Source organism: Pagrus major, chromosome 9 (genome assembly GCF_040436345.1).
Source record: "Pagrus major chromosome 9, Pma_NU_1.0".
Classification (NCBI taxonomy): Eukaryota; Metazoa; Chordata; class Actinopteri; order Spariformes; family Sparidae; genus Pagrus; species Pagrus major.
In genome coordinates this window covers 5,467,324-5,569,993 of record NC_133223.1, presented here as the reverse complement: position 1 = coordinate 5,569,993, position 102,670 = coordinate 5,467,324, and the positions used below count along the sequence as shown (strand labels likewise).

The window sequence follows — 102,670 nt, the reverse complement described above, 5'->3', positions numbered from 1 at the left end:
AAGCCAGCAGATCCACGTGTGTTACATGGATCCACTGGCTTTTACTCAATAACTCACTGTAGGTTAATTCAATAATACTACTGGTCACTCATTACAATATTTATGTCTAGTTTTGTTCTGTTTTTCTTTACATTTACATTTCAAAGATAATAATGACTTTTAGCCTACACTTATTTTATTTTACAGTGTGGGTTTTCAGATTGATACTTTTGCTACATCATTAGCTTATATAATATGCTCTTACTTGAACAAAGTCTTGTAAGTATGTAAAATGTCAACCTTTCTGGATCTGGAGTTAACGTCACCACAAACTGGGCTTTAGTTTTTGAGTTTTAGAAAGAGAGAGAAGTTAGAGACGTTTATCAAACAGTTGAGGAGCATTTCATTCTTCAGGTTACCCAAAAGGCTGAAGATTATATAAAGTTTTCCAGCATCAGACAGCGCTCAGCTACAACTGTTCAAAGATTCAAAAGCATAATTTACCTTTGTGAAAACATCTGTTCCTCACAGAATGTGCTGTTACATTAAATCATGTACATTTGATTGCTAACACTTATTTTCTTTAACTTAAAGCTGCATTTAATCATCAGTCACTCAGTTCAGTCATCATCAGATTATTACTTAACCTGTGAAAACTCTGTAGGGAAGTGGAGATAATGTTGTAAAACACATGACGAATGTAACCCTTACCCAATATTCACTGTCCTTTATAGCTCTGTTTTGGTCTCCACCAACGGCTGAGATGTGTTTTAGCTACTAGTTTTTTTCAGTCTCTGCTCTAGTGTCACACATGTACAGCTGTGGGACTCTTGAGCAGAGTGTCTTCTCTTAAAAAGAACAAAAGCAACTGGATAGTTTCTCCTCCTCGTCCTCCTTTTTCACTCAAGCTTTATCAGTCGTCCCGGACCTCCCTCTCTCCCCTGACTGTCAGTGCCTCATTCCAGATGTTCTGGATCTGGATCTTGGTCCTCGAGGAATTTCAGCCTCTTCACTTGTCTCTCTCTTTCCCTCTGTGTGTTTGTTACATTCTCCTACCTGTGTGGATGGCGTGCTTGAGCTTTGCTCTTGTGCGTTTTTGTCGTCTGCCTTTTTGTCGTCCCCTCGTCTGTCTTCTTTCCAGGTCTTGATAGTGGAAAGGAGGTTGCATGATTCAGATTTAAAGGTTGCTCGAGTGTCGTGCAGAGGTGTAGAGTTGGGTGATCATTTTCAGTGGGGGTCACAAGTGAACCCTTTTACATCACATGTAATCATTTAATTCATTGTTATTGTGATAATATTGATAATGCAGCTTAATTATGGCACTGTTTTAAATGCAGAATATTTTCTTGTGTTGAGCTGTGTTTCTGTTTTAACAGAGGGAAGGAGTTCCTCTGCTCAGCTCTCCTGCAGAGTCCTGTCAGTACAGTTGCTCAACAACACAGGCTGCAGGGGGGCCTGACACATAATAGGGGCGCAGTGCACAACACCATGTGTGAGGTTCACCAGATGTTAAGTCTTTTCCACGGCTTCAAAACTGGGGTACACCACCAAGAACACATTGTGAGCTGTAATGAAGTTGAATGTTACTATTACATTGATACTTTCTGCCCATTCTATTTTTTATATAATAATAATAGATGAATTGGTTTTCTAAAATGTGAAATAAGTTTCTTGTGGTGACGAACCCACAGAGAATGAGCCTGTTCTTACCCAACACCTACAGAGCATTTCAGCTTCTTTCACCACATTATTTTGGTTTTATGGCCCACAGCTTTACTGCTTTTGTTCAGTCTCACTGTTCTCAGCAACATGGTTTCCAAATAAATCTTTTCATTTTCATAATATCTGTTAAAGCCACTGTACACTGCTTGTTAAATGCCAAACACATACAGGCAGCGACCAGCTGGTGATCATTGTGGAGCATTACGACCTGAAGAGCAAGATATTGAATGTACATTTGCCAAGTCAGCATAAACTAACTGACTCTAATGTAATAATAATGTTGCATCATGTCTGCTGTGAAAATAGGCAAGTGTTTGCTAACTCTTTCACTGTATGAACTTCATGAGGTGATAACATATCAGTGATGTGTTTACAGTTTGTTGCATGGTTCCCAAGTGGACTAAAAATCATCAATGGATGTATGAATGTTGGGTTCTATTAGCTCAATTTACTCAAGTCTTAGGTGGCTCTTGTATCATAAATCATCATGTCCTGATTGTGTCACAAAAACGTCACATCCTGGTGCCCAAATGAGGAACCAGCAACTATCAGGGATGTCAAATCAAGTTCTGTGTGTGGAGTCACAAAATAGGTGACATGATCTGTGGAGTTACTAACATGAGGCTTTTAAATACAATCCTTTGAAAAAACACTTTTAAATATTCAGACACTGAATTTGGAGTGTTTACAATGTTTTTTTATGTCACAAAATGTTGTGCCTAGGTAAGCAATGTGATACCTCAGTTTGCAGTGTGATATCTCCTTTTCTCAGAATTACAGGTTAATGTGTGAGCTAATGTAGCTGCTGTCACACACACACACACACACACACACACACACACACACACACACACATACCAAAGGCTGCCGGGTAAAACTGTCCTGAATTGTTTCCAGATCTGGGAGGAAATGATCTGTACCTTCTTAATTCTCAGTGCGCCTCTCCCATTCAAACCCACACATGGAAAGTCCAACTCAGACGTAGTAATTTAGAAATACTGTATATTACGGCTGCATTTTAATGAGATTCATCATCATTTCCATGTGTCCTACATGGGCAAACTGGTTACGCAGCTCAGGGTGACTACACTGTATCATGGTTAAACAACAATTAAAGTACACTAACTTATTTATAGTACTGACATCATGTCTGTCATGATGGTAATAAATGCCAAAATCATGTTGAATACATACATGCTCAGAAATTGGAGAAAAGACATAACGTCGACAGAGCTCATACAAGAGAAGAGACACTGATTTATTTTAAGTGTTATGTTTTAAATGGACTGAACAGAAATAAGTACAAACTGACATTAAGTTTTAAAAATACAAATGAGTAAGTGCAGCAAAGGTAAGAACATTGTCATATACTGAAAGAGGAGACCGTATGAGTGCAATAATCTTTGACTTACGTCATGGAAAATCTTTAACATGTAGTAACTATGGAATACTTCCTCTGTATGTATGATTCACACAGTAAATTACATTTCATAGCAGCATGTATAATGCTGACTAGCAGAATTTATGCCTCTGTGCTGTCAGGATGGCTTTAATATGGGCTCAGATTTATAGTTGAGCATAGGATTTGACCTGTTGACCATCTTGTGTTGTACATCCTGAAGACATGACAGGCTTTTATCATACACCTGAATTAGATTATTTCCTTCACTTTGTGACATGGCATCAAATACAAAGTTTGCCTCATCCAACCACATAAAAAGACCATTGCCATGAAATCATTCATAGCTTTAGTGTTTACAATCTCTTAATTACTATGACAGCAAAGGTTTGTATAGTAGAAATGGCTTTGATTACAGCCTTTTTTTACATTGCTTGTCTTCATCATGAGCATTTACAAACATGTAAGAATAAACAGAGGCCCGATCACACTTATCACTTACTTACTTATAATTAGCATCTGAAAAAGCAAAAGACTAAATTTATGAGTGAAGTCTGGACCAATCACAACAGTCATAACATTGTCCCAGGTCTATTATTTTATTAAAATTATATTTCATAGCTGCAAATGCATTTCCCAAAAAAATAGTATAATGGTAAAAAACAACAACAACAACAACAACAACAAAACAATTTAGGCAGGACAGGAAATAGAGCTGTAAATTCACCTGGCAAACTGTATTAACATCTGTAAATAAAAGGCCCAGCCAAGAGAGAGACTGATCTAATTTTATAGCATTAATCAGTGTATGTGGGCACTTTAGGGTGGAACTACACAACAAGCAGAACATCACATACATGTTATATCACCCTTTAAAGTAAGGGCTAACCTGTAAGTGAGCTGTTGCACATCCAGCAGACATGTAGCGAGCTAACAGTAAGTTTACTCCTTTTTTTGGCGCAATTTTGGTCTCCTCCTGAGAGAAATATCTGTTTAGCTGCTAAATGCTTCATTGTGTTCACCAGCTAGTTGCTCATTGTTTTGAGTGTAACGTGGGTCCATTGATGGGTTTATTGTTTATTGTGCCTTTTTGATGGAAACATTGGCCTGCTGAGCTGAAAATGAGTCTGATGGAAGAAGTGAGAGAAAACCAAAACAGTAAAATTGCAGTCAACCTCTTCTTCTTGTCAACTTTTACAGAGCAGCAATAGAAAGAATTCTCACATGAAACATCGCAAACTGACATGGTTTATCACGGCCCAGGACAGGAAAGCTCTACAGCGGGTGATTAAAACCACCAGAACATCACTGGTACCATCTACAGAGCATCAGTGACATCAGTGAAGTGAGATGTCACCACTCACTCAAGCAGAAATGACAAAGTAATGCCATCTGGTGTTGTGTCTCGATTTCTTATTCTTTGTTGGTCCAAAAAGGTTTTTCAGAGTTTCAAAAAGTCACCAATAAAAAGGAAAAAATCTCCAGGAGTCCTCCAAAGCTGAGTGCAGTAATGTTTAATTGTCGACAATTAAATCATGAGATCTCACAGACAAAAGCTCATCAGATAAGACCCAAATTCTCAATACAAAATATACTCCTCATATTCACTCAGATAGGAGTTGGGCACCATGGTTTATTCATTCCTTGCTCTTTCTTTTATTTATGTATCAAATTTTGCTGACTCAAATATTTCCCTGCACGAGGCTAAACATGTGCCCACCCATGCCAACATTGGTCAAGACAACCTCCTCACCGGGGATACGTTTTGAAGTCCCTTTGCAGCTGGTTATCCTGGACTTCCCCTGCATGCCTTATCTACTGTGTTGCCACTTCGTGGCCTTGCCTCCACTGTACTGTGGCTGTGAGACGGGTTTTTTTCTAACTCTAAGTCTCCACCATGATATGTTCCACTGCCCTACTGACTGCATTTCTTTTAAAAATAATAAAAAAAGTGTGGTATATTTTGTTACATGATTTAACTCTTACATTTGTGGTAATATTTCACTCCAAGTTAGCACAATTCAGTAGTTTAGTCATCAATTCAATCAATAGGTGCATGTTCAATCAACTAGTGCAGAGCAATACATGTTTTAACCATTCATTTATGATTCATTCACATTTTGATCAGATTCTTTAACATCTCAGTACTTGTTACCAGTTGTCATTAACCACTAACTACTTACTTATGGTTATATGGTTATATTACACTACACTGGCAAAAGACACAGAAGTATCCACTGCTGTACCACCAGACTACAGAGCAGCTTCACTCCTGTACAATCCTGAACATCACTCCAGTTGATTTTTCTGACTTGATTTGTATTTACTAATAAGTCTTAGCAGTTGTATGTGTTGTTATTGTTTGTTTGGATGTAACTTAGGAAATTAAAAAACAGAAATTTCATTATACAATCTTCTATACAGTGAATTGTATCTTCTCTGTGTCTGGTTCGCTCTCATCAGGATTGCTGGTGAACATACTGAAGCATTCAGCAGCTAAAGAGACATTTCCTTCAGGAGTTGGTAGAGAGGAAAGATAAAAGACGGTAAATATTGGACTTAGATTTTGCAGCTGGCTAGAAACATGACTCTTAATATATGATAATGTTGATCCCTATCTGCCGGGCATGTAAATGAGCATAAGCATATCCAAGTGGCCAAAATACCCTGATATAACAGCTTGAAAGTTATTCATTTCATCCTGAGTTTATTTTCAATAACAGTACATTTAGTTTGATTGTTAATGTTCCAAATGAACGTAAACAATTTGGAAATTGTCAGCAGTAGTAGGAAATCTTGCACAATATCCCTGAGTGTTGGGGGTGACATGTTCAGTAATTACTGCCCTGAAATGACGTCACATCCTCTCCACATGTGTCAAACATGTTTCTGGGGCAGAGCTTGTTTTATTGTCGGGACTCTCTCACAGGCTGACCATTACTGTGAACCTCCACATGCATGCTAAATACAACAGGCCCATATGGGGAAAGGCTGGATGGATGGAGAGGGAGATGCAGAGGATAATAGTGTCTTTGTTTCTGGACTTTTTTTCCCTTCTTACTGCTGAACTGACTGACTTCCATGACTTAACATCTTGGCACTGGGATGTGTCAAACTGGAACTGGTGGAGGTGGTGTTCCTCGCTCTGGTGGTCTATGACACACACGCACTCATCCATGCACACTCATACTAACCCACCCTCTTCAATGTCTTTAAATGTCCCTACTTCTCGGGAAAGAACATATATATATATATATATATATATATATATATATATATATATATATATATATATATATATATATATATATATATATATATATATATAGATAATGTCTTGTTTATATTGGCTTCTTATTTACCTTCTTTATCCATACATATGCATAAAAGTTAGAAAATGTGCCTTTGGTTCTACTGATCACACTTCTACTCAAAGACTTAATTTTATTCCGGAAAAAAAGAATTAAAAAACGTAAGTAGGAACGTGCTTTGGGTAAATAAAAACACATGTATGTACTTAGTTGAACAAGCAGTCTCTAAAAGCACTAACCCACTGCAGAGGCAAATCTCTAATAATAAGACTAGTAATAAGAATAAGAAGAGTCCACAGCATGTCTGTGTCACGTGTTCATGGCCATCCACCCAACAGTTGTTGAGACCTTTTAAAAGATATCATATGTAGCAATTCCACATTAAATATTTTGTTGAGTTGTGTACTTAGATAATCCCAAATGTTACCAGCAATGTTCAAACCAGAGAAATCCAAAAGTTTTCTCAAGGTAACAGCGTGTTTTATTTGGTTGCATGTTGCTTTAACTTGTGGGTAAACACAGAAAACAACAGATAATATGCCAGAGAGTCGGTGAACACGACTCAACATAACGTGAATAAAAATCTTTAAAACTTCACTTCTTCATGAACATTTCTGCCTACTTTTGGATTACCTCAATACCAAACATATGCAAATACAAGAGAAAATAAATATCAGTGAGGGGACTTTTATTTGATCTTAATAACAAGTGTGTCTTCTTACATAATAGACACCTTGTCACATGTGCATTGTTACAGATCAGTATATCATTCTTTACTTTAAAATTGTAATCCTGTTGGTTCCTGTTGGTCCTGTTACTGAATGTATCTGTAATCTAATAAGGTCTTTTTTTCTGTAACTTTACTGGAATACAGTTACCTTTGTTTGTATCCTTATTACGTAATCCTGTTATATGTATTCTGTTCATCCGGCCCATATGCTGCCTGGAATGAAATTTTAGATCGCTGATGGCGAAACGCAAAGTTGAGGGATCACTGAGGTCATTAGGAATCAACCCTTTAGGGCTGGTTTTTACAATTTGGGCGAGGTCCCTTAGTTCCAATTAAGGCCATTTGAAACTTTGTTTTAAGTCAGGTTTCTCTCTGTATGTTCTCATAACCTCAGAACTGTGTGGGTTTGTTTTGATTAGATTTGATTGACAGTGCTGGTAACACAAGTAAACAACCACACAACCGTCATCACATTGTGACTCAAATGTTGCTAAAAACTGTTCCGAAAAATGATTTTATGTTCATTTAAGACGATATCACTCATAGTAAGAAGCTGATTCATAAGAGCCTGTACTGGAAATCTTTCTGTTTTCTGTTTCAACATGACATGATGTATCTGTGATCAAAGCCAGGGTTATAATGAAATAATTATTCTGAGTTTTGTGTGCAAGAAGATGACTGGTCTGCTCCATCCAGAATTTTGAGGATTATCTGAAATGCTGACTACAAGCCAGTTTTTATTGATTAACATCAGTGCATGGGAGCAAATCTCTGCAGCCAGGCTCAACATCTGGTGGAAGCCTGAAACCAGAAGAGTGGAGGCTGTATTAGCAGCAAATCTTTGCCTATGGTTTAAAATTACATATTCAACGATGATACATGGGTGTGATGTGAGGGTGCTGATGTACTTTGAGCCCACAGCACAATTGTCTTGGGGTTTGCTCGTTTTTTCTGTGTTTATTGTCATGTTCCACTCTGCTCTCTAGGTTATTTTTTTCATTCATTCATTCATTCATTCATTCATTCATTCATTCATTCATGTTTCCTGTTTTATCTTGAAATACTCAACCTCTACTCATGTTTCAGTAACTTCACTTCCTGTCTTTGTGTGCTTCCTGCCTGTTTGATTGTCTGCCACTCTGACTGGTTTCACGTGTCCCTCATTACCCTCTCCTCTTTAGATTATTTAGTTTGTGTGTTCCCCTCACACTTTGTTGTTTGTCTTTGTACCTTCCGTTTCAAGCTTCTAACTTTTCCCTCATGTTTAGTTCTCCCATTGTTTTTATTTACCTTTACTTTGTTTTTCCTGCACCTTGTCTGTTATTGGATTTTGATTCTTACCTGCCTGCTGACTGGTATTCCTGTTTGCACTGCCTTGTTTTGCCCCTCGTCTGCCTCACCCTCCTTTCTACCTTTCTGTGTTAATAGATCATTGAACTGTGCCAGCTCTGCTCTAATGTCTGCGTTGGGGTCCAATCCCTTGTATTCCTGTTTCCTTGCATGCATAAGTGTGAAATTTGTTTGAAATTTGAAATTTGTGTTTTGGCCCGTAGCCACTGTACTTGAAGCCAAATTTGTTCAACACTGACTGTAAAGTGTAATTTAGTGAATGGCTGTGTCCAGTTATCATTAAATAGTATAATATAATTTAACAATACTTACATAATTTCTTGACTTTTATTAATATTTCTCCTTTTTGAGAGGCACCATATTGTTAGGAATTGCCTTTAAAAAAAATGTCTATTGTATTTTATATAGTGCCCTGGAGTTAGCAGAAAGAGTGGGGGGTGATAAAATATGCCAATGGCAGACTCAGGATGTTTGAGAGGCTGGGGCGGAAAAAATTAGAAGGGCACCAGCACACAGCCCCGAGTCCACCCATGCAGACCACTTTTAAACCCACAGTGTTAAAATGTTTTTGCCAGTGGACCCACCAAGACATCCTTGAAAATGATTTCATCCTGTAAATCTTACCTGACCATTCACACTCAGTCATTAAGCGTTGGATCAGAAGAGCTTTGACACTGGCGCCTCCAGGTGTTCACAAATTAGAATGAAAATAAAGTGTCTTCTTCTGACATGTTCAGAGGTGGTTTTCAAGACAGTTGCAGCTCAGCTCCCATGTCTATTAATGTCAAAGTAAGTGCCTTTGGTACCTGTACAAATGTGAAAGACAACACTGATTCAAGATCAGTATGGCAAGACAGAATGGACTCTTTATCATTATTCTCTATGGTAAACCCTACTGGCACTTGATGTAATAATTAACAAGGCAAACATTCCTTATCCACCTACATATGTCTACTAACAGTACATTGTTTCACATGAGAGAGCTTGTGAGTGTGTGTGTGTGTGTGTGTGTGTGTGTGTGTGTGTGTGTGTGTGTGTGTGTGTGTGTGTGTGTGGACACAAGCATCACTGACATCTTAACATTCACTAGATGGCAGCAGAGGGCAGGACACTGTGGGGAGCAGCCAGACTTCTCATGAACAATAAATCAGCAGTATGTTTGGATGTCTTGATGAAACAGGAAATGGTTTTCCTCAAACTGTTGCCATCAAGTTGGAATCACACTATTGTCTAAAACATCATTGTGTGCTGCATCATTGAGACTTCTCCTTATTGGAAATAACCAGAAAAAATAGCCCTAGATGAAAAGTACGCAAAGCAACATGTAAAAGGGTTAACTCGTTTGAAAATAGGCATCCACATGGGTCATACAAATGTAAGTTTTTGAGCACTGAAATAAAAGCATACTATAAAACTAAGCTGAATAGGTAAATAAAGGAAAATACTGCAGCTATGACAATATTTCTGTCCAACACCACATGTACTTTCACTACAAACACTCTGACACACACTGACAATAACAGCATTCAGGAGGGGGGGGTCAAAGGTCAAAACATTGTGACTTTCTAACAATGTTATTCTACACGGTTCACGGAGCTTTTGTGATGCACACTGCCTGAATGTGTCGGTTCTGTGTGAGCGGGCCTGTGAGGTCAGAGCACATCAGTGTGGTGTTCATGGAGGCATGTGGACTCAAACAGAGAGGACGAGTGAGGGCTGAGCTGCTGTAACACACACACACACACACACACACACACTGGGGTTCATGTGAAAATCTCATTCAGACCTGGGAACTAAACTGCAGTTTGCCAACATTTACATCACAAAGAGTTTCTTGCTCCACAGAAGACAGCCTCGCTGCTCCTTTTCCTCCTCTGCATGTGGAGTGAAACTGTGTGCTTGCTGCAAGAGCGACACTCCATTAGTGAAGACTTTGTGACCAATTATATAATTATAGACTGTGGCCAATGTGCATTTTAACATTGTTGGAGAAGACCAGAGATACGTGATACAGTTAGCCAAAGTGGATTACTTTATTCATTTTTTGTAGCCCTTTTTCTATTTGATAGGAGAGCTTAGACTGACTAATGGGGGTAGGAAGACATGCAGCAAACAGTCACTAGTTAGTTACAAATCTTCATATTTATAAGTAGATTGTACTATTGGTTTATGGCTACTGTGCGCTGGTAATAAACTGGGATCAGAAAGTGTTATTGAATTTCTTGTGTTTTCTCTTATTTTGTCGTAAAAACATGTGTTGAAGCAAAATAAGAGAGCAAAACAAAGCAACTACTGTATTTTGAGGTGCTGGTCCTTTGCACGATTTTGTTGCTTAAGAGTACTCTCTACTCTTAATTTACTTCATTTGTATCCACTGCATCTATCTGACAGCTATGGTTACAGCTTTTTGGGGGGCACCATGGTAGCTCTGCGGTTACGTGATCCCGACTCTTTGTCATCCCTCCTCTCTTTTCACTCATTTCCTCATTTCTTGATCTCTCTTTATTGCATTGCAAAACAAAGAGACAGTAAACATCGGTGGCTTCAGGTAAATCTTGTGTCTGCAATGATTTTCAAGGAGCTGCAGCTTATAATAAAAAGTAAAAAATAAAATAAAAAGTAGAGATTGATAAACTGTTTGTTTGCATTTTTTAAATGTCATTTTCTTTAGTTTCTAACAGTGGTAGGGATCTTGTCTACAATGAATATTTTCACACAAGAACAGCCCAGCCAATGGTGTGACACTATTTAAATTAGAAAAGACTTAACAGTGTGAACAAGTCTTTATTTACATGTGCACAAAAAAAATAAGAAATGTGAATAGTCTATGGTGATCAAACCCCATCCTGACGTCATCGTATTTTAAGGGGGCAATGAAGCTGTGTGTGGTATAGGATCCCCCCAAGATAGAGTCTAGACACAGGTGGTGGTGACTGAATGAAGAGAGTGGCTGAGATCTGGATGGATGTGAAGAGGAGCGGCCTTCTGGTAGGTTCAGAACCGCCGTGCTGGAGGTGAGTTTGGAAGAAACAATCTGATTAGTGTAAGAATATCCTGGCATGTTCTGGTTGGTTAAACTGAAAGAGTGCACAACCTTTGTCAGCTGATTATGAAGGAAGAGGGAGAGAGAGAAATGTGAATGATGAGCAACAATAAACAAAGCAGAATTTAAAATGTAAAAAAACAACAACAAAAAAACAGGTTTAAAAATGTTTTGTGATGGAGGAAATGCAATCAACACATCTGTTTGACCTCTGGTGAATAACAATGAATTCTGTTTTTTGTTTGTTTACAAGAAAACTCCACAGAGCTCCTTCAATACTTAAATAGTTTAATTTAATGCTTTAAAATGTAATAGAACATTATACCGTTTTGATATTTCTAATTTTATGTAAAGGGGGATGTGCATTTCACTCATCTTCCTCTTGCAGATGAACAGTTGAATTCTTAAGCAGTAAAACAAAACCTTTTTCAGCTCAGTTCCTTCAAGGGTTTGGTGCTGCTTGGTCTGGTATGACCAGTAGTCAATATTAGAAAACTTTAGATGGATTTTCCTGTCTAACTGATATTACTGAGTCAGTTCACCAAATTCTCTAGCTGATGGTACGATACATTTTAGTGTTTACCATTATGTCATAATTGCCTCTTGTTCCCACAGTGGCCGCTGGTCAGTAAAAATGTAATAGGCTTACTTTACAGGTGCACTGTGTAGTTTCTGGGAAGACATTTTAATCTGAAGAGAAAGATCTTCATTGGCTGAAACAGTGTTCTGGGGACCTTATTTTCGTATGAGAACAGTTTTTGAAAAAATAAATATATCTGAGTTAGTATTATTACCTCATTAACATTGTAAATATTAAAATTCTGATTTTGAATTTCTTCTACAAAACTACATAATGCCCCTTTTAAGTGAAGGACTTCAGTGCTTTCTTTTCCACTTTTTTTTTCTTAAATTTCCATAAAAACAGCTAATGACAGTACAGTAGGTGCATCTACATACATCTTTCATTTCCTCTAAGTAATAGAGCTGTTGGAAAAAGATCAGATAAAGAGAAATGATTCCGAAACAGCAGGGTGAATTGAAAGCTGCTGTGTGGAGGAAATTAAGCGGAAGGATGGTAGAAGTGAACTTATTTAAACAGGGACGAGGCAAAATAAAGGAACTGAAATATTAAAGTATTCAAAAGTCAGAAGTAGCTTCTCCGGTGGAAAATCTTTTTTCAGACGGGTGTGAGGTGTCAGAGGAGAAAAAAGTCTGACCTCAGCTTCCTGTCCATTATAATACTGGATGCACAGGAAGATGTGCACGCACCAGCACCAGCACCAGCACCAGCACCAGCACCAGCACCAGCACCAACACACACAGACCTGACTTCCAAAACTGTAACATTACTGAGAGTATGTTGTATTTAGTCATAAAACATTAGAGAACAATTTCTCGACTGTGAATTTTTAGGATGTTGGAATCATGGCAAAATCATCTCCATTTGTCACAAGTTTAAATGATCAGATGTAACAGTCCTTTCTACTTGATCTATACCAAGGTTTTCCCATTAAATGGTCAATCATTGCTTACCAAGCAGAGCTGAACAACACTTTTCTTAAACATTAAGAGAATCTCCCCCCAATATCAGTAAAAGGCAGAGATGTACACTTTATAGAATTCCTATAAAAAGCTTTGAAAGCTCAGAGACAAGAGACATAATTGCACAGAAAATACAAATGAACGATGAAGTCTGTTTGGAAAAGTGTTGTTTACTCATATTGAAGAGTCTGGTTACCTAAAACACAACAAATGTGTACTCAGCAGAGACTAAAATGTTCCCTTTGTGAGATCAATCTTCTATCATCCCCTGAAGCTGTGTGTGGAGGCATCTCAGCAGCAGCTAATTACATCATTGATTCTGTTAATGAGGGTCAGACCTGTGCTCCGCTCAGCAATTAGCCCGATCGTCAGCGTTCATTTTCCTCTGCTGACTCGTGCTCTGCCTCCTCCTCTGTCTCTCAGCCAGATTTAACCTGAGCTCTGTGACTTCAGCAGCATGTCACACTGCTGGCAGAACACTCTCACCCAGTTAGGAGGGGCAGAGAGGGAAGAGAGACACTCTAAACCACCAGGAGGAAGGGTACAGAGACTTATGAGCTCACCTCAAGCAAAAATAAACATTAACCTATACCACATCACAGCTGTAGTTTCCTTCAGTCAGAAGTACGTCTTAACCCTCCATACTGGGCAGGCGAGCTACAGATAAACATGGAGACCCCTACATGAGAAACAGTTTGTATAAGAAGACTTAGAGAGGGTCTAAATCCAAATCTTAGCATTTCAGCATTTTCTGAGATGTGAAGTGGTTTTAGAAGACTAAACTTCTCATTAACCAACATTAAAACATGCAACCTGGAGGTCTGTGGGGCCTTAATCTGAGTAAAATTTGAAAGGTGTAAATATCCATTTTAATCAGTATACATGCGTACAGAGATTTGTGAAGGTGTACAATAATCTCTCTAATCACTAATTCTGTGCAGACATCTTCATGTACATCAACACATTATGTATGAACTGACTGTTTGAGATAGAGGCTCCTCACACAAATGTGCAAATCATTTTACTCCAGTAATACGAGGTACGATATAGGTGCTATAAAGAACTTTCATTTTTTTATATTCTGGTGGTCACTCCAGACAAAAGTGGCATGAGCATCATTGCCTCCTGTAATTAAACATCTGCATCTGGCGAGCATGTGCATTTGTTATTGAAGCGAGTGTAAGAAAGATGCACCTATAACAAAAATAATAACGTTATTTGTATAGCACTTTTTAAAACACACAAAGTGCTTCATATAAACAATAAAGTGTACAAGTCAAAAACCCAGTGTACATACATACCTACAAACACACATACCGACATACAACCAGATTCAGCTGCCTCCCAGTGAACACAGCCTCTGAGCTGACAGAGGTCAGTTTGAAGACAGAAGATACAGTACAGAGGTGATTTACAGCTACTCTGAACAGGACTATGACTCTGGGGCGAGAGGACATGGCAAGCATGGACAGGAGAGGTGTGCAGCAGTAAGCTGGCTGAGAGAGACAGGGGCATCAGCAGCAGGTGACACTCTGATTTGAGGATTTATTTCGAGTGGTGAGACAAACCAAGACAAGAGTGCCATGACTTACAAATCTCAGCTTTATTCTGCTTCATTTGTGGCTGTGTAAGATTAATAAATATGACAATAGTGAAACAAAGTACACTTTGTCTCCTTTTATATGACCTGTTTGCTGCTGTGTTACCACGATGACGCCGCAGTGGTAAACCGGGGGGTTGCACTTGATAACTGTAGACGCTAGGTACCTGCAGAGTGCTTGAATCCTGATGATGACAGTAAAATCCTGATGACAGGATTGGCCAGTATATAAATACAGTAGGTCCTTGGGGTTGTGGTGGTGTGTGGGCATGGATTTACCTGTAGCCTACGTTGTTCGCCCTAAAAGGCATCCCTCGACTGCTCATCCCAGGACTGGACTACGCTGACAACTACTGTACAGAATGGCAAGGATTGACCTGCAAACCAGTGAGCTCATCATGAGCATGCGTGAGAGTCCAGCGTCACAGCTGAAAAACCCTTGCCAAGAGGAACAAACAGCCATATAAACTGAAGAGGTAAAATCACATTAAAGGAAAAACACAACTTGCAATTTTACTTTTACCATGTGTCCCCTTGTTACCCATGGGGCAGATAATAGACTCCACACTGAAGGCAGACAAAGAGCTATCAGCAAGAAAAGTAAAACTGCTCCTTCAAACAAGGCACAGAGGCCATGAAGAAACTTGGCTGGAAATATGGCAAGACCAGGTAAAGATCACACACAAACACACATAGAAAACTTTCTCAAGCAGCAGAGGATGGTTGTATAATATAGCCTTCTTAACATTATGATTACGATCATTCATATTTCACAGAACAAATCCAATGACCCGTGTGAAGAATGTGGAGCTGCGTTTGAAGCAAGCGTAGGAATGGAAAGTGGCTGGTGAAAAGTTTGATAATGTGTTCTTCACGGATGAATCGACCGTGGCATTGGAGCATATAGAAGATTTGCAAATCTGTTTTTAAATTTTTTTTTTATTGCCCTTTGCTTTTCTTTTTTTAATCTTTTTGTCTTTTTTTCTTCTCCTCTCAAAAATTGCAAACAATGTTGCAACATCTCACCCACAGAAATTATGGATCTGCACTTTTATGAGGAAGAGAAGAGACTCTTTCTTCATGCCAACTCATCGTTTCTTCCAATGTAGGCCAGGCTACATGTATTTCATTTCTCTAAACATGGGCTCCACAATGCACATAGATTCATTTCTCCTTTCGTTTCCGTGTCTTTAGACAACGATTATAATTGATTATTCGTTATTAGTGAGGATAATTTTAGATGTTGCTTACTGTTTATAGCCTATACTATTTACTACACCGAGATCTAGTTTGTAGGCTAACAAAATATAGGTTTGTGCAGCGGCAGCTTGGTATGGAGCCGATGCATGATTACACATTAACAAACTAATATCCAACCAGGATTTTGATTCTGACACAAAGTTATCTGCTAATTAATGCGCTTCGATGCATGCTTTGATAGGGACTGAATCAATCAGGAAATTAAACAGCGTGTCTGGTTCCAGAGGGAGGAGAGAGAAAGTCATGGCCCTGATGTGCTCAATGTAGTCTGGACAGTTGCATAGACCACCTGGTGGTTGTTGGTACACACTACAGCTAATGCAAAATCAGCTGGATGGGACACTGCGGCAATGGTGTCCTCTGAAAGGAGAAACATCTGTACCACCAGACTAAAGAGCAGCTTCTTTCCTCCAGCTATGAGAAAAATAAAAATTGTTTTAATTTTCTAAAGTCAGAATCTGCCCCAGTGACAGGCATAAAGATTAACTATAACTATTACACAGCAGTCTTCTCGCCATGGTCTTGTTTGCTTATGTAGGTCATAGAGACATCAGTATGAGAGACAGTTTCATCAGTTGAAAACTGTAGTACATTTAAAATGACAAAGCAATATGTTAATTGAAGTATGTGACTGAATATGTAATTAAAGGGTCATTTAGTAAAAGCTTCAGTATGATAATGATCATCATATCTGGGAGGGGTCTAACCAGGGAGGTGTAAATTACAGCATCAGAGGACACATCAAACATGTACGAGCATGGTTAGTGGTGCAAACAGATGTTTCACGAAACTTTGAAGTCTTCATACCCACATACACACACACACAGTCGGAGTCATGTGTGATGTTTAAAGTTAGACCTCATATTTATGCTTCTCCTTGTAATGCAGCCAAACACAACACACACATTGGCTTTTGACATAAGCAGATTTATTGTTCTTGCTCTGTGTGCAGTATTACATAAACATGTAGTGGTGTGAGTCCGTTGGTGGACTGTTCATCCATGTGAAAATGTTCACAACTGTACAGGAAGAACTTCGTACTACAGATTCATGTCGGAGCTGAAAAGGTGTGGCCGAGTTTTAGTAAGCTGTGCCAAGACACACAGCCAAGTCAACTGAAAACATTTCATTTGGTACTGTATGTACACATATACCCCATGTAATATTATTTACATACACTCTTTTCACTCAGACACTCGTACACATACAAACTCCAAGTCCCTGCTACTTTTACTGTCTGACCATTGCTAAAAGGCCACAGAGCACCCTTCTGTCTCAACCCATTCAGCATTTCTCACTGTCAGAGTTCCCTGTGACACTTCAGACTCCACCTCTTCCTGTGGGAACAGTGACGGTAGATTTATGACTCTGGACAGGGTCCTTCAAGGTGTCTCAACGTTTCCACCCATTCCCGGTGCAGACAGGGTGGACACAGTGTCACAGGGACTTTATAATGTAGCAGCCAGCCATATCATATGCCCAAATCTACATTAAATCAAAGTACTGCATGTGTCTGTATTCTAAGTTAGATGTGAGAGAGACTCATCACTAAAAAAACAAATCTACTTTATCATATGAGAATGCTTTAAGGCAGTTACCATAGTGCTGGATACACAGTATTTATCATGTGAACACAACGCTGATTGTGAGGCATTTGTTTTTAAGGGTTCAGGGACTGGTGATTCTCTGTCAACACATCCAGCTGAAAGACCAAAACCAAAATGTGTATCCCAAGCTTGATACAGCTCGCTATGCCACAGAGCTCCACCATGTTAATGAGCCACGTGTTGCACTGCAATTATCTATTATTTTCATTACAGATCAATCACCTTATTATGTTCTTCATTAATTTGGTCAACAAATGTCTGAAAATGGTAGAAAAAAAGTCCTGTCATAATTTCCTAATGCCCAAGGTGACATCTTCAGATTGTTATGTCTGAACTACGAAGACACTAGAAAAACAGGGAAAAGCAGCAAATCCTGAAGCCAAAACTAGAGAATAGTTGTTTTTTATAGAAAGAAGACAAAGAAAAGACTAGTTGCAGATTGATTTTCCGTCAATTAACTAATCAAATAACCTATTAATAATAGTTTTACTGTAAATACTCATTAGAGCCCAACATGTGTATTAATCTGCTGCTGAAAATAGTCCCCAACAAACTCACTGTTTCCACCTATTTAAGCACTGTTTGCGAAAAACCACAGTACTCAGCTGGTTTAGGAAATTACAAAGCCTCTAAGAAAAATGACTTTATATTTTTGATACAAGATTTAAAAAGGTCCAGTGTGCAGGATTTAGGGCCGAGACACCCCAAACTGAAATCAAGGAATTAGTGGCTGTCTCACATCGCCTATGTCTAGAGCGAAAGCTCTACTTAAACACACCACAAAGACTACAGCAGCTTCATGAGAGGAAATACCTCCATACCATGAGGCAGTGGTGGTCTATATTTGTCATTCAAAAAGTTAACCTGAAAGACTCACAACTGTGGATATACATGCTTTTGTTATGATTAAGAAGCGTTATATGACACCACTCTCACAATTATAGCCTCTTCTAATCGAGAACATGTCTGATTAAAAGCTGCAAATGGCACCGGTGAAGAGGTGGAGGCCAAAAATAAGGATAAACTAAATGGGTGAAATCCTGGATACTACAGCAAAAGGCTCAAGGTGCTTTCCCTTTGTTTTTTCCTTTCTCTTCTTGTGCACTGATTAGCCAATCAGGGGGATTTCTCTGACAGACGGGCTCTGCCACTGATTCAATGTGCTCAGTTGGCCAATAGCAGCTGACAACGGTGGGGGACAAACTGCAACAACTAGGGTCACAGACGCTCACCGACGGCCCCAACATTGTGTGTCAGGGTCCTCAGTAGCATCAAGCAGTGTAGTTACAGACCAACTGAATACCCCTCATCTCACCCTCCCCTACAGTGGCCACCAGAGGTTCTGCTCACTATGTAGCTATAAAAGGTTCATTCTAAGGTACAACAACACAACGTTTCTGTGTTTCAGGTGATTATACACTAATGAAAACATATTAGGAATATTATCCTCCTAAATCCTACGCACTGGACCTTTAAGATGTGCCTTCAGTAATTACAAATGTGCTTGCTGCAACAGACATGGTAGAGTATGAATACCATATTGTGAGATTTGGTCTTTTCATGACATTTGTTAACAAAAACAAAAACATGGAGTAATACCAGTCTTATCATTTAAGGGTTCAGAGGCTGGGGGTAAGTTGCTACCCTGCAATTCAGATTAAGAGAAGGGAGTGCAATTGGAGCATACAATAACACACACACATACACACACAACACAAAAGAAAATCTAAATCTTTACAAGACTTGATTCTTTAAATTCTCTGTGCAAAATGAAGGTAAGAAATCTATTGCTTAGTAAATGTTAGTAGAAACCACAACGTCATCGTAGTCACCTTCAGAAATATGTGCTTTTTTAAAAATGCTGTAAATTTGAAATTCTGCAGAGTGATATTCAAATAGTTCAGAGTCCTGTTGGGTGCATAGTTGATACTTAAAAAAAGGCATTTTTAGTGTTTATAAAAATATACAAATACAAGCCAATGTCCTGCCTGCTCGGTACAAAGCACGAGTGTGTGGTTTTATGTGGTGGGAGTTATGGTTTTCATGAGAGACTTGGTTTATCTTGTGTAACTGCAGACTCTAACTCTACTCTCTTTATCTAAACAAACCCAAAGAGTTCACGCTGCGTCGCTCCTCCACCAGCCGCCACTGCTGTCAGTGAATCACACAGATGAAGAAAAAAAAAAAGTCACGTCACGTCTCTGTGGTAGGCTTGAATCTCCTCTGAAAGATAAGAAGGCCACAGATTCCTCCCTCAGACACAGTCTAGTTCATTTCACGTCTGATCTCAGTTGCGAGCCGTGCAGAGGGATGAGTGTGTTTAGTCCGCCGTCCACCATGGCCCCGTCCTCCAGGGATCTGTGTGTTGGACCGGTCCTGCCGCGCCCTGTGCTGAGGGATCAGTGGAGCCCTCCGTTGTAAGACTTCCCGTACATGTTGAAATCTGTTTCCACAAAGTGTGTAGAGACCGGCTGCTTATACAGAGGGTTGGACGCCTGTCAGTATGAGAGAGACAAACAAAAGGCACAAGATGAGAGCTTTGAACTCCAAATGAGACAGCTCAGGGTTCTAATACACCGCTTCTGCCGATATTAGCTGCTCATAGGATTAATGGTAAGGATGTGCAACAAGTAAGAGGAAACTGGTCTACAGAAATGCCAACATCATGTCCGCATTACATAGTTTGTCCACCAGAGAGCACTGACAAGTTTTTTCCCAACTGTAAAATATACTAGTCCATAATATTTCTCTAATATCTAATCTAACTTAATCAAAAATATGTTATGTTATATGTTTATGTCAAAAAGATTATTGGTGCGTTATGGTGCAACATCCACCGAGGAGGGCCCTTTGTTGCAAGACATATCTCTCGTTTTCTTTATAATTCCCTGCTGTTATCTATCAAACAAAGGCAAAATAAAATGTCCGAATGTAATCTTGAATACATCGTCAGCAGATATTTCATGATTGGATATCTTTCACTCTCAACTAGGGATGCAACGATTACAGATTTTGATGGTATGATTGCAGTCTGAGGAAAAATCCTGGTTTCACAATTATCAGTAATTTATTCCACAGCTCTACAGATGTATAAAGTCACATGAGCATTTTTAATTATTTAGTTAATTAGTGTTATTGTATTTTGTCCCTAATACATATCTTTGTTGGCTTTCGTTTTTAAAGGTTGCTGCCTTTCCAAACAGAAATAATACCCAAATAATACAGTATAAAATATAAAAAAAAATAAAAACAAACAAAAAGTCAAGACAAAGTGCAGTTTTTAGTCAAATTAAAGACGGAAATTGAAAACATCTCTTATGCAGGTGTTACTGTATGGTCTTGAGGGGATTACATGCCGTTTTGTGAGTGCTAAATTATAAACAGTGCATTGCTCCTTTTCCTGCTTTGTTGCCGTCTCTTAACTGTATCGCACTGAAATATAAGCTACCAATACTTTGTTGATTGTAAATGACACGTTACATTTAATTCTCCACCAACTCAGTGTTACATGAAGTAACCTGCTACTACAGTATTTATTGTTTTAACTTGTGTATGACTTTCACTTGACCATGTGTAGCTGGACAGCAATCTTGAAGAAGTTGCAATAAATTCATTTTAGCAGCAACCTTTTTTTCCACGAGATTGGATATTCATATTCCCGAACAACCCCTCTGGATACTCTATGTGTCAAAAATGCTCCCATACTGATGGGGCTTTTTTTTTTTGGAAACGAAGCTTCAGTGTTGGGTCTCTCTAATGCAGGTGTGTTTGTTCCACCTTTATTCTGCTGGTTGCACCGGCAATTTGTTCCATTTTCCCCAATGAACAACTGTTCTTCATAGAAAAATAATGAACCATAATGTCCCTTTTGTAAGAGTGAGAGGAGAAGAGCTTTGCCTTTACAGTCACAAACTGTGACATTTTAAACTGCGGTTCTTAGAGAAACTGGTTAAAAGCTGCACCCCTACTGTAAATATTGGTATTGGCCTCAAAATCCAGTTTGGTTTGGCTTTGAGTAACAATGTTTACAGAAAACATATTCCAGAGTTAGGACACGTCTGAGACAGACTGCATAGCAGAAGCCAGTGTGTCACACTTGCTGACTCTCATCATAATTTTCAGAGATAACACGTTGTTTTGTTTCAGTAGTTTCAGCAGGCTTTTAGTGGCTCAGGGAAATGGTGCTGGAACGTCCTCTCTCACGGTTGATGCCAGAGAGGCACTGAGTCAAAACTCTGGTCGTTTTGTGGCTCTAACTTGTGGTGTTTTGTTGCATTTGACTTTGAGCCTCGTATTTTCAGTTGACATCTTTGGCTGTAATAAAAAATAAAGTTTGGTTCTATAGCTACAGTGAAGCATACAAACAACATTTTACTGCTGAGGGGGTCATCCTCACCATCTCGTATCGGGCTCGTGAACGTGCACTCTGAAAACGTGCAAACTCTCGCCGGTCATGGATGGTGATGACCAGCTTCCAGACGGCCAGCAGAACCACTCCCACCAGCAGGATGCTGCCCACCACTGCCAGCAGCACCGTCGTAGCTTCTGGACCACCACCACACTCTGACGTGGGAAAAAGAAAATGTAGACTTTTAAGAGGCAATACTTTCATAGAGGCACAACAACCAGAGCAGGCAGGAAGGTTCATTCAAATGAGGCAGTGTGAGCGAGAACAGATGTCTCAGAGCTTTGTCTTTTTCTGGCTCCACATCTCTTTGCTGAGTCTTTGGTGATTTTTTCAACAATTATTTCAGCTAAAAATTCTACAAGCAGTACATGTAATTAAATCAGCATCAAAAATAAGAGCATAATGCTGATAAAGTCGTCTGCATTGACCTACGAGACTGGATGAAATTTTATGAAATGATATACAGCAGCATCAAGACTGGAATTGTTTTTAATCATTTATTTCTATCACCATTGTCCTAGTGAACTGTTAAAAACACCTGTGTTCACATCACATCAACAACGTGATCTCCAGGAGAATCCGATTCTTCATTTACTGACCTGTTATCATTATACATCACTGTGATTGGCTGAGAGCATATTTATTAACCATCACACCCTCTAATTTATGTTTCACTTCGCCCACCCTCTTCTGCTTTTAGTGCTGCTGCACCTACATGAACCAAAATAGCAGCTACATTTGGAGACGCACAAACCAACCAACTTGTACATTTAAGTGTTAATCTTAAAACAAGCAGTTAATCAGACTTGTATTCAGCGATGCTGCCAGATTTAAACAATCTCACCATAACTGAGAGGAGTTATAGTCAAAACTATTATATTAAGTCCCAAGTTGGAATAAATAATCGTTTAATCCTTTAATGCTGTTTTGTGTATTGAGTAATTTAGTGGATATTCATCTTAAAGTTCCTTACTCAGTTGAAAAAGTTTATTAAGGTTGCACTAATCATCAAATGATCATCAAGGACAGTGCATTACACAGGCATCCATCAATGCAATCAATTTATGAAGAGCCAGCTTTAGTGTGAGACTGTTGGGACTGATGTTCACAGGCTCACTTCCAGCATAAATACAATCTAAAAGCACTTGCTTCTCAGCAGGTGTCAAATTCTGACCTATAAACCAGTGTGGCTGAAAGGAAAGAATCCCTCATTTGTTGAGCACTGACCTGGCTCTTTCAGAGCTGTGAGGATGGATTGTCCGCTGGCGTGCTCAGAATACGTGAACTTCATGACACAATCGTTGTCTGTCTTATAGAGACAAAGCACAGCGCCGGGGTCGTCCGTTTCTGAGGGGGAAAACAGAGGAACACACTGAGTTTCAATCAGTTCAGAACAAGAATCGTGCTTCAGTATCCATCCTCTGTTGGAAGAACTACAATCTACAAAAATAGTTGTCTAAAGAAAGATACATAAACATGTTTCTTTCTTTAGACAGCCATATATCAGAAAAAGTAGGTGGAGAAAAGGTGAGGAAACGACTTTGAAACAAATCTTATGGGAAAAAAACAAAAAACAACAACAATAGAAGAGAAGAACAGCCTCCTAAACAATGTGTCACTTAATTAAAATTTAGTTTAATGCAGTGGTGAAAAGTAACTAAGTAAATTTACTCAAGCACTGTACTTTGAGATACCTACACATGACTATTTCTATTTTCTGCTACTTCAAACTTCTACTCCACTACACTTCAGAGACAAATAATAATGTACGTTATATTTTGAAACTAATACTTTTGTACTTTTACTTAAACATGAATTAAAACGCAGGACTTTTACTTGTAAAAGAGTTTTTCTACACTGTGGTATAGCTACTTTTACTTAAGTACAAGGTCAGAATACTTCTTCCACCACTGCTTTCACGTTTTTGTTAAATTACCTTAGAGTTTCTTTCCTCTTCATGCTCATTTAGGGAGAATATTATTCTGACTGGATCTATCCACATTTGTCTAATTTGGTCTTCATTCTGTAGGATCTCACTTTCTACTAATGTTTGGCAGGGGGCATTATAATACTATCACTAATATTATCCATGGCTTCAGATTCAGGAACAAAAAGAGAGAGAAAGGGGAAGGATGAGGTAGATAAAGAGAAATGTCATCCTGAGGGACAAAACAATCCTCAAATATCCTGAATTTCTTTGCTGTGAAATCACAACTGAGGGATTGAGATGCTGATATTCTGGGTGCCCTTGTTTTCAGTCAGCCTTCATCACCCAAAAAGAGTCAAAAGCTCATGAGGCAGGGTGAGGTAACACGGCCCTGGCCCCTCCTCCTCTACTTCATACACAAAGTATCTGGAATGTACATGTGGAGTCCATTAAGGCCAGTCAGATGGCTGAACTAACAGGGAATGCTATGAAACACGTCAGATCTGGGCCAGGGCCATGCAGGGCCAATATGGAACGTTCTTATAATAGTCTCTCAAACTAAACACGCAAGCGTCAGTCTGCTCTTTCTCTGTGCAGTGCCATGCAGCGGCACAGTGCCATGAAGGTCATAAATCACTGTGCACTTATTAATACATTCCTAAACATCTCCAGACAGTTTCCCTCCAGGCTGCGAGGGATGTAAAGAAGCTTTACAGATAGAATGAACACAGAAGGACTCAGACTGCACAGCTAAACCTCAAACTCCGTCTTCCTGCTTTTAAATGATGCATGAGAGAGGCAGGTACATGTTTGTTCAGTGGGTGGAGCTGGGGGTTGCTGTTGCTTCCTTGCTGTGTGGAGTGACGGTGTCTGTGGACACCTGCCACATAATAACATAAACATCAGGAGCAGACTTACCAGTGCTCACTGGTGTGCTTTCATTACTAATCACAGGCGTGTGTGAGGTGTTAAACAAGAAAAGATGTGAAGCAGCAAAGACCCAACAACCACAGAGAGCTGAGCATTAATGAGACCATGCTAGTGACTCAAATGGTCACATGCTCCACCTCAGCTCCACTGGTGTAGACAGCGGTGTGTGTCTTTGCCTCCTTCTTTCTAAAATCAACAATCAGCTCCTTGGTGTTGCCGTCGTTGAGCAGTAGATTGTTCTCAGTGCACCACTCTGCATGATTTCCTCCTGGTATGAACTCTGTTTGTTGTTTATAATGTGGCCGATGACGGTGGTGTCGTCCTCATACTTTATAATAGAGTTCTCCTGATGTCTGGGAGTGCAGTCATGGTGTACAGTGTGAACAGGAGCAGACTGAGCACACAGCCCCGGGGGGCTCCAGTGTTGAGCACTGATGTAGAGGAGGTGTGACTGCCAATCCAAACTCTCTGGGGTCTGCTTGTGAGGAAGTTCAATATCCAGTTGCAGAGCGTAGTAGTCAAGTCCAGTTAAGTTCTCCTAATATACTCTGCTCTGGACACAGTATATTAGATCCAGTTGCTAGATGCTAATGTCTAAAGTGACTTTACCCAAACTGTATGTACAGTTTTTCCACTTATGGGAGTGGGGTTGCAGCAGTACACAGTTTTTTAGGTTATATCATGGTATGAAAATTGTTGGTAATCATACCAAGAAAAGCAGCAAATCATAAATTAAATTAATTTAGGAACTTAAAAATCTTTGACTTTTTTGTTTGAAAAATGGCTGAAATCATTAATTGATTAGCAAAATTAATCGACTTATCGTTGCAGCTGAAGTTTATATCATGTTTTGTGTCTGTCGTGTCATCATATTTTGTTTTATTAGAATAAACAGTTTATTCAACCAATCATTAATCACCCTTTTCTTAAAGGCCATGCTCTGCTCGGAGTATGTTATTCCCTCCCACTAACGGCAGTGTTTCACGCTAAGCAAAGACAAAATAACCATCTTTGACAAATACTGACACAGATTTTAATGTTTGTTTTATTCCATTGTCAGTGTGGAAATGTTTAAACTACAGCTTTTCTTAGGAGGACAGTGTTTAAGCATGGTGTTAGTACTGACTTTATCAGAGGTGTTAAATGTGTCACATTAGAAATGACTGGACGTCTGACTGTACTTTGGCAGGCCACCATGATAACACAGAGTCTAATAAAAAGTGACAGTGGGAGAGGTATGTAATGTAATGTGAGAAGTGAAACTGTTGCAGATGCCACAGATGTGAACACTTTTCTCTGCCAGCCAGCTGGTGTGCGTGGGTATAGTATATGTATGAGCATGTGTGTGTGTGTTTACTCACTGAGGTTCTCCACGGTGATGATTTCATCCTTGCACAGGCGTTGGCACGTCTGGTTGTCTGCAAGTCGTCCCGAGTTGAAAAGCCGACACTCGATACACTCCCTGAAGCAGAGAAGTACAACTTAAAGTCAAATGTTATAAAAAGGGCTTTCTTTTGTCTTTAGTCATGAGCTGGGAAGCTTACAGAGAACACAAATGTACACAAGGCCTGCACACCCTCCTGAATTTGTTATTTTAATGTTGTCTTTTAGGTTTGTCAAAACGTCCCCACTGTGCTCCACTGGAAGTTTCTCTGCAGCGAACTGTAGCCAGCTGAACAGTGGGTGAACCGTGCAGCACACAGAACAAATAAACTGCAGCCAGTGATTCAATTAGTGATGTTTCACTTTGCATCAGGGAGAGGCTTTTTTTTTTTCTTTCTGTTTGGATTGTGCCATGAATTACACATATGATGTATGTCAATTTACAAGATCATTTTTGAACATGAGAAAGTTGCAGTCTGTTATAAAACTAGTCATGGATAAGACTGTGAAAATAATTAACACCCAACAGACACGTTAAGTGACGTCTCATTCAACACTCACCGAAGCCTATAACTGAAACCTTGTCGAGTTGGTCCTGTGAATAAGCTTGCTCACAAAACTGACTCTCCTTTCACATAAGTGCTGCTGTCAATATGGTTGGACTTGTTGCGATTTTCACGTTTTTAAATACGTTTTCTGTGCTAATGTGACAGCCATGTTGGTGTTGGTGATGTGTGTTGAGTGAGACGATGTAGTTCACTGAGGGTACCCCATGAGGGTAGGCTAAATAACTGAAACACTTGGTATAAAATGACAGTTCATTTGCAACACAAACTGCAGCCTCTTAAATAATCCTACAGTTAAAGCAACACCTCTGTAACAAAAACTGAACATTAGAACGTTCCTGAAGGCAGGATTTATATCAGGACTGTTACATTACACTGCATTAGTTTTAGCTGTGTGTACTGGCAACTGAGTGTATACAGTATAATCCTATAGACCACTAGACAAAATATTATCAGAAACAAACAAAAAGCTGTGAGGCACTCTGTATCTTACTAATTCATATATAAACTGCTTTACTCATTTTAATGCAGCCTGCACATGCACTGTGTCTCTGCAAACTGGAGGAAGAAAATAGTTCATAAAACTTGGCACTGGCACACGCACATTAAATATTAAAAGATCAGGGGCAAAAACAACCCGTTAGGACATCCATGAGCAGAATTATAAAAAAAACAAAAAAAGCCCTTAAGGGTGGTTTCACAATCGGCTCCTTTGCAACCAAAGATAAAATGAGAAAAACAGCATCTTGTTCCAAGTGAAAACCACCAATGTCCAAAGCTGTAAAGGTCTGAGCTCCAGAGGAACTAAAGTGTGAACTAAAGAGGAGTCATCTTTCAAATGAACTGACAATGTGAACACAAAAAGAACTGAGTGCCTTTTTTGTTGGCCCACTTTTCTGTCCTCTTCAAGAGGAAATAGTTTTGTTGATTAAAAAAGGACCATATGTGATGATATCCTAAAAATCCTGGAACCTCAGTTAAATCTGTCATTTTGATATCCTGTTAATTAAACATACTACAGTAAAACAAACCCCACAGCAGAGGTAACAAAACTGTAAAATAAAAAGTAAATCTGTTACCCCTGTGAAATACAGAGGCATGTACAACTCTTGCTAAGAGAGCACACATTTTGGCTGCTGCTCAGCGTCATTTCATCTTTCAAATACCATCTCACTGGTCATACAGTTGGAGCACACGCAGCTGATGACCTGTCTCTAAACTCCTGTCTGGTCAGGGGTGAAAGGTTCTTCTATAAAGATTGCCTTTGCCTTGGAAAACTTGAGCCATGTGTATGTAAGGAGGCCTGTAGAGAGGACACAGCAGTTATTATGTCCTCACAGGAGACCATTCTCTTTACTAGATGTCTGATAGCCATATAACCCAAACCTCAAAGAGGCTCAGCTGACACTCTGACCGATGCAAGTTCAAACGGCGGGGCAACAGTTTCATTTCTTCGGGTCACAAATGGCATGTTAGGTATCTGCACAACTCTCTTATGACTTCTTCATCAAAGCTCAGATAAGTCCACGAGTCAGTGAGTTATGTGAGAGTTTTAACTGGATGTGTTTGATGGTTTGACCTTTTCCCTGGTCGGCTGACTGCGTCTCATCACTGAGGCAGATTCCTGAAGCCAAATTGCTGCACCTTGTTTCAGTCTTCAACACTCTTCTCATATAATGAAGTGGACTTTACCTTTTAGTGCCACAGGCATCAGGGCAGGTGGGGCACTTTTCACAGGTATCTCCAAAGGCTCCTGGCTCAGTGCACTGACAGCGGCCACACACACAGTTGCCTCGCCCGCTGCACATCTTCCCATCATCTGAAATGCAGGACGACGTCTCTGTGGAGCAGTTACAGTTGTCTCCGACGTAACCAGCGTGGCATTTACACTCCCCACAGTGACACTCTCCATGACCTGGATAAAAGAAGAAAAACAGGAGTTTTAATACCCCGCTGTTTAAACAAGGTAGATCTGATGTGATACTGTATATATACAGCAGAGGGCAGCTGCCAGAGCCGGACCTTCTGGAGGAATAAACATCCGGAGTCACATCAGATTCTGCACTGATCCAGAGCCATTCACCGACAGAGGGGGAGCTCAGAGATTAGTTTTGAACGTTTGGGATTAAAAGTGGATCTATCTTCACTCCTGTTTATCAACCTGACTTTAGCAGTGATCCACAGAGGTGACCTCCATTGTCGAGTGTTTATGTTCTGTAATGTTGACTGCTGACTGGAGCTGGAGGGGAAATGTGCTTTACTTTATTAACGCTACATTACAGAGAGGAGAGGGGAATCAAAGACAAGAGAATCACAGTCTCAAGTGAGTGCTGAGTTTAGTGATTGGCCTGAATTCAAACACACAGACAAACACAGCCTTGGTGAAAATGTTGCTTGCTAGCTCACAGCCAATGTACAGTAAAGTAATCTGGCTGTTTGGGGCGAATAAACACTCACATGAGTAACGCACATAAACACAAATGATCCTGCAATCAAACTCGCTTCACTGCTGGTGAACACATTAAACAAACACCACTGCTGATGAAAATCTATCTGACAGGACTCAGGCACAGATGTTCCCAGATGATTTAATGTTTTAGTTTTATTCACGTTACATTTAGTCTCGTTTGCCGCCTCCATGCCTCACTCTCTAACTCTCTCCTGGAAGTTATAGTGACAGGCAGCTAAATGAAACGCATCTTTACCTTGAGTTAACTTTTTGATATCTCTGGTTTGAATATTGTTGGAAACATTTGGGATAATGTAAGAACACAACTCAACAATATATAACAAAGGTATAGTCGTTTTTTGGACATTTCAGTGCATGATTATTACATATTATATATCGTTCAGTGCAATAATGGTTGAAATCGGAGTTAGAAGATTCATCACCACAAATAAAGCATTTTAAAATAATAAAGTATCGCACCAAGGAGGTCCAACACTGGCTGGCCGTCAATGCTTCAGGTTCTGAGGTCAAACTCTTCCACACTGAACAGGGAAACCCTATTCTTTATTGACCAGGAATCATTTTGACAAAAAGGCCTTCCAACACCCTGTTTAAAAATATCACTATATACAATAGCATTAAGATTTATTTGATGGATGAGGGTGTCCAGATACTTTTGACCATCTAATGTAGGACAAGATTCTGCAAGCAACAAGTGCCATGAAGAAAGGCGTATCTACATATCTGTAATCAGAAACAAGTGTCAGTGTCCTCTGTATCAGTGCGTCTGTTCTCCTCAGCTGTGATCATCTGAAGCCAATAATCATCTTTGGTTTTCCTTAAAATGCCTTTGTTGAAGAAAAAAACAAACTTGGACATAAAACTCATTGCTCCAGTGTGACATAATGTGGACACACATGCACAAAAAGAGTCAAGCTCACAGTTTCCTTTTCCCTAAGAGAACAGTTTGATCCTCCTTTGCAACAGTGAACAACTGGAGCAGCTGGAGCTTTACAGCGCTGACCTAATCCACATCTACTACCAGCAGTGAGCAGCCTCTTTTGTACCATGCTCATTAGCTTCTTATCGCCACTGGAATAAATCCAACAGGAGGCGAGACTCAGGGAGAGCGCTGTGTCCGATGGGGTCATGTTTAAGCTCTGATTTGTCTCAGCCATCTATGTGAGCGCTCTCTCTCTACCACAGGCCACTCGAAGACAAGAGGAATCCTTGATGGAGGGAGGACAGCAGCTGTAACCAAGGAAGCATTACTTGACAAGCTTATTTCACACTAGTTGGTTCAAAGACCCTCCACAAAGACCACATTCATTAAGCTGCTATCTCAGATGGATAAGGAGTGTATGGAAGGGAGATGGCTGAACTTTATCAAGACAGGCTGCAGGCGGGCCAAATCTGACAATTCATGGTCTGTATCAGAGGGAAATATGCAGAACAAGCGCAGGAAGAACATCAGTGCTGTGATGTGTCAGACATACAAGGGCAGCTGCTGAGTTTGAGACCCCCAAAAGGTGGCTGGCAATGATCCTGTTGTGGCAAACGGATCTAACAGAATTCCCTGCTGGATCTGACCTGTTGTAAAAAGCAGCATGTGGCTTCCTTATGGAGCCTGAGACCCCCCAGATCCCTCGAGAAAAGCACACAGTGATATAGGAGCATTCCTCGACTTATTTTCAGAGGCTGAACATTAACAATTAGTCAATCAATCAGCTTGACTTATAAACAAACACTTAATCCTTGTAATCATTTATCACAGAACATGCTTAACATTCCCTGGTTTCAGCTCTTTAACTGTGATGACTTGGTGCTTGTCTTTGTCGTATGTGATGTTAAACCATGGGGTTTAATATCACAGTTTGGGATTTCGGACTCCTCCTGTACAAAACAAGCATTTTGAAGATGTGACCTCCGGCTTCAGGAATTTGTGAAGGGAATGTTTCACTAGTTTCTGACATTTTATAGACAATACAATGAGATCTGGGTGTCACCACTGACTCCCTGAATAGATTCTATTTTGATTCAACATTGATTCGGTCAAGGATATTTCAGTCACAATACCAATTTGCTTTTACAATTGGTAATTTTGTCAATTTTGCTGAGAACTAATACTGTAAATTGTAAAAGGAACCCTCTACCCTGGCGCATTATTAAATCTAGAATAGCCCTATGCAGAGTGCATACCTCAGTCCCCATTAATTCACTATCAAATTCGATCACCCTCATTCACTCCAATTTTTAAACTACCCTTAAATACTTAATCATAGCTCAACGAATGTAGGATCCACGTCAAGTTGTTCTCACTCCTAAATACATCTTCATCAGGATTCATGCATTAACCAATGAGAAATTAACCAAAATGTTGAAAAAGGCATTGTTAATGAAAGTGAGAAGACATTTCTGCATCTGTCCCCTTTATCTGGATCAGCACCAAAAGTTAATGAGGTCTATTCTGGGCTGAGACCCATCCTCCATCCAAGTTTCATGGAAATCTATCCAGTAGTTTTTGTGTAGCCTCATCCTGCTGACAAACCAACCGACCAACAAACGGACAGGGCTGAAAACATCACCTCCTCTGTGGAGGTAAATATTAATGTTTACATTAAGAATTGAATTAAATGGTTTTGGTGATTAAAATCTGCCTCTAGAAAAATTAATGGGATATTGTAATGATTTTAGCATCTAATTATTAAAAGTGCTGGTGTGAAAGAACAAGCAAGTAATAAAGACAGATGTAGGCATATGGATTTCAACAAAGGAAAATAAGAAACAGTCCCTGTGCTATCTCTCAAACTCTGACACACAGAGCAGCGTGTGAGTAAATGACACCAAAATGTGGTTGAGACTCTCAGCATTGTTTATAATTACATGACTGTTTTGGTACATTTTGTTGCCTTCTGAGATTTACTGGCCCGATTTGGTGCTTGGTGGGTGTTAAATACAGACAATGTACCACGCATCCATGGGAAAAGGCATTTATTAAAAATCAGTCTTGAGATAATATGAAACATCATCAGATCATTCAGATAAAGATCGCTTTGAATCAGATCATTGATTTTTTTAAACCCCACCACATTAACACATTATCACTCAATTCATTGAGAAAATAATCATTTGAATAATTGACAGTAAAAAAGAAATGTTAGTTGCAGCCCTAATGTCAGCCATGTGCTTCAGGGGGTCGGCAGTTACTATGATCAGAGATATTTTTGAGAGCCTTCATTTTATTATGTCATAAATCTTTTGGAAAAAGCAATAAAAGGGACAAATTGTTTCCAAAAGCTGCCATTACAGTTCATTTTCTAAGCAGCTCAAATGGAGAAACATTGAAGACAGAATTCTGAATTGTGAGGAGTGAAGACTGAAGAGAAAATTGGGTCAACAACAAATGAAATCACTGTTGTGTGTCTAGGAGTGGCTGCTCCCTCAGTGCAACACGCACACATGACAGTTGTGGATGACAACAATCAGATTATGCTGCCACTCAGCCTCAGACTGACACAGTGGGGAAGAGAAGTGGAGCCTGTAATTAAACCCAGATCCTCAAAGAGGTCACGGAGACTTCTCGAAATCAACAGGAAAACAATCCGTCTAATCATCAACACAGTGGTCACGGTTGTGCAACACACTGTCTGGACTCACAGACATGCCATCAATTCTTTCTATTTTTGTATTAACACTTCCCTCTCATTTGTTCAGTATAGACATTTTTAAGGAGGAAAAAGTGAGACTAATCAAATTAATGCTTTTTGTTTGTGGTGAAGAGTCTGGAGCACCACTCCCAAATCTTGGTCAGTGGAGGCCGGCATGACGAGTGGCCTGTGGCTGACTCACAGTACCAGCCCTGGGAAAGTGTCCTCAAATGACACCACTGCTGCTCGGCCATTCAGAGGGATGAGAGGTGAGGGGGTTGTTGTTTTATCCTCACCAAACTCTAACAAGTGCAACAAGTGGAGATGCTCTGACATTGGCTTATTGTTCAACAAGTCCTGACGAGCCACTGCCAGGTCTACAAACACTCTGCTCTGCCTATTGTTTGTGTGAGAGAGGATGCATGTCTGCATATTGGCCTACAGCTCTTTAGTTTTGCCTGGTCTTCTTCTATGCTATTTCTGCAACTTTAAGGTGAACTAACATAAAAAATGTTTATTTGAGCAGTGGATCACTCAATCTAAACAAACTAAACAAACCATCAGTGTGTTTTTCAAAGGTAATGATAAGATTTCAGTGAACACAAAATTGTTTAAAGAAATTCAGTTCAGTTCAGATAATAACTACAAAAAAATATTCCACTTCAGGATTTCCCCGTTACCAGTTCAATTCACGTAACGGAAATACTCCCAGTAGAGAGAAGATTTCCCAGTAATCCAACCAAAGTCAACACTGATTTGGGCGTAATCTTAAAGGAAGGCCAGAGTTCCAAAAAGTGTTTAAATTTGAGCCATAGCACTGGTAAACAAGAGGAAGAGACACCATAACATTTATTTATTTATCACACCATAATCTGGCTGAACACAAACTTTTTGTTTAACCAAAGGGTGTCGATAAAAGTGGCAAAAAGACAGCAAATTATCACCCAAGTCTGCAGGTCCCCTAAGCTCTCCAGAGGGTTTTAGTGTCTTTCAGCTTATTGTTTTGGTTTTGCAGCCCACAACTTTACCATTTTGGTCCAATTTCATACCTCTAATCAGTGTTCTCTCCAGATGTTCCATAAGGCTCTGATAAACCTACTGTGCACTACCCACACAACACCAAATGGCAGGCACACAGACAAACTTAGCAACTAGCTAATGAGTGATGCACCAGATATTTTTCCCAAGGTAAGTGAACATTGGACCTGTATTTGTCAGGTGGCTAGAAAAACGACTCCAAATGAAAACCAAATCACAAGCAAAGTACAGATTTTGGGGGATTTAGAGCGCCAAAAACCAACATCCTCTTATCTTCAAGGAGCCATCTTACTCTACCCACAATAATGCTCAAATAAGGGAAGGTATAAAAGCAGCTCAACTGTATTAGCTGATATTTTATCAGTCTGTGAGTCAGAGTGTCTCTGCCTGGTCAAATTCAACCAAGTGCTTCCTCTTTATCTAGATACTGATATCCAGCTCACCACTCTTGAGATGACCTGGCATCCTGACAGAAGAGAACTCAACAACACAAGGCCTCATCCGATATCCATCCCCATGCCTTAAAACAGATGTTTGGAGCAAGTGCACATGCTCTTTATCCCGCCATTCCATTTACTTATTGTACTGCTAAGTCGTTCCATTTCTTTTGGCTGTCTTGCTGGACATTTTGATTCGCTGCTCAACAGAGAGATTAGACACTGCTCATGATAAACACAGCTGTGGCAGAGGAGGAGAAGTGGAATGTGTTCAGATCCTTCAGAGCTGTGACCTTCCTCTTTTGCTCAAAAACTTTTCCATGACGTTTTTCTAGACATTCAGTCAGCCTGGACAAGCAGCCAAGTGGAGGTAAAACGACACAGAAGGAGCTGTTAAGACAAATCCCACTTTGACATCAGACAGTAGGCCCTTTTTTCTCTTCCCTGGATAACACATCTTTTCAAAACATTCAATCCTGTATTTAAGATACAGTACGTGACAATACAGCAGACAGTTCTAGTACTCTGTCAGCCATCATGAGTGAAAGCCAGAGTGGTATAAAAGTATATTAAGGACAAAAATTTGAGAGAACACAGTTTAAGCGCTCATCAGCCTGCAAGTCAACCTCTGAGAAAACACACTCACAGGTTGGTGAGGGAAGAATTAGCTGTGTGTGCCAGCGGACAGAATCGTGAGCAGAACAGATGAATGGTGCATGCAAGGGGAATTGTGTAACTAAATTTGTCCCACAGTTTCAGACTCTCACGCTCATGATGATCAAAGCTGCTAACCCTCAAAATAAAAGCTGGAAGAATGCCATCATAACCATTCGCTGCAGACTGTAATCTGAACCAGCAATATTTGGTTATATCTTTTAAAATCAAAATATAAAGACTAAAATCACTTCCAATTTTGTTGGCAAAGTATGTCTTTTTCATGACTTGTTAGCTTTGTGTTAACTTATAATGAGTAATAAACGTGTCATTTTCTGAACCAGATAGAAAGTTTTCTTATTTTTTCTGTTTATATGAATCATTTTTTATCAGAGAACCATAAGAAAAACAGTTACGAATGAGGCCCACACATCTAATAGACCATATTCACATGGTGGCCATTTTCCTCTGACATCACACTCAAGGTGGGAAGCTCAAATGCTAGGATAATGTTATGCTGCTGTGTTCCACGTTGCAAGATGTATAAACACAGGAATGTGACAAATTGTTATCATTTCACTGATTTAAAAAAAACGAACTGACAATCAGGCATACAGGCTTAAAATATGCAATTCAAAATTATTTTTTCTCAGAAGCCGCCGTGGTAGCTGGAGAACTTGACAGAGCAGACTTGTGCAGAACCAGCGTGTCAGGTCTGCACGCTCCAATCGGATTCTGCTCTTATTAATTTATGCCTGTACACTCTCAAAGATTGACTTGCAGACTGTGTAGTGCTCTGTCAAATATTTTGTCATTAATATTCTTCCATAGACTGAGGAGTACACAAGAGACAGAGCCAATGAAAGGAGGAAACCAGGCTGTCAAAGATCTGGCAGCCTGGTGCAGCAGGATCTCCCCCCTGCTGCTCACTTCCTCTGCTGAGCAGATTGCACATCACTGAGTTAATTCACATCTTGCACTGCTACAGCTGAGCAGGATGAAAAAGAAAGAAAAGCTGAGAACAGTCGAATGCATCCATGGCCTCGCTTTTCAGTTCATCACGATACTATACTGACTATGAAGGCCACATAAATGAGAAAAGTTTTGTTCATATACACTTTAAAGACTCAGTAGCAAAAGACGGGGTAAAAATGTCCTTTGAGATGACTGAAATCTCTAGAACAGCCACTTAATGGACCTTGAGATGAGACCGTTTTGTCAACTTTTGTGTCCAAAGTCGAGAATAAACTATGAAACTCAACCTGTAAGCCAACACTGATGTGATGTCATTAAAGAACTTAAAGGAAATGGACAATGCAACATCTGAAGTTCAAGGACAACTGGGCAAACTCCACCTACTGATGAAGATCACGTGGTATGATCAAAAGCTCCAGAAAAGTTACAAAGTGGACCATGAGGAGTGATTGTTCTGTCAGCGTTCTATGTTTTAGAAGCACATTAAAAAGAGGAGTAACATAAACATAATCTACTTATCGTATACAATATACAAGAAATGACCACATCTGCATGCCTGATTGATTCTTGCACCAGTTAAATGTCAGTAAATGCAGTGGGAAGAACTGTGTATGACTCAAAGACTAGATAGAGCTGAGATTACTGTCCCTCCTCTACATCTTGTGGTTGGCACCACCAGCTAGTGAAGCATCAGCCCCCCTGAAAGTGTCATTTAAGGTGAATCACCGCCTCGCTATTCCTTTAAAAGGAACAATTATAGGATGAAGAATATATTTTTCATTAAACCAAGAACAGAGACAGACCGTAAATGCATTTTGTCATTTTCTGCCTGGAGACAGACTGGATTTCAACATCGCATTTAAACAGGCTTAGGTAAATATTTGGAGATTTTATGAAGGGGAAATGAGCTGTTGGGTTATTTTTAGAAGGATAGTTGTTGCACCATATCATGCAAATGCGCAAGACAGTGAACTCAAACAGGACAAAACAAACAGGAGCTTGACTAATGCTGCCCTTTTTATAAAAAGAGTTGAAAATAAACTAAATGTTCCCAGAGCAGATGATATCTGACATCTGAAAGCAATCAGACCTTTTGTGCACATCCAAATATTTCCTGTCTGCAGTGAGAGTGTGCAGAGAAGTGTTTCACACATCCTCCTCTCTCTTCCATGTTTTGTGGGGAAACAAGCAGAAGGGGAGAGTGAGCTGGACTGGACACGGATGTGTAATCCGTCAAATGTCTACAAACATAGTCCCAGTTGTTTAAGAGCAGCTGGGCATCACGTCTGGAGTTGGAGTTATTCAACCCTCAGCTTTTTGGATTTAAACCTGCACTCATAAAGCTTATTTTTTGCCAGATTTTCCAAATGTAGAATCATGACAGAGGCTTGCACAAATTAAACCGAACAGATCACATTTAACACTAAACCAAGCCATGATAACACAAACTGTTACAGGCTTTTTTCAGATTTGACACAGACTAAAGCATGCCTGCAGATTTACATCCAGCCAAGATCGTTTTTCTGCTCTGGAGAAATTATTGTCTACACAGCTATAGGGTCGTCACACTAAACTCAGTAACCTCATTAGGAATGCAGTGACTGATATGATATGTGGTAGCATGCAGGGAGACTGGACAGAGTGTTGGAGCGCTCCCTCTCCCAGCCACTGTTGATGCAAAAGGACTAACAGTCACTTCCTGCAGTGGCGGTCAAAGAGCTGCCTGTGTCCCAGAGGTTGGGCTGTGTTTGTGTGTCTATGGAAAGAAAACCTGGCCTCTAACCTCTTACATCTCCAGTTGCAATCTGGAGAAGTGACCTATTTCCTGCTCTCAGCTGAGTCTGATGAAAACCTTCACTGAATATTTGAAATACTTGCGGTGCACCCTGGGTCGCCTGCATCACATAAAGAATTCGTACATTTGGAAAAAGGATCGTAAAGACGTAACAAGTCTGTCTGCGAGGAGGATGAAAAGGCGTACGGGCTTTATTTCCTGCGCCTGTCAGGTCACTGTGGGAAATCCTGCAGTACACAATTGGCAGAGCTGCATATAATCTTCAAAATAATGTTGCTACAAAGTGAAGTAATGAAGGTAAATATTAAAGCCAATAGCAGGCCTGCAGTTAGATCTCAAATGTACAACTGTCTCAGTTTTCAGGAAAGTGACAGTTTGACATTACTTAAATTATGACTTCTTCTTCCTGCTCACATCCTCCAACACCTCCTGAAGGATCCAGACGTGAGCTGGCAAAGTTCATCTCTCAGGGCCCGTGTCCACAGAACGTTTCTTTCAAGGAGGAACGCTGGACTGAAGCGCTTGTGCAGGTCCTCAGCACTTCATATCTGCAACAGAAATATTTCTCATACTCAAGAGTTCAAGACCCCAGGTGATGGTAAGAGGGCAGATCAAATGTGTCGAGGGACACATGTGGCATTCTCCGAGTCCAACTCACATGAAGACCGGCTGGGCTGGCCTCTTGGGTCTCCTGGCAACAATGAGTCCACTGTTCCAGACAGAAGGTCATTGCTCTGCTCCTCATCCTCATCTCTGTAGTATGCAGGTGTACAGAGATGACCCTCTTGGTCTCAGGGGATGCCTCTGATAAAGTGCTGCTCAGCCGGTGGCTTGTGAGTCTCCCCTCACCTTGCCGGTGGCTCTGAACAATTCCAGAAGAATCCACTGCACATCTCAGATGTGTCTCTACCTGGGATATGCAATGGATCTACAGTATTATCTACAGTAGGTCTACTTGTTACCTCTCAAGCACCAGTACTAGCTTCTGCTCCTTCCCTACCAACCAGAGAGGTGACACTGCTTGTTCAAAATGTAATTATTTGTTGTCAGGTGTAAGTTCATCAAGGTCTTCCACTGCCATTCAACCATGGTTGGACTGTCAAGGAGTATATTGTGCTGAATGAGCTGTTTTAAGTAGACTAGGGCCGCAAATAATGATTATTTTCATTATCGATTGAGATCTTCAGATTAGTTTCCTTTCATAGTAGGCTAAATAACAAGCACATATTGTGTGTCGATCAGCAAACTGCTGTGGCTCGACAGGTAGAACAGGTCGGTGGTTTGATCCGTGGCCAGTGCAGTCTACGAGTCTTTTTTTGTCTGCCATGAACAGACAGTATGTCACCATTAGAATCCATTGTAACTGGTATCAACCACAGTCTTTGTGACAGACAGCTCAAAATAGAAAAAGCCACCACAGTTGATTCTAAAGAAAGTGCCTAAATGTATGACTATACACTATAACTGAAGTATTCCAGTTAATACTACCACATCTGTCTGCTGTTGCTTCTTTGCCTGACTTCAGTTAAACAGGTCAATGACAGGGTGCTCCTGCATTAATTTCAGAGAAGTCGAGTCGGACAAATTTACCATAGCATGCAGCCCCTCCCTGACCCTGGGAAGGAACGCACAATGCGACTGTATGACTTTAAATGAAAGCTCTGACAGCAGAACAATATCAGCAAAAGCACTCAACATAATTACACAGCAGGCTGTGGGATGTGATTACTGTTTGGTCATAGGCTCACACTGGCTTCAGAATGGATTTCTTTTTTTGTGTGTTTGTGTGAGAAAAATGAAACGGGAGCTGCTCCCATCATGCTTTGCATTCAGTCCAAGGTCTCAACGTACGTTTGGACTTTCTTCCTCTTTGAGTGAACCTTTGGATATATTTAAGTGCCCAATAAAGATGTATAAACAAGCGCACTTATGTTGCGTTCCAGGGTCGGAACTAGAAAATTTCTTAGCTCCGGTTAGAAAGAGAACAATGGAATGCCACTCAAAGTCAGAAGTCCTACTTGTAAACTCGGGGCAGATCCATATAAAAGAGCTGTAAAACAAAATACATAATGACGTCTGTTACATCATTTTCCCTCCTTCATATGCAAGGAGGCTGTACTGCTTTAATCGTGTGTGCATTTGTCAAAGAGACATCATTTTGTGTCAGTCAGACAGGATTTTGGTAATTTTTGGCGTTGTGCACGTGGAACATTTGGAGGTCAGACGCTGGAAATTTCAACTAGGAAATTCCAACCTCCAACTTTGACTGAACATAGCATTATTTGAAGCTTCAGGGGAAAGGGCCTGGTAGAGAGAATCCTTCACATTCGTTGTCAGCTATCATTTCTGTCTCCCACACGCTTCAGCTACACGTCAGCAAAGCTCCCCCTGCCAGACACAAGCTGCCAAAACTGAGATGGAAACACAAGTGATGCTTTCATGACAGTAAGAAGAACCACAAAAACAACCAGCAGAGAAACCCTGTAAGTAAGTAAGCTCTGTGAAGCCTCTGACTGACAGTGGCTTCTGTAAACAATGAGAGGCAGCCAGCAACCTAACTGCTGATGAGGCACTCAAGTGCTTTTTTCCACAGAATGAAAATTCACTCTAACGTGAGAAATGACACTAAAAATCAGTTCATGTGTCTCATCAGGCATGACTGAAAACATGTTCCCCAGGCAGCAAAGGTTCATTAAAGTTTAGTAGAGATACAACAAAAATTAAACACCATCATTCACATTTTCTGTCATTCATGAGGAATGATTACTGATCCTCCTCCAGGGCTAAAAGCTGGGATACGTACTGTTCTTATAAGATAAGAGAGACACAAAACATACACAGAGGCTCCTCTGACTGCAGAACATAACTTTGCTACCCAAAAAAGAAAAATAAGCAAATCTGATGGAGCGGGAGTAGTAATAAATATCATCTGATTTGGAGGTGTAAATACTTCTTGACATTAATTATGTTTCAGGAATCCCATAAATATTAAAGCCAGATACAGCCAATGGATAACAAGGACTTGAGTTACATGTTGTGTGATTAAAGAAGTCCTATGATTCATCAATAAATCATTTAATCCAGATAGTAGTGTCAGACAAAGCAACAACATCTTGCTCAGCTAGTATCACCACACCGTGCAGAACATGAGAGTGGGTGGGAGAAGTGAAACACTTGGTGTGAGAACAGGGATCTTTCTGTGGGAAACTCATGTGACATTCTGCAGGTCTGTTCATAACCAACACTGACAATTCTTTCAAAGCTAGTCTTTACTGGGCATCAGCTTTATTAAACTATCTGAGAGGCAAGACTGGACTGTTTTCATTTAGGTTATTTGTCAGATCGGGGTACACATTTGTACACATTGATTTAATGATTGATACAGCACCAGTGCCAGTGTAACTATTGCCAGGAAGTCATTACCTTAGCATGGCATTGAGTCTGGAAGCAGAGAGACAGATTTGTTACCAAAGTTTTGTTTCGTGGTCGTAATCACGGATGTACGCCCCGAGTGTTCAACGCAAGAAAATGCATTTCTTTACAGATGGATAGGGATGCCACAGCTTACTTAAGAGAGAAGCTAATTTTCTCTTCTTCATATGTGCATGGAGCATTATATGGAACAAAACAGGACCTATAAACGTGGCAACAAATAAGTGGAGAGGTTGGACTGGCAGGTGGTTCGCCAGTTTTGCAAATTATTTTGTTAAACGATGTATAAGCCACTAACGTTATGCATGCACTCCTTATTACTGCTTTTCTACCAAAATTAGTGGGCCTACACAGGTTTTTTTAAACGCGGGTCAACTGGCTAAAAATCCCCCATTGACCCAAATCCCCCACTTGCTGCAGGCAAGGCAGCCCGTTTGTAATGTTTATCTGAGGCGTTACCTTGTACGTCAGTGATGTCATGTTTCACGTCATGAATAATTTGAGCCATTTGATCCAATAACATTTGGAAAGTCTAGAGCCGCACGATTAATTCATTTTATCCCCATTCAAGTCAGCTGGGCGCTAAACTGGAAGTTAGCAGCTCGATCTACGATCCAGGTCACAGCTGGGAAGTCGAGCTTTTTTGGCTTCAAACACTACTGAGCAGCTTTCACATGAATGAACAGGGCTCCACCTCCGACACTGTGTCCAAAAATAAAACGTCCTGGGATAGACGCATCCCAAATTCCTTCCTTATTTAATTATGCGCCACCACCGGATGTGGATAACACGTCATCACTTTCACGTTTAGATCAAAGCCGAGCCGATAAAAACCCAGGTCTACTGCAGAGTCAGTTGACCTGGATGTAAATGCAGAGTTTACACATTCCCTTTACACAAAGAAGCCTGATCTTAGTGGGATTTTTGACCAGTGGAAAGGGGGTATAAGTTACATAGCTAGCATACTGCCAATATTACACACACAGCGCTATGTGGAAAGAGACGTTAGCCTGGCTCAAAAACTTAAAAAAATATACTTATGCAATTAACTTGATCTTATGCTCTACTAGCACACAAACAGTGATGTAAAAATGAACTGTGTTGTTAATGAACCACAGTTTATCCATCCAACCAAGGCTCCAGGAACAGTGCTGGACTGTGAGGCAATTTTGGGGAAGTGGCTGAACTTCGTGCAGGACGTGTGACGCACACTAACACTGAGGTATTCAGCTCAGTCAGGGAAGGACTCTGGAAACATTTGCCAAACAAACGTTCCACAGACGATCAAAGAGCGACTTCCAGCAGAATAAATGTGGAGCCATCTTCGAACACAGTATCCAGATCACGTAATGCATCCACGCATCTGCCCAGCACTTCAGTTCACCTCATGACAAAATGTAGTCACTGCACCAATCTGCTGGTTGCCAAGAAACAGCGCGCAACTCACCCTTAAACTACAGATTGTGTTTTTAACATTCCTGTATGTGTGTGGACGAAAACAATCAAGATGCAACATATTAACTAATGAGCCTCAGAAGGGCTGGTAGGTGGACCGAGCCAGGCTAGCTGTTTTACACCGTTTACAGCCATTATACTAAGCTGAGCAAACCGTGCAGGCTTAACCTCTATACACAGAATCATCTCATCTCATTCAACACTCAGAAAGAAGAAGACTAAGCACATTTCCCGAAATGTGGGAACTATTTTCTTCAAGCCACCAAAATGAGCTTTAAAACCTAAGAAAGCCACAGTAACATGCTGTGGCAGAGTCACTCATAAATAAACCAGTTCTGGCTGCTATACTGCAACTTCAATTTCTTCAAGTCCTGTGATGTGTTTTCTATATGTGACCCAATTTTAGCTGATGTGTTCCCCTTTAAAAGGAGCTGTTCAAACAATATTAGTACCATGCCTTTGTGTATGTGTATGTGTGTCTCTGTCAGGGTAAAACAGCTAAAAAATGTGGGCTGTTAAAATGTGCAGGCCGAGACAAGCTCTCTCTTGTGTGCTGAGCCAAGCTGTTCGTCATCAGAAATAAACAGACAGCCAATATCTGGTCTGTAAGAGATGTGGGGGGTGAAGCTTCAAAGAGAAGCAACTTCTTATTTGGTAAGGGTTGTGTTTGTGTGCCAGTAAAAGAAGAATAATGCCAGATTTAAGCAATGGCAGGTATCAGCAGCCCTGATGGGTGATTATAACGCGGACAACAACACATGCTTGACAAACAACAGTCATTACCAGCCATGACAATAGTGTTTACTTGTAAATTGTCCTCTGTCTCAGAGTCATAGGACACCTCAACTTCCACTGACATTACTCATAGTAAGCAGAAGACAAAAGCCATGAAAAGAATCAGAGAAGCAGCCTGGAGACACAGTGATTACCTCTGTGACCTGAGTTTCATGACGCTGAGGAAGCCAGCTATCTGTTAAAGGCTGACATTTGCTGTGTAAGCATTTTGTTTGTTGACACTCCACGTAGTGCTGGGGGAACGATAATTATCTCTTACCTTTATTCTCAAATAACATACTGGAAAACTGCAAGCTAAGCTTGACTGTGTTTTCATGACACAGACAGGGATTTACTCTGCTTTTGTGTTGGATGGGTGGCACCCCACAAATGCCAGTCAAAGGAATAAAGCAAATCTCCTTCCAGCCACAAGAAAGTGGAGGCTTGATCTCTGTTGGCTAGCCTCTGTTCCTCTGACATCTGTACTCTTGGGTACGGGTTATCATCTACTGAACCTGGGATTAATTGGTAGAAACCTCATCTTACACACCGTTGATTCAAGAGCACATCTCCTCAAAATTCAAAGTAAAACCTTTGACATACTAATAATGTAATGGTGGCTTGTTTACCACCGAACTCTTCATCTGAGGAGCTGCACATAAGCTCCGGCAGGACCTCCAACAGAACTACTAAAGTCACACATCACCTCCTCCACTACAACCAGATACAGAAGTAGAACTGGGCCTTTAATCAAAGCAGTCCGCTGAGAAAGTTTTGTGCTCTTACGTGACTCATATTCAAAGCAAAACATCTTACTTTCTTTGGCCACCTCGGGGCAGTGAAAACAAGCTGTGAGCACAACACTGATAAACACAGATGAGTCACAACAATAAACCAGTGACTCTGACAACAAGAACACTGATCAACCCCCCACACTGGAATGTTCTGCTGGGAAACCTTGAGCCCTGGTGTTCATGTGGACGCCACTTTGACACCTCGCAACCCAAAGGACTCAAACTCCTTGCCGCCAGACATCACAGGACGCTCCCAGAGGTCCTGTGTCCATGTCTCGACAGGTCAGAGCAAAGTCTGAACCAAGGTGGGGCCTACTTGATCGGTACTTGTTCCAGCGAGTCCCACAATTGCTCGATCAGATTGGGAACTTCCAAAAAGTTTTGGGTGGTGCATGTCAAGTGGCATCCACATGAATACCAGGACCCAAGTACTAGTCCTTGTGGTTGATGGCAGTATTATGACCATTTAAGAAGATTACAGCTACACATTTACACATCCATCAGTTAGAGAGCAAGATTAACATCCATTTGTAGGCTGTTTCTGGAAATTGGGCAAATCCAATAAAGTCTAATAATTCACTCTCCTTTCAGCTCTGCTTTGCTCTCAACTCCAATCTCCACTATGTTCACCAGTCTCTAGTCTCTAACTGTGTCTGTCTGCCATTTGGCCCTGGGCAGGTAGTATACAGAGGGATTACTCTCACTTACAGAGGATATTCTTGCACTACTTCCAGGCCTCAGCGTGCCAGTTCAGAGTCTGCTCCCGAGTAACAAATTAGACAGAGATTCATCAATCTCTCTGCCAGCATACAATGTTATAAGAAAGGTTTGAACTTCCCTGAAATCTACTCCACAATAAGCTGAATTCAGGAGCTCTGCTTCGTTTATTTTCCCATCAGCACACTGTTTCAACACACTGTGGACAGCACAGCATGCATCTTACATCAAGCAGGCAGCTGTGATTTGTTTTTTATCCCACTGAAACTATCAGAGTCAGCTGTTACGCTTCCAGGATCTAAATCCTGGGACCCTGTGGGGGCTCGTAATGCTGAAGAACCACACAAGAGGCTGAAGTGGCCAAAAGCCTGACAGACCGAGAGCAGAGACCCAAATACTTCCAACACTTTTTAATTGATTGTGTAAACACATCTTTGTCAGGTGCCTACATGGTGACGAGCGTATTTGACAGCTTTTCAAAAAAAAAAAAAAAAAGTGAACCAGAAGGTTTCTAATTCATAAAGGACATTTTCTGAGCTTTCTTCTTTATCCCGAGCCCCATTATATCAGATATTACCCTCCTTGTTGCCATTTTCAGCTCAAGTACACACAAATGAAGCCACACTAAGAGTCACAGAACTCAAACATACCACAAGACCAGTGTAAAGAAACACAGCCCCGCAAGTTTCTAAAGATCTTTATGAGTGTGCACATAATGATAGGAGCGGGGTGTGGCCTTATATCTGCAGTATTTTGCCAGAGAGACCGGAGGTCTTTGTCTGCAGCGGTCAAGTTCAGTCAAGTCTCAATGAACAGAGAGCAGAGGGAGGATTCATCCGGTGTTTGTTTTACCTCAGGCTCTGACGGCTGAGTGTCAGGTGTCCAGGTGCTGCTTGGTTAGCTTTGGTTAGTCAGACAGACACATTCCCGCTAAAGTACATCTACACTCACACTTTTGTTAAAGATGGAACAATCAGGAGTGTTTTCTTTCAAGGTTTCAGTAATATGTGGCTTCAAGTTTCATTATTTATAAATCTCAGCATGGGGATAACTGGTCATACAGGGAGAAGGTGAGAACATGTCTCACTGAAAATGAATATAAGAACACCATAATAAATTGCAATTAAACGGTTACATGATGATTCTCTATTTTTGGGGGAATGTTTTCATATCCTTGAAAGCCAGAATTAATGTCACTTATAGAGTTATTAATAGTTCTAAGATTTTGTTTGAAATAAAAGATTTAAGATGTTTTTTCATGCACACAAATAAATCATTATTTATCTCAAATTTGAGCATACATTTGTTAAAATCCATGTTCGTGAGCACTTCTCCATCTGCATGACAGGTGAAGCATATCAAGATGCTGATTGAACAGCATGATTAGGCAGTTGACCAGAGCTGCTGTCTGTGGACTGAATGTTCATTTCACTGCCATAAACTGTGTCTGATGTCGTTTATCAGTTTAACCACATGTAACTAGGGTTGCAATGGTATGACATTTTCATGGTATGATAACATGTCTTTAACACAGGTACAAATCAAGGCTCATCATCATAGTCATTATCATCACACATGCGTACACATGCCTTCATACTTCAGATACAGGTCATTATTATATTATTCAGCTTTTCTCTAATCACAGTCCATGAAGCACCTAGCCCATTGACATATTCTCTGAGGATTGAGGCCACACTCTCCATCAATAATAAGTCCAAAAAGGCCATCAGCCAGTTATGTATGTTATAACAATCCGGTTTGCAATTTTTTTATTGACCTCTTTACAGACAAAAAGGCTTATGCAACGATATGTTGTGCAGTTCTTACCTGTATATTTTCCATCATATTTCCAAGTGTACATACATTAGGGCGTTACCAAGAGAGATCCCAACACAGCGATGCCAGCACAGTTCAGAAGCATTTGGGTCCATTTTTTAAACTTATGTGGTGTAATACAGGCCCGATGTAAATTCTTTATTTGGATGATTTCATATCTCACACAATTGGACATAAATGTTGAATGATTCAATATAGCATCCCATTGATCTGCAGTGAGGGCTGAGCCAACGTCTCATTAGATAGACTTAATAACTTATATAACAGAAACAGTTCCTCACCCAGTAGTAGCACCCTTTAGTTTCCTGGTATAATTCTTTTGAGATGTAATTTTTTTTTATAGGATAGATATAAGCTGTAAGTATATTAGTGGTCTTTAATTGTGAGCAGTCCAAAACACACCAGTGCACTAATCATGCTGTTCAATCAGCATCTTGATATGCCCTAACCCTAACCTGTCAGGTGGATGGATTATCTTGGCAGAGGAGAAGTGCTCACTGACACAGATTTTAACACATTTGTGCTCAGAATCTGAGAGGAATAATTATTTTGTGTGCATAAAAAAAGTTTTGTTGCACCTAGTCTTGCATAGCCTGAGCTTTATCCACAATCTTGATCCACAAGGCTGTGCTGGAGAAAAGGCTGGCTGTACCCATTCTCATTCGGCTATGGAGGGGAAAATGTGCTGGCTTGTTTGTGTTTCTTTTAACCACAGTTGTTTGGACAAGGCTAAATCCAGGATGCTGCGATAGTGCACCTGCAAAATAGTGTCAGGGGAATTGTTTGCACCTGGGGAGGTGGAGGAGTCCTGGCATTAAAATGACTAAATCGCCACAAATGAAAAGGTAAGAGCTGCTAGCTTGTTCAGGTGCATTATCTACAAGGTAAAGATTAGGGTAACTTGCCATTTGCAGCATATAGGTTATTAGCTCAGGGGTTGTTGTTAGTGTTTCTTGACCAATGGCAGGCTCATACGCACAGCCATAACAACGTCATACCTAACAGGGTGTGATGAATGAGACTTTTATCATTCTTATCTGTACATGGAGTCTGGTGACGTACATCTGACTCCACCCAGCATCAAACTGAGCTGAGGTCTGTTTAACTAGAACACCTGTGAGGATGTGGAACTTTTTTTTTGAGTGGTTAAAAAAAAAACTCTACCACTAAGTGTTGCAAAATGTAAAGCAGTGTTTTTACATAGTGTATATTAGATTTCAGTAGTACCGAGTTTGGTACTGTGAGTGATCTTTTGACTGCCTGGGTGGCTTTCAGCCAAACGTTAACGAAGACCAGACTCACTAATTGCTGCATGTTCAAGTAATGACACATAAAACGCTAATGTGAACCACAGCCACTGATTCAACAACACTTAACAGACTCCATACTGCAGGAGGAGAGGTAGGAGTCCGTTAGACAGCAGCTGACATACGGCTAAGCTTCACTGGATTATCTGACATTTTAATTCTTTCAGATAAAGATGTAATGCCCGTTGCAACATGGTTCAAACTGTATTTTAACCTCCATATAATAGACGAGCTACAAAAAAGCTGAGCTGCTACAGTGGAAACACTCCAACACATTATCTCATTGAACTAAGAGGCACAAACAACACACTTTGTGGTCTTGATAAAAGGACAGAACGAGATAAATCTATCATGGGACGTGATCTATAGCTCAGATGACAATGAGATCTCATAGAAAGAACGCAGAACAAAGATGACACAACTAGCTTTTCAAAAAGGATTATTACAACATCTTTAGTATCACTCTGGTTAACTGAAGTGCAGAACATTCTTTAATTAGACTTTAATTAATGTTACCTCCTACAGGAAGTCAGACCTCATCAGTTCACTGAGATATTTCAGCAATACAGTGGTGGCAACTAGTTTTAGTTTTCCCACAACAACAAACGTTCTTGTTTTAATGAAGCCCTGATATGTGTTGTGGAGTGGGAAGGTTTGCTCACAACATGAGCACACTCTTCTCATCAGAACAACAGATATATGAGTTCTTTAGTGTCAGCAGATCTGGGTTGAAGCTGTACATATTTTCTTTATGGTGAAAGTGACTGTTAGGAGTATTACCTGTGTTTCAACATGTCTTTACTGCGACTATGATAACACCCTTAACATCATTATTTCACCTGCACTGTCTCCTCCTGTCAGACTGGACTGTTTTCAACCTAAAGCAGAGAAGAGTTCTCTTGTTGTGAACTGACAGGTCCTCTGACAAAACAACTGGGCCAGTTAAACCAAAAGGCACTTTGGGTTCCATTACTGCTCGGCACCAACATGAATAAACACACATGTTCCCGTTTACCCTATAAGGAGACATACAAACATGCATGAATACCCATGGTGTACACACACACGCGCACACACACACAGACAGCGTGTACATATGCTTCGGGACAGCAGTTTTATTTATGGGGTAAAAGAGGGTTTGTGCAAGTCTGGAAATTAAAGCCACGCTATTTCTGGCAACAGCAGACCGCTGAGCGCTTAGATCATTATTCAGAACCAGCTGCAGAGTCGGCGGTGCAGATGTGGGTCAGGGGGGCAGGAGGACGAGGAAGTCAACGACTTACTCAAGCAGTGTTAAACACAGACAGGAGAGGAGAGCAACACAGGAGTTCTGAGGGAGATAATGATATCAATACTGAAGAGTAAAGAGACATCTGATGGAGAAAAGCCAGCAGATATCCCTGAACACACTGAGGAAAAATGTCCTGGACAAGAATATTTTTGAACACTGAAGAATTCTTTCATGAGCTGAGAAAAATAGGCCCTGTGCTTGGCTGGGATATTGTTTCATTTAGCTTAAAGAAAAAGTTTTATCAAGTCTGTCTTAAAGCAACAGTCACATGTTCAGAATTAACACTGAAAGAGTTAAGTTAAAATTAAAGAGGATGCCAAAATCATTATAATAACTAAAAATGACATTGCAAAACAAAAGAATCTGAAACTAGAATTACTATTAAATAAAGAAAAAAGAGAATAACCTTCCTCCTCCAGTTTCTTCTTGCACATCTTTGCACATACTTGCTGATAGCGATAGATCTGTAAAAAGCCAGTAATAGCTAATAATATCTGTCGTCAGTCAGGCCAGTGACTTGTTCACTACTAAAGTGAAACATGATACACACAGACAAATATAAAATCAGCACACTGACCAACATACAAGTGTACATTATACAAATCTTAAGTGTCCATACAGCACACGTCTGTCGGCACATCATTCACCTTGAAGTCCTCAGAGAACCTCGGGGCTCCACAGACAGTTACAGACGTAAACACAAAGACAGATGGCTGTGTAGATACTGAGGATAAGATTACTGAACGCTCACAGACAGACAGTCGTCCAACACAGTTCATCTGACCCCAGATACAGGACAACCTCCTCCCTGCTCCTGCAACCAGCCACTTCTATTTCATAGAGCACGCTGACACACAAAGATGTGTCATTTACTGTCTAACTGCTTTTATTGTTTTGTGCAAATCAGAAACTTCAGTTATTACTTTTGTCTTTATGTCATCACTGCTTTTACACCATATTGTTGTTTTGTAATTCAGTGTTTATTGATTGTGTTGGGCAATCATTTATGATTCAACATACAATGAGTAATATTGTTGCCCAGGAACACCCAGTCCCCTCTGTATGCTGCTCTGTGTTACTGACTGTTAAGATACAATACTGATTTAATTAGAGGCTTGTTAATGACAGCAAACATCTGCTGTATTTAACACTTCGGTTCTAGAAGGCCACTTTTAGAAACATCCATGTTGCACAGAGAGAGATTGGTTTTACTGCCAGCAGCGGCTGGTATTGTTTATTCATTCGAGGCAACAATGGTTTAGTACAGAATGAGTAGAAGAAGAGCCGTGGAGTTATTCTGCTGTACCTACACAACAGTACATAACATATACACAACAGGTGGTTAGGTTTTGAGGCTAATGTCTCTGATCACACTGTGCAGCAGCTGGATGCTGAAGTGCTTTGAAAAGCAGTTCTTCTAAAGGCCTTTGGATGCTGGCTACAGTAGAATTATACCTGCTTTTAACGCCTGTGTTGAAGTTGTAGAGATGTTTTGGGCCTGTTTTTCTTTGACTGAAGTACTCAGTGAGTCAGATCACTGAGGGACTCATGTAACTGTCTTTTCAACACTGAATTGACAGACTGAGCAGTTTCATGACCCAAAACTCAACCTCAGTCATTCTAATACAGTGTAAAGGTCTAATACAGCTCAGTGACTTCTACTGAGCCTTTATAATGAAACCCATCAGTAAGTTCATCTATTCATCAGCCTAAAAGGTGAGTTTATCTAAGCTGCCAGAGAGATATCTTATCACAGCTGAGCATCACAAAAACAGTTTTCATAATGCTGGCTGAGAGGAGTCACTCAGGCCAAGTGGCAGCTTTTATTAGTACAGAGAAGAAGAGAAAAGCTAGTAAATCTAAATCTAAAATCCATTCTGGCTGTTTGTTCCACGTTACAGATGTGTGCTGAGTCTAGCAGTAATGCTGCTGGTATAAAACTCGGAGAGGCACACTGGGGAGCTGTGTATGGTGGTTTTTGGCTGGTTTGGCTGCCTTGTGGTTCGACTGCACGATGCACACACACCAATTGAATGCATGCACACATGCACACACAAACGCAATTACAGCTCAACCCAACTACCAGTCTGCCCAGCAGGTGTGAGCCACAGCTGGGCGTGGAGAGACGCCTGCTCCTGTGTCCTTGCTTTCAACTCTGACTCTGTTCAAACTGGATCCCTTAAACATTCAAGTTCATTCTTTAAGAAAGTAGCTTGTTTTAACAATCTCAACTCAAGGTCCACTTGCTAGCTTTCTCCTTTAGCATACTGCCTGACCCATCTTCAGGACAACAGGGATGGGAATCATGAACCGGTTCCAGTGTGGCTCACTTCATGAGGAAAGAGGACAACAGTGCTGGCTATAATGTCTGCAAAAGTGATGGAATCACCAACAATATGCTGACATTCTTCTATGAAACATGGGCTTAAATACAAGGAATGCCTTGTATTTGACACTCTACCGGTGAGTGCCACTGCTTCTCGATCGAGCAGCATGTCCATTACTGATGTGATAGTAACATTAGTGCCATGCAGACGGGCTAAGCACTTTTTCACCCACACAGAAAATTGATCAGGAATCAATAGGGAAATCAATAAAGAATCAGACTGGTGTGCAGAATTGCTAATGGCCTTGGTGTCAATAAAATCTTATCAATTCTCATGCCTACAAAACAACAGATTTTTATCACAGTGGTCAAAGATTCACCAAAATGCTTAACTTTTTAGCCAACACAGAAAGTAATAAAAATGCTAAGGATGAAATCTATGAAATGGTTGCTATGGGAACAACAGCGCATGCAGGAAAATGACATGGTTAGAAGGGACACCGGCTGGCCAAACAACGCAAAATCACATCTTTACAGAGACCCGTCTCTACCACAGCTACTCGGACCGAAGCCGACATAGCACAGGACTACAGCAGAACAAGGTGTTTGTGCCCTGTGCTAGATAAATGACAAATAAATCACCTTGAGGGTTAGGGTTAGGGATCAACAACTGCTACCAACCCTGATCTGCCAGGTGACTGTGGATTACAGGCTGATAGCTGCACCTCAGTGAGCTCCATGGGAAAACTGCTTTCAGACATTTAGTGAGACGGAGAAAAAAAAGTGAGGATACCATGCCAGCTGATTTCCTCTTTAATAAAACCTGCTGCGCCTTCAGGCGCTTCATCAGTCTGAACACTCCAGAGTTTCCCAGACATAAGACTACAAATGAGCAGCTCTGAGTGGAGAGGGGGCAATCCAGGTGCAGCACAACACTATTTACAAGTTATTTCTGCTTGCTAAGGGGCTCAATACAGACCTTTACTGCATTTCCAGTGGGCTTTTAGAAAAGTGCGTGGGCACTGAATAGTTTTTACTGCACGCCTTCCACAGGGCACTCCACAATAATTAACTGACAGATTCAGAGGAGCGAGGGGAGGAAAGTGTAGAGGAGGCGTACCGTTTGGTATCATTAGGAACTCATTATGGCTCCACACTGGGCAACCACACTGAGAAATGAGGAGAGAGAAGAGGAGAGGAGAGGAGAGGAGGAGAGAAGAAGAGAGGAGAGAAGACAAGAAAAGAGCAGCAGAAGGTAGTGGACTGTTAACATTTAATGACTGCTTATGGATGATCGGCACAAACAAACAGCCATTCTGCATCTGTGCATTCAGTGTGTCCAGCCCTGCTGCCGACTAAACCAAAGACTTGTGTTTCTACTGGATATAGATAAATAGAGGCAGGCATTGTGTTGAGGTATCGCACCAAAGCTGGCCCCACTGTCACAAAGCCCTCTCTGTGGTTTCACAGGAACAGCCGTTGGCTTGGGGATGAGCCAGTGGTCCCCCTCCAGCCAGGAGGTCTCGCACCAGAAAGCAGAGTCTTGGACCCGATGTTCTGGGAACACAACAGCCTCGGCCTGTTTGCTATAGCTGAGCAGATACACTGAGCCAAACCTGCCTTTTCATGCTCAGTCTCTGTGGGCATCAGAGTAGAGCAGGGACGGCTCAGTGAGAGGAAAAGGATTTCAAGTTGGCATCTCCACATGAATCTCAGATTAACAGAGCATATTCATGCCTCAGGAGGGCAGAATGGAGATAATTAAAGGCCACAGTGCCACAGCTCAAAGCTTTGAGGGTCACTATGAAATCTCAATGTCACACATCTCTTGTGCTCATTCGGTCTCATATTCATTTTAATCTCTACTCCAGCAAACAACTCTCCACCTCCCTGAGGTCCTCCATCACTCAGAGACAAGTATCATATAAAAACCAGCCCCCCCCCGAGGCACACACGAAGCACAACACGAGCTGAACATCTGAACAACTACTACTGCAGCTGCTCCTCGGAGCTTCTTCTGGGAGCAGAGCCAGCAGCCCTGCAGGTGACGGTTGGAGCTCACTCACAAAATAAACCTGGGCTGGAGTTAGTCAGGAGAGGGCCAAACCACCGAGACACACCCAGAGCAGGTATGGGAACGTGACTCAACATCATCAATGTACGTGACTTTTAATTATAACCCACAACACGCAGCAGATCTGAGGAGTTTACAGCATGTTTGATGTCAGCTTGTATTCTCATTAAGTTCAATGCTCAGGGAAGTGCGGTCTCTCAGCAGCTGTATTTCAAACCACCACCTCGCTACAGGCACAGCAACTGAATCAAATACAACAACTTACTGACAGCAGAGTTCAGCTCCATAACTCAGAGCAACTCCAGTGGAAACACAGTGTGAGGATGATGTTCTTACCTGAGCAGAGGATTCCTTTGTGACGGGCGCAGGAGAAGTCGTCACACTCACAGAAGCTGCCGTAAATCTTGCCAAACTCCGACTCAAAGCACAGACACTGGTTGCAGCTGCACTCTCCTCGCCCGCTGCAGATCTGCTTGCCCTCTGCTTCCCGGCAGGCGCTGTGGTACATGCTGCTGGCCTCGCCCTCCTGGCACTCGCAGCGGGCGCCAAGGTAGCCAGGCTCGCAGTGGCAAGTCCCACAGTTGTAAGTACCTGTAAGGGCATCGGTTACTTTATTATCTACTAATTACAGCGCATGACTTTTATGTCCCTGTATGCCTCTTAATTAAATCTGCAGGATTATTCAGCAACATCTATCATTTCATCCAGAGAGTTCAGTAACTCCTTAATCAAATCTGTCTCCAGTCAGATTTGAGTCTTGTCAGTGTTTTAAACTTGCCCACTTTTTTTTGACCTTCTCATTCCACTTAAGGCACTCACCACGTCTAAAATGTGTAAAGTAATAATGTAATGTATTCCTGCCATAAATGGGATGATAACTGTTATAACGCAACGTACTTCAAATATCTAAATGGCTCAAGTTTAAAAATATGGTGAGAGAATAATTTTGGCCTTTACGGGCGTCATTATCTCAACAACAGCAGCCACAAGAGACAGCCTCTCCATAATCATGCCAAAGAAAGTAGTCAATTAATAGGGTACGAAGAGGAGTTTTAGTTAGTTTCTGAAGTCAAAATAGCAGGTCTGACTCCGCTGATTGAGGTGTTACACTTCCTAGAAACGTTCAAACTACAGGAAGCAGGAGAGAAGCAGTTTTCTGTCCCGTGTGATTAACAAGGCTAGTGGTTTGTGGTTTACTCCAATTCTCACAGGACTTTTAAACAGGAGCTGATTTTGCTGATGTTGATCTTCAGTTTATAAAGTGCACTGTACAGAAGAGAAAGATCTTCAGTGACTGAATTTCTTCCGGCTAAACAAACTAAATAATCCAACTCTCTTTGTTCATGACTGAATAAACAAACTGACCTTAAAGGACAACACAATTTATACTGTTTAACTTTGTTTACATGTGGCGGACCCTGCCACCTTTCTAGCTTCAAACAGTGTTCTGGGACCTTATTTTCCTCTGAGGACAGCTTGTTTATTCAGCTATGGAAAAAATAAATACATTTTGAGTTTGTGTTTCTTCTCCAAAATGACAAAGTGCCCCTTTAATTAACATTAAACAGTGTGCTTAATCTGCTGATTAATTAGTACAGCTGCAACGATTAATCAATTAGTTGTCAACTATCAAATTGATCAACGACTATTTTAAATGTTTAAAAGGAAAAGAAGCTTCTTCAATGCGAATATTTTCTGGTTTCTTTCCTCCTCTATGACAGTAAACTGAATAACTGTGGGCCAAACAAGACATTCAGGGATGTCATCTCAGGCTGATCAAAAAATGTTACCATGTTCTTACATTTTATAGACCAAACAATAATTAATTATAACAATTAATGTCGAAAATATTCAACAGATTAATTGACAATGAAAACAATCAGCCCTATAGTTTCAGCTCCAGAGTCTTTTTGAGTTTGTCAGACAAAAAATGATGAACTGTAAACTACATAAGATTTTGATTTTGATGCAAATGTCACATTTCTAATATTCAGAACACAGATTAATTGTGAAGTTTTGGGGGAAAGGATTTGGGTTACAGTGCTAGTCATCCTATAAGCACTTACTCTTATATCTCCTCTTTTGAATCCATTAATCCGACTCTGTGTATTATTGTTTTAACATTCATCTCCATATAAAGAAATGTGAATGTAAAGCAAAATGAAGTACCTATGGAGCTGCAGATGCTGCTGTTGGTCTGCGCTGTCTGACTGCAGCCGCAGTCACACTGATAATCCACAGCCACCTCCAGGCGGTCTTTGAACCCCACCGGCTTGATGGTGAAGCTCTGGTCAGTGCCGCGGGGAGGGCATCCCCTCGCCTCCACACTCACGTTGAACGACACCTTCAAAGAAGAGGAAAAAACAAAAAGTGGTGCAATTAGAAAAAAATGTCAAATACTGGCACTGATGGAGAAACGATAGAGACTTCCTGTTTGTGGAATGAGAAGGGTTCAGGTCAAGTTCAGATGATTTGAGTGATACAAGCGCAGAGTTTAATACAGCAGCAACATCATACAACCTCTACACCTTCAACATGTTTAACCAGCTACCTTCAGTGACCTGATCCCACCCAACATCTTCTCATTGGAGCAAACACAGCCACCATACTAACACTTGGCAGCTGCCAGCTAGCCTGTGGAGATGAACTCCACACGACCCTGTGTTGTTATGTTTACACCGGTGGACTTATTTCACCCACAGAGGAGTTTACAGTGTGCAGCTGATGTGGCTTCGCCTGCACAGAAAGTGGAACATGACACAAGACCTACACCCATTTGATTGCTCTGAGGAAGGAAGTCTGGACGAGAAGAGAAACCCAACCCTGGCTGGTGTTTCTCTCCAACATGAGCACGCTATTCTGGTATTTTCCTCACATTTACTAAATCACAGATAGGCACTCTCAGCTCTGCCTGTTCAATATACATCTTTATCTAGTCCTTGACTTTAACAGATGACATTATGCTGCTACAAATTTGCATAACCGACTGCTGAAATATTAAATATGAACCAAAAAAAGAAGCACACAGCGGACAGTAACACATGTTCTACTGGTTTGGCTCATTGGATCTGAGCTAAAACAATAAATGTGGTGTTATTGTAGCTCTATTTATACATGCACTCCCAACTTTTAGATAGACAAATACAGGCAGATAGATTATAGAGTATACAAAGCTGTAGAAAGAGTGAGGTAAGGTTACATATTCTCATCTATTTTGGTTCAGAGATCAGAAGTGTGGCAGCGTGGAGGCAATATTCTCTGCTTTGAAGCTCTGACTAGAAGCACTTGACCCTCAGAAGACAAACTTGCACTGAAAGCAAATATCCACTCTTGCTGTGCCTGCTGTTCTTGGCAAGAACATCTGCGTATTTGGATCCGGATCTCCAGTAAAGGGCGACCCATATTTCCTCACTTACTCTGGCAAATGTGTCACAACCTGGGCAAGACCTGTCCCGTACAAACGTGTCAGATAAACACAGCCTTCCTCTGCTCAGATTTGCGGAAACAACCAGCCATCAATTAATTAGTACATCACATAAACTGGATCAAATCACTGCAAGGTTGAAATAATGGAAGCCATGAATAAAGTCCACTGTTCCAGGTTCAAACAGTTTAAACTAACAGCCTGTTCAGACAGATTATGAGACAGACACAGATGTGGAAAAGGACAGGTAAATACACTGTTGGCCTGTCAATCATGTATCCATGTAAAACATCATAATGAAGTCTGGTAACATGATCCTATCACTTTGTTGGCAGTTTGAGGACAAAGTGTCCTGAATACACCAATAGTTTTCTGTGAGGACAAAGGACTGAGCCCCCCTCCCCCCAAAAGTTAAAGAAGATGGGGGTGTTGCATCCCCAATCCTGAAATGCTGCGGTACAATCTGCCCGTTTTGCAGAGGTCAGGATAAGGATAGCCTATCATAGCCTAAATCATTCTTAAAGTTAGATTTTATGATGAAGCACAGTGGGAGATTTCAATGCTCTGAAACTGTGTTACCGCCGACCCTTTTGGGTGATCTGTGTGTGACGGAGTCTAGCGGCTATGTTGTTGGAAGTGCCTGGGAGAGGTACCAGCATGTCGCCGCAGCCACAGAAATTGCATGCCTTTAGGGGTACTTTAGTCAGCTGTACGGTGTTTGGATAAGCTCAGATTACAGTTAATAGTAAGGTTACTGAATGGCTGTGTATCGTGCTCGCTGCCACAGAAGAGAGATGAAAAGCCTGTGGAGCAGGACTGTATGCGCAATTGGAAAAAGCGGTATGATTCCGTGCTCTGCGCTGAGAAGTTGAGAATATTTTAACTTCTAAAAAAATTGAGAAAACACTAGCGTGATGCAAAAGAGGAGCGCACACCAGGCGCACTGCTCCGTATGGAAACACGGTGTTGCTGGAAACGCGTTTCTAGCTGCAACCACAGCCATGTATGTATTCACAAAGTGGATCAGATGATTGATTGCAGGATGCTTTATTTTCAGATAAGGGTCAAAGCTTTAAGATTCTTCACTTAATCACCAATAAGATCACCACAGGCTTGCCTCAGATATACAGATTTACATATTCGTGAACCATTACTCCCAACATAACATAACCCTAACTGTATGCCACTCAGTCAAACTCAAAAACAAAAATGAGCAGCCTTGCAGTGGTGACCCTGAGGCTCTGCAGCAGCTGCTATACCAGCTGTTGACATTAGATTGATTAGCAATGTGGACTGTTTGAAACAATTCTTAGAAACCATCTTGTACAGACAGGCATTCCTCACTGATGTGCATGCAGTGTATACTGTAACTGCTGGTTGTCCGCTGCTGTGTTACTTCTTGGCCTGATACTACTGTTTTTATTGATGTGTGAAAAACTTTGTGACACTAGGGCTGCAGCTAATGAATATTTACATTAAGCTGACGATTATTTCCATGATAAATCAATTAGTCATTTCGTCTACAAAATGTCAAAAAATTGTGAAAAATGCTCATCAAAATTTCCCAGAGACCAAAATGACCCCATCTTCATTTCCTGTTAATCGCTGCAGCTCTATGTGACAGTCACTCCAGAAAGGTGCTACATAAACAAACATATGTTTCTCATAAGTTTCTACTCCCAACACCACACTTCTCTCACTCATGACTCTCTAATTGCTGTCACAGCTTGACATGTCATGTCTTCAGCTGCAGCACCATCACAAACTGTTGACTTCAGTACCCACGTTCTCTTCTTCCAAAGAGACACATTGCTTATTGTTTTAACAACATATTTTACCATGCAATACCAATGAGCTTCCTTAAATCTACTTTAGCTCAGTATCAGGGAGCAGAGGCTTCATGTGGAGCATTTATTCTTGTTTCAGTCCAGCAGACAACACAAGCTGGTTCAGGAAGAGCCTACGCCACATGCTGCCTGGACTCCCCCTTCACCTCAGCGCGGGAAACTTAATAAGTTAACGAGGGACACAATTAAATTTACTGTAAATGTGAGTCGCGAGGAGGCCGATTCACCCAATCATGTGGCTCACTGTGGAGAAACACATGGGTGGAAACCTTGGCAGGAAGTAGTAGTAGGAGAGGACATGGGGGGGATGGGCATGGGCGAGGAGACGATACATAGAGAGGGAACCCATTGAGAAAATGCCTCATCACACACAGCTGGTTGAGTAATGTAATTCAAGGAGAGACAGACGGTGTGCTAGGTTGTACTATGCTACGGTGTAAGAGGTGGGACAACTGAAACACATGTAGACAGAAGAATAACACCAATGGAGGAGTTAACTCTGACAGAAACATGTCAGTGTTTCCGAAGACAAATCTTTTGGATGATGGAACTCAAATGACTGCCTCAAATTCAATTAACTGGGACAAACCCCACAGAGACGGTTACACAAAACAACATAACCACATTCAAATGCTTCTGGTTTGTTTGGCCAAAAATTCTCAAAAAAAAAAAAAAAAAAAAGAATGACCTGCAGTATGTTAGCACAGACTTGTTTCATTCATATGCATGAGTCTATTCAGTGCTCGTACATTTCTGCAGTGTTACAGTGAAAAGGATGCCGGCTGAACTACGGACACTCCAGCTAGCATTCCTCCCCCTGCCAGCTCACTTCTTTCATGGCTTGCAGTTTCACAGGCCTCCTCCTGCCTACTTTTGTGCCAGGTCATTGAGATGCAGCATCAGGCTCGAGCTCGCACACAGACAGTGACTGACACCTGGGCCATATCCTCAGTGAAGACTGGGAAGCTTGGCACCCAGCAGACAGAGCTGCTCTCCTCCATCGCCTTTCACCACTCAGGATAAAAGACATGAGCAAGCCCCATCACCCGAGAGCCCCCTTCTATTCCCTGGGTGTTATTCTGCCTCAATCACCCTCCACTCCTCCACCACCGATTCCCATCCAAAAAAACAGGGAAATAAAGCAGCCGAGGGAGAAGAGCGTGGGGGGAGGTGGGAGAAGAATTCCACCACGCCAAAGCTCACTGTGTGACAGCATGTATGAGGCTGCCCCTTCCTAGCATTTTCAATGGAACCAGGACTCAATACAGATCTTAATTGAGGCCTGTAAAGAATATAAAGTGACCACCAGAGAGAGGTCTGTGCAAAATTCAAACTAATTAAGATGTAGCATCATCCCGTGTCACCTGACCTCTGCTTTTGTTCAGAGACTAAACACACATTTCAGCTGCGGTAAATGTAGCTGAAGCCCACAGCCATGGAAAATACACAGGCCTTCAAACATTCAGTATATCATTCCCATGTACAAGACCAACTCTTACTGCTCCAGTGTGTCATCCATCAGTGCACCATCCAGAACTTCCACTTCAAGGTAAGAAAAGAGCCAATATTTTCCAATCCAACTGTGTGTGCAATCACATCAAACATGAACAATAGTTTTCCACACAACTGGAGCACAATAAGGAGCAAGAAACATAGTTGAAATAATCTTTAAGTACAGAATGGTAAGGCTAAGGCTATAAATGTACTGTAATTACGAGAATTAGGCCTTAAAAAATAATGTGGGTGTTTTCATGTTGAGAAGTCGGGCGAGGGGACGTCAGTTGAGCCAGCTGTTAAAAGGAAGCTTTACCCTTTTTAACAAGATTTCTATCAATACAATGTAGGAAGTGTATGCATATGAACAATGGTAAACTTCCCTCCATGTTGCCTGCACCCAGAGCTCCACGCTCTGAAAGAGAGAAAGAGTAAAAGAGAAAAGATTTTTTCTGGTATCCCTGCCCACTTTATCCAATCAGGACAAGAGGTTAGCTAAAACGACAACAACACTTCCAGCAGCTTTAACCTGTAAACCAGAGAACTGTGGAGTTTTTTGTTTTTTTTAATCTTTCCAGGGGAGTACAGTACATTTTAATATTATTAAATCGATCCTCAGTAAAACCTCCATATTTAAGAGCAGTCTCTATAGTTGTCAGATCTATTTTATAAGAGCTTCAACAACATCAACCGTCCTATTGTGCAAACTGCACACAAGTGTCACTGTACTCAGCAGTAATAGCAGTCACCTTGTGAACTCTCTTGAAAAACTTAATCTAAAAACAACTTCATGTTTAGAGTCCAGACAACAGGGATTTCAATAATGGACTAATGATAATAAACAGATAAAAGCAGACTGTTCCCTCTTTCTTACTGGGGTACAGGATAAGAAGAGGATTTGCTTTGTTTGTTTTTTTAACTGTATGACGAGCTTCTGCTCTCTGATTCAGACTCTTACTGCCTCTCTGCCCAGTGTCTATAGTCATGACAACACAATCACAGTACTGAACCGAGAGACTGAAGCTGGGCCTACAGAGCACACCAGGCAAAGGGCATAATCCTGTGACACCTCAGGACATGCTCTGAAAATAAAACTATACATGAGGGGCTGTGTTAATGTGGGCATTGTGGGTTGCTACAGGTACTGGCAAGAAGATCCAGTCAGTCCAGTTTGAATCAGTTTGACCTGAGAGCTTGAAGGCTCATCAGACAACAAAACACGGCACAGCGGTTAATAATAACACCATGAGACCGTTTCGCAAGTCTGGAAAATAATCACATGAATCATCAACTCTGTTTTGATGATAAAGAGGCTAAAGGTCAGCCAGGTTCAATATTTGTACTGGGTGAACATGTGTTTTTTTTGCGCAGTGCTATTGTTGGTGTGAACGCAGCTTATGGACAGTGGGTCAGACTTTCTCTTTCCCAGAGCTGTATCCGTTGCTGAGTGAATCCAGCTGAGAGGCAAAAGTGCAAATACTCCCTGAGGAACGAAGAGTCTCTGCCAAGAGAGCTGTGTGATGATAATTAGGTCTTTCCTTCTATTTGATATAGTAGATAAGCATCATCAAGCAGCCAGGATACAACTGACAAATTAGTTAAATTCATTATTAAGAAGCAGAGGTCAGAGAATGTATCCTGGAGTGAACCTCTGTCGTCTCTGAGACTTTCATTACAGTGGCTACTTTTCTTCACTATCTCTTTAGCTACATCTCAGATTTCATCAGACAGGAACTCTCTTCAAGAGGATTCAAAGGTCACGCAGTGTTCGTCTGACACTGCCAAGTCACAACTTGCTTTCTTTAGTCACTGTCTGTGATTCTGAATTTCACAGAAGGATTACAGCTGGACTATATGATCTGAAACCAATATTAAATACATTTTCATCCTTGTAGGTACGAATATAACATATTCTTCAAATACATCGGAGAAAAAAAAAATGTAATGATAAATATGGTGTGCTGTCTAGCAAAGATGAGATAAGCCTGTCTATGATCAATCAGTTAAAGGTCTCACAGCAACAAACACAGCAACATGAAACATATGAAGACATGTTACTAACAAAACTCCAGAGGACTAATGCAACAGAAATTGTATCTATAGTAGAACATCTCAGAGTACAAAATATTACGCCCCATCAGTCAATTTTAAAGGAAGTGACAAAAAAATCCTTTATCTGGATCTGCACCAAAAGTTAATGGGGTCTATTCTGGGTCATGACATCCTCCATCCAAGCTTCATGAACATCTGTTCAGCACTTTTTGTGTGATCCTACTGACAAACCAACAAACCAACAAACCAACAAACCAACAAACGGACACTGGTGACAACATAACCTCCTTGACGGAGGTAAATATACTGCAGTAAATACTCTGCATGGGCATGTATGCACTAAGAGTAGAAATCTCACTGCATACACAAAATAAATAACTATATTTCCAGCACAAATGCTGGTCACTACTTCAAATGCTCCACTCTTTTCCACTCTCATTCAACGATTCCTTGTGCCGTCTCACTGTAGCTACAAGTGTTGCTCTGGATGTGCTGTAAAAGTGATCTGATCTGTGGCAGGACAAGCCTCGGACTCTTTTAGCCTGTCTAAATTAAATATAAACTCCATGGCATAAGTACTTAAATTTGTTGCCAAAACACCTTCATAGAAGGCTATTTGTACTGCTATTACTGCAAACACAACAGCATCATTATTGACATAAAAAGTCACTGTTGTTCCATGACAATGCTCTAGCCTGATTAGCTCATAGGTGAAAACTGAAAAACTGAATGCATCTGACAGGCCACTGCTTTAAGAGGATTATGAAGCAAAATGTAGTCATGGATATCCTGTTTAATTCAGAAACAGTAAGTAAAGCCATCTCCTTAAGATCTTAAAGCCCCTGATGAAGTTTTCATAACCCAAATGAATAAAAAGGTGCAGGTGAAGACAGCCGGCCAAACCTTTTCAGCACCAACAGGATGGAAAAAACATTTATTAGTGAGGTTAGCTGCAGAGGGGAGCGTGAACAGGGACTCACTGTGTCTCCTATCTTTAAGTCGGCACACTTCCTGAGGCCTGGCAGCGGCTTTCCATCCTGGCAGGTGGCGGTGAAGGAAAGGCTGATGTCCTCTGGGTGATCCCACACTGACAGCTCCACTTTAGAACGGATGTTCTGAGGAGAACACACACACAAAGACACACAGATGGTTGGTACATGTTAGGGACTCCAGGCTTGCAGACTTAAATAAACCCTTGCAGACTTCTCTGCACGTTAACATTTTCCACTGTCCTGAAACTAGAGCCACATTAATACGAAGCCTCTTACACACACATTTCTATTAAAACCACCTCAGTCTATCTTCTCAGGCCTGTGAGCTGGTTGAGTAACAGTGTGGAAAAGAGTGAAACATGGGGAATGTGCTCCCTCGGTTCGGCACATTTTTATAGTCAATTTTACCAAAACCACAAGCGTGTGCATGCACGCAGGTTGTATGTGTGTGGATGTGAAATACCATGGCTGTCTGCAATGCCAGCTGCATCTGGCTCTGTGCAACATGTACAGAGCCAGCCTGCGGTCAGTCATGCACACTTACTGCGAAATCAGGATCGTATTTGGTGCCCACGGATGTGCATGCCCTCATTCACTCGGTCTCACACACACTTACACTTTTCTGACCCTTCGCACAATCACAGCGAGGAGCAGCTTTGTGCCACAGTCAAATTTGAGGAGAAATGAGATGGTTATACAACGAAACCTCACAGTGTTTGGCAAAGCCCATCTAGCCAACAACCCCAGAGTGGTGGATATAATGTGGCAGCTGGAATGTTAATAAGGCCGTGAGTCAAAGCACTTCATTCAGCCTCACTCCCACACACTGAGCATGTCACGTCTGTGTTTGACACGACTTTCTGTCGCAGAGAATACACTGCCACGGGCCAAAACAACACGCAGCTCCTCCAAAGGCAGGGAGAAGTCTGTCCACCCACACAGGAAAACATTCAGGGAAAGGTTGAGCACATGGAGAAAAAAAACACATTTTCATTTCATAATCTTGCAAAGGAGCCTTCTTTAAGTAGGGCCGCATTTAATGATTCATTATCATTAGTCCAATGACACGTTAGAACAGACTAATATCTGCTTCTCTTCATCATCAGTTGCATCCAGTTCAGTTGCATCTTCACTTCATTTTTAGGAGTGACGAGGTTAAAATGTTCACTAATTCACTAGAAAATGCAACAGAGGAAAGTTTAAGTAAAATAAGTTTGTGTAGCTGTTGTTCCAAACCATGTCACCTGGGTTCATTTTTCTTTGTAAAATCCTAAATACTTAACATTTTATCATAAAATAGCTATCAAAATATCTTAAAGCAATATTAAGCGAGATCTGTAACACTTTTAATACAGGATCAAATAACTTCTAGACTTCCAGAGTAACCGCTAACTGCTGCTAACTGGAGCTGCTAGTAGCCAGTTAGCTTAGTTATCCGTGCAGCTAGTACGCCAGCTAGTTTGTACATCCAGACTGGGAGCTCGGTGGTGTTAAGAGTGGATGGGCCGGGGCTAGCTGGTTAGCATGCTAACTTTAGCAGCTATCTCAACAACACAATACATAGACATCTGTGAATTTGGTTGCATTTAAGTTAAAACTAGTGGCAATTTGATTTTTTTTTTTTTAATGAAAGATTCTTTGTTTGGGTAAAAATGTATTTATCGTCATTACTTGGATTACTGTAAACATTCTGCAACAGCTATTTAATGAATATCTGTTGGAAGTCATCCTTCGGGTCTCTTGGATGCTCAGGACAAATTTAAACTCAATCCAGTAAAAATAAATCAGTTGCTGAGGCTCAGAATTCACATACAAACACATACTGGCTCTCTTTGAGCAACCCGGCCTCACTGAGTCTAATAAAGGTGATTCTGGATCACCAGTATCACAAAGCTGACTGTTAAGTTTCCTAACTTTGAATTTTCCAATCCAACTATCAGAGGGTGACTTCCAACATGCATGTATTCATTTGAGTAGTCTTTGCAGAACGTTTACAGTAATCAAATTAAAGACAAATAATATTGTTTTATCCTGTGTCGTGGCCTGTGTCTATTTCAGAGGTAGATGTCTCCAGTGTGTTGACGATGTCATCTTGTTCCGTACATTACTTCACAGTTTTAAACTTTGTTGAAATTTACCCCTGAGGGTCACAGTATTCTAAAGTATTCGGAGTACAGCTGTAGGATTTTGAACGGTCCCATGAATTTAAAAAGATGTTTTTACATGATTTTTCAAGAAAATCCATGACTTGAAGCGGGAGGACTGAGGTGAGCTGGTATGGAATGACCTGTAGCACAGATATGTTTTTTCTGGTTCCTATCTTGAGCATTGTTTCGACCTCAAATGTATCTTGCAACTGCTTGCTGAGGGCTCTGACCCTGAGGTTAGGAGCCACTGGTTTATTCTAAAAAATGGCAGAAAATAATGGATGTGTGTGCATCACAGTCACAGTCACAGTCATCACAGTGTCTTCATAATGCTTTGTTTTGTCGCTGCCCTTACGTCCAAAACCCAAAGATATTAGACAAATCCACACATTGGAGAAGCTGAAACTAAAGTGCATGACATCTGTGCTTGGTTAGTGGCTTCAGTGATAACTCCATTAATCAAAATTGTTCATTCCTTTTCTGTCAACTAATCATTTCTTTCCCTGTGAGAAGTATCTTGGTGAAAAGTATCTAATTTGCTACAAAGTCAGCTGTTAAAACCACTTCAGCCGCCCAACCCCTCCACCGAAATGAGAAATCCAGTGTGTGCAGCCATCCATGTCAGCTGGAGGCTCATTAACTGTGTCACAGAAGTGGGAAGACTTTCAAGAACCCCCCCCCCCCTTCTTATCTCTCTTCTCTATTTTTTCTGTGTCATTACTTCACCCTCCCTCCCTCCCTCCCTCCCTCCCACACAAACACAAACAGGAAACTGGACACAGATTTTCTGTACTCACATTATAAGCTGCGATGATCAGCTGAATTACATTCTTGGAGTCCTGGTCCAGGATCTCTACTGTGGTTCCAGGTATGAGAGCTGTAAAATTCTTTGTAAGGGAAGAAACAGGAGACACCGTTAGCTGCCTAAATATAAAGAAAGAAATAATAAAACCATGCGTGCTTTATGATAACATTCTCAAATCAAATTACCTTATAAATAACATACAGCCGTTTTGTCACTGCAAAGATGAGGAAGATGTTATTTTCTGCCAGTTTCTCCCCCAGCAGAGCCAGAGAGGGATAGTCCTGCAGAGAGAGAGGGGGACACGGGCATGATGGGTATTTTTGTCCACAAATACTATATACAGACTTCCTAGTCAGGAAGCTAGCTACCACATGTGGATGCACTTCTGACCCCAGTGTTGTGTTTACATTGCTCTGCTGGCCTTCTGACACCAGAGGTGAGGAGGGTGTGGTTTCTTCCTTAAGACAAGAGCTCATGTTATCACATTTCAGTGCTAGACAGACCAAAACCTTCAGATGTGGTTCTGTCCTTTGGATGCATTTCAGTCAAATCCGTGTATCATTCGTTCATTCGTTTTTCAAAATAAAACCAAAAATAAGAAAACGAAAAAACAATTCCTTTTCTCAGTATTCGTTTCCTAAACTAAAATGAAAAAACGGATAACGACTCGTTTTTTTCAGTTTTCGATTTTATGCTCAAATGAATAATGGAAAAAACGGATAACGAGCGTTTCCCGTTTCATGTTGCAAGCATTTGGTACCTACACCGGAAATTACCGTCACCCGGAAGTGGCCTGGAGCAAAGCTAACGTTAGCAGAGCCAGTCAATTCTCTGACGTTACCAGAGCGTGGTAGAAATCTCGGCATGCGTTTTACCATCCCCAAAAAGCTGTCCAATTATATCTGCATGATCCTCAAGTCCTGCCATTATTTTTGTTTTGCGCGCCCTCGCAGTACAGAGACAGAGACGGTCACTTCCGCTTCCGGCTCATTGAACTTTTTTCAGATCAAAATGGGATAAAACATGAAACGGGAAACGCTCGTTATCCGTTTTTTCCATTATTCATTTGAGCATAAAATCGAAAACTGAAAAAAACGAGTCGTTATCCGTTTTTTCATTTTAGTTTAGGAAACGAATACTGAGAAAAGGAATTGTTTTTTCGTTTTCTTATTTTTGGTTTTATTTTGAAAAACGAATGAACGAATGATACACGGATTCAGTCACAATACTGGAATGTTTAACTTCGATGTGATACCTTGAAAAATATTGATATTTGATACGATGTTTGATACCACAGGAAAAAATCTACATAACATTAAGGGCAGAACATTTTTGATTTCTATTCAAAGGTAAATATAACAAGGCTTGTGTACTGTGTGTCTGCAGTAGTGTGTGTGTGTGTGTGTGTGTGTGTGTGTGTGTGTGTGTGTGTGTGTGTGTGTGTGTGTGTGTGTGTCAACTCGCTGTCAGAGAGACAACCAGCTGGTATCAGTATCAATACTGTTGAAAATGAGTACTGAAACAGTTTGAAATGTCCAGTATTGTATAGTATTATCTTTGATGACACTAGTCCCTACTCAGAGTTTTATTTCAGACTCAAGTCAAAGTTAAATTATTATTCAAGATAAATTCTCTCCTTTCATAACAGAATTTCTGAGACCTGGCATCAACATGTGTCCTGGGTGATCTAATTGAGGTTGACAGCTCTAAGTCTGTCACTTCACACCTGGCATTAACATGCATCACGGCATGTGTCTCGACTGACATCACTCAGATCTCACTTCGCCTCTCTATCTACAAATAACACCACGAAGACAAACGGACACAGAGCGTTTTTTACACAAGAAAACGAAATATCTTTATGTATAACATCTGCCGAATTTACAAAGGCCAAAATACTAAGAATTAAGAATTTGTCAAAGACAGCATTTCAAAAGGTTTCTCTTAACTCAACAACTCACAAAACTGAGTGATTTTCTAAGGGAGTCTGGGGACTTTCTCCAAGAAGTAACCTATATTGATTACTGTTTAATGTATTGGTTAAATATGACATGTTTACTATCAATAACCCTGACCCTTCTGTTATAAACTTAGTCTAAATGGTGAAATCATTTGAAATAGTGTGTTCAAACAGCAAGCAGGTAAGACACACTTTAAACACAGAGGAAGACAGGCTGGCACAGCGATGCTGTGACAAACTGACACTATGAATGGTTTAGAATGTGCTGTTGCTGTTTCACAATGCTCATTCAACAACTCTCAAAATTGTACGATTCTTTGAGGGAGTCTGGTGATACTTTGGTTACTAGTTCAGTGGTCGGATCAGTTAAAACAGACGGTGAGTTCACAAACATCTGCTGCTAACAGTGGCCGGTGAGGAGAGCCCAAACATGTCATTTGTATCATGGTGAACCACATGGAAATCAGACGGTGTGTAATCCATTCTGCCTGTTGTTGTGGCTTTTTCTTGTTTTGCAGGGGGCGTCCTGTCACCATAACAACCTTCATGCCCTGCACTGATGACGTCCTTGTTGGGATACACTGCGTGATTGGATCACAAAACGTCTTGGTGCTTGTTTACACTTGTATTTATAGCTGTCCGCTTGTGACCTGATCACTTGAGATGCATGTTAATGCCAGGTCTAAACAGACTCAACACAGCCATCAATAATTCTCTGAAATTCTACTTTAAGAAAGATTATAAACCAGAAAAAACTAATTTCAAAATTCCTGTTAAATGAGAGTACCCTGTCATCCACATGATATGATATTTTATAGCATTAGTTCTCTGGCGTCTTCAGATACTGCAGAATCAGTCGTGAAAGACTTTCTTTGTGTGCTAACAAATACAGTCCTCTGGCGCCTGATTACCACTCATATCAAACCGGCTCCATGGTGACTGTGTGTCAGTTGGGAGGGTTTGGTTGAAAATGTGGGCCTGAGTTTACCAAGAGAAACCTGTGCACCTCTTCAGCTGTGTATTTACAGGCGAAACAGTCTATTCCGTGGTTTTACTAGCAGCCTCCAGGTGTGGACGTGTGTGTCGGCCCTTCCCTCTCCAATTACCACATACTATTAATAAGCATGTGGCACTCAAGGTGTCGGGTTGGATAAGAATTTAAAAAATGCCTCAGTCTACTTCAGCTGAGTTTACTCAAGTTTTGTCTTTGTAATAAAAGAATGATTTAGTAAACATATTGAACATAACACTCACTTCCAGTAAAACAGGTTTGGATAAGAGCCAAGTAGAGCCAGACATCTTTGGAAGGTTGGCTTATTATTATAAAAACCTTTGTCATCAGAGGCAGCAGGCTCAACATATCAGACTAAACTTTTAGTCATTCTTTGAGTAAACAATGGAAGTTATAATGTGTATTCACAGCTGGACTTTGTCAGGAAAAATACCAGAGCTTTGTTGAACAATAGCAAAGTGTGTTACTGTAAATTCCAGGTTTCAAGTTTCTTATGGAATTTTAAGCTGCAGGGTGGACTTGATGCTCTAAGATCTATGATAGTTCCACTGAGCTCCTCACTAGCTAGTGTAAATATCACAACAGTGCATATTCAGCGTGGCGTTTTCTGAGGTAACACAAGTTTAATGTAATGTTTTATTTTATAAAGTTTATCAATTTGTTCAAGTGATGGTAGAAGTGTCTTTATTTCAAACCATATCATCCATCTCCAATATAAAATGCTGCTTTGTTTATGAGCCAAACAGAGAAAGCAGCTCTTCTCACCATCTTTGTGGAGGCGCTGTACTCGTTCTTGTCATTGAGGTGACACTGTCCATCGTGGGGCTCGACGAGGCCGCCCAGCCTGCCGTCCAGAGCGAGGTGGGGGACATCGTCTGTGGCGAACACCAGCAGGTGGTAGGCCTCCTTTCTCCAACCGATCTCGCTCTGGTCACATGGGACAGCAGGATTAGGACCAGAAGATAGCTACATGATACATCTAATCTTACTGTTGTTTGGTTTGGTTATTAGGGTCACACCGAAGGAAAGTTATTAGAGCCAGTATGTGTAAAGACATTTACATTACAGATAAAAGCTACAGCATGTCAGCACATAAATAAATAGCTTTAATCCTGGTTCTATAGGTCATTTAACTCAAAACTCATGGATATCGATGTCCATATTAGGGATATTAGGGAGCAAAAAATGTGATATATCGCTGATATATACACACATTTTTTGCAATGATGGCTAAAATGTGGTTGTCCATATTATTGTCTAAAATGAGATGCATTGCAAAGCTCTACAAAAGGTTTTCAGCACATATCAGAAACCATATACGCAGATACCGATATATATGATAGGCCAATATCAGCCTTTTATATCTGTCCGGCTTTAATTATGGATCATCACTTTCATAAAGCTTGACAACCACTGATCCAAACACACACACAAAACAGTGAGAGTGTAACAACAGCCAGAGTTTTCTGCCACAGGCCTGGTCCTGGCCATTATCAAGAGGAAACAACAGGCATGCTGACTAATGCACAACACTACAGAAACATACTGAAGAGAGGGATTGTCTAATTCTTTTATTCATTATTGGGCCGGTACAGTACATAGTGCCCTTATCAGAGGCATCTTTGGAGAGTAACTGTGACAAAAAGAGAAAATATGTTGAGCTATCTCCTGTTGTTAAGGACATCCGGCGAAAAAGGAAGCAATCATGTAGCAAGGAAACACACTGTGTACAACTCATGGACGAGGCATGTGTATCTAACAAGTTGGACTTGTTTTAAAATGATCCCTCGAGATCCGAAAATTGATTTGAAAAGATGTGATTTACACCCTCGACGCGCCGTCAAACTTGTGCATCCACCTCAAACACTTTAAAACATTAACGCTTTTAGCTTAGCAGTTACAGTGAAGACTTCGGCTTAGAAAAAAAAAAGAGTGTAAATAACACATTTTCAAATCAGTTTGGAATCTCTTGGGGCTTCTGGAGACGTGGATTATGCCACATGAGCTATATGGAGCCTTTTTAATGACCTATTTTTTGGGGGTTGTTTTTTTTACATTTTAAAACAAGTCTCCATCTACCTCAGTTGCTTAGGAGAATGCTGCAGTGCTGTTTTGCTGTGAAGCTCCAGAAATGTTTTGTGGACTACGAAAACATCACCTGACTTTCCATCAGCATGACTGAAGCATAATGACTGAATTTCATTTTTTGGGTGAACTGTTTCTTTAATAAAAAGAAGCAGCTAATCAGCTAGCCTCCTGCCTTATCTCCCATTTAATAAACAGTTTCCATTCTGGAGAAAACACAACTAGTTAATTCAATGTATTCATTTTAAGTCATATTCATGAGATAACCTTCACATTGACTTGCTGAACTGACTTCCACTGAATTAAATTAAAAAACAGAAAACTAAACAAAACTAAACGGATCAATGAGGCTCTGGGACAGACCCAGCCCAGCCTCCACTGACTGTTTGAAATAGTGCAGCGTGACTAAATTACAAGGCAGCAGCTACTTGGAGGGAGTCATTCTCTTCCTGTAGAAAACAATTAAACTGGAGAGGAAAACAGAGTTATGACTCGTCCTCATGTTTAACCAGCTGCACCAGACTGCGCTTCCTGTCTATACCCCCTGGTGCTTTTAATTAACAAGCAAATAGCTGCTTGTCACAAGGATGTCCTCTCTCTGAACCAAATGTGAGCTGTCACTAAACGCAGGCAAGAGTTCACTTAGAGGGATCATTCAAATAAGAGAAAGCTAAACACTTGTCACCTTACAAACAGCAGCCTGCAGGATGGCGTCAAAGCCGCCCTCTGGTGCGTCCCGGTTGCGAGATACCATCTGCTTCTGCACCTCCTCGTTAAAACGGTCCACTTTATCAGTCAGTGAGAGAATGTGGCGGAAACCAAAGGTGGGGACACAGTTGGGGAACAGTTTGTATCTGCGCAGGGTGACAGATGAGAAGAGATTCAGGCCATCAGGACAAAATTCAAAGATCTTTTATCTGTATTCATTCAAAACACGATGATCCTGACTTAATTTGTACAGCATTCATGAAAAGATTTAAAGGGTCACTGATGGTTCATTTTGGCTTAAAATGTAAACTCAGACCTTCTTACAGATCCAGTTGATCTGAATGTTCGCTATTTCCTCAGATAAATGGGGCCAGGAATAGTAGAAGTGAGCCAGGTTGCTTAGAGGTCAAAATGTTGTCATCTATCTCTTTAAATATTGTCCAGCTGTGCTTCACTGTGTGTGACTGACACACACACACATGCACACACACACCCAACCAAAGCCATAACCTAGATGGGAAGTGATGCGCGATGGCGGGCGCTGAGTGAGGGCAGTGCAGCCTCACCTCCAGGGCAAACATCGTGTGCCACAGCTTTTTACCCTCTATCTGTTCTGCTCCCTTTCAGTTTGCCCTCATCAGCAACCCAGAGGAGAGGGGCCATTTTGAAGAAACACTCACCCACTCTGCTTTATCAAACATGAAAAATCCCTCATTCTTGCAACAGCAGGGTTTCTAACTATACATGATTCATGAATGTGCAAAAATAGACTGTGCGTGGTAGAGTAAATGATTATTTCAGGATTTCGCTTTCATCTACCGCGTCACATTTATGTCACCAGAGAAGAGTTCTTAAGCTCAACCTCACATACAGTCCTACGTAAAAACCTTTATATTTTTTTGCATACCTTTAATATAAATCTACCCAAAAGAATGTTAATCCAAAGCCACCAAAGCATCATCCCTCTCCACTACCCACCCATTGCACGGATTCTCCTGATACTTGGGTGCTGTGTAGGAGAAGGGGGACATGTTTTTATCCACAAAGGACCCAAAGCCCAGCCTGAAGTTGCTGGTGAGCTTGCCCATCTCGTGCGCCAGCTTGGTGCCCAAGTTACGGATGGTATCCAGATCATCTTTCATGGAAAGAGAGAGGTCCATCAGGTAGTAGAGATCCACTGGGTAGTCCTCCACCTGCCGCACCTGCAGCGTGAACGACGTCTGCTCTCCTGGATGAGCAGGTGTTGAGAAGAAGTTAGCTGGTTTACTCATAAAAACACGCAGGAGTCGAGGAAGGACGCTTTGTATTATTTATAAGACAACTTTCCTCTTTTAACTGTGCCTTCTCTCATGCATGTGTAATGGTTTTCCGTGTGTAGAGGACTCACCCGGCCGCAGGCTGAGAGAGATCTTTTGAGGCATGATCTGGACGACATCATACTGGGCCAACCCAGAGCCTGTAGAACTCAGGGGCATGTTCTTCAGCACAGAAATGCTGCTGGTGGGGTACTCGATGAACTGCACCCCGCAGCCCCTCCTCTGCAAGTTTTGAATAAAATCACACCTGGACGTCAGACTCCGCCCCCTCCCAAAGTCCTGAAGGATGGAAAGAAACAAACCTCAGATTAGTGTTTGTTGTAACTCTTGAAAACATGATAAAGGGTTGAAATGTCCTGACGCATGTGGCCAACAATCATTATTTCATCCCTGTGGAGACTGTACAGTGTATATAAAGATAATGCAGCAGGTGGGCTGTACCTCTTGTGCGCACCAGGCGCAGCTGGGGTGAATCAGGAGGCATTCTTCACAGGAAGTAGCGCTGCCACTCATACACATGTTGAGACCTGAGAAGAGGTGTGAGAGTGAGAAAAGATCACAGACAGCGATGGTTACAGTGCTGAGACTGAAACTGAAAAACAATCACTTAAGTAAAAGGGCTTGTATATCACCAGGTGTATCTAAAAAACTACGCAGGCTTTACTGGCGCTTCAAGGATTTGCCGCCATTAGAAGAGTCCGACAAAGCCCGTCTTTGATGAATGGTTCAGACTGATGAAGGACGTTGCCTCTTTCAAATCATTAATCAAAGGAAGCTACATGAAGTCATTGTCTGATATTTAAAACGGATAGAAAAAACCATAAAGGGATGAAAAGATTTCTACTGTCTCAAGGAAAATCTGCTACTTTGTTGATCCTGTACGCATTTCATATTTTAGTGTAATACACACTGTATGTTTTTTCACTTTGGCACGACTCGAGCCCACATCTGTTCTGTTTTTTGTCAACTGTTCTTCTTTCACTTGTTGTAATGTGTTGACTTACTTTGCAGTTGGCTGTTTAAAAATAGAAAAACAAATAAAATAAATTACAAAAAAAACAACTTCTAATTCAGGACAAGGGTTTCTGTTACTGTACAGCATGTTTGTGGGCCTGAGGTGTTTATTCAGCTCTGGTCTTGTTTCAAGATGTTCCTGGTGTTACTATTGATCTGTTTATGTAAATGAGGTGAACATAGGGCTGGTCAACACAGCCTTAAAATAACATTGTGATACTTTTAGACCATATCACCAAACACAACACATCTCAGTATTCTGAAATCCTTTCATAAATGCTGGGGCAACAGAATCAAGTATCACAATATTTTGGACGAAATACCTCGATACTGATGTTGTTTCAGTGCTGTAGGGATGAATATTGGCACTTAAATATCAATCTTGCAATATATAGCATCACTTCCTCTACGAGTACGGATACACTGGTGCCAAATATCAATATTTCTATTAAAACATGCAGGTGTACTAAACTGATTCACCTGATAATCTGACTCACTGGTCAAGACTTCATGAATCCCTGTTGTGTAAACTTCTGTAAACTCCATTTACACAGACTGGATCTATGATTATTCTTGTAGCTATAGTTGTATCCTCTAGTTGTATCCTGTATCTCCTCTTGTATCCCTAGCTTTTTGCTTTTTGCCACTTCATGGCTATTTTTCATTGGAATGATGGCACACACGGACAAGTTGCAGTCAGCGTGTGTGATAAAGAGGCACTAAGCTCAGACTCTGTGCACCTTTTATACATTGTTTCATCACATATCATGTCAAACTGTGTGAATACACACAGAGTTCCAGCACTTTGCCTTTTCAGGGGTACTTTGTATTCTTCAGTTACACAGAGATTGTGATGTATTGTTAGATGACTGTCTTGAAATGTATGAATTATTACAGTCGCTGTATTGTGATACGAACATTGTCATGAGTTACCCTGTGATTGCCACACATTATGACAAAAGATTTTCACATAGGGATTTTTGATCAATAAGCAGCAGTAATGTAGATATAATGACAGGCTGCTACGTTCAGGAAAAAAAAGCCCTTACTTCTTGTTGTTATATTCCCTATAGGGACCTGTGTGTGTGTGTGTGTGTGTGTGTGTGTGTGTGAGTGTGAGTGTGTGTGTGTGTGATACATTATGCAACACATTTGCTTGTCTCTAAGGAGGAGGATTTCAGTCAATATATGAATGAATGAATGAATATTTTTTATCTCTCAGAGCCATCTCGTCACCGTCAACAACAACCAAGTGATGACTCCTGTCTGTCCTCCATGTGGCTCCAGTTTACAGTGGCTCCACACAACACACACTGGCTCACAGGCTCCTGATGTTGCAAACACAGGCAGAGAATAGAGAATGTGCTGCTTTGTCCTACCTCTGGCACCGTGCAGACATGTTTCCAGAAGCATGCAGCACACAGCCGCTCTCCACATCCACGTCCCCGGGCTCCACATGGTGCCACTCTGCGTGTTTATCAGCGCTTTGTCAAATACCACTTCTGTACCTCTGTTCGCAGCTGACACCAATGTGTTACTGTGGCACCAGAGCTCTCATTGGATATAGTCCTGTCGATGTGCGCAAACCACGACAGTAAAGTGCGCTCAGATCGTGTCAGCTGCACGGAGGCGCGCACACAGGCTCTCAGTGAAGGCTCCGTGTGGCAGCAGACACATTTCCATTGTTTCACTGTGAGCAGACCGTGAACGCTCCACACGGTCCCGCTGCTCTGCTGGAGCTACAGTCCGCTCACTGACCGCCTCTGTCGGGACGCCTCTGCTGCCTTCCACGTCTCGACTACTTCACCCATGGCTGACAGCAACTCCCAAACTTCTCCATCAGTCTCGCGGCTCTTCTCGGTCCCGAACCCGTCACGAATCTGTTTAGATGTGAACTGTGAGCTGAAACAAAAAAGGCCTACTGGATAAACAAACACATGAACACGACCGCGACACTGATTTTCCTCCACAGATATGTGTTGCTCTGTCGGTTTGTCCGGCTCGAGTCCCAGCTGGAATCTCCGCCCATTCCCCACTGAGGATTACATTAACCCGTTCGTTACCTGGTTGGACTGCTGGCACCGTGACACGCTGACACCCGCACAGCCCGCCAGCGGCTGCGGACACCTAGTGGTGGCTCCCGAGAACTGCACCAGGAGCCGTCAGGGGCCATTACTTGTTGCTGGGGTTCACAGCTGCATGACTGGCTGTTGAATTTCCAATGTGAACAGGTACTCTACTCTACTATACATATGACTCTGGTATTAGTGAAAGTCACAGAACTTGAGTGAAAGTATCTGATGTTAAATGTAATTAAAGGATAAGTTCACCCAAACATGAAAGTTCAGTCATTATCTCCTCACCATTATTTACATACATTATTTATACCCTTTTTAATCACTGTAGCTGTTAGGCTAAGAGTGTTAGCATGCATTCCATCTGAGGTTGGTGCACAAGCTCAATCTCAGGCCTGACTTTCCGTCAGGAAAAGTGAATTTTCATTTTTGGGTGAACTTATCCTTTAAATATCAAACGTAATTTCCATGCAATATATGTACTTACCTATCAAAAGTACATGTAAATTATACATATATTTACATGCTTGTACATACTGTTTACTCAAGGTCAACTGATTATTGTCCTGACCCATTATCCAATCAGATATTCAGCATTTTTTCTGATTACAGTAATCTTTTTTTAATTTAAAAAAATGTGCTACTTTGCAGATCACATGCATCAGAGCCAAACAAACTAGTAATTTAAGTTATCAAATAAATATTGTGGAGTAAAAAGTGCAATATTGTACTTAAGTACAGTACTTGAGTAAATGTACTTAGTTACTATGCAACCTGTTCCTCCCCAGACTCTGGGTCAGATGGAGCCGTCTTCACATGGCTTTACCTCCTAACTAAAAAATCAGCATTTGAAGTTTGATCATAGGTCACATTGCTCCTCTCCTGGTGGCTGCTGTCTACAGCAACAAACCCTAGTACACTGGTCAATCCAATGAGACTATTATAAAAAAAAATAAATACCTGAAGTCATACAGAGAGGGGCACACAACAAGGGTGGAGGAAAGCAATATTTTAATGCCAGCTCTTAATTACAGAGAGAACAGAAAATACACACAAATCTGCTGCATATAACTGTATGCAAACCTAGACATCATTTTAAAAACAGTTTTCTGAAATACACTTTTACAACTGAATAACTGTCAGAAGAGGCACCATGTGAGGCCTTCACACTTTCAATGTGACAACTTTAGATTGAAGATAAAAAAAAAAACACGCACTCAATAAAAATCAAAAGCAAACCGATGCTTCTTGGATAAACACTGTGGTAGACAGTAACACTGTTTTAGAACACTTCTTTAGGCCACAATTCCTTTTAGATTAATTTCTTCTGTGTTGCAAAGAAAAGCCTGAGGGGTTGTGATGCTACTGTAACAACTAACTTCCAACAAATCACTGACATTTTTGAAGCACTGAGCAGAGCTTCCTCACAACTGCTTTGCAATCGCAGGCCTGGTCAGAAGCTCTGAGGTCATCTCCCTGATGGTCCCGAGGGGCAAGCCACTGAGGATGCCCTGGTGCATGGCCCTCAGCTCCACCAGAGCCTCCACAATCCTCTGCCTTCCAACGTCTGGGTGGTGCTGTGTCAGCTCTGCCATCAAGGTATCGAAGCTGCCCATGGTGCCATAGTGCTGGGGCACACAGATTCCCTTTGCTGTGGGGGAAATGCAGACCACCTTCCCGATCTTGATGCTGGAGCTAGGCGGTGTCTGTCCTATCAACTAGAGGACAGAGAACAGAGTTGTCTCAACAACGGAGGAGCAGAAAATGCATCAATCCCAAAGCATAAAAAACAGAGTCCAAAAAACTTAGTACACTGTGCAAACCATCAAGCAGAACACGTTTCAAACACGTTGGGACAGGAGCAACAAAAGACTGGGAAAGTTGTGGAATGCTCCAAAACACCTGTTTGGAACATTCCACAGGTAAACAGGTTCATTGGTAACAGGTGATAGTGTCATGACTGGGTATGAATGGGGTATGAATGCAACCTCACAAGACTCAGGCTATGTTCACAGAGCAGGAATATCTTATTTACCTTTCAGATCAGATCTGAAAGACAGACCGTCTCCATTATTGTTTGCAAGTAATGAGACTGGATTTTTGGGTCCAACATATCTGCATGTTTTTTTATGGTAACGACGCACAAGTCAGTAACTCTGTACACTGTTGACGCAGCTTCAAAACCAAAGCATGATCAATCATATCACCATCCAAACATTCACACTGTCATCAAGTCATGGAGCAGAGAGTTTGTTTCAGTGTGGCTCCACAGACTGTTGTACTCTGTGTTGTCACCATACCGCTCTGCTAGTAGCAACCTGGATTCTGCTCAGCCGCTCGCATGCACTTTCGTCTCTCTGGATTTGACGTTATCGTTGTGTGTCGCGCTGCGAGTGACACAAAAGACAATTCGAAATCCGGTGTAAGCAGCCGGAGTGCCGAACTAAAACGCATCTGTAGAAATCAGATTTTTTAATCACATTTCGAATCTCCTCCAAATCTGGCTTGGATCCAATTTGCAAAAAATCGAATTTCATGTGTTTTTTCTGTTGTCCAGACTTCCTAAAATTAAATTGGATACAATCTGGAAAACAGATTTGGGCTTTTAGTCTGATCATAGCCTCGACCGCTCACAAGCAAGGATGGGGCGAGGTTCACCACTCCGTCAAACACGTGATTGTATCTTACTACATGAAACTTTTCTATAAAAACAGTTTGTTTGCAAATGACTGCATTCTGATTTTATTTATGTTTTACACAGCGTCCCAACTGTTTTGGAATCAGCGTTGAATTCTACAAACCCATCGTAATTTGGGGGGGGGGGGGGGCTGCAACTACTGATTATTTTCTTTATCAACAATCTTAAGTTGATAAATCAACTGATCATTTTGTCTTTAATGTGTTAGAAATAAGTGAAGAGTAAAATTGTCTTGCATCATTTTTAAAGAGTCCAAGATAAAACAAAGATAACTACTTTGTTGTATCTGACAGTCAGTCCAAAACTTCAAAATATTCAGTTCACTTTCATATAGAACAAAGACAAGCCGCAAAGTCTCCCATTTGAGGAGCTGGAATCAGGGAATGTTTGGCCTTTTTTGCTTGAAAATTGGTTAAAACAATAAATCTATTGTTGTTGTAATTGCAGATAAACTCTGCATGCACTGTTACAGCTTTTTTTTGTTTGCCACACAGCAAGAACTGTCAGAGGCCTTGGCTTTACTAAAAACAGTGTCAGTAACCCTCTTTACAAAAACTGTCCGGATTTCTCTTGACAGATTTAATTAATAACATTATTACTTTTTCTCCTCATATTCTCACCTGTCTGTCAGTGGTGCTGGATTCAGTCTTGGAGGTTTGTGGTTTGTCGTCCTGTGAACACTGAGGGCCACTGATGGAGGCTGAGGCCTGACTGTGGCTCCCACCAATGGCTCTGATGATGTGCCCCACATGCAAAGTATGGCCTTGCATGCTGCAGCCATTCAGCTCTCTCACTGCAGCCTCGGCAGATTGGGGTCCACCGACCATCACCATGGCAACTCTAGAGAACATAGCCAGTGAGACAGGTAGTTGTTGCACTGACATGAGTATTTCCATTTGGGAAGCAACTAGCTGTTTTGACATTTGAACTTTGTGCTTTAACAGCTGCATGAAGTGTTTGACATTGCTAAGTGATGCAGATGAATAAGGACTTTAGACGAAACAGGTAACAAAGCCTTCCATATACAGCATGGCAGAGCTGACGAACATTTGTGACTGCGAGATGGAACAACACATGACTATAGAGGGACAGTAATGTGTTATGATCAGAAAGCAGAGCAGCAGCTCACCTCAAATCATTCTTTAAAGCAGTGATGCTGACTTCAGAGGCATGATATTTCTCAAACCACAGCATCACGTCACTCTGGAAAGGACAACTTTTTTATTAGAGCCTGTGCTGCCATCTGCTGGCTATAATGGCAGTATATATTAATACTGTATTACATTTAACAACTATAATAACACTTGTGTTCATGAGTACTACTTTCACATGGTAATGTTTGAGCAGAACTCACCTCTGTCACATCACTGGGCAGGTTGGAAACAGAGAGTACTGAGCACTTTGGTTCACCACTGGCTGATTCTGCTGTAAACACAAATTCACTACTAAAGATTCGATCTAAAATGAAGTCAAAAGTGCTTTAGCTGCAGTAGGGTAGTTAAAATACTTATATTCTGCATTTATTTTGAATGTAATACTATCTATTTCATTACAAATGATAATATCAGCTTAAAAACTTGAGTGAAAAGTGAATTTAAATTTCAGAATATCTTTGTATTTGGTATGTCCCCCTTTAGCTTTAATGACAGCATGCACTTGAGCTGGCATGGAACCCACAAGTTTGTGCAAAACATGATCCCCCCATGTTATCCCAGCATGATTTGACAGTGTTAAACGAAGCTTCTTGTGATGTAACAGAATGCTTGGCTCTCTCAGTCTTCAACTGCTCCCATACATGTTCAGGTGACAGTCCTTAAAGGGTATATACCAAATACAAAGACATTTGGAAATGTACTGACATTTTTCAAAGATTCAACTTTTGGCAAAAATTACATTACAAACAAATGCATAGTAGAAGTACTTTGAGTAGTGGTCTCAGACTGTTGGACCCTCCTGTACATTCACTGACCACTTACCGCTGGTCGCATCTTCAGTAATCACTGTTGGATCCTGTCCCCTCTCAGCAGCTACTGCAGACCCTGCAGGCTCCAGGTCCTCTTCAGCATCGTACCACGCCTCGCTTGTGTTGAGCTCTTTGCATGCAGCTTCTGTCCACACAAAAAATGGCACTTCTTAACTACTTCGCAGGTAATTACTTCAAAATCTGAGGAGGCTTTTTGGCTTACTTGTCTGCTTTTCTTCGTGCTTGTTTGCAGTATGGATAGCATCTCTATCATGGGGGACTAAAGTGACAGCTGTCCTCTCTTTGCAGTTCTTCTTGATCTGCTCCTTTGTCTGACTGTGCTGGGATGGGAATTGGTTGAATTAGCAGAAATCAGAACAACACCAGAATGCTCATGAATTTGATTTTAGTAGCACTCTTCTATTGACGCCTGAGTCTGTGAGCGTACCTGGCAGCCATTTCTGCTTTGATCATCAGGACGTCCATTTCCTTTACCTGATGGATTATGTGGCTCCTGGGAGCTCCTTGGAAATCAGACGAAACAAAATTACAGTCTCTAGAAAGGCAACGCCCAATCTGCAAAGCTTCTGAAATTGAATTCCACCAGACATGCATGCATGTATGTGTTAACATACCAAGATGGAACTTTCCCCAACACATCATCAATGATCTAAACAGGGACAATGAGGAATTACTATTACAGCTGTGGTTCAAGTATGTGTAGCCATCAACAAGTATTTAGAGATTTCTGGGTTAGTAGACTGAGTCTTACCTCTGCAGGGATGTAACGTGCTCCTGTGGTTATCTTCTCAGAGTCAACAGACAGAGGCTTGAGCTCCTTCAGTGGAACCCCTGCCAGGATCTTATCTCTCATCTGATTATAATCAGATTCCAGTTTTTGCATAACACTTACAATGTTTCCAGGAGGGTTCTTTGGCCTACAGAAGAGGGGAAATGATACAAGTAAATAGCAGTCAGCCTAAACAGCTGCCTTCCTTTTGCACTGCTTATTCATGTTGTAAAAATCCATCTGGACAGATATAATTCAGCCATCAACTGTCTCAGTCAATGTGCCATGGTTACAGTAATACAAGTAAAAACTACTTAGTAGTGATTGATGTGTCCTTACAGTGGAGTGACTTGGCCTCCCTCAGCAGAGATATAGTAGAGTGTCCAGCAGTGCTGTGTGCACATGCTGTACTGCAGGGCCAGGAGACACAGCTCTGCCTGCTGAGCACGCTGGATACAGTCACATTCCTTTTTCAGTCTACAAGCCCTGCTGGAAATATGTATTAATTAAAAATGTAAGTACTGTGGCAGAAATTCTTTGAAGGCACATTTAAAATAGACTGTATCTGACACATTACCTTTTCATTTTCTCTTTTTGCACTCTCAGCTCCTGTTTAACCATCCTGAGTTTGATAAACTCCTGAAATGTTTAAAAGAGGTTCAGAGAGTTTTCTTGCGGCTACTATAATGATTTATCTCAGCTTTCGACCGTACCTCAGCAAGATAGTCCAGATCTGCCATGTGGACTTCAGTAATGACATGCTTGTCAGATGTTTCTGGATCCTCAGTCTGGGTGAAGCCTGACATGCACAGTGCAGGCTCAGTGCCAACCATAATGTCAGAGACAGTAACACAGGGCATGGGGGAGGTGCACTTCTCTGCAGTGTTCATCTTGATGACAGTCTTCACAGTGTCACTGCTGGCTGCCAGTGCTTCACTACTACTGGTGACTGGACCTGAGTGATCCCCACTGTTATGCGCTTCCACATCTTCGATAGGCAGACAGGCAAGTATACTCAGATCATCCTCCATGATGCTGCAGATGTTGTCACTCTGATCTTTAAGGCTTGAGCTAACCTCATCATGGTCTACAGAAGGAGACTTTTTCTCGCTTGCTGGCCACTCTGACCTGTATCATGAAACATGTTGCTCATAATAAGAATTTATTTTGCACACTGCAATGAAACACAGGCAGTAGACTTGAAACTGCTGTACTTTAACAAACTGGTAACCCAATGGGAGTTTAAATAAATAATCATCAGTAATGTGGATATAATGAATGATTATAACAAGTAGAACAGTCTGGTAAGTAGGGCTGGGAGATACATACAACATTTATATATTTTTATGCTCAATAGTGATATATATATATATATATATATATATATATATATATATATATATATATATATATAGGTATTTTCTATGCAGTAGACTAAATCATTAGTTGTATGTCAAAGCCACATTTGAGAAGTCACAAACCCTTTTATTAAAGAGACTGGGATCAAAATAAAAAAAATACAAACATGTAAATTAAAAACTGTATAAAATACATGACAGGGCTGTATGCCGAGGTTGAAAGCTTTGCAGAAGCCTACAGGGAATAAAACTGTAGCATGAGTATAAAGGTATCAAGTATGTTCATTATAGTTTGAGTTAAAAAGTTGGTTTCCATGGCCTTTCAAATTAACTGAGTACTGGAAAAATTGATAATTCATCTTTTAAGGAGGAACATTTTCTTGCATGTTGCTCAGAGCATGACTTAAAATATCAACATGACATCTTTGAAAAATCACTTCAAGTGCTTAAAATGTATATGATTTTCCACCGGATTATTCAAACTGAACATTTTATTTCGTCACTTTCTCACAGAAAAAAAAGTGGCAGAGCAGCACTACACCAATTAACATTAGCAAAGTTAACAACTAACATCAGATGGTGCACAAACTGGCAACCACTTGAGGGGGCAGATGATTCCAAACAACAGCGGTGTTGTAACGTGAACACAATGGGAGGAGGGAGATGAAATGCCACATTTAGCGTCTGAATCTTATCAATAACACCTCCAAACAGTCATTATATCGCCCAGCCCTATTGGTAAGTCCCGAAGGTTACATCACCTGACTGTAATGCAGCCTTTTACACCAGGGAAAGACAACACTCATGCCATATTACCATAGAACGATATCCAAAATCAAAGACGATATCACAATAACGATATAATATCAATATATTGTCCAGTCCTACCAAAATATAGATAATGGAGAGTTCAGATTGGCATGGTTGAGCTGCAAAAAATGAACATATTACATATTATGTTGGCTATAAGATGCATACTCACCATAGTGGATTGACTTCAGCACTCTGGTTTTCTGTCACTGCAAACTGGCTCCTGAGCTCAGGCTTTCCCCCCTGTCTGCATCTTTCCAGCTCCATGTCCACAGACAAAGAGCTCGCCAAGGCTGCTCGCTCCTTGCACACAGCTGCACTGCTGCTACTGCTCTCCATGTGGTAGATTTCCTCATGAGGATAGTTTTGTGATCCATCCCTGCTGTTGCAACAGCCAAGCAGGGTTAAAGTCTCCCTCACATCATTGGGACACATCTCCAGGTCTAGATGTGAATGGGCCATTTCTTGCAAGAGGAGAAAACACGTGGTAAGTTAATGCTTTACTAGTATGAAAACTGGGTTTTTATGAAGCTGTCAACAAAAAATCTTTGGTTGTTATTAGGGGGCAGTTTCCCAGACAAAGATCACTAGACTAAAATGTTTTTCAATGATTTCTACAAGAACGCTCGTAGTACAGTGTCAAGACAGTTGATTTATCCACTGGACTTAGGTTGTAGACTTACCACAAGTCACAATTTTTGACTTAGGGTAGTAGTTACTCAGTGGTAGTAAAATGAATGCTGGGTAATTGAAAGAGAGTGGATGGAGATGTAGCAGATAGCTAGCAGCTCTCCAAACAAAGCTTCTGTCTGATGTGTTGTAATTTAAAGGGTTTTCATTGAGAGGCTTTTCAGCAGGCTGATGACTCACTGGTATCTCTCAAAACACTTTATTATTGCAAATCATCTGGTTATCATCATGTTAACATCTATGCACTTCAGCGCAAGTATTTTCCCTGATTAATACAGTAGCGCCGATATCGAAAAGTGGCCAAAGGTATGTTGATTGCTGCTCAGTGGCATAAACCTCTTGCTCAGTGGCATATACCGATCCCTAGACTCTTATACCGATCCTCGGAGTGGTGGCCAACAGTATGTCGATTGCTGCTCAGTGGCATAAACCTCTTGCTCAGTGGCATATACCGATCCCTAGACTCTTATACCGATCCTCGGAGTGGTGGCCAACAGTATGTCGATTGCTGCTCAGCGGCATATACCACCTGCTCAGCGGCATATACCGATCCCTAGACTCTTATACTTTTCCTCGGAGCGGTATGCCGCTGTTATGCCGCTGATATTCCACCGATACATGACGGTATGTGCCGCTAGAGACTGTTATGCTTCTGAAAGACTGTTGGATGGGTACCGTCCCCTGATGGATATGCAAATATAATGCCACTGGGCTGGTTTTACGACAAGTACTGCTGTAAATGTATACATTTTTGTAGTCTTTTTTGACAATGCTAACTTAACACATTGCCATGAATAAAGGAACGTAGGCTATGTATTTCTTTTGGATATTATGTTGGTGGGATGTAGGCATATAGACAGTAATTACACGTGGGATTCTTGCGATATGATGCCAAAGTAATATGTCTAAATTTGTGGTTATAAACTACTTAAAGCTAATGAAAGAGATAGCCTTAGCTAACATGGCTACTGTTAGCCCAGCCACCGTAGCCAGGCTGACTAATCGATAGCAGAAACTTTGAGACAACCAACTAAACAATACTTACTGACAGGTTTCCTTTATTAGGAGAACACAATAATAATTACTTGATATAAAATCTACTTCGCCAAACATTAACCATTGTGGCATATTATGTATTATGTTCACTGTACATTGAGATATTTTCTAACTATTGTCAATCAATGTGTGTGTGTGTGTGTGTCCAACCATAACTGTCTAGCGGCACATACCGTCATGTTTCGGTAGAATATCAGCGGCATACCACTCCGAGGAACGGTATAAGAGTCTAGGGATCGGTATATGCCGCTGAGCAGGTGGTATATGCCGCTGAGCAGCAATCGACATACCGTTGGCCACCACTCTGAGGATTGGTATACCAGTCTAGGGATCGGTATATGCCGCTGAGCAGCAATCGACATACCTTTAGCCACTTTTCGATCTCGGCATCACTCGATTAATAGGCCAAAAGCAGATAAAACTGTGTGCTTGTATCATATTTAGTGTACTCAGTTCATCAAAGTCCATTATAAAGTGAGTGAAAGTGATCCCACAGTGATGAGCCCAGAATCATAGGCTACAGGACACCTCCCTTTCTCTACCAGTTGGTCATTAGTCATAAAATGCTGTCAATTTGTCTTCTAATGATACTAATAATGCTCACTATCAGTTTTCTTTCTGAGCTCTGTGACACCAAAAAACAAAAATATACACACCAGATAAAAAATAGAATAAAGAGCATCACCTGGCAGTGTGTGACAGTTTTGTATATTGCCACATCTGCACTTTGTCGCTCCTAACATCTCAGATCTGAGAACAAAAGTTTCAACATTAAATCACTTTAAAATGATATAGCCTTGATTCATTTGATGCAGTATGTTATCAATTCACTGCCATTAGTGTCAGACATACGTATGATTGTTGATTTCCACGAATGGCTGGGCAGGACTGGTACTTCCAATGTTATCTGCATTGTTTGTAAAGAGAAACTGTCACTTTTTCATTTGTACACAGCTGTTAGAAGGTTATAGCAGTTTACCAGACTTACACTTCACATAAATATGATGCCCTGACAGTTCTAGGCCTGGGTGTCTTTGCAGGAAGGGGTGAAACCCCCCTTCATCTAGGAGAAAGGAGAATGAATCAATGTGACTCAGGATTTCACAATATTAACACATGAAATGTGACTGCCATCTATACCAACATTTCCATCCCCTAAATAACACAATGGTGGACACAGGCAATACACACTGATTAAGTTTAGATTTGATGAAAATAAGGACTACAGGTGTTAAATGTTGCATGATTGAAAACAAGGTCTGTGGATGATAGGTGCTGTGACAATAAATGTACTTGTCCATTAATGGAGCAGTTTTCTCAATAGATGTTTTCTAGTATAAATCTAGTACATATTGTATGTTCAGTAAAGATGAAGAATTACTTTATTGACAAATATAACACAAATACTCATGTCAGCTGTGACATGTCACAGGTGTTAGACTGTGGACAGGTCAGCCTTGCTGCTACAGAGCCAGTGAGTGTGGCCTGCTGTGGCTGACACATGCTGTACCTTGTATGATCTTCTTGTCCTCTGGACACAGTCTGAGATACCAACCCAGCAGCTCAGGGTCAGTTAGGGCAAGGTACCGATGAGTACAGACCAAATCAAATACAGAGCTGCAAAATGCACAACAATAGCTCCATGTTATTAACAGTTGTTCATGCTCATTTAAACATAGAGAAAGAGAGAGTTATGTAGAGTGCATACTTGTCCAGAAGTAATCTCCTGCTCTCTCCTGTTGATGAGGAAACCACAGTTAGACGGATGAATGGCTTCATGACCCACTTTTGTTATTAATAGGACATTATTGCTCAGACTTTTACCTAGCTGGATGGTTAACTAATGAAGCTACAGCTCAGGAACAGACTGTCAGAAAACACTGTTAGCCTACTGTAGGTAACGTTAGTTAGCGTTATATCTTTGACACAGCGAAATATTTAGCTGTATTAACTTAACTATAAAAACTTTAAAGAGACATCTTGTTTTAATAGCAGTGACGTGATTGTCTTGGACGTTACTTACGTCGAAGTGGCTTCTCAATCACCGTGCTGTAAAGGTGAGGTATCACCTGAGAAGGCCCCACCACGCCCGCATGGTGGGCTGGTCTGGGGACAGGCGCATTGTACGGCACCGCGTACGGAAACGCTGACCACGCTGTCTGAAAAGCAGTCCTGGCTTCAGTGTCCGGAATAGTCGGCCAAAATGGAAATGAACAGTGGCTGAGATCGACAACATAGTACTGCTCCATTAGTACTGAAGCATGAACGTTAACGGCTAATGTTAGCTCGTTGAGGATACACACATGTCGGACAATAAGCCACTAAAGTAACCATGAAGCTAACCTAGCTAGCTAAGTGTTGAAGTGCGTCACCTGCTGTGTCATGGCCGCCTCTGTACAACACGCTGCAGGCTTTACTCGGTTCCGCTGCAGTATGTTGGGTCCAGTCAGCCGTGTGGAGGTGGTCTAGGTTAGCTAGCTGTTTGCTTTGAGACAATGTGCCAATTAACTTAATTGATAACTGGCATGTTAGAGCTTGTGGCCTTAAAGGGCAGATCCAACATGTCTTCATTTGAGTTTAGTGGCGTCCATCCAACTGGTCCAGCTGATATGAGAAAAATCCTTCACTTTTTCATAAAAAGCATGAAACTTGGTACACTTGTACAGTTTGGGGCCCTGGACATTTTCTTTCTGCCATAACTGAATTATGTATTTTGTAAATATCTCCTGAACCAAAAGTAATAGCACAGAAAAGGTTCCCCTATGTTCTGATGGTCAAGGATTATAATGAATCATTAATCCTTGACCTGAACAGTTCATGATGTAGTACACTACATCATGAACTGTTCAGGTGAAGAGGTCATGGTGAATTCAGGTCCATCGTGGTAACAAAACTAGATATTGGAGGGGATATTTTAAAAAAAAATCTTTCCCTTTTCCATAGAAGCATGACACTTGGTACTGTTGTACAGTTTAGAGATACAGCTCACAGATGTGTCAGTGTGACTGGTGGGAAAACATGGGCAAATCAAACCCATACTGTCTCCATGATTAGCTACCACAAGATGTAGGCTAAGCAAGAAAAAATTTTATGCATATTTTTTGTAATTTGGGTGAAAATACCCTTTAAAGAAATATGCAGAAGTTGGTATTTTGTGTGATTCTGCGCCCCCCCCCCCAGTTTCTGAGTGCAGCAGCACTGTCATAAATACAAATCCCAGGTCTGTAACAATTTGTCAGATATAATGTAGGTGCTGACTACAAACAAAACTCATTACATCATTACGTTACATGTATGTAACGCTGTGATCCTACCCTCTCACTGAAGTTACATAATGCATAGTGATGGGGGTCGGAGTGGCCCAGACAGAGACACCATTCGCCCTATTACAAGACACTGTACCATCAAATGATTTTGAAGCTGTTATTTTAAGGTAAAAAGTTAGGCTACATAATCTTGTCTTAATAATAGCCTACTGACATTGCCTGCCAGCTGGTGTCGCTGCAGTTAGCAGACAGGTCTTGTTTGGATTTTGTGTCACATTTAGTTACAGTAACACACCTCACTTCTCACATCCTCTCAGCAAAAGCCCCACACTTTTATGATCATGATGCCTTAATTAGCTTGTACCTTATTCACATTTTTAAGCACTTGAAGTCTTTTTTTGGCACAGGCTGAAATGTAACCATAGCACTTAACATTTAATGATTTAAACTTCAGCAACAGACTCATTCAACCCCGCTGGCTAAAGGAACGGCACTGGAAATCATTCCTACCTTATTTTATTTTATTTTATTTTATTCTATTTTACTTGCTATCTCCAATTTTCTAGCTACTTAAACATTTTATTGTATATACTATTTTATTGTTTTTTATATTGTATATAGTATTTTATCTATCTATCTATCTATCTATCTATCTATCTATCTATCTATCTACCTATCTATCTATCTATCTATCTGTCTGTCTGTCAAGTACAGGAAGCTGGCAGTAAAAGCAGCTCAGATTTGTCATCTTGTTCATTTATTCTTTTATTAAAAAGTTTTCCAATTTCAATTAAAACTTTCATTCAGGTACATTTCTTGTACCACAGCTTGTGATTGAACATTTGCATTTGAGAAGTTTGGCCTCAGTTATGACATTTTGGAAAGAGGCTTGTGAAGAACATGATCATATAACTATTAGTTATCTACTTTGGTGGGTTTCTTTGGTAAATCTGAGACATTGCATTGAACAAGGCAGGCTTAACTTAACTAAAATGTGTTATTTTCTCCAAATGTACTCTTCTCATCAAATCGTAAAAAAACGTTTATGCTTTCTCTGTCCAAGTTGTGGCAGATTTTCTTTTTATAATTTCTAAATAATGTATTTGAAATTTTGATACTGTAATAGTAATGTTTTAAATATTTTAAAACCCCAGTCATCATCCTAGTCAACTGAAAGGTCTTTGCCTGTTCATTAAAGTCCCATTATCCCCTATACAGGGGAAACCCATACTCTGTTCCAACATCACTAAATGTTCTATTGAACAGAATATTACATAGCATGCCTATTAACATTTACTAGGGGAATTACATTGTGGGAATTTCCCATCCAAACCTTAATAGTTTGCTCACATATGGCATTTTTGTTCCAGTTAAACATCCTTCTTGTGTCATTCAGTTGTATCATTAACCCTTCCTTACACAGCATGTAATCTCTTCTCTGTAGAAGTCCTGCTACAACTGTCTCCTCATCACAGTAGCCTTGTTAATCTAACATGACTGAGTCCAGTGTGGGTTCAATCCCTCTTCTTTAACATTTGTATTAATGTCTTTTACATGTTTTCCAGTTTAAACCTCATACAACTGATAGAGAAAAAAGTTACTCAGACCACATTCAGTACAAGAAATGCCATAAAAATACTATATATTAATATTGTTTACTATGATGTGGTAACAATGAAACAAAAGAACTAGCCTACAATACATAGAAATGTAGTAGCAATACAGAACTATATGTGCAGACCTACTTAGGTCCTCCCTGTGTTTGTGAAAATGTACAAAAAAAAGTAGCCTCATTTGATAATAAATAAAACACATTGCAGTAGCCTAGATTTAAACAGGTTAAAAAATATACTAAAAAAAATAAAAACACTACAGTTTAAATTGTCTTTTAGTCCATTTCAGTGTGAGTTAATCTTTCTTTTTGGTCCTCAGCCACATACAGTGATCAACTCTCGGGCTTGAGCATAAAACACAATGTGTTAACTCAGGATCATTCAATTAATCACAACTTGATAGAACAGATACAATTCTGTGTGTAGGCTGCACATTTTTACTGTTGGAGAATGTAAGAATCACTGTAGGCCTAAAACAGTGATCATGATAATAATAAAAAAATGTTTTTCATTTCCATGTAAAATGTCAAAGCCACATGGAGCCACTGCAGAGGGGCAGAAGAGCCGCAGGTTGCAGACCCCTGGTATAGATTGTAGCTTGGGGTACAGAAATGTTCCCCTGCTGTACAACTCTTTCTGACAGTGTATGAGCTGACTCTAGTCTAACACTGCATGTGATTTTGCTGGATGTAAGCATGGCATTTTGTGTGTAAAAGAAAGAATTAGTAAAGCCGTTTGGCTCTGAAAAATAAAAGTTTTGCGCATTGAAAAATAAAGTTGAATATAATAGTTAGAGTTTTGGTGTACACGGCTGAATTAATACACTCATTATAGTACAGAGTTGTCCCACAAACACACCTGTTGCTATCTAGTGGAGGATGTGCAGCCCAGCAGAAGCAGAACAACTCCAGCCTCATTTAAACCTCTCCTGCATATTTTCATCCACTCTTCTGTGGGTCACTGTCTCACACAGAGAACCATGTGAACCTTACCAGGAAATTCACCAAATGAAGTATTATTCAATATATTACACTCTTTAAAAGGAAAGTCATATCTGAAATAAACATAACTTTATAGCTTGAGTCTCTATTCCCTGACTGTCAGTGATCGACACCCCCGCACACCATTCAAAGAGCCTCTTGTTGTGGTTCTCTACCAACACAAGACAATTATATAATTTGTGACGTCAGCATGTCTAAGAGTCACAGGATTCAATAGTGACAGTATTATTGTTCCACCAGGACATTTTCATGCACAAATCTGATGAGTGCTACTTTTTTATTTTAGTGCTATTCAGTTCAGTTCGACACCTTATTAGTCCGTAGTCGTAGAAATTCAGTGTGCAGCTTGGAGTGAAAAACAACAGCTTCAATTCTCAACTCCCACACTACACCCACGATTTACAGGAAAAAAAGAAAGAGAGAAAGAAAGAAAGCTGCAGCAGTGAAGAATTCAGCCGCAACAGGGAACGCTGACTATCTATTGCAAAGTGCTGTTTACCACTGTGAAAGTCTTACAGAGCAGAGCTGGAGATGTTTTATGTTCCTGTTTTTAAGCCAGCAAACTAGCTCTCAACTGATGGAGTTAGTTTGATGGTTAGTCTCTGGCACCACGTACTCACCAGTGTCATCTACACGTCACAAAGTCAATATCACACCAGAGAAACTTAAATCTACAAAAATAGAACACATGTAACTCAACTGTTTGACTGTGTATCTTAATTATTAGTGGTAAAGAGGGAAAGTATTATTTTCCATTGCAACAGCTAACACACACGCTACATTAGTGTGAGAGCTAATAAATCCAACAAACTTATGTGGCCTACTTTTAACTATTTCACCACAAGGTCCATTTATTAGTTGTTCCGAGGAGGAGAGGGGTAGTGTGAGCATGGACTCTGCCCAAGAATAAAACGACTGTCCAAGACACTTTCAGTCTCAGCTTTTACACACGTTCATGACTGAGAGTGGTCCTTATGTGCTCAGAAAAAATGATATTTGCTCTTCTTCAGTACAATTTCATGACAACTGGACACACTCCATCTTCTGAGATTGGGACTGATTGGGATTGTGACTGTGTAAAATAGAAAGCTCTCAAACGACGACTAAATGGACCTTGTGGTGAGATTGTTTTATCAACTTTCCGTCTCTAAATTAACACCATTATTACAATGTATTTTCATTTCTCAGCATTTTACAAGCTGTTGTTTTATCAGCATGTTTTGCAAAAACACCTTATGGCATAGTTATCACTATTCATTTAAACCAGATATGTAATCCTAACAGCAAACCAGCTCATTAACAGTTGGTTTCCATAAGTAATGCTCAGCAGTGTTAATGAATTTTTTTGTCACCCCTGTCACATCAGATGGAAATTAGCTCAAAGGCCTGTATGAGGAGAACCAGGTCAGGCTGTTGAGCTTGACTTAGAATGAGATCGTTATGCTTACAGTACATTACACACATTTTACACTCCAAACAGTTTATATTGTTTGGCCACAACATTATACTTTGGGAGCTGTTTCAGGTTCAGGGTCTTGTTAACATAAGGACACTTCAACAGGAGGACAGGAGGAGTGAGGGACTGAACATCCAACCCTGTGATTAAACTTACATTAGAAAATCTTTGATGTCCTCTGAGAGCCCATTTGTGGTAGAGGACAGAACATGTAGACACATTAAAAGTGCATGTCAATAATTATCATAAAAATAATATAAAAATGAATAGTTAGTATACTGCACATCCCCTATATACAGTATTTATTTCACTTTTCCGAGCCATGCATTCCTGAGACTCCTATAGCTCATGAGTCTTGTTTAATCAAGTTGTTGTCATGGGAATAAATTACTTTCTTGCTCAGTTGGTTCTGATCATGGGGTATCACTGAAGTGGATGAGATGTATCCATGCAGACCTCGTCTGCTTTCTCAGTCAGCATGGTCAGATGCAGGTGGTACAGGTCAGCCCGCTGTTTTCCCATAGTCCTTCACAGTTTTTCCTAATTTGTTTCTGTAAATGATATTACAATGCCCATACCAGCATACAGTACAATACAATGACACATTTGTAAAATAGAGTAAGGATTTTGTTATCAATGTTTAAAAAGCTTGGTTTTCTAAGAAGTAAATGTGCTGTTGGCCCTTCTTATAAAAAGCATCAGCACATTGGTCCTCGGAGAGTTTGTGATCTATGATAAGACCAAGATACTTAAACTTCATCACCACCTCAAACTCCTCTCTGCTGATCCTAGATAGAGTGGGTGGTGCAGCATCATGTCCACAAACTGTGCTGCTGGTTTCCACAGTGCAATGTCTCTTTATGAAATGTAATACCCTATCATTTAACCTATCACAGTACTGTCTAAGCACTGATCACTTGTACCATCTTCAACATGCATTGCAGATGCATTGATATTGTTCCATAACATCTGACAAAACACATTATACAGTATAGTCATACAAAAGGTTCACTGTATAGTTAATGGTGAATGATTCAATACAGCCCCTGTGTCTGGTAGGTTTAAAGCGGAGAAATTATCCAGTATGTCATAAACTTGGTTTCCATGGAATAAGCAAAGGAATAACCTGACTGTTTATTAATAGTTGCAGTGACTTAAAAGTCAGAAAGAAACTCAAACTCCATCAGCTGAAAATCCAAAGGAAAAGATCAGCTCACAGCAGTAACACCACCTAGACAAAAGATCTCTGAGAAGAAACCAACAGCGGTTCTCATTTTGCTAAATATTTTGGCAAAGAGAAAGGTGAACAATATATGATGGAAAACTGAAAGTTAATTTTTGACCCTGGAGATAGCAGTCAAAAAAGTAATTTCACCACAAGGTCCATTTAGTGGCTGTGGTGGAGCTGTCTATGCTATCACACAATCTTCCTGAGCAGATCAAGTTCCCCAGTTGTCAAAGATGTCACACCTTACCTCGTGTTTTCAGTCTATTAATGCTTTACTGTACAGTATATGCAAGATACTGTCATACTCATGTTGTACAGGTACCCATCCACTAGGGGGCAGCCATGGTTAATGTAAAATAAACACGCGCTCATGAAAGTCTGACATAAACAGTGACTTGTGGGGGGCGTGTGTGTTTGTGCGCATGTTTGTGAGAAATCGGTTATGTAACAGAGTTTTCAGAGCAAGGTCTCACCATGGTAATTAGCATTGTGCGAACACAGTGTGTTGGCCAAATAATGTGAAAGATTTGTGCTGTTCTCTTCCCAGCAACATGACCCATATTTCTCAGTAGTTGAAGCCAGAACAGTGTTTCGCTTTCCCAAACTACACTAGATGGAGGCTGTGTGTGTGTGTGTGTGTGTGTGTGTGTGTGCGCGTGTGTGTATTGACACACTGAGTGCCTGCCATGGTCTGAAGATTCAAAGCTCAAACCACATTATGCCTGAGCTGCCTTGTCTTGTATCTGGATCAATAATTCACTTGGAAGCAGCCAGTGGTCATGTGGTATAATGTATATTGAAGGCCTACCCATTTGGTACGTCCACTTCTCTCCCTGCTCAAGCCCAGGGCCATGTGTCAAGCACTTTGTAATGGCGTATGTATTGATTAAGTGTGATGTTTATGATGCCTGACACAGCCTTGTTTGTTTCATATGTGTGGGGCCCTAAATCATTTCTCCAACAGGTAAACATTCTGTCCATAGCTCACTGTTAACCTTTGGCAGGTCAATAGGTGGTAGGAAAAGGAGACTCTGTTTTGGTCCTGGAGTGTTTCCAAGGTAATGGGATGTTTTCATAGCCTTAATTGCTCCTGTTAAATGGATCAGGATCATTATATTGGGTTCATGGCTTAATCTTAACTGTGGATAGCAGGTTTCTGGTCGGGGGAAGGAGAGGTATACAGAGCAAGAGAAGGACATTTTTAGCTGCACTAGGGGCATAACTCAGTCAGCTCACCACTTTGTTCCTGGCTAAAGATCTCAGAACTATTGGATGGATTGCTCTGAAAATTTGCACAGACTTTCATGAGGATGTAGCCTACTAACGTTTCCTCTCCACAATAAGGTTGACATTTGGAGTTTTAAGTGTAATGTTGTGACAACTAATGGGTGGATAACCATGAAATCTGGTACAAACATTAATGTTCCCCAGGAGGAATTTCAATAACTTGCAGTGCATCAGCATCAGTTGTACTTCAGGTTAGAACAAATAAGCTAATGCTGGGACGTTAATATGATAAATTTAGATGGTGAACACAGTTAACATTATGTCTGGTAAGCATTAGCATGTTAGCATTGACATTTGATGTGGCACAAAGTACCACCATTCTCTCAGTACAGCCTTCACAGAACTGCAAGCATGGCTGCAGACTCTTTGTCTTGTTCAAACTGGGATTGCAACAAACAATAATTGATGGAGGTGTGGCAATACACTGATACTGGACATAAATATATTAATACTTAATCCATTTACATATACGTAAACCTTGACAATAAAATCTTATTGGACTTCTGCACATCCACTGTACATCTAACTTTTGAACTCAGCATCATGAATAGAGAGGCGAAGTCTGACCTCTTACAGTACACCTTTGGCCCATAGGAGCTCATTTCAGGAAAAAAATGTTTGGTCCTGTTTTGAATTGTGCCATGAATTACAAATATGATGTTTGTCAATTTGAACGATAATTTTGCAAGTCACAAAAGTTGCAGTTTGGAGTGTAAACCACACCACAACAGCTAAGCTAAGTATTAAAAAAAAGAAATTGGTCAGGGGAGAATTGGTCAGTAAGTTTTTGTGAGCTTGCCAATATACAAGTTTTTAGTTATGGGTTTTGGTGACAACGCTGCTTATGCAACTGTTGTGTGTACAGTCGCAAATTAGATATTTTTACCCTCATATTTCATTATATTTATGGCCAAATGTGACTTTCTTGACTTTGAAAAATCATCTTATAAACTGACCAACATCATAAGTGTAATTCATGGCACAATTCAAATGGGATCAAAAGACGAGTTGTCTTTCATCACTGACTAATGTACATATTTTTTCTGAAATAAGGTCCCATGGTGGTCCAACAGAAGTTGAGGGACTTTACCTGTCAGTAGAACAGGAGCCAGTTGGGCCTGTAGTTAGAGGCTGCAAACATTCTCATAGAACTGAAGTGTGCCAAAAAACTACTATTTCATTTTCCTGCGTAATATGCCCTCTAATGGGCTTCCCTATTGGTTACTGTTATCCATGCATACAGCAACTCAGACGCAACTTCTGACTGGGTGAAAAGAAGTTAATTGGCCAGGCCACTGAGCATTGCCTGCCTAGGGGGCCCCACAGCTGAATCACATGCCTTCAAGCTTAAAGCTGAATGTAACCTAATTGTGTAAATCTGAACCAGATGTTGCATCAAGCAACAGGAGGAATGACAGTACACAGGGAGATTGAGTGAACGTGAAGAAACCAGACATTGTCTTCCACCACATAACCAAGTGCTTTCTGCTGAACTGTCAGAGAGGCACCTATGGCCTGTGGTCTAAGGCAGACACAGATTTCCCAAACAATAATACTGCAGATCCCATTGGGGAATCAGGCGACAGGTAGAAGGCCAGCAGTCTACAAACTTTTCCTTGGTTATCTCCCCACAGTGAAGCAGTGAAAGCTGCTTCACTGTGGGGAGCAAGTGAAAGCTGCTTCACTGAGGTATAGTTCTTGTCAAATAAACCTGCAGAGAAGCAACACCTCCTGTTGGAGGTAGGGAGACAGGTCCTGGTGACTTTCCTAGCCCTGAAGACACACCCAGACTATCCCATATGTCTTGGGAGTGGAGGAGGTTAATGCATTTCAGTGGGAGCATTGGGGCTGGAGAATTAAACCACAAATGCTTTTACTCATTTGTAAAAGCATGAGTGTTCCCAAATGGGGTGGGAGGAAAAAGAAACCCCTGCTTAAAAAACCCTTCAGTAGGCAGGTTTTGGATTGGGCATAGTCATCTGTCATGACTGATCCAAGCCAATCTTTGTACCACTTGTGCCAGGATCCTGCAGACTAGCTGCAACAGCCTCAGAGGGGATAGGGTACAGAATGAATGAGCAAATGTGTACACCCACAGTCGAGGAGCATCGCTGAGACTCAAGCACAACCCTTCGCAATGTCCCTGCATATGAACAGGTCAACCACCAGCTGACCAAAACACTGTAATAATGCTACTGCTGCTCCTGATGCTATCAGGAAAAGCATCCACTCATTGATATACAAGCGGAAGTGCCAGGCTCTCATGGAGCAAGAATTGACTGTGAGCCCCTTCACAGAAGCTATGGAACTTTGGGTCTCCCTATGTGTTGAAGTGAGCCACTTCAGTGCTGTTGTCCATGACAAGGTTCTTGAAACTGAGGTGGTTCAATTGTAATTGTACCCACACAAACCTGATGCCTACAGTGGCTTCCCTACTGTCTGGCTACACTAGAAGCACCAAGTGGTAAACGGCTGAAATCCATGACTGCGCCAAAGGCAACATGACTGGCAAGGGTCAGGTTGTGGAGCCTGCATTGTTTGTCGTGGTTTAGGTGCAACTCCACTTGCACAAACCCTCAGCGTAGCTTCCTTCTGTACAGCTGCCCTCGACACACCACCAGGTTGCGGTTGGCACCAGTCAGAAACATACATACACGACCATGTCCGCTGTGATTCTAGCAGGTGTCTCCACATTCCATTCCATTAGCCAGCCCACTAGAGCTGCTCTGCATTCATCTGACATACCTGTGTACATATGTGCCTTATGAAGTGATGGTGTGAGAGCTAGGTTGGAACACTTGTTTCCATCTGTGTGGGGGTTTCGGTGCAGTTTCAGCACAATTTGAAAAACATGCATTTGGGCCAGAGAACAGCTGAAACAGGAGGCTGAAACGATATGGCTGACAAGTCTATCATGATTGTGAAGCTTCAAATCAGTTGATATTTATTTAACCACTTTATCAATGCACACAGGTTATAATTAAGTTAACACAACAAGGAAAAACACACAAATAAAATTACATAAATAAGTAAAAATACTGTCATACTGGTGTCATTCACAATTTCCTCTCTGGCAGCACTAACTTTCTCACTCTGGTGGTAATGGATGTGCTTGTGTTGCTGTTGTGTATTGCTATCATTTTATTGCCACAACAATATGTGGAAGTGCATGCTTCTGTCATATCTATGGCATCATCCAGTCACATTTGAGGTGAATCAGCAGATGTTACGGCATGTGAAAAACCATTATGTGATGTAGCATCCCAAAAACATGTATATACAGTATATCAACCAGGCCTCCCTACATATCGTGAACCAGAAAATCACAGGAATTAAGTTCCATGTGCGCCACCATACAAGGAATCTTGTGATGGCTCCTATCCTCATTTCCTCCTCCAACACCAACGTCCCATTGGAGCTGGAGAGGAAGGTGTGTAAAATTCCCCAGAATGGAGGAAGTTGGCAGCAGAATAGGAAAGTGTGCCCCTGCATCAGCATCCGGTCCAGTGAGCAAGGCCGCCTGTTGTCACCGTCCCGCAAAGGGGCAAACATGTGGGGGGCTGCCGAAAAATACTACTGGGATGCCCCCATGCCAATACCGTCAGGCCGTATGAATGAGCGTAAGCAATCATGCTATGACGTGTCATATTTCCACTGGGAAATGGGTCACTCTACCCAGTATCAGTCTTTTCACACTGAAGGAGAGAAGGAAGAAAATATGCCCTCGATGGGTGCATCTGAAACAGCATTTGTATCAGTGTAGTAATGTGTTTGTGCTAAGGTTACTGGTGAATTGAGGAATTTGCGGAAGGAATTGGAGCTAGAGGCTGTGAGCCAGTGAGGGAAAATACTAGCCACTGGCTAACCTAAATTTCAAATACTAGCAAGGTAAGATGTAGCTAGACCTAGCCAGCAAGTGTAGCTAGTGCCACAGCCTGAGCAACACCAGCTAGCCAAGGTAATTAGCAGATGTGTGAGTGTCTATGTTGTTGAACAGGCAGTGGGAATGCAGGAATTAATTGGAGACGTGCTGGTCGTATCCCCCGTGGTATGGTACCACGGCGAGTTAGCCACTGCCGAGGCCCTTCCCAGCCCTGAAGGGCTGAAACAGGTAACAAGAATCTTGACAGGACTACTAAGAGGGATATCATAGTGACACTGGAGGGTGTAGCGGTATTTGATAACGTGTGGACACTACCTCCTCATTGAGCAATGAGTGTAAAGATCAGTCTTAGGGTGCCTTGACGGACTGGGGTTGACTAAGAGTGAAGCCCGTTGGAATCCCGTTGGAAGCCCGTTGGAATCCTTCAAAATACTGGAGTACTACTCCAGTACTACTACTAAGTCTTCAGGTGTATTTGTCATGCATTGTTCCATCTGCATCTGTGGGTGTTTTTTGAGAATTCACAGCTACAGTGTGAATATTCATGTTTCGATTTCTGCAATAATATGCACTTTTACTGTTATTTATTAAACAGACAATGCTCAGTAAATGATAATGGTGAGAAGAAAATAATGCTTTTCATTAGGGTTATAGAAAGTGGATTAGGGGCACAAATTCTTCATATTCTGCCATTGTGTTGCAGTGATAAAAACTAACATGATTGACCAAATCTCCACTATTCAAAGAAATCGATCTGAAGTGGACTTTTCTAAATGTATCATGACTGAGGCCACCCATTCGCTTCCACTAACTTCTTTCAAATAATGAGGAAAACACAAAAAGCATCTACGAGTATAGCATATCAAAAAACATCTGTTATGAGTGCTGGCAGCTACTATACTCACACAAACACACAAATCAGGGCAGGGCACCTCCCTTGAGCACACTAAAAGGTCTTTCATAGCATTCAAAGGCACTCTGCTCTCTCAATCAATGGAAAGTTGCCTGCCAGGCTGTGTTACTGGAGACCAGAGCTTGGCTTTTACACTCAGTGGTTTGATAAGGCTCTGACTCAACACCAGGCAGAGTGCTGCTGGCCATCACAACAAAGACCGAGTCTTAAGCTTCACAGTTTTCTCATATATCGGCCACGTATTTCAGGTCAAGACAGATTTAAGACAACAGTGATATTACACAATGAAAAAAGGACTACACATACCTCAGGGAAGTATTTATTATATATTTATTTACTATCACAAGATAGTTGTAAAACATAGAACTCACACAGTCTCAGTTAGACTCGCACACAACCGATTAAACAACAATCAATGGCTATATGAGCTAATCACCAAACTCAGATCCCAGAAACAGCGACTGTTGGTATGGTGCTGTCCTAAAACAACCTTTATTTTATTATGCTTTTGCCCACAGGGGCCGCCAGAATCAACAAATCAAAGTTCCTTGTAGCCACTTTAAGTAAATGATTTGAATAATTCTTCCACCACTGTCCTCGTAAATACATACAGATACCTCAGATAATTGTGTTGAGTAAATAGGAATATGAAAATATCAGGACATAGGTATATGGAAATGCTCGGGTTCACTAGCCATGGGCAAAAATGAGTTGCTGGGCCTCTGTTTCAACATGTAAAGTATTCGTACGCTGCAATATTATGTAGCTCAGGATTGCTGTGTGGTAATAATATTAGACACAAATCCCGTAATGTGTAGTCGTAAGAGTAATTAAGCAATATGCACCATGTAACTAGATGTATTGTAAAACTACATTTTGACAAAGGGCCACAAGATTGGATAACGTAGTAAAACTAACTTCCAGGCCCTTATTATGAGCGTAGACACTCCCATGTGATTCATAGATGCCTATTCCCTCACAAATTTCAGTTAATTGAACTACCACAACCTTTGGCTTTTGGTATAACATCAAATATCAACAATATGCCATCCCAAATCTTTCTTATTTGGCTCAATATAAGTCCATTAAAATCATTTGTCACTTCAAGCAGGAAATGTGAGTGTTGAACAGCCGTCATTGATGACAACCTTTTCTATTTACCTCCACTCATTTACTCTGGTGTTTATATTTGCTTGCAGATGCACTTAAACCCTGTAGTCATTAAGTGCATGTATTGGATATTTTAATATTTATGGCTTACTCTGTGCTCTCAGTCAGGTCTAATTCTTGAAGTCATGAATAATTCTACACACTCAGATGAGCACAAAACAACAACAAAAGTGCCCTGTGCAACACACATTTGGAGCTCACTGTAGGTTTTACAGCGTAAACTGAATTATTTAGTGATTAATCACAACGCACCATGAGAATATAAAAGCGTAACAAATCCATGAATATTAAAATGGTTAACAGACCTTTTCCTGTTTCCTCTCACTCTGGCACTGTTTGTATTGGCAGCAAACAAACATTCTGAACTGCTCATTTCCAAACCTATGAAGCCTCAAGTTTGTGCCTCAGAAACACCCCAATGTGCATTAAACACTATCATCATGAAGATTAATAAAAAATACTTATTGACTGTCAAAGTGCAAAGTGATTACCTAAATAAACACAAGTACTAGGCTTTCAAAAATGAACCAGATGGAACGCGTGTTTTCTCATTTGACCCAGGTTAAAAGAGTAATCATTTACCAAGAAATGTATCAGAAAGAATCAGATGCATGTGACTCAGAAATCAGCCAGGTCAAGCACAGTGACTGCCAGACCACAGCAGCCAGTCAGCTGACTGACTGCCGGAAGGGAGAGGAGGGGGGGAATGATGAAACACACCAGGACTGCAGGCAGTGAAGCATTAAGGACTGTTTATTGTACCCAGTACAGATTATAATAAACTCAGCAGTGTAAGAAA

The 102,670-nt window shown here is 40.9% G+C and overlaps 3 protein-coding genes across 4 annotated transcripts in view; all 3 read right to left on the bottom strand.

Annotated features, from left to right (window-relative positions):
• Window positions 1-16,842: 16,842 nt before the first annotated feature.
• On the bottom strand, window positions 16,843-76,581 carry itgb5 (integrin, beta 5). Its single transcript, XM_073473480.1, has 16 exons — window positions 75,994-76,581; window positions 74,042-74,127; window positions 73,672-73,879; window positions 73,263-73,512; window positions 72,262-72,430; window positions 70,257-70,418; window positions 66,705-66,800; window positions 66,512-66,601; window positions 63,556-63,690; window positions 55,928-56,102; window positions 54,095-54,349; window positions 28,450-28,672; window positions 26,170-26,270; window positions 23,179-23,298; window positions 21,940-22,106; window positions 16,843-20,038 (listed from the first exon to the last, which is right to left on the bottom strand). Exons 1-16 carry the CDS (start codon window positions 76,070-76,072, stop codon window positions 19,943-19,945), a joined length of 2,412 nt encoding a protein of 803 aa, XP_073329581.1. The 5' UTR covers window positions 76,073-76,581; the 3' UTR covers window positions 16,843-19,942.
• Window positions 76,582-77,705: 1,124 nt separating this feature from the next.
• rbm44 (RNA binding motif protein 44) lies at window positions 77,706-88,483 on the bottom strand. 2 transcript variants are annotated; one of them, XM_073474047.1, is made up of 19 exons: window positions 88,078-88,483; window positions 87,763-87,790; window positions 87,565-87,671; window positions 87,043-87,117; window positions 86,907-86,961; window positions 86,740-86,804; window positions 84,481-84,772; window positions 82,854-83,268; window positions 82,718-82,779; window positions 82,480-82,629; window positions 82,123-82,288; window positions 81,986-82,020; window positions 81,799-81,874; window positions 81,574-81,691; window positions 81,364-81,495; window positions 80,742-80,812; window positions 80,517-80,590; window positions 80,008-80,227; window positions 77,706-78,407 (listed from the first exon to the last, which is right to left on the bottom strand). In XM_073474047.1, exons 1-19 carry the CDS (start codon window positions 88,301-88,303, stop codon window positions 78,114-78,116), a joined length of 2,661 nt encoding a protein of 886 aa, XP_073330148.1. In that variant the 5' UTR covers window positions 88,304-88,483; the 3' UTR covers window positions 77,706-78,113. The 2 variants fall into 2 exon arrangements, with proteins under 2 accessions (XP_073330148.1, XP_073330149.1); XM_073474048.1 differs by having other exon boundaries at window positions 82,480-82,626.
• A 14,123-nt stretch (window positions 88,484-102,606) lies between these two features.
• The window catches only part of etv5a (ETS variant transcription factor 5a), a 12,838-nt gene continuing 12,774 nt past the window's right edge, over window positions 102,607-102,670 (bottom strand). The window contains exon 13 of the mRNA XM_073474267.1: window positions 102,607-102,670. This exon is cut by the window's right edge and continues 2,072 nt beyond it. The gene's annotated coding sequence lies outside the window, so the exon portion shown is untranslated.

What these genes read in the sequence shown, in the direction of transcription:
- rbm44 (XM_073474047.1), bottom strand. Translation starts at nt 88,303, where the DNA reads ATGGAGCAGTACTATGTTGTCGATCTCAGCCACTGTTCATTTCCATTT. An exon ending in AGGAGATTACTTCTGGACAA is followed by an intron (nt 87,672 to 87,762) that starts GTATGCACTCTA and finishes TGCATTTTGCAG; the next exon opens with CTCTGTATTTGATTTGGTCT. An exon ending in CAAAAAGAGAAAATGAAAAG is followed by an intron (nt 82,630 to 82,717) that starts GTAATGTGTCAG and finishes ACATATTTCCAG; the next exon opens with CAGGGCTTGTAGACTGAAAA.
- itgb5 (XM_073473480.1), bottom strand. Translation starts at nt 76,072, where the DNA reads ATGTGGAGCCCGGGGACGTGGATGTGGAGAGCGGCTGTGTGCTGCATG. An exon ending in GATGCCTGTGGCACTAAAAG is followed by an intron (nt 26,271 to 28,449) that starts GTAAAGTCCACT and finishes TCTCTGCTTCAG; the next exon opens with GGAGTGTATCGAGTGTCGGC. An exon ending in CACAGCTCTGAAAGAGCCAG is followed by an intron (nt 22,107 to 23,178) that starts GTCAGTGCTCAA and finishes TTCCCACGTCAG; the next exon opens with AGTGTGGTGGTGGTCCAGAA.